We start from the raw sequence: 128,057 nt of genomic DNA on the forward strand, positions 1-128,057 counted from the left end.
TTTTGAGTAGATCAGATGTCAACTATGTGTACTTATTCACTTCTAACGAAATGATACATATGGATAAGATCATTTGAGTTCAATACATCTGTGTTGATTTGACTTCTTTCAAATTCAATATGGTGAACTTGAAAAGATGAGATATGAAGCATACGTGGCACTTTCTGACATATGAAGCAATCGTGGCACTTTGATATGTTTGATCGTCATACATCAATCATGCGAAATACGTATGTGTTGAGCTAACTACTTTGGACATTCACGATTCTCAACATGGTGAACTCCAAGAGCTACGTGTCTCTTTGATGTGTCTGATCGTCGGCTTACCATGTAGGACAATCCTATGATTAGGTTAAAATGCCCAAAACAAACCCTTGGGAAAGTTGGCTATCGTCTTCTTCTCTTCAACTGCTAAAGCATGCTTTCAGACGAATTGGCACATCATAAGCACAAAGTTGCGTGCTTCCTTGGATTCTATTAGTGGTCCTTGCCAGACTAGCCTTACACATTGCCAAGATACCATCGAGATCTTAGCAAATCTATTCAAACACAATACCCAATTCTCTAGAATCTCATCTTGGTAATCAAACAAACTCAAAAGATATTATATGAAGATCCAGATCATCCAATCTAAGTATGCAAACACAATACCCAATCTTTAGAATGTCATCTTGGTAGGCAAACAAATTCAAAAAATAAACCTTATATGAAAATGCAGAGGATTCAATTTACATTTAGATAAGTAGAAATATCTACAATGAGTAAAGTCCAATCATCTTAAAGGGTCTTCTATTTTCCCTCCTTTATTTTTGTGATGCTTCCAAGGATGCAAGCTAGTGAAGTGTAGTGAAATTTGCAATAATGTTTCCTCCTTAATATGTAGAATATAATGAATGTGACACAATGAAGTTGTGTTTCTTTCAATCATTCAATTAGTACTTTGCAACTACTCAAAGTAATAGAAAATCTTTTACCTTTCCAATTCTACTTACATGTACTTCAAAATATATTATGTTCAAAATTGAAAAATTCAATATGATTTCTTAGGTTAAAAGGGGTGATATCCCAACTAAGCAAAGTCAAGAGATAGCTTCAAAATTTCATGTAGGGACTTGAACTCAAGACATTTTTTACCTACTAAGGGTCTTTTCACTGGGCTATAAGAAGATACGGTGAAAGAAATAAAGTAAGAGGTTTTTAAATAAGATACTATCAAAGTAAAGGGCTTTAAATTCTTACTCTTATAAATAAGAGGGGATGGGGCCCCTCCCTTATAAACAGATTGAAGTCCTCATCAATCACTCTCCTTTCTAACCCACCAGTCTTTCCTGCACCTTCCCTCCTAGGTTTTCCACTAATTTCTATGTTTTTGAATTCTTTTCATTCAGGGAGATCTACTAGCAATGAAGTTCCACTAAAGAAAATGTTCACCAAGGAAAAAATCAAATTGCATCTCAATCAACTACTAGATGGATGGCATGGGAACTATCCAAATGCTATGCATTTATAAGGAGGATTTTAGAAAAGTATCCCATCAACTCTTACCCAAAATCTTGCTTGTGAAAGGATCGTGTCATCTTAATAAAGCTATGCTACCCTCAAGTTATATTTCCTATAGACATACACCATGCATCAATAGATATTCTAGAAGGCAATTGGAGGGCTTATATGCTTCTTTTCAATATGCTCCTCCATCTCATATTGAGATAGTTGAGATAATCATCTCATATCATTCCCTCCATCCTCTTTTTGATATGCTTCTCCGTTGATATTGAGATGCTAGAAGTAGTCATCTCTCGTTACTCTACCTATTTAAGGATTGGGGGGGGAGAGAGTGGAGTCCACAAGATATGACTAACTATACACTTTGTTGTATTCCAAAGAATGCTAAATATATACATGTTCACCTATAAGGGTTAGGGTTACAGCTTCTCCCATGGACCCTACCTCGATGGTGCAAACATTCTCAACACTCGCTATTAAATTGTACTAGAATGTGCAGAGGGTCATGTACAAGATATCTTTTGATTTTTTGGCTCATATGATAACAACCAACATTAAAAAAGAAAAAAGAAAAATATAAGAGTTGCATGAGCACAAAGACTATGTAACAAAAGTTTGTACAATGAGGATACCTTAAACTCTATACATTTACATTCACTTCCCCCTCTTAAGTTGTGATCATCCTTCTCCTTTGGGAAGAATGCCCAAAAAACAAACTAAAGGCAAGATGGAACCATGCAATAAAGAAAGAAGTCCACTTGGTCAAGGAGTTAATTACTGTATGTTCCTAATGGCTAAGCCAAAGTTTTACATGCACAAGTCAACGTGCACTATGAAGTTGATCTATATAAGAAGTTAGATATGAAGCTAATTGGAAGATGTAGTCAAAAGTTTGTGAGACAAACAAGAATGTCAAGAATATAACTGGAAGTACCACATAAGATATAAGGAAGTACAATAAGTTTTGTCAAATAATGTGGGATAACAAAAAAGCGCATGTATCATTATAGGCAAAGGAATCCAAGGACTACATAACATTAGGGGAAAAAGGAGCAAGTATAGTACTTTGCAGATAAGAAACTATGCTCTATGGTAATGCTAAAAGGTCATGATAGTAGAATGCTATGGCAAATTTGATAGGGAAGGCTTGGTCACCTAGATATCCTCAATGTTCAAGTAAAATGAGTTGAATATACTTTATAATGGGAGTCTCTACACAACTATCAACATCAGATGTGGCTGAATCTATCATAAGCTCATCAAGAAGATGATTGTACTAAGGCCTAAAAGCCTTGATTGCAAAAGAGAATGTTGGAGTTATACTAGAAGCTTGTGAACTACCGAACACTAAATGACATAAAGGAATGGTATTTAGATAGACTAGTAGTCTTGGATAACACCACAAAATTATATCAAGTATGGAGTAAGCAAACACTACACATTTGTACGCTTGAAATATAGACATCAAAATACACACCTTGTGACTAATTGCAATAACACTGGTAACACTAGCAACATTAGTATTAACATGAAATCACCCACAATACTAACCATCTAGCCTGGTAAAGCACAGGGCCCTACCATGTTCGATGCGCTCCTATGGAATACTTTGCCACAGTCACACTTGACTAAAACAAAAATAATTTCCATAGCAAGAATATTGGAAATACAATTTTGTAACAATAAGGCCTCAGCATGAGACCCTTCCATCTATACCTAATTTCAAGGATTTGTGCCACATGCATCATTTGTGGATCGGCACTCACCACCACTTTGATCCACAGATCACTCATCAGCATGAGGACATTTTACATCACCTTACTTATGTCATATTGCATTTATCAGTGGATTTTCTTTTTACCACCACGTGTGATTAATATATTAGTCCTCAGCATGAGGAGATTTTTGTGCATCAGTCCAGTTGTGCCATTGTGCAATTGATATGATCAATTTTTATCATAGAGAATTAGTTGTAACAACTTAGACAATTGGCAGCTTGAGTACAGATGATGAGCTGTATAACAAGGAACAGATATAGTGAAGGTGAGTTGGATTTGATCACAGGATCGAATGGTTGCTAAAGGCCATGGGCCATATTGTAAAGTAATCGATATTAAGCCGTGGGCTAATTTATTTTATTAATTGTGGATGAGGACATATTAAGCCTTGTGTTGTTTTGAGCTCGTGGAGCTATGTTGAGCAATCCCTCTAATTATGGACAAGGGATGCTTTTGGATGTACTATTATTGGCTCTTTGCTTTGTTGGGAATTACAATTATAAATACTCTAGATGGGAAGTAAGAGCCACCATCTGGGGGATGCAGATTGGACCCCATGCAATGTTGCTCTCTCTTTCTCTTCTCTCCCCCACTTGTTTCCTTGTTCTTGGTTTCTATGGTTTTGGTAAATCATGAATTTGAAATCATGTTTAATCTTAATTTTTGTAACAATGATATTAGAGCCTGGCTATGCTCTCTGAGAGGCAAGCGACATGATTTTTTCCAATCTAATAACACATTTATTCGAAGAATTTTCTTCTTAATCATTTCAACTACTTGACTGCTAAGTTTTGAGTTCGTTTGCAAAAGCTCTCAAAGATTCTTTGAAAATCAATGCTACAATTGCAATTGACAAAAGCGGCCCACTTAGGCTTGTTCAAAGGGTATGTGCTAGTTCTTTTAAGGGGTTGGATTGCTATATTCCGACTTGATGTAAGAAATTTATGGTTGTTTCTTTTCACTACCTACATTCATGAATTGATAGAAGCAGTCTTTGGATAGGAAGATGAATAGCCGCATGACCAAAGATGACTTAATCTTAAGGCATGAGGATAGAAAAGATTCATATTCTTATAAAATGAATGATATTTGAAGTAATAATAGCATCATATGATTTCAAGAATGGATAACACCCACAAAATTGCATCATGGATTGTGTAAAATGATTATGAATATACGTTGAAACACTATCATTCCCCATTTTGCTCGATGACAAAAAATGATAATAGAAATTGCATAATGGTACAACTAAATTGATGTAAAAATTTCCGCATGCTACGAACTAATCTATTAATCACAAGTGGTGGTGAAAATGAAATCCAAGGATAATGCACTATGACATAACTAAAGTGATGTTGAAATGTCCTCATATGGAGGACTGATCTATTGATCACAAGTGGTGGTAAGAACTAATCCAAAAATGACACGCGGCATAAATCTCTAAAATTGGGTATAGATGGAAGGTCCTCATGCTACGGGCTTACCTACAAAATAGCATAAACTAAACATGGAGGATGATCCATGTGATGAATATGATGATCCATGTGATGAATATACATCACTAAAAACCAAACTATGATGATATCGATGGAACTATAATAGGTACCATGTCAATGGAGTCCATGTCAATATTTGAATAGTTATAAAACCATTATGGGATACATTACAAACTTGGGCAAAGGAAATGAGTAAAACCTTTTTAACATTCTGATCAATGTAAATGAAAGCATAGCTCAGTCTTACTGGTATTGAGTATATGCAATTGATCTCTCAAAGCAATCAATCTTGTATCAATGAAGAGATTATATATCATTATTTGCATCGCTATAGAGTGGAAAAAATTGCTAATAAAATGCTTATTCCTACCCAAGACAATTGATCTTTAGGGTGGGTAATGGCTTTTCATTTTCAAGTACCCATGAACTCATTCACATCATGCACTTTTTGAGGGAATACTTGTTTCTTTGATTATCTTGTCCTCACACACTTGGAAAAAGAAATATGTCCTCACACACTTGAAAAACATGAATGGCATTGGACAACTTCACAAGATGCTATCGACGTAGATGCGTGGAATTTTAAAGCATCAATGTAAAAAGCCCAAGTGTAATCTTCATTCTTTATCTTTATGATTGTTTTCAGTTGATGAAAACATATGTGCAAACATATAGAAATGTTGTTGTAATAATTGCAACATTATAGAAGAATAAGACACTCCCCACTAAGATATTTAGATCAAGCATATGCAAAAATAAAAATGGGTTGTGCAAACATATTGAGAATTGAATAAGAGAAATATATTTTGTTAATTCTAGTATGCAAGTTTCAAGTCCACAAGGATCTAACTATTATGGCCAATTGTGACCTATTTGGCCTATACCTATGCAAATCCATATGGACTCACAATGAGACACACAAATCCGATGGGACCAATAAATCCCTCTCAGGATCTCATAATACCAATCAGTATTTTCTTGAATAGTCGAAGCCATAATTAGGACCTGTAGAGACCTTGAAGATTTTGAAATATCTGCCACCTCATATTCCTTCTTCTTTAGGCATTCTTATTTAGAATAAAATATTATTGTTTACATGGCTCCACAACTATACTTTTACCAAGGAAACACAACAAGAGAGAAGAGGAGAACGTGAAATTCAAATCTCTTTGACCAACATCACCAAAATGCTTCATATATTTAGTGTTAATACTTGCAAAGGAAGTAGTACAACCCAAGAACTTTAAGTTGCTTTGGCATTTCCTCTCATTCATAAAAGAATCCAACTCGATATAAGCCTTGCTTTTATTTTTGTCATTTGTTTCATTATCCATGTAGTGTGATTTCAGTTAATTTGCATTACAATAAGCATGCATCTCTATGTCTATTTATGACATTCACTACTACTAGAAGTGACTCTTCAAGTCATTTAATGCATGATCAAAGACTAATCAACTCTTTTGCACAGGTCTTTCAAGCTCTTCCCTTAACCTTGTAATGGGGCTTTGAGGGCCCCAAAAGATTTCCTAATATATGTGGTCATGTATGAGCACAAATATTGTTCCATGGCTTTATGGAGATTCCTTTTGTGATTTTTTGCCTCTCCTAATAGTATTTATTAAAATGATTGCCCTCCTCGTGACATTTTTTAATAGCTACATGCCATTATATCCATGAGATCCCAATAGTATCCATAGTGTCCCATATGACACCATAAGGTCCCACAAGTATTCTTGAAGTCCCATATATAGTGCCATGAGATTTTGTAAATGTACAAGAAATCATGATGTCCCATGTGGATTGATTAGGGATCTCTGTCTCATATGGGATTGCAAGTCTCGTATGGGTTCTTATGGTCCTAGGATGTATAGGGACAAAATCAATAGGTAATTGTATAAAATCATGTTTGCATCATTAGAAATTAGCCCAATGCCTTCATATTGTTAGTGCTTGAGTGGCCAGATTAATATGCAAAGGTTACAAATACATGACATCATTTGTTGGATCACTAGATATGAAGCATGTTTTCCACCATTTGTATAACTAGTCATATGACCTATCATAGATATATTAGCTCTCGTTATGATCCCATAGTTCATATTTGACCTTCATGGATGTTAGAACAACCACCATCATCACCAACATCATCATCATCATCTCTCTCTCTCTCTCTCTCTCTCTCTCTCTCTCTCTCTCTCTCTCTCTCTCTCTCGTGTTGGCATAGACCTTTGATACAATGAACATTGTGTTGGCCCCAATAATGATGTTGATTTTATACACAGTGACTCACAAATGTGGGTGCAGGCTTGCGCTCACAAAGAGGAGGATGATCTCACAAGAAAATATCCCTAATGGGACATTGCCCAACTCTATTAATCTCAACTCTAGATGTAAGGTGACACATCATGGTGCTAGCTTAGTAGATGGGCTAGAGTAACTAGCCACTTGTTTAAGGTTACTGGTACGAGTCTTGCTCTAGTAGGCCTAGGCTAGGTGTTGTGTGTGCTCTCAGCCGAGGAATGTGTTAAGCATTTAGCCCTCTACATTTGTAGTTAATAGTAATGGATTGATTTCTTATAAATATGATTTCCTATTCGAAATTCGTTTTAGATAAAGTGGATTTTGAATGTGCTAGGGAGTGAGATGGGTCACTCTAGGTTGTGATCCTGCACTTGGGAAACTCTCTTCGCATGATAAACCTTTCTATTTTACAAACTTGCTCTCATCTCTTGCTCATGTTGGCTCATGTATGGAATCAAGCATGAGGGAATAAAAGAGGAGTGTGAGGGTGGGAGGTTGGGGGTTCTTACTGAGCACACTCACATTCACATGGCCTCTCAATCTACATAATTGGGACAATTTTGCTCATAACTTAAGCATTCAAAATCAAATTAAGATGAAACAAGAACCATTGAAAAAGGGTTAAAAATCTCTTTAAGACTATCATGTATGTGCGACCATTTGGTATGGCACTCACATGACAACCTTTGCAAGTGTATCTTTAGGGCTGAATGAAAGAGACTGTAAGATTTGTGTCTTTAAGGGCCACTAGTACAAGGATAATGTATTGGTGCTCTTGTTGGTCTAGAGATCTGTTGGCTAGCTTCATTTGCCTATTTAAGTTCCCAATTTTTTGAACATTAAAAGTTTTTCAACATTCAAGAGTGTGTTGCTAGTCATGTCTTGTCTTTATGGATGGTTACAAAGATCATGATAATTATTTTCTTTTGAATGCCAAGGTGATTATCTACATCCTTTGGCAATTTCATGATTTGCAATCGTATTACATTGGACCATATTATAGTAAATCACTGATTACCATTTTTTAATTTATTTAGTTTCAAACGTTTTATATTGGGTCTCCTAAATTAAAAAATTATTGATCTCCGGATGGGTGCATCTAATTTTCATGGGATTTGTTCCATGAGGTTTGTAATTTTGTGTTTCATTAGTGTGTCATTCAAAAACTGCATTAGATTAACAAAACTTCAAAGATTTGACACCACCTGCGGAGGGAACACACATGGACAGACATGCGGAGTCGCAGATCATAGCGCATGAGCACAGACATGTGGAGTAGCGGATCATAGATATGAGTGATATGGAGAGTAAGGCAAAGGTATCAGACAGGAGCATGCCGGTGAGGAAAAGGCCACAGAGATACGAAGAGAGAGAGAGAGAGAGAGAGAGAGAGAGAGAGAGAGAGAGAGAGAGACGTGGCAACAGAGCGAGAGCAAGGTGAGGATATAGAGAGGGTAGAACTTTCTAGAGGGAGGGACTATATCCTTCCCCCCACCCCAAAGACCCTTTCCCCCCATCTCATGCTAATGGATTTTTTTCTCTCATAGCCCCCCTATTGTTGTAGACATTCCTTGAGAATATCTTTGTACTTGTCCTTTATATAATTTCGAAGGATAGAATTGTGATTTTTCATTTCTCAATTACTTAATCATTTTTATCATGTTGATATGTTTCAATAAAAGTTTTATTCAAATACATGACAAGTGTTCTTATATTAGTTCTATCTTCAAGATTCGACTTGCATATCTTTAACTTTTTGCTACCATAATTAAAATTGAAATAGGAATGTTACATGGGTTTCCATTTGCAAATTCCAAAAGATATCCTTAAACAATGGCAAAAAACACATGTTTTTGCAAGTTTGTGTGCATTTTGTAGAAAATCACATATTCACCCTTCATGTTTAAATCATATAAAAGAACCGCTACTTCAAATAGGGAAAAGTTAGATAACCATTGTTATTCTTTGACATCATCAAAGTAGAAAAAACCCATGGTTACCCTTTTGTATTTCACGTGTGGATTTCATGGAAGTCACTACTATTAATGTTGATTCTAAATAAAGTTTAAGACTTTTCTCATTCATATTTCTATTGTTAAGTCCTTTTCAAATTTCATTCTTTATTGCATTTTAGACTTTTTGTTTGTTAGAAAAGATCCACTTTTCAAATTTCCTTGTATATTGCATTTTAGACTTTTTGTTTGTTAGAGAAGATCCAAAACTTTTACTTATGACAAAATAAATAGATTTGAACTGGCTGTACTTTCAATTAATAGAAATAGACTAGACTTAATAGCACCAATTAGCATGATAATACACCAAAGGTAAGTTGCTCCTCCATGAGTATACCTAGCTAAATACTAACTTGTTATGCTTACTACAGTTAGTATTTGTGCTAATTCAAAAGATTTATTTAGTAAATTCGAATTAATGTGCATTTGTATACAAATAAATTGACAATATAATTGTTGGGCTATGTACATGCTTATAAAATATGATTAATAGTTAACATCTCTTTAAATCTTAAAACTAATTGTGAGAATAGGAAATTATGATAAGATTAATTTATACAATACTTGTACATTCTTAAAGTTACAAGGATATGATATTATCAACTATAGATCACATTATTTGCAATCCTTAATGGTTTTGTTTTTCAAAATTGTTTTACTTAATATGTGTTCATGCTTTACTATTAACAAATTATCTATCTTGTTCATTGACATGTCTTGTAGTGAAAAAACAATTGCTTTTCAATTAACTCTCTCCTTACATCAAGTTATATGTATGGAATAAAATTTTGGCACAAAGGGCCTTTAAAATAGGTAGATGAGAAGTATAAATGAGCAAACTAATGGAGTAAATAAGCCCCTCCATTAAATAAGCCCCCTAATAAAAAAGAATTAATTTTTTTATAAATTTGTGGAAATTTGAGGAGGGGAGGTGTGCAAAGGCAAGAGGAGGGATAAACAGGTGAGTGATTACCAAAGGGGCTAGGCTAGTTGGCTAGTTAATTGGCTATATAGTTAGTGCCATGTAATCTAGGCTATAGGAGTTGCCAGATGGTAGGTTTGGATATTATCTGACATACATAGCTATAAAACAACCTACCTTAATTCTATAAAAGGCATGGCTGCCTCATTTGTAAGGTACTATCATCTATCATCATTTTATGAACCAAACTAGGTTTGTATAGTAGAGCTCATTGATCAAGCTACAATTCAATAAGGAATCAACTCCTTAACAAACCATCACAAGTCTATATGGTAGTTCTAGCCCATGAGTTACATTCCCTCAATTTTGAAGAGGTACTCTCTATTTACTTTAGCATTGCAACTCTAAACAAATGAATGAAGCTGTTGCTCTAGCCTAGGCCTCTTGCTAGGGTAGAACTCCCTCCTTGTCTAGTTATTTCTGCTCTAATGTTGGAGTAGGTCTAGTTTGAAATAGTTAGAGATAGCCAAAGTTAGGGTTGTTTCTATTTCATGGTATCAAAGCTTAAAAATCATGGGGAATTGTGGAAAAATCATGTCCATTTCATCTAAAATTTGAAGCATGTATTTATGGGCCTATGGCACACCTTTATGCAAATTTTTGCCACTCAAAAAGATGTTCCAATCTCTAGATGCCACGTATCAACCTGCAAATAGGTCAAATTTTCATTGTTATCAAATTGGAAACTCTTTTGCATCATTGTGATCGGAATGATCTACTAGATCAAAGCCTAAGTGATTGCTGCAAAATTTTAGGGAATTGGACCTATGTTTGGTGCTTGAATGTTGGAAACCAAAATGTCAAATGTGTTGCGATTCCATGAAGATTGCCCTAAGTTCTATTCTAATAAGATCTATTAAGTTGCAATAGCATCCTTAAGGGCTATACCAATTGACATTGCAATCAGCGTCGATTTGCCCAAAATTTTGGAGCAAAACATCTTTTTGCCAAGCACAAGTAATAATTTCTCTAAATTCCAATTGATTTTCGCCACTTTTGAAATTTCTATATTCTATCCTTTACTTACTCTCCTTTAAATCTAGTATATGTTCTAAGATTAGGGAAATATTGGAATTTTGAATTAGAATAGTGAGTTTTCTGTATTCCTAATGCCTATAAAGAAGTCTAGAAACTAGCCTAGAAGGCAAGTATTAAGTGATTCAGACCCTAGAATGGAGGGTAAAGAAATTGAATATTGAAGTTGAGATGGTGGCATTGCAATGTTGGGATTGGGATTAGTAGCAAGAGAGTAGGCTGAAGCTTCACTTCAAAGTAAAGAACCTAAGGGTAACAATCAAGTTTGTATAGAAGCTATCCATTAAGATAAGATTCAATCAAGTTAGGAGTACTTAATTCAAAGTTGTTTGGGCCATATGCTTCAAGAATTTAAGAAATTGACTAATGAAATCAAGCTCAAAAAATGAACAATGGATCGAAGGCTGAAAATCTATCTGCAACTACGAACAAGGGCTTTTATCATCTTAAGGGAAGCTAGATTCATGGAGGGAAAAGACCCTTGAGACAACCCCTGCTTTAGATGATGAACTTGAGCATGTGACTAATCCTGAGAGACTTATGGAATTTGCTAGGAGGGCTCACCATATGCATGGAGAAAAAGCTAATAAAGCAAAAGATACTTTTACATGGAGCAGTTTTAAAAAGTACCAGTCCTAAAATTCAAGTTTGATGTTAGAGATTTTGACGAGTAAAATGGGCTACCTTCTAATCTTAGATCAGTCCTCACATTTTAACAATATTTTCAAGTTATGATACCCGTATATTCTAAGGGGGGGTTACACCAGGACGGTGATATCAAAGATAAAATTATCCTTTCCAAATTAAAAGGGGAATCCAATTCACCCAATGAGTTGGAGGAATGCTCAAGCAAATCCAGTGAGTTGGAGGAATGGTCAAGCAAATCGAAATATTACTTTTTATTATACCAAAAAACGGATGAAGGGAAAATAAGGTTTGATGTGCTTGATCTTGAAGATCTTGAAGACTTTGCTAGATGCATCTACAACAAGATGGTGTAAGACTTTCATATCGCCTCTAGCCCGAGATCAATATATTTGTAGATGGTATGACTTATCTCAGCAAGAAACAATCAAGAATTATATAAAAAAGGTAGAAATTAGCTTTATTCATCCATGGCATTGATGATAGAAGTAGAATGCTCAAATTTATCCATGGACTACTTCCTAGTATTGCCTCAGATGTTGTAGCACAAAAACCAAGCACTCTTGAGGAGGCTATGTAGCTAGATAAAATGTATGAGCCCACCAAGTACAATTTGAAGGAGAAGAATCTAGGAATTGGCCATTTTGGCACAAGCTTTCAACCAAAGTCAGCCATACTGATAATAATAAGCCACCTATACCTTCTACAAGGTCTTCTATTCCTAGCTATCCTACTATTTTTGGTAGTAATATGGGCCATGCAAAGACCTATAAGGCTGAGGATACAAAGGTATCATTCAAGTCTCCCTCCAAGGATGACTTGAGTGATACAAATGAGAAGATGGCTAAGCAATTATCTCAGGCCTTCATTGATGCAAGGAAAGGAAAAGAATATGTGTTGTCTATGTGGAGAAAAGTGGACTGTGGAGCATCAGAGTGTATACAAAGTCAAGTTTGTGGATTCTATGCCATAAATTTAGCTAAACCAAAAGATATAAATGGACTATTTGTGGAGGACAGGGATATGTAGGAGTTAAAGTAACAATTTGTAAAAGTTTTTGTTGATCTTCCTCATCACCTACGTCCCAAGAAGAATATTAAACACTCAATTCTCTTGATATAGGATAAAACCAACTCATAAGGCACCCTATAGGCTTTCAAGGTCCAAGAGAGAAGATGTGGCAAGACAAATCAAAGAGCTCTTGGATAGAGAATTTATTACTCATAGTCAATCTCCTTTTGCTTCCCCCATCCTATTGGTGGTAAAGAGAAGGATAGTTTCATAGGATGTGCATTGATTATAGGGATCCAAATAGAATAATTATATAGAACAAATTTCATATACCAAGGATTGACACCTTATTTGATGAATTGAAGGGTGCCAAGTTATTTATAAAGATTGATTTAAAAACATGCTACCATCAAATACGGATGAAAGAAGAGGATGAGCCAAAAATAGCCTTCATAGTGGAACGAGGTTTATATTAGTCCAAGGTGATGGCATTTGACCTCACTAATTCTCCAACAACATTTTTAGCACTCATGAATAAGATCCTATAGCCCTACCTCTATAAATCTATTTTGGTCTTCTTTGATGATATATAAAGAAAATCCAAAGAGGAGCACTTTGGTGCATGTAAAGCAAGTTTTAGAAGTACTAAGGATTGACCTACTCTTTTCCCTCTCTTGGCCAAAGCAAGAAAATGTACATTCATGGCAAATGAGATGGGGTACCTTCACCATGTTTTCAGTAGCAGTGGGACTACAGTGGACCCAATAAGGTCAAGTGTGTAAGCGAATGGCCACGCCCTAAAAATACCACTTAATTGAGGTGTTTCCTTAGGCCTACCTCTTTCTATAGGAGTTTCATCAAGCACATGAGATGTAGGTTGAAAACACTATAAATATTATAGGCAAAACAAGTTTTGTCTTTTCAGCTTCAGAGAGAATAAGACTTTGTGAGCAAAAATTGTAGAAGCTCTTACTGACCACCTTAAAAAGGAGGCCTTGAGCTTAGACAAAAATTGTAGACAAGAGTGTTCAAGACATAAAGGAGGCCTTGACTCATATCCTTGTATGTCTAGACTTCTCTTAGCCATTTACTATTAAAGCTGATGCTAGTGGTAGAGGCATTGGGGCTATGTTAAAATAGGGACATAGTGTAATATCCTATGAAAGTCGTAAGTTAGATGATGAGAAGCTGAGATACCAAGTATACGACTAAGAGATGCATCACTACATATATGGGACTGATCATAGAACACTTAGATTTCTATCTCAATCCAATTAATCTCCTAAGTAGAGAAGGTGGCTTTCCATTGTGCACAACTAGATTTTGACATTGAATACAAATTGAGGAATGAGAATATAGTGGTTGATTTACTCTCTAGGATGTGGTCATGCAGTTTATCTTCTATAAGAAAAAATTATAAAGATGGGATCTATGGAATTCAAGAGGAATATCTTGTAGATCTAGCAGCTATAATTCTATTTTAGGACCTGTAAAATGTTCATATAGGGTTGTTCAAGACATATAAAAGAGTGAAGCAAAGTTTCTATTTGAAAAGATGTGTACAATTATGTGCAAAGATGGAAGCCTTGCCAGAAGAACATACAATTGGACCTTAGCCTACTAGCTAGTATGCTCCAACCTCTACCCATTCTAAAGGGGAAATGGACACATATTTTCATGGATTTTATTACAAGGTTTCCTACGGCTACTAGAGGCCGGAATAACATTTATGTTGTGGGTGATAGGATTACTAAGGATTCTCATTCTATACCCACCAAAACCCAATATGCAGCCTCCATGATTGCTTCCCAATTTATGGAATCAAATTGCATGGACTGACACAAGAGATTGTAAGTGATTGTTATGCCAAAGTCGTGGGACGTTTTTGCTGGCAAGAATTGTTCAGATCTATATGCATGCTTCTCACTCCTAGTGCAATTAATCATCTTGCCAAATGGAGGGGGTAAATAGATGGTTGGAAGAGTATCCCAGACATTTCCTTTTTGACACGCGGACGAGTTAGGATAACTTGCTACATTTGGCTGAGTTTTGCTAAAGTGGGTACCCTCGTTCGAACCCAATGGATGACTCCTTGCTGTCTTGCAGCGTAGGTCCTGAGTGGATGTGCCCTTAGTAGTGGACCATTTGGTGTGTGAATGGGTGGTGAGTGTGAAAAAAAAATAGAAAAAGAGAAAAAAAAGGAAATCAATTGAATATCTTTATAAAAAAATAAAGGCCTTTTCAATTGCCTTTCTTCTTAGGTTATGTTATCTGCATGGAATACTTTGTTGAGAGTAAGTACTTTTAGAATAAGTAGATTGGAAAGTAAAGATGAGCAGATTAATGGAGGAGTTGGGTGAGAGTCATGTTCATGTAGTCTAGTGGAAAGACCCAATGAGAGTAATATATGACCTTAGCGTAATTGGGCTATCTCCACCTTTTTGCCTACAAATGCAAGAATTCCTCCATTGAAAAGTAAAGGTCTTTTCTCCTTATGTCAACTTATGTGTATGAAATACCTTGTTGAGATTAAGGGCCAAAGTATAAATGAGCAAGCTAATGGATGAATTAGGTGAGAGCCATTAGGGGTAGTTTCAGAAGGAATATTTTGGATTACTTTTAGCAAACTATGGTGTGAGACAATTGTTGAGTAACTGCTATGGTCATAGACATCCAAAGTAGAGATGGAGGTGGGGATGTGCCTTCAAGTATGGTGTTGGGGTATGGGTTATTGATGATGAGTGGGTGATGCCAGTGTTGCTTCGAATTCAATGTAGCTCTGAGACTATGGTCAAGACTATCTCTTTCCTGTCAAGATAAGATTGGCAGCGATTTTCTTAATTGATTGGTCTCCAAAAAAGCATTGACATCACAAGGAAGGAACCTTGAGTACCAAGGATGAGTATACACCGCCAAAAGGTGCCTGAAAGGCGCCCAACGTGTGCCCAAGCTTCGGTTAAAACTCAGCTGTGTAAAGGGTGCTGCGCTCATCCACCCCAATGGAACAGCGTCGACCCATTAATGCGAGGATGAAAGTCCTTGGGCATAATAATGATTTGAAGATTGGATAGGGGTATTAGATTTGTAGTGAGAATCCGTGTGTAAGACGCAATCGTGAAGAGGGGGGCGCGTTTTTGAAATAAAAAGTGAAGCCGGCGGCTGGCCAACGGGCAGTGTGACGTCGTCTCTTTTAATGAATGGGTTTTAAGGAGGTAAGTGCCGAGTGCTATATATAACCTTCAACACCTCTGCTTGCATGAAGCCAGGAAAACGAGGACCTCAGTCCGTCTTTGCATCAAGAGTCAAGACACCCTTCCTTTCTTCCTTTGCCAGTATTCTGCTCCTCGCAGGAATCCCATTTTCATGTCAGGCTTGGGTATCCGTTCAACTTTCACAAACTTCCCTTTCACGGCCAGGCCTCAGATTTTGGATAGTCCTCGGTATCCGAGAGGTAGGGCTGATCTTGCCTGCTTATATAACCTTTGCTTTTCCCCGCTCGCCTGCTTAATGCCAGCCTTCGCCCCTTCTGCACATCCGATTGTTTTCGAGCTTGTGGGGTGGGGGCGGGGGGCTGCTCGTTGGACAATGATGTCAAACTTTGAAAAGTCAATCTGCATAAGCGTTGTGGGTCCATTTCGTTTTGGACGGGAGCCAGAGAAACGGGCTTGAAGGCTTTCTCAATGCAAGGTCCGTTCTTTCCAGCGCAGCTTTGCTATCTGGAACAGGTCTGATATGTGGGAAAACTAGTAGTGTGAATGCGAGCACCATCTTTCAAGATTCCAAAATCATCTGCAGGGTCCCTTCTTTCCAGCAATTTTGTTTCCAAACCATGCTTTTAAACTATCTTCTCATTACAAACACAAATCTTTGACTTTGTATCAGTTTCAGATGGTTATCAATTGAAAATTGTAACCATAAAGCCACCCAATATCTCAACGTGGGAATGTCGTGGTGGTCATGGGTTCTCGACTTTGACTTGGCTTAGTATTTGTGCATGTAGCGTGATTGATACCACGCATTCGCCTGCATGAGGGGGTTTCATTTGTTCAAATGTTGCCATGCCTATGATTAGGTCCACGATAGGTTAATTATTGCCAAGCCCCTTGTTGACGATTTGCCTTGAGCTGGTCTACACCTAGCATAGTGTCTATGTGGAGATAGCACATGCTCTCTCTCTATTTAGGTAGTTCCGAACGTGGAGGGAGCGTTCTTGAAAGAAATCTTGGAACATTGTAGTAGAGGCTCTGACACATTATTGGTCACGTGCACAAGCAGATGAGAAAATATGCAATTGATAGCTATCTGCACAGCTGCAACTTGTAATGTCTGATACATGCCCACCCTTTTATTCCATAGGTCCTGTTGAGTCTGAAGTGGACATCGATAACATGATGTCTCCCATGACTAGTGTGGTAAAATAAAAATGGGCACCGTTTGTTTTATTTTTAGAGGATGCTTTTGGGCATGCCTAGTTATCTATAGATGTAACATATTATCCTCTCTCTCTCTCTCTCTCTCTCTCTCTCTCTCTCTCTCCCCCTCCCCCCCCGCCCGGCGCATGCACTTTTTCCTTTCCTTGTGCTTTTTAAAACTTATCCTGTTTGTTATTAAAGTATTTGAACATGCTTTTAATATTTCTTTTCTCTTTTTGCATTGAACACAGAATGACATGGCTCGTTGATGGGCGGACATTTGCAAGGAAAGTTAAAAATCCAACTGATGGTGTGTGCAGGCATGGTGGGAGTGCAAGAAGTGTAGAATGCCCCTCTTGTGGCTATGTTTTTGATCATAGCAAAGTAAAGTACCGTGCTTACTTTTGGATGTTTCTGTTTGTCTAGACTTTCAAATGTTTGCTTTGGCCATTTTTGGGCCTTATCATTGGTATGTAGTGCCTTATTTGAAGGTGCTTCTTTGCATTGATTATATATTATCTTCATTTGAGATTTAAACGTTTCATAATAAATGCAAGCTTGACAAAGTTGTTGATGTCTCACTTGTCTCATTTGTATTTGTTTGGCTTCTTAATATGAAATTTATCAGCCCTAGTGAAAAGTATTTAATGTTGCTCAATAATCTTCCAAGAAGCAGAAAGTGCTATTCAGCTATGCTTTGCCAAAAATAAGGCACCTTTTTCTCTGATTGCTGTTTTTTTTTCCGTCCTTCAAAACCATAATGGATGGCTATAGAGTTTGCTTTTGCTGCCCTATGGTCTCAACTAAAATTTGATTATAGTCGGCACTTCATGTGGTTCCTTTCAGTCCTTACACACTGAATATCTCTTTGCAATGGTTATGAACGTATGCAGTTGACACCAGAGTGGCCTGGGCTCCCTGCTGGTGTGAAATTCGACCCGTCTGATCAGGAACTTCTTCAACATTTAGCAGCTAAAATAGGATTTCCTGCAACTAGGCCCCATCCATTTATCGATGAATTCATTCCTACCTTGGATGGGGAAGATGGTATCTGCTACACACATCCCGAAAAGCTGCCAGGTATCATAGTTATTACTCGTTTTTATAAAGTGATATTATGCTGCCAGTTGAATTGTTTTAACTGCCTTATATGGTGTTGTTATAGGGATTCGGCGTGATGGTAGCAGTATCCATTTCTTTCATAGGCCTACAAGGGCATACACTACAGGCACACGGAAGCGTAGAAAAATTCAGATGGATGAAGATTCTAGATTTAATGGTGAAACGCGTTGGCATAAGACTGGCAAGACCCGTCCTGTAATAGAGAATGGGAAGCAACTAGGATGTAAAAAGATCATGGTGCTGTATATAAGTTTTGGGAAGAAAGCCAAACCAGACAAGACAAACTGGGTAATGCATCAGTACCACCTGGGTGTACAGGAAGAGGAGACAGAGGGGGAACTTGTTGTCTCTAAGGTATTTTATCAAACTCAACCAAGACAATCTATAGTAACACGTAAAGGGGATGATGAAGATCCTCTACAGATGGAGTTGGAGCTTGCAGAAGAGCCTGCTTGTTCATTTCCTTACTCCACCACTAGTGTCATGACCACAAGCATCAACTCACGAGGGACACCTCCCACACCCAGAACTCCGGTTCCTCTTCAGCCACAGGCTGTTAAGCAGTACAAGGGACTGCTGGAGACTATATCTGAGGATGTTGATCGTCTTAATGCATCACTCTCTGTAAATCCTCGAAGTGCAGGCCATAATTCTGAGCAGGTAAGAACACTTTCTCTAAATTTTGGATCTCATGTAAATCTTTGGTAAGACTGTTTGAAAGTATTGATCATCTTGATGTGAAACCTTGAAATTGAATATAAAATACGAGAAAATCCAAGGTAGCTTGAGATAGTCCGTAAAGATAATGAGAACTTGAGCTTTCTTATGTGGAAACAAGCAAATCTTTCTGAAAACCCAAGACAGAGGGAGGGGGAAAGGAGAGGGAGGGAGAGAGAGAGAGTCTAACAACGTTCTTTGGAGACCCAACAGGTCTATGGAACAAGCGAAGTTGCAGGTCTAATAACTGCACCACTTAAAACAGATTATGAAATGAGTAAAACATTCACACTATATGTTTCTAACTCCAAGATTTTTCAAGGATTTTTTTCTGTGTTTCCAGATCTCGACGATGGGAGACATCTCAAAGAGATTGTAGAGAGTAGAAGGCTGCAAATTTCTTGATATCAAACATCATTCTAATGTCCTTATTGTTGCTTCAATAAAGTCATGCACACGCTTTAGCTTCTAAAATGCTCTTATGCATAGCTTGCAGATCCTCTTGTCTGAGCTAGTATTCCTTCATTGGCCAGTTTCAACTTCTAGGTCATGGGACTTGACTCTGCCTTGCATATCATCTGTCACGTATTTTATCTGGAGGTAGTTTTGTTTCTATTGAAGGCCATTTTCTCTTTATGTTTAACTCATATTTTATCCATCATGTAATGTTGCAGTAGCCCCTTTATTGGCACTATTACTGGTAAAGAGTGCATTTAAAAAAGACGATAAGTTTTTCGCTTTTCCTCCACTCTCTTCAACCTTGGCCGGTCTTGGGCTCCATGCTTCACGTCCATAGATTATCACTGCTTGTACTAGTGTGGTGTTACAACTGTTCTCTCATCATCCGATCCCACAAATATGATTTGGAAGCTGAAAGGCCTCTGTCTCTCAACGTGTATTCCAGTTGGAGTTATGCTCAAAGTTAGACTCCAGATATTTGTGTGCTGACAGAAGCTCTGATTTTCCCTCAAATGTCTTTATCTCTTGTCCCAATGTTTTGAGATTGGCACAATGACTTACGGCATCCAGGGGTCTTTGTAGCCAGGAGTATATTATCTACATATGATAATAAAGTGAGAGCACAGCACGGCTGTATAGCCTCATCCACAGAAAACGCAGACGGGTATGGAAGTATGGAATGAGTATGGAAAAATGCTCCTGGCTGAACCATACGTGGCCTTAAATTTACATAAAGGCCTAGGCAAAAAAGAAATGAGACTGCAAAGAAGGAATGAGGCTACAGAAGTCAAGGGTCGAGCTTTAGTGTGCTAGCTCTAGATTCTCAATGGTCAACTTCTTACTCTTCCTCTCCCTCGTCATCATCATCATCATCAAAAGCTCACTCCCCCTTCCCAAAAAAAAAAAACACGTATGTTTTTTTTTCAAATGTTTGCAAATGTTTGGCATCCATACCATATGTGTACTATGGCCTCATCCACTCCATCTTATCATTATACATATCATAGAGAATCACTGCTTATCTCCAGTTGTGAAACTCATATTATGCATAATGTATGGCTACAAGTGTAGAGCTTGAGCCTTATGCTAGAAAATCACAATTGTACAGCAAGATGTCACACATTATGCATAATGGCACATTCAATTACAGAATGAGCTTCAAATTATATATTATGAGTTTAAATTATATCACACATTATGCATAATATGAGTTATCACACATACTCCTCAATCATTAGAGCGATTTCTAATACTCATGTTATGCGTAATGTGTGACAACGCATCAGCAACTTTTGTTGTCCTTCCACCGAATTTGCAATTGGAATTTTTGCGTGGGTTCTGGCTTGGAGGCAACTCAAATCAGGCTGTTTGTCCTAGTGTATTGAACATTTTTCTCAAAGGTTCTCTATGCATAGCAAGACTTTTTGTCAACCAATGTATAATCAATAAAATGTACTATAAACTTTCTGAATTTACGGGCATAGTAAATCATTCATCAGCATGACAAATGTAGTTGGAGCATTGGTAATCCCAAGTGGCATTACCAAAAACTTATACTGCATAAATCTGCTTCTAAAAGCAGTTTTATGCACATCTTGAGCACAAATTCTTATTAAATGGTAGCCATATTTCAAAACAATCTTACTAGCAGTCCCTCCCCCCCCGAAAAAGACTTATATTAAGTACGAAAAAACCCGAAGCTCAAAGTGGAAATACATCATGCTGTGCATGAGGAAACCCCCCTGAAATAGGGAGCAGGAACCTCAGAATGAGTTGGAAAGAAACCAAGGTTGAGGTTGAAAGTGCCACCTCAACCCTGCTGTAATCTCTAAGAAAAAGGGGGAACCCTTTCATTCCCCAATGTATATAACCCTCCTGGCTGAGGCTGCCTGGGAAGAACCTTGCATGCTCGCCCAACTATCTTACTAAAAATACAGCACCAATAGATCATCAATTCTTGCCCTCGGATACTTGTGTTATCAGAAATATTATTCAATCCTCAATAGGTGGCACACAATTGAAAGGTACTGTCTCTAGTAAAATAAAAGATGAGGAACAGGCTGAATTTGCCTCAGCTTGAGGTGTTCTTCCAGCTACCCCGGCACCTCAGCTTCTTCGGTAAAACTCAGCGTCGTGTAAGGCATTCATAGATTCTACCCTTGGAACATTTTCAATCTTATGTTTAGCTTTTCTTTCAGATGTAAGGTAATTTATCTCTAAAAGGAAAAGAAAAACTTACTTGGAATCTAATTGGCTAATCACCTTTGTCTTTTAGCGTTGTGTTAACTCAATATAAAATTATGTGTTGCACCATCATCGAGCAATAAAAGGGCTGAATGTTTTTTTAGGTGACCCCAAGTTTTGAGCAAACTATGGGTTGAGCCTCATTTTTTGTGGGAGGGTCTCCACCTTGTGGGCTTTTGGTGTCTTCTTTGAAGTCTCCTTATTGCTGTTTGCTATGGCAGCTTGCTTGTGAGGACAGTCAATAGAACTTGTTGCCTTGCTTTCCACATTTGAAGCAACGTCCTTCGGAGTAATACCTTTGCTTTTGTTGATGAGATAGAGTATTAGAGATTTGGGAATCACTATTCTAAGCTCTAATACCAATGTAACGTCTCAGTGCTCTCTTAAAGGGGAAGGGGAAAGGTTGCTTTATCTAAGATGTCGGAATATTGTTGAGTTCATAGATTTGCAAGACAAAGACTGAAATGTACAATATTGCTTGAGAAAGAGGCCAAGATCCCCTGCCCCCCTTCCCCTTATCCAAGCTCTTTATTGCAAGACCAAGATTTTGAGGAAATCTTATCAATACCTTCCAAACTTGAGACCAAACTGTAAGGACTTATAGCCGGAGCTATGTACAAGACATGAAAATGAAGCTCAAGGCTGAGCATGTGTTCAGCATTGCTGATGTGGCAGGTCAGCCGCAGCAGGAGCTGTTGGAGGCAACATCTCCTGATGTCACGGTAGAGAGAGAGGGCCTTGCTTGTGGGTGTGCCCGCCCAATGAGTGAGGCTAGCGTAGGTAGAGAGAGGGCTTTTGTTGTGGGTATGCTCGTCCCTGTGCGGGTAGATCTACTTGTGTTGGCAGGTGCGTTTGGGGCAGGAGACTAGGCCCCAATAGTCCCTCATATAGGTGTTGGGTTGGCTGGTCGGCCATTAGGCGGGAGGGGGTCAGCCCTCTTATAGAGCTGCGTAGCAGTCTCTATGTAGAGGGGCAGGTCGGCCCTAGAGGGCTGTTGCCCAGCCGTCATATGGAGCCCCTAACGGGGGAAGAGGCAGCCTGGGCCCTGGTCGGCCCTTTGTCAGGGAGCAGTAGGGCTGTTGCCCAGCCGTCATATGGAGCCTTCCTAATGGGGGAAGCGGCAGCCTGGGCCCTGGTCGGCCCTTTGTCAGGGAGCAGTAGGGCTGCTGCCAGCCCCTCTTTATAGGCCTGTGGGCAGCCCTAGAGGTGGGTCAGCCCATCAGACCTGGTTGGCCCACTTACAGCAGTGGGGTTGGCCCCCTATGTGCAGCAGGTCGGTGCCCTAGCAGGCTGACCGACTGGGGGGGGATGGGGGCTATATACGTGCTTCCCCCCTCCCCTCATTTCTCATCTTCTGGAGCAGCAGATCATCATCTCTTGGAGGTCCTGGCAGAGGAGCAGAGCCTGCCCTGTTGTGCACCTGAGGAGCAGGGTAGTGGAGCAGTTCATCCACTCCCTAGTGCTCCCTTCACTTGGTTGTTGAGCTGTGTGTTCCGAGCTCTCGAGCAGCCCGTTGTTTCCAAGGTTTTCCCCCAATTGTAGCGGGGTTTTCTCCAAAGATCACTTGTAGTTCTCCCGGTCATCTCTTTCCTTCTCAGTGTGTGCGCGTGAGGCGTGCTCTCTCTCTCTCTCTCTCTTCCGTTCATTTCCGCTGCACTTCTCACAGGAGCAGGTCGGGTGGGGTCTTGTTCCAGTCAGTTGTTTAGCAGGCCAGGCAGCTGTGAAGTAGGCCAGTTGGCTGTGAAGCAGGCCAGTTCCGTGCTGCACATGATCTGCCCTAGGACATATAAAAGGACGAGTGTCCCTCATTTCTTATGAGCCCAGCAGCTCCAGTCTTCAGCATCGCCCATCCAGGTATCTAGCAGATCCAGTAGTACCAGCAGGGCCAGCATTCCTCAGGGAGAAGGAGAAGAGCAGAAGCCTGCGTCTCTCCATCTCCATCCTACAGGAAGTGACAGCCCTTCATCTATAGTACTGTATTTCAGCCTATAGGCAAACAGTAATAAGCAATCCCACATTCCCTCACATACACCCGCAGAAGCAAGCACATGAGTTTTGTGTGCCTTTCATTTCAATAAACGCTTCTGTAACTGCACTTACATAATGGGCTAGAGAGAGAGAGAGTGAATTAGTTCCCTTGCTTGTTACACCGCGTTTCCTAAAGAAGGGACTTCAGCCTTCTGAGAAGTTCTGAGTGGATGAAACCTCATTTTTGTCCTTTGTATAGGCAGATTGGTGGTTCAACCTGTAAATCGTGGCTGCACATAATGGGCTGACCCAATCTTCCTTAACCCAGCCTACCCCGGAGCCTACCGAGTTATAATCAGGCTGACCTGGCCTTGTCTTATGTTTGACCCCAGGCGGCTATTGCTGTAATAGCTTCGAATCTGTTCTAGGCAACTCCCAGGCCTACCATAGCCTGCCATATTGCAAGGCCTTCCAGCAGCTAAGCATGCTTTCCAGGGTGCTGCACATAAGTAGCCCATGTTGCTGTCCTTGCACTCAGATCTGCCGACATGGCAGGCTTCTCATGCCCATAGCTTGACAGCCCAAACCCTCCTCTTCTGCAGCTTGTCCTCTGTTGCCTCAGGGAGTTGACTCTTATTTTATGACAGTTCTCTAGTGAAAGCAACGATTTCCTTGTGTCCTCAAAATTTTTTTGCATGAAGTTTCTTGAAGAACTGCGTGGGGTCCTCTCCTTAGCTCCTAAAGTTTTCAATCTGTGTTTATATATATATATATATATATATTAGAGAGAGTGAGAGAGAGAGATTCATAGTAAACAGCTCTGCATTTTGACATAGGATTTGTTGTGCAGAGTGACGTGCCTATTGAGTGCACCACATCGACAATTTGCAGGAGTGGCTACACTGAACAGGCAAGAAAATGCATCCTATCAGTACTTTGAGTTAGATAACTCGTCTGTTGTGACTTGTGAGTTCAAGTAGACGTTTTGGAAGTGCTTGCTAACAGGTTGAGCTGACATTGTTTGTTCTCATAATAGACAGCTGCTTTCGAATATGTTCAAGGAAGCCCAGATCTCGGTGAGAAGGACACATGCTGCTCACTGGGGAAAAAGGAAAATCAAAGTGATTGTGAAGCTTTGACTATTGCTCAACATAAAGCTGGGCTCCAGACACCCCTGGTCGATATATCTGATGTGCCTGCTTTGGGGTCTAACCAGTTCTCAGATACTCTTGATGCTGACCTGATGAAACTCCTTTGCAATGAGGATCTCCAGGCAGATTTGAAGTTTAAGAGCAAAGATGAAGCTGCACAGAGTTTCAAGAGACTGGCTTCTGAAATTGGCTTCAGTTTAGACAGTAATGCTGGAGAGGATGTAGGGATGAAAGTTGATTCTGCTCTCGAAAATATTGTTCTTGATACACCACCAGATCTTCTTTTTGTGAGTATGATGGACTCGCACTGCTGAAAGGAATGGAACTGGATGGTAGTTGTTGAATTAATTAAGACTTGCATATCTAATCTGTGTTGTTCCCTGATGTGATGTTGGGCCATTTCTTGAAATGCAGGAATCTTTGATGAACTCCCAAGAAGCTGTGGACTGGCTTGGAAAGAGAAAATTTTGGAGTGATTCTCAAAAAACTTCAGGCTCTGATGACTTAAGTTCCTTTGATTTTTTACGAGACAGCCAATCGAGCACTTGAGTGTAATGGCTTACTTCATCACATATCTTTCCTGGCCCTAGGCCCCACTGCAAGTTGAACTCCTCGCAAGTATGTATGTACATATTGCCTTTTTGAGACGTGACCTTGTATCTATCGAGTGATATAAAGCAGCTCATCAGCGGACAAAGCACAGTTTTGAATATTTATGAGCTTGTATGTATTTTATTTGCATCTAAAGCGAGGTAGTAAAAAGTTTCATAAGGTCAGTTAAAACTTATAGAAAGATTTGTTCTTGTCGTAATTTACACTTTTGGATATTTAGTACTTCGTTAAAACAAGTTGTTACATGCATTCTTCTTACAACCTTTGAAATGACATGTAACATGTCCATTTTCTGCAGATAAACTTTTTGCATAAACAGATGATTATGTTCATGTAGAGGATGAGAGCGGGGCCTTCGTGGGGAGTGCCAAATAATGGAAAGTTCATATTCCCTTAATACCTTTGCAAAGTTATACTAATCAGAAGCCTTAGTGCAAAAACGCTCTGCAAAGATGGTGGATAAGAGGATTGAAGGCTACATTGGGGTGTGAGGGATTTACTTGAGAATGTCTTTCTCCAATAAGTCAACCACTTGCTCAAATCTTGCTATTATTGATCCTTAGATTCTTGTTCATTAATTAGATCTTGGATCTTGAGAATTACCATTTCTATATGTTCCATTTTTGTGCATCTTGTCAATTTCCATAGTGGCTTTGGAATAGGTTAATGGTGGGTGAGGTAGAGTCTAGCAATCCCTCCCATGATCTACCAAATCTAGGGTTGGCTCCGAAGCCTCTTTTGGCATCTAAAAACCTTTAGATACCTATGGAGGTGTTATTTGTATAGATGCTTTGGTGGGGCACACTCTTTAATGATGTGAACAAACATTGCAAGAGGTGTGACTTAGGCCAAAGCCTTGGTAAATCTAAATTCTAAGATCAAATGCCATTAAATTCAACCATGGGAGCCATTCCTAATATGGGGATTAGATTTTGTCAGTCCGTTCAATGTGGCTACATACCTAGGACATAACAAAATGGATTGAATTAAAAGCACATGAGAATATAGACAAAAGCACGACCACATTTCTTTATCAAACATTTCTTTATCAAAATGTCATGTAGATTTTGTTGTGATGAAGGGGTACACTTGTAACTTCACAAATCTAGATTTAGTGCACATAAAAAAGGAATTCCTAATTTAATAAGAATATAGCCAAGCTTAAGCAATCAATAAGGTGTAGGAATTGATCCTCAACGAACTGCCAATGCCAATGAAAATCAAAATGATTGGGATCACAAAATTCAAACAATACTATGGCATTACTTGAATGGCATTGCAAGTAACCACTCGATATACACCAATTTGAGCTCGCTTTCAGTTAAGTAGTTGCATTGCGAAATTTCTACTACTAGTCTAAGAATCAAAGTGCAACATACTAATTAAGAAGATGAAGCCTTGAAAAAGAGACTAGGGGAATTGATGAAGTTGGGTGATTCGGCTTAAAGTGTAGCTTGGCCACAATGTGGTGTACAAAAACAAAGAAAAACTAGCATGGCAAACACATCAAAATGCAATGATGCGTGTTTTTAAATCTAACCTAGCTATCCCATTAGGAAAAAAGGGAGCTCATTTTGGGGCCCTGTAAGAAATTCACTATTTTCTCTTTTCTCTCTCTACAAAAGCAAGAAAATATGGATACTTGCGTGAGAAATGTCAGTGTGAAAAGGAATAAATATATTCTTTCACATGCTTTACATTCAATGTTTATATAAGAGCAACACTTTTCTGTGCAGAATTTGGTGATTCTGACACCGCAGACGCGTCCGGAACGGCCCAAAATCCCAAAAACGGCACTGGAGACGCTGGAATCGGACATCCGGAGGCTCGAAAACGGCCAAAAAAGGCCGAAAAGTGGGATTTGCAGCAAAATGCGATCTGGCACCTTTTGAATCGTCTCCAGTGCCGTTTTTGGGGTTTTGGGCCGTTCCGGACGCGTCTGCAGTGTCAGAATCACCAAATTCTGCACAAAAAATAAATTTTTATAAGATTCAAATTAGATCACCTCATTAATGTGACATGTTTCTACGAACATATAGTACTATTTCTTTTTCTTATTTTCATCTTCTTTTGTTGAATTTTCAATGTTACTTTGGCCCACTCTTGATTGGTTGAGAGGCTATTTTCTCTCTCTTCTAAAAGGCCCCAAAATGAGCTCCCTTTTTTTCTAATGCTACCTCATGATTCTTTGGGTGACTCTTTGTTGATTCCCTCTTGCTAGTGTGCTCATCTTTCTCCCCCACTCCTCATCATATAATACAACACCTTAGATTGTGAGCTTTTGAGTATTTTTTGTACAATTTTTTTTGCAATTATTTAGGAGGTGTTTGAGATACATAGCTTACAAGTTTTATGTGGCTTATCTTTGTTGCTTCCCTTACCATTCTAGAGTGGATTGTAGTTGTTCATGGTGTGCTCTATAACAACGTCTTCAAAAGGGGAGCTTTTATTTTGATTGTAGTTGTTTATGATCTGCTCCTTGTAGGTTGATGATATCCCTCAAGGACTAAGACGTGGTAACTCTAGAGGGAGGGGGAGCCATTTCTGTTGGTCAAATGTTGAGCAGGGCTTGCAGGTCAGATTTAATCCTCATGGATGCTTTGTTGAGGATATGAAAAATAACGGTCGCTTGATAGCAAAAGGAAAGAAGAAGGGCAGGATGTTTACGTTGGATGTGGACATGCCTGAATTGAGTGCAGCAATGTTTGCACATGCGACCGGTGTAGTTGCAGATATTGATATCTAGCATAAACGCATTGGTCATGTTAATGTACAATGACTTAAATCAATGCAGGCCCAAAATATTGTTGCAAGATTGCCTAAATTCAAGGTTGCAGAAATGCATAAGGTATGTGAAGCTTGTCAATTTGGAGAACAGGCAAGGAAACCATTTCCTAGACATGCTCAAGAGAGTAAGAAGCCATTGGAATTAATCCACTCTGATGTGTGGACTACTAAAGCTGCATCTATTAGAGGCTGTCATTATTTTGTCACTTTTAAATCAATGCAGGCCCAAAATATTGTTGCAAGATTGCCTAAATTCAAGGTTGCAGAAATGCATAAGGTATGTGAAGCTTGTCAATTTGGAGAACAGGCAAGGAAACCATTTCCTAGACATGCTCAAGAGAGTAAGAAGCCATTGGAATTAATCCACTCTGATGTGTGGACTACTAAAGCTGCATCTATAAGAGGCTGTCATTATTTTGTCACTTTTATTGATGACTACAGCGAAAAAGTTTAGGTGTATTTTATGAAAAAGAAAAGTGAAGTGTTTGGGCATTTCAAAGGTTTTAAAGCTATGGTTGAAAAAGAAACAGGCCTGCAAATAAAATGCCTAAGGTTAGATGGAGGGGGAGAGTATCTCTCAAATGAGTTTGCAAGGTTCCTGTAGGAGCATGGCATAAGCAATAATATTCATGCAGTCATACCCCATAGCAAAATGGACTTGCAGAAAGGAAAAACATGCATATTGGAGAGGTATCTCGGGCCATGCTAAATGAAAAAGACCTACCAGATTATTATTGGGGTGAAGCAGTTGCTACAATAGTTTACATAATGAACAGGACTCCCACTGTAACAATACATGGCATGATGCCAAAGGAGATGTATACTGGTAGGAAACTAGATATTTCTCATTTGAAAATTTTTGGTTGCATTGCTTATGTTCATGTGCCAGATGAGTTGAGGTCCAAGTTGGATCCAAAAGCTGAGAAGTGCATCTTTATTGGTTATTCTCTGCAGCAGAAAGGGTATAGATGCTATAACCCTTCTACTCGTAAGTTTATAGTGAGTAGAGATGTTGTTTTTGATGAGATGAGTAGCTGGTATAAACCAGTAAATGTGATTGATGATGTAGATGCACAAAATGGTAATGCTGCACAAAATTCACAGCAGCAATCACAAAATATTAGTGGACCTGCAGTGTCCTCTAGCAGTGGTTCACATACTTTGCCATGGATAGGCAAATTGAGATCAGGAGAATCTCCTTAAAGCAATGCAGATAGTGGTATGCAGGTATCACAAAAAGGAAAAGAGAAGGTAGATCAGCCCATGTTTGATGTGAATGCAGGTCACGCTTATGTGGATGGTGAATCCAGTGGCTCAGAACAGAGCATTGACGATGAGTTGGGTATTCCTTCTATTGATACACCTGGAGTAAGGAAGACCAGGGATGTTTTGAAAGCACCTGGAAGTGAGCCTATTTTGCGCAGGTCTACCAGAGCTGGCCTGGCTTGCCACAATAATAACACTATCGTATACCTTTCTTTTGTTTATCTCTTGCAAGGAACGCGGTATCACCAGTGAAGAGATGCTCTTCACGTTTCTCCTCACTTAGAAGCAGCCCAACACAATCTATGAAATCAGCATCATCATCAAGCCTCAAAATGCGAGCAGTCTCATAATACCGTGAGGGAAGGCTCTTCAGCAAAATAGCTTTTTGATCATCCTCATCGACCTTGGATCCACAATCTCGTGTAGCTGCTTCAACAATGCTTGCATGTGGTTCAGGAACGTGGCTAGATCTTCTGAATAAGGGTACGAGACCTTCTGCCCCGAGGAAGTATTTCGAGTGCTCATTTGGGAGATAAGCAAATCAATTGAATGTGAATCTTTAGTGGTAGAGAGAATAAATCTTTGATAAAGCTTTTAGTAGATAAGGGTTCGATCTGAATAAGGGTACGAGACCATAAAGTTGCTGCTTCAGGTTGTCTTTGGAATGACACATCTTTACACCAAATAGAGCTTCGAGCATGGCCGAGTTCTTTGATGCGCTTTTCGTAACATCGAGGTGATGAAAGTAATCCTCACCTAGTGCTCTCCCCATCATGCCTATGGCCTTGTCATTTTCTTTCCTCCATACGTGCTTCTCGACTTCTCCAGTCGTGTGTTCCTTGTCGGTATCAAAGACTATTCCCCACAATCCTTTGTGCATAAACCATTATTTCGTGGACATGTGCTAGGTCGCAAAATTTCACCCAGTATACTTCACAATGGTTGCCCAGCCTTAGTCTTCTTGGTAGAACACCCAGATAGTCCTGAAAGCACGCCTCAGCCAGCAAATCAAGCCCAGTTCTTCCTCTCTGTACCGCTTATTTCTAGCTCTTCTCAACTCTTTTGGAAACACCGGAAAACAACTCTCTGATCTTCTCGCAATCCCTCTTGACATGCATTCCTCTGAAAATTCTCAGAGATTGACGACAGACACACGAGCTCTTCCTTCAAAAATTCTACAAGCCTCACTCAGATCACCCGCTTTGAATTGTCACAGGCCCTTTGAACCGTATTGCTCTGATACCACTGATCAGAGCAAAGCTAGACACCTAATTTAAGACTATATGCAGCATGGAGCTGCGACCTGTACAGGCACGATGGCCTTGACAAAGAGAGCTAGATCAGCATCATTTTGGAACTGTATGGAGAAGAAGGTCACCGCCGCCATGACCACCGCCAATATCTGAGAACTGCCAAGAGTCACCATGCAACATAGTATCTAGACCTTCCACCGAAGATCCTCCAATCAATATCCGCCAAGTGTCCCCATCATGCATGGACCAATAGTAATCACGTGCCGTAGATCTCTCATGAGGGTGCTCTTATACAATGTAAGAAACACTAAGTGAAAACTTAAATACAGAGGCATGGGCCTATAGAGTCGTGGATATCACTCCCTGTGGGTCCTATTGAATCACCACCCTTGATGGAGTGGAAATGGATAGGTACATAAATGGTAGCAAGATTAACCACTACTATAGGCCACTAACCCTATAAACCCTCCAAGCGATTCATAGAGAAAAAACACTAAAAGAGAAGTCGCTCACATGAAGCAGAAAGCTATAAAAGAGGCCTAGGCTAGAAATGCCAAACTAAAGCAAAAGGGCCTAATGACCTTGTACAAGGCCATAATTAAACATATTGACCCATATGAAGAACTAAGTATAGATCCTGCAAGGTTGCGTGTGCATTTGTAGGAAACGAAAGCTATGGTGCAAGCATTAGTAGATCTAGGAGCTAGCCACAACTTTGTCTCACAAGAAGTGTGGGAGAAATTGAAGGTATCCCTCAACCTTGTCCTAGCATCGATTTGAGCCATCAATGGCCAAATTCTTACCACTCAAGGCCACATCAATCTTAAAATATCCATTAATATTCATGTGGTAAATAGTTGATTCTATGTTTTGCCCACCGGTGCAAGCAACAAATGGTTTTGGGCAGAACATGGTGTTGGCTTGTCAATTTCCAAATAGATTGGTGGGAAAGAACAACTACCTTAACCAACGATGGCCATAACTCAATGGTATCGCTCTACAAGGACATGGTAGGTACAACACCTATACCTCTTTCAATGGAGCTCCCCTAAGGCCCAAAAGATATCGGTACATCAAGTTCTATAATTGAATCTCCCCATCTAGAACACCTTAAGTCCAAGGAGTCTTGAGAGACAAGGCCCAAGTACAAGGCCAACACAGTGTAAAGCAAAAGGGCATCCACAGTTCACTTGAATGCCTCACCTCAACAATCATCCTCCCCAAGCAGAAAAACACCTCCAAGAAGGCCAACTTCCATGAAACAAAGATGGGACCAATCTTGGGAGCCCAAGGTTTTCCTACTTACCCAAGGGTACTATATAGGCAATATGCAAATCTTTATACCAAAACATCACACTCAATACACGCCAATTCCAAGAGAGCCAAGGGTACCCTCCTATACCCCACAAAGAAGGAACAGACCAATGAGGGTATGGAAGTATACACTGCCCATGCCTAAAAGGTCAACATTAGTCTGACACTAACCTACTTCAATAGGAGAAGTAGCTTCACAAGGACCTCCTGTAGGTCCTTCTTCTTGTAAGACGACATGGACACCTAAATTCCCTTAGAGATATCAGTCTCAAGTGTCCCAAAAGAAGTCACAAAATGGCACCTCATCTACATCACCAAATAGCAACAACCACACAAAAACCTCCTCTGTAAAGCAAGGAAATAAAACAAGAACCTACCGCTAACATATCAAAAGTTCTCAACAAGAACCCAAGAGATTCAGTGGATAATAAAGCCAAGACGATTTGCCACAATCTCGAGCTAGGATGTTCCATCGTTCTTTGACCAAGTGGTACCACAAGAATGTGGGGATTAAAGGCCACTGTGCCTTAACCCCGGTTATGTACACAATACTCAACATATATATATGAATGACATAGACAATAAGGGTAGTTTAGCACCCAAAAAATCTATTGTATTCCTCTACGGATCTCACTCTCTTGTTTGTCCATGTGGAAGAACTAGCGGTTCAATGCCAATTGTATGAGGAGTGATTGGAGGTGGTGGCATGGCCAATGCATGTTGAGGGGCAGGCACCGCAATTAGGTGGTGAACCATTAGGAGTAGATTTTGTTATGCATGTGGCACGTGGAGTTGAGCCTCATCATCGATAAGCACAGTGACAATATCATCAATCTCAAAAGGGTCTCCTTCGAACGATGCACCCCGTTTAGACTCATGAAAGATTATAATGTGGGAATACAGAATGCATCGTGTGCATGTGCTATTAAGCCAATAGGCCTTCACACCTTGAGGGTGCCCGTAGCCAATAAATATGCAATGTTGTGAATTTGGATAAAATTTCCTACAAGTGTCGTCTGGTGCCTATGCAAAAGCTTGACATCCAAAGACTCATAGGTCATGTAGGGTAGGACGCTTATTTGTCCAGAGCTCATGTGGAGTGAGTCGTTGCAAATGGGCATAGATTGAGATGTTTTGAAGGTATGTTGAAGTGGCCATGGCTTTGGCCCAAAACTACGTAGGCAGACTAGAGCCAAATAACATGGAGTGAGCTGACTCACAGAGGGTCTGGTTTTTGTGTTCAGCAATAGGATTTTGCTCGGGAGTATATGGTGTAGTAAGTTGATGAACAATGCCATATGTATCCAAGTAATCTTTGAATACATGTGAGAAATACTCCTTGCCATTATCAAAATGAGGTACCTCGAAGAGCTTACATGTTTGCCGTTCTGCTTGATGATGAAATTGCTTGAAATAATCAAAGGCCTGATTTTTGTGATGCAGGAAGTACACGGTGGTGAACAAGCTATAATCATCGATAAGGTAATGAAGTAAGTTGCACCACCAAGAGAGGAATTTTGCATTGGACCAGAGGTATCAGTGTGAACTAGTGCTAGCGTTTTGGTGGCACGATGACCTTTTTTGTCTGTAAAAAGAGACACGAGTATGCATGCCCAAGACACAATGTTCACAGAATGGATCATTGGTTGTAAGTGTCGAGGGTAGACCATCAATAGTGCCATCAAGAGCTAGGCACCTCAGGTATTGAAAATTAGAATAACCTAACCTTTCATGCCAAAGATGAGCAGAGTTTGGAGATGAAGAGACAACCAATGCATGAAACAGTTGAGGGAAACTGGTGCCAATGGGATAAAATTGATGTGACTATGGGAAATTGCAGGTAATATGCATCATGTGAATAGTGCAAGAAGTACCCAAGAGCTGGATATCAGCACCTAAGAGTGCTGCTTAAGCGACAGAGAAGAATAGATTATTCCAAAGGCATGGCACATAGTAGACATCAGACAACGTGAGTTCTTGCCCATTTAGGAAATAGAGAACAACACTACCTTTACCATGAGCTTGAAGTTCAAAATGATCACCAAGAAACACCGTTAGGGGTTGCGAAAAACTTGTGTAATCCATGAACCAGGACTTTTGTGAGGTCATGTGTTGGGATGCAACAATGTCAAGGAACCAGGTGTTGGATACATGATCTACAAAGATAGGAGCATCTGTGGATGTACATAATAGATGGAGTGATGACATACCATTAATTGTTGGAGACGGTGTACGTGCAGAAGAGGCAAAAGCACTTGGAGACCAGTGCTTATTGTCTCATCAGGAAGACCTTGCCATTGGTCAATGAAATCTGGAACAGAGTCTCCTTCCTTGAGTTGAAGGAGCATCTTGCTTTAGTACTATATCATTTCTATACTCTTGTTGATTTTAGAGAGAGTGTTTTGCTTAAGGAAACCTATAATAACCTAAAGAGTGGTGTGTGAAGAAGGCGAAATGGAGCAGAGGAGGATGCCGATGTCAACTCTTGAGGAGATGCAGATGCTGAGTCTAGAGCAAAAAGAGTTTGTGGATCATGTAGCCAATGATTGGCAAAGTTGGAAGCTACTGATATACATGCATTGCAATAGCTATAGATGCTTGATGCTTAATGGCTCCTACCTTTGGACGTGACATCTCAAGGAGGATCCCATTGTTGGTGCACCGCAATCACTGTGCTTCACGGATCATTCTAAGGTACTTCTTGAGCTCTATGCTGTGGGAAATAATTGAGGTTGGGCATGTTGTGAGATAGGAACATCCATGTGCCGATCGATGATCAAGCGACAGTGCATGTTTTCTGACCCACGTGGGTACTCGTGGCATGGCCTTTGTGTTGTGTTCATGCACTTGCATGTCATGTGCAACTTATACACAGTCTTTAATATTAGCCCATGCTAGGACACTATTTGGACTCTTTATAATGTTCCCTCACTATAGATAAGGAGAAGATCTGTTTGTAAGTCTTGATATGAAATTAAGTATCACACGTCTACATGGAAGGCACTTATTGAGTGTATTCTTCCCGTAGTTTCTTGCATTTTGTTTTTCTTTCAATTGCTTGTTCTACATGAAGGTTCTTTGATTTCAATTTTCTTTGTTCCTTTTCCAAAAAAAAAGCACTATATGTATGTGTGTGTGTGTGCATGTGTGTGTGTGTGTGTGTGCTTTTTAAATGTATGTATGAATGAACGGCTAAATATATGTATGTACATATGCATACATATATGTAGTTAGTTGGTTACCACATCTTGTGCAATGCTTTAACTCATGATCTCTATGAATAGGAAACACCATAACTAGCTTAGTAGCGAAACCTTGGTCGCTGCTCACCGTAGATCTGATCTTGTAAGATCTCTTTGAGGAAGGTGGACTTCATGTCCATTTTATAGATTGGGCAATGGTAGTAATCCTCGCCATATGAGCAAACATCTCAAGGTAGTTCATACCTAGCTTCTATGCATCGACAAACTAGTGTTTTGCTTATCAAGGGTGCCTTCTGCTTGATACTTGGTCTTGTTTTTAAATCACAAACTTCTAAATATAGCAAAAATGGTTGGGAAAAAACAAATCATAAATCACCTTGAAAATGAAATAATGAAGAGGGTGATCAGTGTTGCTCCCTAGCTAGCTATCCTCAAGGCAGTGTGAGTGGAAAAAAGTGTAGCAGAGATAGAGATACAATAGACACTGATCAAAGGCAATGATAACTGTGTATATAAGAGATAGTGACAAGTGAGGAGGGCAAGCCTCTTATCCAAGTGACTAACCTAGGGACAGCCATGCATCTAACTAGTAATAGTCAACCGACCAAGTTTGGTGGTTGACTAGGGTTTGGCACATGGCCAGGCATCCCTAATAGGCTAAGCCACACAACCCTACAAATACACTTGGAAAGGTAGGAGGGTGCACATGTACAAATTCATGAGAGTCTTGTATATTGCCTCCTAGCTCATGATTATTTTTTTGTGGAGCTGCATGCGTGTTTAGTCTAGTGTCCACGTGGAGTATGTTGATGGAGAGTAGACCCTCTAAAAACTTTAACATCAACAGCTCGGGCTTCATAATAGCATTTGATGGAGATGCAGGACATGCTTGTCTATGTAATAGTAAAAGAAGATATTTTAGTAGGATTATGTGCTTAATCTAACCCACATTAGAAGGAAGATTTATGACTGAAAGGATATACAATTTTTTATTGGTATATATAAAAGTCCTTAGATCATTTATTTAGATATAAATAAATATATTTCAAAATCTATACTATCTAAGAAGAAACATGGATCTTCGTTGTTGTTTCAGAGATCTGCGATCCATCGCCATCGCCATCGCCATCGCCATCGCCATCGCCATCGCCATAGCCTTGTTACCTTCATCTCCTCAGTCCTCCCTCCCTCCTTCTACCCCTCCCGCGCTCTGCTCGCCATGGCGGAGCAGTTGACCGGAGAGCAGATCGCTGAATTCAAGGAGGCCTTCAGCCTCTTCGACAAGGATGGTGACGGAAGCATTACCACCAAAGAATTAGGAACGGTCATGCGCTCGCTTGGACAAAATCCTACAGAAGCCGAGTTGCAGGAAATGATAAATGAGGTGGATGCGGACGGAAACGGGACCATCGATTTCCCTGAATTTCTCAATCTCATGGCTCGAAAGATGAAGGACACTGATTCCGAAGAGGAGCTTAAGGAGGCGTTCAAGGTTTTTGATAAGGATCAGAACGGCTTCATTTCTGCTGCAGAGCTTCGTCATGTGATGACAAATCTTGGAGAGAAGTTGACCGATGAGGAGGTGGATGAAATGATTCGTGAGGCGGATGTAGATGGAGATGGACAAGTGAATTACGAGGAATTTGTGAGAATGATGCTCTCAAAATAGCCTGCTTGGAAAATATCGTTGAAGTTTTGTCGATTGTGTTCTTGGTGTGGGTGCTTTTTTGACCCAGTTTTGGGCTGTATGCATGTTGGAGCCAGAGCTCTGTGCAGCTTGTGAGAAACTTTCATCTCTAGCTCTTTTTTGTGGGGCATTGTCACTGGGACTTTTCATATCTTTTGGTACTGACCGTGCAACTGTTATTTATGCCATTGTATCAAGCGGGGTGGTTATCATTGCTACAAGTTGTCGCTCAAAAATTTTTTGATTGGGACCCAGGAGAGTGGTGGTGGCCAGAGATTGTGACAGGACAGGGGTCGACTTCCTTCTTCGCCTACAGCACGACTCTGGGCAGGCGAGTTCTTGGGAGGATGCAGAGCCGCCCCCCCACCCAGCAACCCAGCTGGTACGCACAGGGTATTTCCAGGTTCTTTTTGCAGGCATTCTGGAAGGCCTTGTGGGAGAGCTGGCGGCCGCGGAAGATCTCATACTTCCTGTGACTTCTTGCCCACAAAGGTCTTCCAGTGGGGAGCTGGTTGAGGCAGATAGGCCAGGACGGATGCTGCTAGATTTGCCATGCGGATGAGGAGTCACCAAAACACTGCCTGTGGAGTTGCACTCGTGCCCAGGAAGTGTGGAGGTGGACTTTCGGGATTCTTACTCGCGCAGCACCAGAGCTAGGATTAATCACTTGGGGCGCATTCTGTTGGTGCAGCACCGCACCTGGTCTTCATCACTTATTCGAGGCATGCCAGCAGGACCCCACTTTCCTTATCACACAGGGGACGTGGGGGCCGCTCGAGGGTATCCCGCAATACCTAGCAGAGGCTGATACAGGAGTTCGGGAGAGGCAGCCAGTCTGGGAGATTATTAGCAGCATTACAGAGTGGCACATCTGGACCTCGCGCTGCGCGCAGATCCTCGGTGGCACCTCCTTATCGACTGCCCAGATCATGGCGGAGATTTGGAGTGAGATTATCCATACCCTCAGAGGCCAGTGGGACCAGATTCAGGGAGACTCCCGGGCCGGTCAGGAGAAGTGGAGACGCTTCCTCCGGGCTTGGGACACACAGGACCTCTTCTTCGAGCAGACTACGCAGGGCTTTCGGTGGCACTACTCACCACCCCGATGGCTGTTCATTCACACTCGTCTTATCCCTCCGTGAGAGTATGATTTATTCTGCTATCTTTTAGGGTTGTGTCTAATTTGTGAACGCAGCTCGTCAGCTATAAGCTGACCTTTTGTATCTTGTTCTCGAAGTAATATAACTAGCACTGTTTTTTTCGACAAAAAAGAAGAAACATGGATTTTCTAAGTAATTTTTCTTGACCATAGTGGCTTTCAACTACATCTTCATTTGTAAGACATGCTTGTCTATATCATTGGTTTTCTATGCAAACTTGTATCTACTATTGGTGTTCACTAAGAGCTAAGAGCAATGTCATTGAATCTATTAATGCATGAAGCAATATTTATCTTCAATTTCAATTTTTCCTATGAGTTTTCTTACATGATATCTAACCTTGCATTGGGAAAAATGATGCAATTGATACTTGCTCTACAAGCCATCTTTTGATAGCTATCATGGTCTCACTCTTCAAAAGAAAGTGCTCTCCTCTTTATTACATTTAAAGTGGTTTATGCCAAAGTTCAATTGTCAAATTCTAAAGCTTTTGGAAATCATTAGTTTGACAGTCTCATATCAAAGCAAGCACACAATGTGTTCCAATTGGGAACACGGGACTTGATTAGCATTTGCATGCATACCATATTTAGAAGCATGCACAATTTTATGGGGAGAACCCATGCAACACAAAACTCTTGAAGTGTTTGGTTAAAATTACGAAACTTGCAAGTTGCTTTTGAATGTACTTTACCTTTGCCTTTTAATGACTACAGATGTGAATAGTTCTCCTTGGCTCCTGTTCACTATAAGCTCCAGCCACATGCATTCTCATGCACTCTCATTAGAGAAAATGGCTAAACTTCTTCATAATGCTTCCACATCATGTGCTTTGGTCAATTGGTTATCAAATGCCTTCAATGACTCTTTCAGGTTTCAAATGCCATAAATGACTCTTTCAAGTTATTTTGTTTCAACAAGTAGAGATAAATGAACTTTATAGCATGAGTGTGGGTTCAGCAATGGCAACCATTCAATATTGCTTAATGAAACTACCTCTACCCCAACAATTTCCTTATTGCTTTTAGAGACCAAGAAGCGAGCTATATTGCTTGGACAAAACAAAGTGACTCCCAGCTCTTTCGCCTGTGAGAACATGCATGCCTTAGGATCTATGGAGTGCTCTAAGGTGGATGGAACATATGTGGAGACATGATGAAGAGAATGCTCATGACATGTACCTCAAGTCAATGAGGTTCCAAGATAGATTAGCTTGTACTCATAAACATAATCTTGAGTGAATGTGCATTCTTCTCTCTTTTTCAATAATACATGATAGGCCTCTTATATAGAGAGTGCCCTTAGAATAGTTAACACTTGTGGGATCCTCTGATCCACATCTCTCCTTGTGGATATCCTCGATCCACATCTCCACATCAAGTAGTCCACATCCTAGGGTGGCTACTTTAATACATCGCTATCGAGATGTTGTTACCCAGATGGAGCCTTGGATGTTGCTGGCGCATTTGGTGGATTTCGTTAGAGGAGGTCATAGTCTTTGAGAGGCGGCTGCTAAGGTCGATAGGCATAGGCAGCTCTATGGAGTTTCTTATGGCAGCTTAGTGCCAGGTCGTTGGTGATGTGCGTGCATTTGCTCTTGCTGAGCTTAGGAGTAGAGTCCGCATTCTGTGTGTTGCAGATGGTGCTGGTCCTGGTCGTTGAGCATAGTGCCAAGTCAATGATGGTACCACTCCTCACAAATTCAAAGTTGAATATGCTGCAAAGATGGGGCTTATTGATGGTATCGCTAAGCTTGGGATAGAGATGGATGCACTTTCTCGAGGGGCTAGTGTGTAGCACAGGCTGGTTAATGCTTCACAAGAACATTAAGCCTGAAGTCATGTGTTGCTAGAAAGGTCGGCTGCAAGGAGTCATTGTAGTTTTAGCCAAGTTTTTTTGCTCGTTGCATAGTTAGATGTTAGTAGAATTCAAGTATGTAGCTTAGATCTTCTTGTAGATAGGATAAATAGTGTGACTTAGACCAGAGCTCTCTCTCTGTTTCTCTCTCTTTCTTAGTCACAAGAAATCTCAGAAAAGAAATGAATGATAGAAATTCCTCTTTCAAATGAATGAAGATCCTCTCAAAGCAGAAATGAATTGAACGGAAGGAGATTAACACAAAAGAATGAACTTGCAATCGCTCAAGAAGAAACTCTCACAAGAAGGATGGTGCCTCAATGGAAGATACAACCATGCTCTGATACCATGTGAAAACATGCATGCCTCAGGATCTATGGAGTGCTCTAAGGTGGATGGAACCTATGGGGAGACATGATGAAGAGAATGCTCATGACATGTACCTCAAGTCAATTAGGTTCCAAGATAGATTAGCTTGGACTCATAAACAGAATCTTGAGTGAATGTGTATTCTTCTCTCTTTTTCAACAATACATGATAGGCCTCTTATATAGAGAGTGCCCTTAGAATAGTCAACACTTGTGGGATCCTCTGATCCACATCTCTCCTTGTGGATATCCTCAATCCACATCTCCACATCATGTAGTCCACATCCTAGGGTGGCTACTTTAATACATTCCTATACCATACCTTAGCCTCTAATGTGTGCTCATGGCACCATATCTCAACATCACCTTGTCATGAGCTCACCTACCTTGTTTGCAAAATAAATTTCTATCCTATATGATGCATAGTACCCCCCCAAAAAAGAAGTACACTCTCCAAGGAATTGCAAACAAGGTGTATAGAATTAGGGTCAACTCCAAGTTGCGACAAGATCCATGCCACATAGATGGTGACATTATTCCCACAATAGAAAGGACATTAAGTATGAGACACACTATGTACAAGAAACAATCGATCAAGCACAAGTAGCAAACCTTTTAAAAAGGAAAAGAGGTACAAGCTATGCTCGATCCACATATGCAAAGAAAATTGCTAAATTTCCATGTCTATCTTGTGGTTTCTTGACATTCTCTTCTAAGTTCAAGAGATTAAATCCCATGATGAAACTCTTGTTATAGCAACATGGTCTCATCCTTGACAACATATCATTTATACAAAGAAGCTGGCACCCTTCGCTTGAACAACAAGTTGCTGACACACTCCACTAAAAACATGGCCATGGCAACTTGAATCAAGTACACATCTAGGCTTAATGACATCGAGGCACATTTGGTGGCAATCCAAATCTACTTTGCATAAATCCATGAATTATCCTATGATGGACACTTGAGCTTGTGTGGCAATGTTATCAATGTGTTTGTTGATCAAAAAGAGTGAGGAAAGATTCCTCCCACATTTCTTAATTTATCATGCAACAATCATTGTCTCTGTTAAGCACAAGCTTCATTATGTGCACAATTACATGAGTGGTCTTGTGTGTTCTAGCTTAACAATACAAGCATTGCATGAGCTTCTTAGCACCCCTCTTTACAAAGAAAAAAAAATTTAGCTAGATCCTCTTGAATGGAGAATGTATATCAAGCATGCAAGCATTAGAGTCACACGAAAACACTCATGGTCAAAGTGTCCACAAATCACTTGCAAGAAGAGTTGCATACTAATATCAGTACATGGAATATAGACAAGCCAACAAGTTTTTGACTTTGAAGACAAGCCGACAATCATTACTTGCTTAGAAGGATTTTGGCCTTTGGGAATATTCAAAGATAAATTTTGTGAGGAACTAGACTTTTCCACATTTTTTTATGGGGCAACCACGCACCTATAGTGTACCTACATGAACATATTAGAAATAAATAGCTGTCTTGGAATTAACAAAACAGGATAGACAATTTGCCATGTCCATAGAGAATCTGTTCTTCAAAACAATGAAAATCTTGGTACCTTAAGGCTTGTCTTCCCAGTGAGTGTGTAACGGAAGGATCAAACATGAGGCAAGGTGCTCCAAGTAAAAGATGCATTGCTTGTCACAAACATTGACAAATGTCTATAGTCAAAAGTTGGTTACTACAACTTTGTTCAGCTTGGAACATCCTACACTACAAGCATAGACTAAGAAAAATGTTTTTGCTATGGTCAAACAATGACGTTCTATGCCACCAAGAAATTATGGTGGCCCTTGGGGATTATTTATGCTCTTTGTAAATAGGGCCCCTCACTATTGAGTCAGCTAGCCTTAGCAATGACATTCATAACTTGGTTCACTTTGTTTCAATGACCATGGTGTAATACTTGAACAAATATGGATAGAGGAGAGGAAAAGAGTAGAGATGAGGAGAGAGGGCATAGCTAGAGAACACACCACAAATGAATAATTGTACACTAGTATTAGTTGAAAAGAATGAATATATACAAATCCCTTTAGGATTAGGATTAGGATTAGGGTTTTAACCCTTGTTCCTTTTAGCATTATATGTGTTAGTACTATGCACATACGATGACACATGATGTTGAGATGAATCCTCAATACCTTCCATCAAGATCAACATCATGACGTAGGCCTTTCTGATGATTATGGGGAATGGAAGAAGGATTAAACATTGGGGATGTCCTTCCTTCCTCTGAGTCAAACCAAGAGCTTGTCGGTGTTTCTTAAAAAGCTCTTTTCCAAGTGGTTTGGGTAAAGATACATGCAACATTCTCTTTGTTGTCACAATGTTGCAATGTGATGTCACCAAGTAACTCTCTTTCTCTAATAAAGTGCTCTCTGACATCGATGTGCTTTGTCCTAGAGTGATATATTGGATTCTTGGTGAATGCTTGAGCCGATTTATTATCACAGTATATTATTTTGGCATTATCTTATCAAAGTAATTTGTTTCTGGCAATAGTCTTCTGAGCCATATAGCCTCACATGCACCTATTGTGAGTGCCTTATATTATGCTTCAGTTGAAGACAAAAATAGTTGTTTTCTTGTTTGACAACCATGATATAGCACCTTGACCAAGGAAAAATGCATATCCTTGTGTGGATCTCTTGGTCTCATGGTCTCCTGCATAGTCACTATCACAGCATCCATGCAACCTTGGATGACTTCCTTTGTATTCTATTCCAAACTATCTTACGTCTCTGATGTACCTTAAGACTCTCTTGGCTACATTCCAGTGAGTTTGTTTTCGATTTGCCATAAACTATGCAAGTGAACTTACTACATAACAAATATCTAGCCTCATGATTGTAAGATATCTAAGAGATTCGATAAAATGCTGATAGTACTTGTCATTGATAGTAGGATTTTCTAGATCTTTAGCAACTTTCAAACTCTACTCCATGGGAGTGGCTACAATCTTGCAATCTGCCACATGGACTTCTTTACGAGATTATCCACATATTTTTGCCAACAAATGAAGGTGTTGTCTAAGTCTCTCTAGAACTCAATACCAAGATAATAGTGCATAAGTCCAAGATCTTTCATGTTGACTCTGCAGATAAGTCTTGTTAAAGCTTGCTAATGAAGCTATGAGAGCTTCTCATCACAATTAGATCATCTACATATAAAAGTGCAATAGCAATGTCTTCCCATTGAACTTTGTAGTAGAGAGTATGATTTGCATTGGACTTCTTGTATGTTGAATTAGCAAATACTTATCGATTTTGCTATATCAACTTTTGGGTGCTTACTTTAAGTCATAAAGGATTTTCTTGAGATGGCAAACTTGATGTTCTTTTCCTCGTTCAATAGACCCTAATGGTTGCTACATGTAGACTTCCTTGTCTAGATAACCATTAAGAAAAGCATTTTTTACATCTAACTGGTACACATTTCATCAGCTGAGTGTCACTAGTGTAGTCTGGCTTTGTTTCTTTTAATGCTTCCATCTAGATTATATTTCACTTTGTAAACCCATTTGTTTGCAATGGCCTTCTTTCCTGGTGGAAGGTTACACAAATCCCAAGTGGTGTTTTTGTACAAAGTGTCCATTTCTTCATTCATAGCAGTTTGTCATTCTGGCTTGTCAACTACTTCTTCAAAGAACACCAGCTCTTTTGTAGCTATGATGGTAATCATAAGAGCATAATCAATGGTTTCAATCTAAATTGATGTGACTTTTTGAGCATATGCCAATCTTGTTGGTGCTCTGCTTTCTCTAGTGGACCATCTGAGTTTCTACTCTTATGGAGGATCCTTTGACAATTCTTACACTCTTCTTCATCAACCTTGTCTATAGGTGATAAAGTAACTAGTGTGACCATCTCTTGTGTATTTGATTTTTCCCATTTGGATTCTTTATGAAAAATTAAAGCTCTAGAAATTATGACCTTTTGGTTGATGGGATCGTACTTATATGCTTTGTTCTCTTCACTGTAGCCAACCATGATGCATTTACGTGACTTGACATCCAACTATTTGCAATGATCATCATGTATGTGGGCATATGCTATGCAAACAAATATGCAGAGATGCCCAGTGCTTGGCTTGTATCTATTGTATGCTTCATCAAGTGTCATACCTTGAATCGAAACTGTTGGAAGCCGATTAAGCAAGTAGTTTACAATGGCAATTGCTTGTGCCAATACTAATTCAAAAGATTCTCTTCTTTGAGCATTACTCTAGCATAGTCTGCTAAAGTCCATTCTTCCTTTCAGCTATTATGTTCTGCTAAGGAGTATCAACACATGTGAATTGTCTTCAAATGCCATTACTTCTGCAAAATTCATGAATGCTGGAGACATGTATCTACCTCCTTTGTCAAGTAGTACAATCAACCATTGATGTTGCAAGGTTTGTGCATAGCCTCATACATTTGTATGAATCAAATCAAGAATACATCTTGCATGAGAGGTGCTTCTGCCAAAATTGGTTCTCTTTTATTTATGAAAGTAACCTATGTTGCAAACTTTTCCAAGAAGTTGTACCTTAGGAAAAGTGCCATATTTTGGTTTCTGAATTGCATCAAGATTTTGAAATTGACATGTCCATATCTTGAAAAGTGGCATCAACTATTGTTGAGCTAAGATGGCATGCAAGTCTGATACTTAAGCTAGCATTTTGAACAAGCATTCTTCCTTGACTGCTTTTCTGACTAGCTTATATCCTCTAGATTTGTCTCTAATTGTGCTTTCATCTCCGTTCGAGATGACTCGATAGTTGTGTGCCATCATTTGTCCAACTCATAAGAGGTTCTTGCTGAGCTTCGGAACATAGAGTACGTCTTTCACCAATCCTTTTGTACCAGTGAAATGTTCATAGGACAATGCCTTTCTCATATCTGTAAACCATTCCTGATGCTTTGTCATGTGAGATGATGCACTGTTGTCTATGTACCAAGGACCTTGATTTTCTTGATCGAATTGATGACTACATTTCCCTTTAGAATTATAATCAATGTCAATGTACACAGTGTCAGTCTTTTGCATATCCTCACTTGCAAGATACATTGTATGAGGTTCATTGGAATAATGACTGTGACTTGGAGGTCCACCATGGTGATTTCCTCTTCCACTAAAATTTTCTCTACTACTGCTAGATTGTGATAATGGAAGAGAGAGAGCAAGAGAGAGAGAGAGAGAGAGAGAGAGAGAGAGAGAGAGAGAGAGAGAGAGAGGGAGGGAGGGAGGGAGGGAGGGAGGGAGGGAGGGAGGAGAGAGAGAGAGAGAGAGAGAGAGAGAGAGAGAGAGAGAGAGAGAGAGAGGAGTGCACAAGAGATAGCTAACGATACACAAAGTTGTATTCTATAGAAACTAAGAATATTCACATGGACCTCTTAGGTTTAGGATTAGGGTTTGTCCCATAAACCTATGGTGCAATTTACACCATTCTCAACACTTCCTCTTAAATTGCACTACATAAGAAGAGGGTCCTTTACAAAACACATTTTTTAGATTTTTTGAATGTTGCATGATGGCAACAGAATTAAAGGTCAGAAAGATGCACAAGAGTGCAAAAAGAGCATAGCAAAAAAAGTATGCACAAAGATGTACAACTTAACCTCGATTCCTCCTCTTAAGTTGCAATTGGCAAAGACCAAGATGATGTCAAAAGTGTGCAAACTTATCAAGGGAAAGTGGCTCGGTGAAAATATATGTGACATGTTCTTGTGTCAAAAAATGTACCAGTTGATTTCTTCACTAAGAACTTTCTCACAGATGAAGTGATAATGCACTTCAATGAGTTTTGTTTTGGCAAGAAGCACTGGGCTCTTTGCCAGTTGGATGTTGCTCATATTATCTGAATAGAGTACAGTAGGGTCTCCAAAAATGTTTTCAATCTCTAAAAGAAGCCTTCTGAACCAAATTTGCTTCACATGTTGCATTGGTGGATCCTCTATACTCTGATTCAGTGGAAGACAATGCCATTGTTGGTTGCTTCTTGCTTTGCCATGACATAGCTATAGAGACAAGACTAAAGCAATATCCACTAGTGCATCTTTTGTCATTTACTTTTCCTACCCAATCAACATTTGTGTATCCATGGAAGTGTAAGTCACATGACTTGGCATAATGTAGTCCATGATCCCATGCACCATGAAGGTATCTAAGTACTCTCTTTACTGTAAGGAGGTAAGTCTTCTTGGGATTCTTCATGAACTTTTGAGCACACCAACTAAATAAGAAATGTCTGGCTTGGTAATAGTGAAGTAGTTCAAGCTGCCAACTAGCTATCTGTACTATAGAGGATCTGAAGCTAGAGAATTGTCAAGTGGTGGCAACTTGATATTGCATTCCACAAGAGTAGGGAATGGCTTGCAATCATGTAGGTAAAACTGCTTAAGTACCTTATGAGTATACTTGGCTTGAGATCTATCAAGGCATCTGAGTTGAGTTTGTTGACTTTGTAAGCCCATTTGCATCCTACAGGATTCTTTTGTGCAGGAAGATCTATCAAGGTCCAAGTCTAGTTTTTGAGAAGAGCATTGTACTCTTCATCCGTTGCATGTTGCCACTCAGGGACTTGCACTAAATCTTTGAAGGAGGTTGGCTAATCAAATTCCATCACGTTGTCCATGAATGTATAGTTGCTCTTGTAGGTCCACCTCTGAGGTGTCTTTTGATCACAAGCAAATCTTTTGAGATTGGAAGTAGAACTCTCAGGGATCTCAACACGTTGAGTTTGACTTTGTAAACCCATCTACATCCTATGGGCTTCTTTTATGCAGGAAGATCTATCAAGGTCCAAGTTTGGTTCTTGAGAAGAGCATTGTACTCTTCATCCATTACATGTTGCCACTCAAGGACTTGCACTACATCTTTGAAGGAGTTCAGCTCATCAAATTCCATCACTTTGGCCATGAATGCATAGTTGCTCTTGTAGGTCCACCTATGAGGTGCCTTTAGATCACAAGCAAATCTTCCGAAATTGGAAGTAGAACTCTCACGGATCTTAGTAATGATTGTGGTAGTTATTGCTATATCCACTATGTCAAGAACCTTTTCTTTACCTTTACTCTGAGTGATCACTGTGGACTACATACGATCTGACTCTACATGTAAAAAAATATGATGTATCATTGGCATTGTTGGTGGAGGCATAGTAGAAACTATAGTCCCTGGCTATCAAAGTATGATGAAGCCTCGTCAATGATAACATCCCTAGATATAATCAATTTCTACTTGACTAGATCATAGAGTTGGTATGCCCTCAACTCTACAGTATATCCAAGAAAAATGTGCCTGATTGACTTGACATCAAGTTTAGTCCTAAGTGCATTGGGAACATGAGCATAGGAAGGAGAGCCAACTACTCTCAAATGACCAATAGAGGGATTAGTTCCTATGAATGCCTCTTTTGATGTCATTTTTGCAATGAGCAATGGGGCTCCTATTCATCAAGTACATAGCAGTGTCACATGCTCAACCCCACTACTATCTCAAAACATTCTTCTCATCAAGCATGTAGCTATATGACTTTGCAATCACCATGTTCTTCTGTTCCATGACTCCATTTTTCTGAGTATATATGCATGTGGACTGATGTGTAATGTCATAATTTGTACAAAAGGCATTGAATTCTATGGACTTGTATTCACCCCCATTGTCACAATATAGGACCTTCAGGTAATTGCCAGTCTGCTTTTCTACCAAGGCTTTAAAGTGTTTGAAAGTGTTAAATGCGTGAGACTTCTATTTCAAGAAGTAGATCCAAGTATTCCCTGAGTAATCATCTATGAGGTGATGAAGTACAATGCCTTGCCAAGAGACTGTATAGAAGTCAAACCCCATAGTTTGAGTTCAAGATGTTGGAAAGGGTTGTCTGCGTTGCTTACCCATGCAACAAGACTCACATACATCTTTTTAAAAGTACAATTGTGGAAGCCCCTATACCATGTTCTTCTTTTTGAGGGATACAAGGCTTCTGAAGTTGAGGTGACCATATCTCTTATGCCACAATGTACTCAAATAAGCATCCTGACTCTGATGATGAGCACATCTAGGGCTCATTGGATCAGAATGGCAGAAGAAAGCTTGAACATTCTTCTAATTTTGACACCCTGAGCAATGATGGTGGATTCGAGATTCCTGACCTCTCTCACAGTGCATCCATAATTGTTGAAGATGGCTTCCATATCACTCTCAATCATCTGTCCAATAGAGAGAAGGTTCTATGCCATTGTGGGGACATAGAATGGATCTCAAATACTCCCTGTGGTGCTTGTATTACTGTGCAAGGATATGCTACTGATCCCTTAGTGTGTGTCACCCCCCATCACGACATTCTCTCTTAGGTCCCTATTAGGATAGAGATCGAAGAACCATTCTTCCTCAGGTGTCATGTGGTTGCTCCACCAGAGTCAAACCACCATGTGTCCTCATCCTTCTATGTTTGAGTTGTTGAATTCTCAGATTAAGCATATTGCAATATGAGAACTTTGTGTTGATAGTCTTGAGAGTTGTCTTCATCATAGGCATAGTGGATGGATTGCCGTTAATAATTATTGCCTCAATGAGAGTTTTGAGACTTGTTTAACTGGCCTGCATTGGCTAAATCCCTTTGTTTCTTCCTGTATTCTAGTTCCCAATGGCCTGGGATGCCACAATAGTTGCATTTTCCCTCTCGTCTAGGAGTACTTCCTCGATTTCCTCCTCTTCCAAAGTGGCATGTACCTCTAGAATTCCATGTCAGCCTCTGGTCGGGAGGACATGATTCTGAGTCGGGGAAGATTGAGATTATCTAACCTGCTATTGACTTTTGCCTTATTTGCTAGAGCACCCAAAATTATTGCCTCTTCCTCTATATGACCCTCTTTTGCCTCCTCTTACTGTGAAGGTGGTGTCATGATTCTTCGAATCTATTTTGAGATCGTCTCTAAATTGCTCCTGCATGAGCATGTCTGACATGAGTTGAAATGATGGAGGTGTGTCTTGAGAGACTAATGTAGTCATAAACTGCCCATAATTTGGTGCAAGTTCATTGATTGCAAGTTGACTAGTCTTTCTTCTTTGACCTCTTGTGCAAATGAAGTGAGATGATCGCAAAAGTCCTTTAATGTGAGTAAGAAATCATGACCTGATTCATTTGGAAGCATTGGGTTGTTGTTTAGCTTCAAGGTTAGAGTTAGGGGTTCCAACCCTTGTGCCTTTTAGCACTCTATGTGTCAGTGCTATGCACATATCATAACACATGATGTTGAGATGAATCATCAACTGAGATGAATCATCAACAATACTATGACCATAAATTCCAAGCTCTTACAAACTTGATCAGGACATACCCAAATATTCTAGGTGACATTGCTAACTACTTTTTTGTCACTAAGTTTCAAAACAAGGGAAACAAGCATCACCATGGCTTCCTTTGGGTCAAACAAGCTTTGGTATATGGGGTATTTACAAACCAATAGGTAGAATAATTTGTTGATCAATACATCACAATAGACATCTCTCAGCTTGATGTCTCGCATCAAGACATACAAACCCACAAACATATGAAGACATGCAATAAGCACAAGAAAGTATGCAAAGTTTGGTTTCCCATAACCACCCATGCATAGCACTCAAATCTTGCTATGCTTGCATGCTGAAACAAATATGGATGCTTGCAAGACAACTTGAAATACATATTGGGGTTTCTCTCCTAGCAATCCACTTTGCTCCTTAGCATTGAAGAGTTCTTTGAGCAGCTCAATCTAATAGAAGAAGAATACTTGCTTTACATGTAGGAACTTCACAACTAACTTCACTCTTAAGGGGACACTTGACAGACATAACATTAATCCAACCTTGTTAAGACTTTCACGGATCCACATGGAATAGCATCTTACTGCACTTCCCACATGATAAAAATTGACAAGGATATGATTGAAGCAGTTAAGGTAGCACTGTCGCAATGCTTAAGCATGCTTGCCGACAAGCGCATACAAGAGTCAACAATGACACTCTCAACACACAACACATTAACGCACAACAAGCTATTTATTTGTCTTTGTATTTTCCCCTAACAAGTAGTAGCCAAGAGTTTTTATACATTGACCCAAACTTGCTAAATGAATGTACCCTTCTATTTAAAAGACGAGCACAATTTGAGAAAATGGCCCCATCAAGCACTGACATTTTTATTATTAGCAAATACCTCCAACAAAAACCAAACTTACAAAACGTATGTCTTGTGGCCTTCGCCAGTGCGTACACCATCATTAATAGGAAAACACAAAAAAGAATTAGTGCAAACATTATGTTCTCAATGGTTACCAAAAATCCAAAGACCTACAAAACCACTATAGAGAGCTTTGCTTTTTTTTCTTGCCTATCGTTTGCAAAGAGCACTTGTTGAGTCATGCATTCCCCTCATGGCATGACATATACAAAAATGACAAAAAGACTTGATAGAGACCAATAGAAAATGCTTCAATGAACTAATTTCTTCTCTACGTACGATAAGCACAAACACAAACACAAACACATGCACTTCAAGGACAAACCCAATGGTGACCAACAATACTGATGCATTAGACCCTTCTCGAGAGATGAACTTGCTAAGAAAAACAAATCTATTCATCAACCTCAACAACTTACATACACACTCATGCAAAACATAGAGTGCTAGGCCTAAATCTAGAAACTAAACTCGGGGCAACTAGCTATCTTGGATGACAATGCTAAGAAAATGCTTAGACACTAGCTATTGGTTGCAACTGTTCTTGTTACTGCAGGGACAAGAAAACTTTCACACTGCTAGATGTGGTCGGAGCAATGACAAAACTTGGGACAAGACCTACCTAGGGCACTCTTGTTGGCATACAATGGAAAAGTGGCTTACAACATTGAGGGCACAACTATACACTCGGCCCTCCATTTGCTTCTAATGACTTCCATTTATACAAGCCTATCAACTGACAAACTCAAACACTATCTTCACACTACAAGTACTTACAACAAGTGGGCTACTGGTGTCCTTGATAGGCCAAAACACATTTAGTGGCATGCGACTATACAAAATTAAGCACAATCATGGTGACTTGTGTCAAGCATTCTCTACAGACTCCTGGATTTTCTTGGAGTAGCCTCCTACCCTAGCAATCATGCCTTCTTTTAGGAAAAACCACATGCATTACTATGAGCTCACAGAAGCCATGCACACATCTTGAGTCATATTCGCATAGCCAAACATTCTTGCGCTAACCTTTTGTCACTTAATGTGCAGTATTGCCGTCCAACAAAAAGGCATACAATAGCAAACCTTTACTACACAAATGTTGTTGCCAAAGAAAAACACAATGACGATGTCTTCAACTTGCTTGACACCCCTTCACATTTACTCAAAGCAAGTGACATAAGGCACAAAACGTGCAGCAAGACAATAAGCCTACCAAGTGAAGCAATAAACACTGGTGGATTGCATGCTACATTGAAACTCAAATTTGACATGACTATGAATATTTGCTCGAGCAACCTGGACATTTCCAATGGCCTCATCAATGGTGCGGATGGTGTCCTTAGAGACTCCCACATGACCACAAAACCTTTTGTTGTTTGCATTGAGTTCAATGACAAACAAAATAGGAGTGCATGACAACAAATTCCTCTACAACATCAACACTCCAAGAACATGGACACCAATCTTGCCAATCCTTGTTAGTTTCAAATCTAGAAAACCCATTGTCTTTCAATACAATTCCCCATCCAACCTGTAGCAACATGAACAATACATCATTCGCAGGGCCTCTCCATGGACACCCTCGCATTCGACCCTTCAGGCATTAAGGCACTTGCACTAGTTTATATAGCCCTCTTACAAGTACGTGATCCAACAAATCTTTCTTTTTGTCCTCTTCAAGCTTGAACAAAAATACATCAAGGTTGCATTGGAACTACACCATCTCACTCTCCTCACAACACCAGATGATTCTCCTCACAAGAAATTCCCTCTCTTGCCATAGCATCTTTGTAGCAACGATACTTTGTCTCTAGAAACACATATGGCATCAGCCCAAAACAAAATGCTTTCAAAACATCTCGCATAGTTAGGGCCTCGGTATTGCCACTTTCTACAAGGAGGAACTTCAACTTCTGCAAGTAATTTGCTCTGTTACAAACGAAGTTACAAACGAAAGATGTCAAAGCTTGCTCTCCAAAGCTTTAGCAATTAGCAATAATTAATATGTATAGATCTCCAACACACATCCTACTCAAAATGCTACAAACAATGCTACTAAGAGTAACCCTAACCACTCCAACATATATCCTTAGAGACACCAAATTTCAACCAATAGGGAAAAAGAGGGAATCAATGGTAGTTGAAAAATATCTATATAACCATTATAGGCATGTTGTACTGTATGTCTCTCTTTAATTAAGTGGCAGATATGTTCTCCAAACTATATGAATAGTGTAGCCCCTCCCTTGTGAATTACATGCGTGAGTGCGGGCTAGGGGTTGGAGATTATTGGCAATAGAAGTTCACAACAAACTACTCAATTCAGCACAAAAGAAGATCACAGAAGATCGGTAATGAATTAGTCAAGGGACAAACTTAGACTTTGGGTGTAATCTACGTGACTGTAGGTCCTACCCTATAGCCTGCGCGGAGGCGTTGGATGTCACATTTGTATGGTTTATGCAAAGCTTTCATGGAAGTTTCTTTCCTTTGGGAAACAAGATGAATCACATTCATGAGGCCTTCCTTAAAGAAGTGGTCATTATTCGTGAAAGAAAAGGGAGATTTCGTTGAAATCCTTTCGTAAGTTGTTTGTGATTCTTTGTGTTAGTGTGTGTGGTTAGTGTAGCATAAACTAGGGAATGGTTAGACCGATATACGAAGTTTCTTCCGTGTATATTATTTTAATTTGTGATGTTGTGGTCAAGGGTGAAACCATGAATCGTTATTTGTGTTGGAATGAATTGTTGCATTTTTTTATTTGACACGAATTGGTGGAATTTTTAACTTGCTCAGGCTTGTGGTGTTGTAAGCTATGTTGAACCAAAGACAAAACATGGAGCAATGTAGGTAAGGACTTACCTTGCATGATCATTGTCTGTCAGCACAAAATCAAGTTTCAATGATATCCTGTCATGTGCAATCTTTATATTAAAGATCTACGAGATTGTAAGCTATTCAAGTGAGACTTTCTCTCAATCTACTATCCCTCATAAAACTTTCTCAAGCTTTATGGAAGCTTTCACCATACTTTCCCTTTGAAAGCTATGCCTTCTTTCCACCTTACCAAAATGAGACTTCCTCTACCAACAACAAGAAGGCAACTAAAGGCACCAGGTTGATCTCTCAAAGCAACTATGACCAAGAAAACATAACCACTCACAACCTCAAGGTGCTTTCGTTCCGTTGCGATTCTTTTGGGGGCGAAGACCTACATTGATCTTGCTTCCAAAAGCAGCTTCAACAACCCACGTTCTAGGCATTATATGAAAATTATCACCCAACCATAGAGTACTCTCCTCACCCCCGAGCATCAAAGGTCATAGGGAAGACACATGGCCCAACCTGAGTAGACTTGCACAACCCATGCCATGGAAGTCCCATCCATGAGGAATGCATCAACCAAGCTCATCGATTATTGCCATGCCTCTAGTAGAAATCATTATCTAGATATTGATTAGTCTCCCCAATAGTGAGTTCCCCTATGCTAATATATAGTTATAATCCACCGCTATACAAGGTTTATCCCCTTCTAGACCTCCATCCATATATCACTCTAGTTAGGATTACTCATCCTAACCTCTTGACCCCCCACATTAGGATCTCGTGTGACCCTAGTTCATGGGTCGCTAGGAAACCAAGCTTAACTAGGGATGTAACAAAAATTAAAATATACAACTGATTGTGTCTTCTCTTGTAACATCCATGGGAATCAATTGCCTTTTTTACATGGGTACACACATGATTGAACTATCACCTTGAACTAAGCTAAATGTTTGAATCATTTCTTATGTGATCTCAAAAGCGATGTTCATCACTTTTCTTTGAGCATCTTGGCTATTCAAATTGTAAGCAAGCTTATAAGAATCCATTGAGCCTTGAGTCAATGTTATCAATTTAAATCAATATAGCAACTTTGTTCTCTTTATTTATAATGATCTGCACTTTCAAAGTGGGATTGTCTTTAATCACCTTAATTGCCTGCTCTTACAAGCCAATTTCGGTCTTTTTTTGTAATTTCACTAATAACTACCTTGTACATACTATATTGACATATACCTCTATGACTTTAAAAAGCAAATACACAACTCTTAAATTCGTGTTTCTAGATAATAGCATTGAACCAATTCTCACAATGTAAATCATGCTCATGTACATTAAATAAAAACACATGTATTCAAATGATTGTCAACCCCTTCATTTAGTCTATTACCTTGCTGAATTAAGGCCACTTTAAAAACCAACTTTTGCAAGGTGAAATTTGATCAACATATCCACCAACAATATAATCATTTTGATTTTACAGGCTTCAAAAGTGTTTTTGTATGAAGGCTAAAAAGGCATCCCACATGACAAGTGCCTTTAAAAAATATATTGCCCACCCAATGATAAGGGTCTGATATGTTGGTACTTTATGAGCCTAACTTGACAAGAATCTATATATATTGACTACATTAAATATGAATAACTTGATTCCATTGACTTGGTATTCACATCCTATGATCCCCTTAGAGAGGAAATCTCTTATAAGGTTTAGCTTTGATATGCATAGAGTTCATCCACACTCTATTGTGGTGGTATCTATAAAGTGATATTAAAAGAGAACTAGCATGATTTCTCTCACCTTACTCCTTGTGCCACCTAAGCTATAGAAATGTAGTGTAAGTTATCATATGTTCTAGATGTGCCGTACTATCCTTGCCTTGTGAATCGTGCCCATTTTCACAAGACTAACTAGGCAATGTTTCCACCTATTCAAATATCATCAACGTACTATAAATAAGCTTTTGCTTTACTAATTGCTTGGAGTACCAAGTTCTGAAAAGTTGGGAAAATCCAAAAGAATATTTTCAAAAGCTATTCATATACTTGAACATTCTACATGACAAAATATAAATATAAATATTCACGACAAATAAACCTTGTGATAACATTATTACCACAAAAGCGTAATAAAAATAATTTTGGGTGTTTTAAAACTAGAGAGCAATAATAGAGCCAATTGTCATCTAATCGAGTGGGTAGATTGACAAACATGTCTACATCTACGAGGAATCATTATGGTGCCTCCTTCACCCGAAGGCATGTACACACATGGACACACACATACATGTCCCACTAAACACACACACCAACTAGAACGCGCATACAAACCGTGCAATTGTGTCTATTCCAAAAATTGTTAGCATTAAGGAAAGCAAAATTATTTAAATAAAAACTGCCATTTAGAAGGACCCATACTTGACACGACAAGGTGTCGGCTGTGAATCATGAGCACTAGAAATGTGTTCTAAATAGCTTTGGGAATCCTTCCCAAGACTTTTGTGGAGGTCCTTAACTTGTGGATGACTTACAGGAAGGTTGAAAACGTCCTTCCTAGAATATGATCCATTTACAATCTTCTTTTCCTCTGAGGCATCGCAACCAATGCTATTAAGATTTCTCTCATTCTCATTTTTGTGTCACTCTCACCACTTTGAAGCTTTGTAATCTCTTATGATGGCTGTAGCATTGTGAGACCTAATGTGGAACTCAAGGCATCATGTGGTGCATAACAAGACTCTAGTGGACTTTGATGGCATACACGTTTTCCTTAGACACACAAGATTTCACGAATGGCTTCTTCTCTTTGAAACTCCTAAAAGCATGCCTTGATTCTGATAACATCTTGCATTATGTTTGTGTAAACTATCTGAAGGTGGCAGAGCTTTACATAGAAGTTGGCCATCTCTAAACATGATAGGTCTTTATTTACATTACTTCCCTTGTAACAGGGGGGTAGAGCGTCAAAGTTTCACTGTGAAGTTGTTCAAGATCTATCATGATCAGAAAGTGACTAATAGCATGTTTCTTATGAAAGGTCTTGTGCACAAGCCACAAGCTTTAATTCTGCAACATACCGAAGGGAAAGTAACTGCATCGGGTACCAAGTTGTGTGTTAGCAAGTGCAGATCTGTCGAGCATTTCTTAGACTACACTCTCTATCAAATACAATTACTGAGAGTCAGGCTGTTTAAGTATACAAGAGGACAGGAGCAAGCACATAAGATTTGAGATTTTAAAAGGTGTGCTAGATCCACAGTAAATAATATCGTTCATAACCTAAAACATCATGTACAACCCAAGAAATACTGGGGAAGCTCTCTTCATCTATACAAACAAATAAGAGTCACTATTAGCAGAACCTTTTCTGGATGAATGCAAAAGGGAAATAATTCTTTCTAAATTACACTCACAGGCTATATCTGAATATTGATTCAGAAATAACTAAATTTAGGATACCACTTTCCCACACAGCACTCCCACAACGGCACATGACACTCAGACATCTGTGTCTATTTTTTGCTAAGCCAGAGTCTCCGTTTGGCTTTCTTTCGCTCATCAGCCTACAGGGTGAAAAACAAAATCACTGTTAGCCTGTTGCATGCATGCACAAGAGCTGATGACTATCAAAATGACAATAGCAAGGCAGAAGGAACAACATATGTACGTAATACAAAAAGTACAAAAGCATTAGAATTCTCAAAGTACAATGAGAACATTGCTTCAGTTGATCCTTGGTTATTGTGTTCTACAGCTTTGGCACCCACAGCCCAAAAAATATGCCACTAATTATTCATGGTGAACATTAGAAAACATTGTTCCCGGACCAAAACCTTCCATGTACATTGGTAGTCAAGAAGACAACAAACAAAAAACAAAACCTTCTTAAAGCACTTTACAAATGACTTGAGATCAGAGAGCATTAGAATTCTCGAAGATCAGACCTCCAACAGCAGAGGTGCTGCCAGAGCAGTGAAGGGGCCTGCTTACCCACGTGTGGACGAGCAACAGTTACATCCATGGGCAACCTTGCTCCTCCAGACTCCCACCTAGGAGATTAGGCTAAATACAAGGACATGTAGTAGTAGGAAAACCTATAGTTCTGCAGGTGCCATTGCAACCCCTGAACCACTAGGCTTCCATTTAGCTGTACTTTGCCATATTAATTTTAAGAATCCCTACCTAGAATCCTGCAAATAAGAAATTGAAATGCACAAAACTTCTAACACGGTTAATATTTAAAATCACATACAAATCTAAATGTTTACCCATACATCAGATGCTTCCCTGAAAGTTGTCAGATGTGGGTTGTTCCTCCTACACTCTTGATCTCAAAATTCACATACAAATCATCAATCTTGATCCCACACAGATGATTCCCTGAAACTTGTCAGACTTGGGGTTTCTCGATTTGTTACTCCTAGATCCGGTTCATGTTAGCGTTTCAGGAATGTCTCCACAGGGCATTGAAAACAAAGCACTGGTTGTACCATGATTACTCCTATTCTATGAAAAATGATGTGCAGACTTTCCACTTTTCATACCATTGTAATGAACTTCCGCATTGTCAAAACCACCAAATCGCGTGTCCTGTGAAAAAAACAATGACAAGAAATATTAGATGGTTATCCTGACGTTTATGAAACGTCCATATACTCATGAAACCTCAGAATGTAAACATGAACAGCAAATGATATTCATTCCATGTGAATGCATATATACTACTGTCGCCACAGTAAAACTATTTTTAATTCTCAGATTTCAACTATTTCAGCATATTCCACATTTCAAGCCCTCACGAGTCACTGATTGAAAATGCAATTTCTCAAACAACTAAATTACTGCTTCCTATGCAAGGCATACACCGTTTTTATGGGATCATAAAAAAGACCCGAATTTATTAAGAGAAAAAACGTTCTCAATCTCAGCAATACATGTTAGAATAGAATATTACAATCTATGCCCTTAAGCTTCAAATTGGTCCTCCCCAATGGCACCTGGGCCAAGCACATCCATGCATACAGCTGGGTTTCAACTATTTCTATACACGTCATCGTGTGAAGTATCACTTGACCGGGGATTATCATAATGTGGTTCATCCCAGAGTCTATTTCAAGCATCAGTAAGGACTTGTTTCATTAAAAAATTGTGCAATCAGGTTACAATTGATAAAAGAATATGGAGAGGTCCCTTTGTGCATAACCGAAACCTGGATCTTGTCATAGGTATAAACAACATGCTTAACCCCAGAGATTCTTGGTATTTTTTCGTGGAGCATGTGACGAACAGAAAAATGCACCCAGCGCTTGTAAGTTGATTACTAGAACTACACTTAGGCCTTTGAAAGAAGCAACATTCATGGGTTCTATCTATCAGATACCAACTTAGTTAGGCTACCTTTCACTGTTATACTTCCACTACGCTTCTTCAATCATGTCTGTGTGCTGAAACTAAGAACTTATATTTTTTGAGTCATATTACTTAAAATGCAAAATTACGCATATAATCACCATACCGATTATCATCACACTCTAACAAGTGAATGATGCCCACACTGTTGCAAATGGCACACTGAGCATCCTTTCCAACCTTAATCTCCACCTGCCATACAAGTTTCAAACATGCGGTAAGGTGAAGCTATGAGCCCAGCTATTCAACAGATTTCCAATGACTTCATCCTGCCAATAGGTTGTGAGAAGAAGATATCTTACTGCTGACTCTGACACATATCTCTCAGTTGCCACTGGTTTTCTCCCGTTGTTCCGTTTGAGTTCATACACAGAGCGCTTCAGTGCTAACTGTGCTGGCTCAAAGGAAACTTCTTGAGAATTCTCAACCTGCCCAAATGATGCAATCATTCAACGTCTTGACATGATGCCAAGTCCTACCTAAACTGCCAGGGTAGGTGAAGACGGCATTTATAGAAGCTTGTTAAAGACTAACCACTAGCTTGACTTCAAAGATAGCTTGGCCTGCATCAAGATATTCAATAATCTGGTCCTTCATGTCCGTTTCTACAAACAAACAAAACTTCAGTATTTTCATTTCTAGCTTGGTTGTCCATTCATGCCAATCAGGTTATTAGAGACGTTGCCTCAATATATTGCAAAGCAAACCATGTGAAATATATTGAATAACCATCAAACAAAAAGAAGAACAATATCAACATTGACAAGCTTCATAGCAAGTGTTTGAATCTGAGGAAAAAGTACAAGATTCTCACCTAAAATTATCCAATTTTGGTTGTTAACAAACACTTGGACCATCTCACCCTGCAGGCAAATTGCAATCTATTAAAACTCGTCTCAACCAAACAGACAGACAGTACAACAAAACATGTGTGCATGCTTCAGAGACGAGGCAAATGTCACTGCGTCACTGGGGTTCGACTTACCTTTCTGTTTCGATCGTCCATGGGTGTGCACTCCAAGGACAGTATTGTATCAATATCGTCCGCAGTAATGGTATATTCAGGTTGTGCAGCTCCTGCCCAAATATTGTAAAACATATCTTTCAACGACAAGGGCAAAGAGCTCCACATACATTACAAATGAACGTGTTCTTTGTAAGTAAAGCATGGGTCTTGACTTCACCTGGTATGTGAACAAAACTCCCATCCCGAAAGTGACGAACCCACTGTTTGGGTTTAGCCAGAGCCACAATGAGAGCAATGCAGAAACAGCATCAGAAATTGAAAAGCTAAAGAACAGAAACGAACCAAGCAGAGTTTGAAAATGTGATAGACTGTGAGATTCTATTTCAGAAACCACAGTACAAAACTTTGACTTTCGTTCATGATTGAAATACTTTGCACCACTAGGATAAGATATCAAAAAAACTAATAATGTAGAAAACAGTCTGCATATAACCATAGAAGCAATCCTTCAGCTGTAGTTATATTCAGACTTCACAAGGCGTAAGGAGTACACTTACACAATATACAGAACTCACTCATACAAGGTGCACTCATACTCCAGAAGTTCCCAAAGATTATTATGGAGATAAATTATATATCAAACATGGAAAACCATCTCAAGCACGCTACAGAAACGGCTAGCACTTTATCTTTATAATTTACAAACCAAATACAACCATTAAGTCCTTCAAAGCCAAGGCAGCACCTGAAAATGACAAAGAGTAGTTCCATTGATGGAAATTCCACAAGCGTTAATCTTCTTTCCAAGCACAGCTTCACCATTGATACAAAGCCCCTCTATGTCTGGTAAAGGATCTTCTTCTGTCCAAAGGACAACAAAAAGAACAACAATTTAAAATTCAAAAATCAAAATCCCCCCCCCCCTCTCTCTCTCTCTCTCTCTCTCTCTCTCTCTCATGTGTATAAGCCATCCTTCCCCACCAAGTTTTGTAAAACCCGTGTGGGTTTTAGTGGTTGAGGCTCTGTTTCATGTCGTGGTGTGTGAGTGTTCGAGTCCTAGGAATCACTTCAGATGAGTCAATTTTTGGCTCCTTGGCATTGTTGCTACGAAGTAAAAAAACCTCTCTCTCTCTCTCTCTCTCTCTCTCTCTCTCTCTCTCTCTCTCTCGGGATTCAAAACAAGAATAAGAGGAAGAATCATAAACCATTGGGATCAAGATCGAGGTAGAGAATGTACAAAAACTGACCATGGATAGAGAATGGCATGGAAAGTCATACTTTCTGAATTGAAACTTTTGTGGCATTAGAAACATGGCAACATGAAGGCAATACATCCCCAGATATAGATGGGTGCAAGGAGACCTTGAATAAGGAGGAAAACACAGGAAGAAGGAATTTTGGTGGGTTGGCATGCTACATCAAGACGGTATACCGATATGAACATAAAAAAATAAATTAAGCATATGCAGCTGTCGTCCTCAACCTTGAATGACTGCCTGAATATACCTTTGTAAGACTAGAATACCTTTGTAAGACCTTGAATGACTGCCTGAATATACCTTTTTTGAAGTTCTAAAGTCCAATAATCTACACAGAAAATAAAAGAGAAAACGAAAGAGAAGAAAAAAGAGGTAACAATTTTTTTTGTTGAAACAAAAGGAAGACATACTTGGCAAGCAAAGAAACACTTATGTCGTCATCAGTGCCCAAGCATAACTAGCTATATTGGGTTTCTAAAGACCCGCGGAGTGTCTTGGGCAAACCCAGTGCTTACTAAAATACGTGAAATAAACAAAAGAGAAAGAAAACAAGAAAGGAAGAAGAAAGGAAGAAGGTGACCAAGCAAAAATAAACAAGCAAATCAAGAAACAAAATCGACCAAAAAACAGGAATAAAATCTCTCTCTCTCTCTCTCTCTCTCTCTCTCTCTCTCTCTCAGCCTCCCCATCGCTCCTGCTCAGCTTCCGTCACCCGCTCAACTCTCCGCTCAGCCTCTCCGCCTCAAGCCCCCCCCCCCCCACCGCTCAGCCTCTCCACCTCTCTCTCTCTCTCTCTCTCTCTCTCTCTCTCCCCCCCCGTAACCCCTCTGTACAGCCCTCCGTACAGCTTGCTGTAACCCCTCAGTACAGCCCGTCGTACAGGTCTGTGACCCCTTCGTACAGCTCCGTGACCCCTTCGTACAGCTCGTCGTACACTCTCCGTACAGTCCCGAAACCCCCCCTACAACGTAACAGCCCCGTACAGTTCTCCGTACCCTTTCCGAACATCCCATACCAGTCCATCGTACCTGCCCACACTTTCTCGCAGCAAGCTCCTAGGGTTTCTAAACCGGAGTTGGGCTAAAATCCCAGCCCAACTCGAGGGTTATGTTCAGCTAGGGAGTTCTAAAGATATGGAATGGCCTACCCTCTCCTCCAAATCCCCCTCAACTCCATCAACCTAACCTATCAGGACTCAGGACTCTACGGTTGCAGCCATGACACCCTCTCTATATGCACGCAATTACCAGCAAGAAGGGTCCAAACGCGACAGGAGTTATCAGATTGCCGCTGAATGCAAAGGTCGAGCAGGCACACCTCTAGCCCCTCCAAAAGTGTGCCGAGCTGTTTGGGATGGAAGCCTCCTTCATGATGAAATGGGCACGGAAGATCGGTATTGAGCCAATATCCACACTAGTACGACGACGCACAGATACTGACTACTCGCCCTCTAAACCCCCGACAAAATCACACAAAGCAGTCTTTCTAGGACAAGCACCCACTCACAGGAGAGCCTTGTTCCCGACTCCCCCATCATGAGCTGGACCATAGTGAGTTGGAATGTACATGGGCTCCACAACCGTGTTCGTAGCCAGCCGCAATACCTGATACTCCAGTAGGAATTGCAAAGGGCAGTGGTAGGACGGGCAGTGGACATCCTCATGATTCAAGAGCACATGTTTTCAGCTTTCGACATCTGACGACGCCATCACCTTCTCCCAGGGAAAGGTCCAAAGGAGTGGTCCCCTGCGGTAGGACGGAGTGGAGGGGTCTGCATCTCAATCTCACAGACTTTGGCCCAGAGGTCTACGTTCAGGGCAAGCTCATTCCAGGACGGGCAGTTTGGATGGGAGTTCGGACCGGAGAGTCCAGTATCGGGATCCTGAACGTGTATGCCCGGCCCTTTGGAGGAGGCTGTCAGAGTGTCTTCCGGATGTAGACTCCTAGATTGTTGGAGTTGACTTTAACAACCTGGAGTTTGGGGAAGACAAGCAAGGCGGAGTCTCTTTCGCCTGCAGTAGAGTGTAGCACCTGGGAGCAGTTCATTTTCATGATCAGTGGCAGAGACCCGTGGAGAGAGCCAGATGGACTGGGCACTACACAAAGGCGGATCTACCGAGATTCTGGCAGGTACCACAATGTCAAACCACTCTCCAGTGGTACTTCACTTGGATCAGCCCTGCCAAGGTCTCCCCCAGAAGGGGGTCCACATTCCACGACCTCCTGCAAGACGAGGAGATTCAGCAGGTCATGGCAGGGATTTGGGAGCAATGAGAGACAGCACCGTGTGAGGGCTGGGCTACGTGGGCGGCCGATGCGATTCACAGGAGCAAGGAGCAACTACAAGCTCACGCCCTTAGGCAGAGGAGTACCCTTTAGGAGCGAGAGCGGGCTTTGAGGAGAGACCTCGCCTCCATCGAGAGGCTCAAGGAGTAGGACCCAGTGTCTTAGTGGCTTAGTAACAGATTCGAGAGCGCTCGTCTCGAGCTCTAGGACACTAAGGTGCGGCAGGCTGAGTTCTCCTATCATTCCTCCCGAACCCGATGGGTGCAACAAGGAGACAGGATGACGAAGCAATTCTTTCATACCACTGGGTCCTAATTCGCAGGCACACAGCTATAGCATCTCTGGGACTCACAGGGCATCATGCACACTGACCCGCACGAGATTCTGGACATGGCCACGAGTTTCTACAACCAGCTCTTTCAGACGGAGAGGATGACCCCAGCTGGTCTTGTGACCCGAGAGCTAGTTTGGAATCACGTTCTGTAAGTAGTCTCGCTAGACTTATGCAGCAGACTTGAGGAGCCTTTCACAGATTAAGAGCTCTGGGAAGCCCTCAAGGGTCTCCCAACCCAGATGTGCCCGGGTGAGGATGGCTTGACTCCGGCCTTCTTCCAGAACTTCTAGGAGATTATCTCCACCCCTTTCCGTCTAGCTTGCCAGGAGATTTTTGACACAAGCCTTCTCCCTCAGTCTTTGAGCAAGGGGTGGATTTGTTTGATCCCGAAAGGGGGAGATCGGTTAGACATCCGACAGTGGAGGCCGATCACTCTGCTTGATACTGCATACAAGATCCTCGCCAAGGTCTTGAGTTTGGGGTTACAGCCCCATCTTGCCGACATAATCCATGACACGCAGACTGGGTTTGTCCAGGAGCATAGCATCCTGGACAACATCTTCACGTTCTGCAAGGCAGTGGATTGGTCTAGAGAGAAGTCACAGCCATTGGCCGTCCTTCTCTTGGACTTTGAGAAGACCTACGACAGGGTGGAGTGGTCTTTCTTGGAGGGCACTATGAGGAGATTGGGTTTCTCAGACAGATGGGTCAGAGGAGTTTCAACGTTATCTGGAGGGAGCTCTAGCCAGATGCTTATCGGAGGACACACAGGCGAGGCCTTTCCTCTCTCGCTCGGTCTGCCAGCACTGCCCACTAGCTCCCTCCCTCTTCTTGTTTGTGGTGGAGGCTCTGGGCTACTATTTGAGATCACAGGTGGCGGGTCTCACAGGGTTCAGGCTCCCAATCAGAGAGGAGGAGGAGCTTCTTGACTCGCAGTTTACAGATGACACGGCCTTGTATGTTAAGGGAACCACAGCAAGTCTAGAGAGAGTCAAAGGCGCCCTGGCTATCTACTGTGAGGCCTCGGGGGTACGGATCAACTAGACGAAATCCATAGGCTTCTTCACGGGCTTTGAGGAGACACAAGAGATCCGTGAGTGGGGGAGTGACTTTGGCTTCAAATGGATACCACGGGGCTAGACAGCGAGATACCTCGGATGCCAGGTGGGTACTGACATCACAGCAGAGCAGCAAATTGCCCTCGTCCTGGAGAGTGTTCGGCGTAAGCGTCTCTATTGGTGCTTGGTCAAACTCTCCCTAGCAGGTCGTGCCTTAGTGGCAAACCAGGTCCTTGCCACGGCATGGTATATTGCCTCCTGCTCGTGCTTTCACCGAGTATGCATTGGGCAGCTCCGACGGTTGGTACGGAACTTCCTCTGGGCAGGTTCAGATGGCACGAGAAGCACTAGGGCCCGAGTAGCTTGGCAGACGGTGATCATGCCGCAGACAGTGAGAGGCTTGGGTATCATTGTTTCGAAGATGCAGAGCAGGGCCCTTCTGGGCAAGTTGGTGGTTCATGGCCTCACCCCAAGCGCAGAGCCTTGGAAGCTCCTCTTACAGCGAGGGCTTCTGAGGAACACCCCACGCACTGGGGGACAGTGGCAGCCTTCACATAGATGGATCTTCTCAGAGGCCACCCTTACAGGGAAGGGCTCCCTCCTGATGAGGAGTCTTCACAGGATTTGGTAGAGACTAGCAGGGGGTCTCATCCGTGCTCCGCCCAAATGTAGAGAGGAGTTTGAGCGCCAACCCCTTCTCTGGCACCCAGAGGCCAGAGATCGGGAGGGACGTATGCTCGGACAGCGGACTCACATTGGTTGGGCGCAGTGGGACAGTGGTCCAGCAGGGTGTTTTGGTCATTGGAGCAAACTACCTATGGAGACAGAGGCAAGGCTTGACGCCCTAGCCCATCTGCGAGGGGCAGGGAAACGGATGGGCGAGATTGACTTAGCCATTCCTAAGTCCTGGTGGGAAGGACTTCACGTTCGGAGAGACAGCAGATGGTTGGGACAATTTCCCCGTACTGGTGTTCCCTTGAGGATGTTGATGCAACGCAGCAACACACACCCCCCGGCTTCTTCCATGTAGGACCTAGAGGCCTACTTCAGCCACTCACTGAGAGTGACCCTGAGATGGATGGGATACATTGGCAGATGATCAGAGTGGTAGGATGTTTGGGGAAGGAGTGGCACATTGACCCTCCCAGTATCTCATAGCAAGACGCCCCTAGATGGCGCCTTTGGCTGTGGGAGGGTAGACCCCTGAGGGAGGTCCAGTGGGATCCGAGGGAGTGGTTCTGACCCTCTAGGGGGGGCCTAGCTGAGATGGTAGATGAGGTGCCCTTCTTTTCCTACACCACACGGATTGGCAAGAGGCTTCAAATGGACTCCTCGAGGTGGGCCCCCTCAAGGGAGAGACACTGGGTGACCCAAAGAGTGCCCCGAGATGTGCGCTCCAGGTTTTGGACGCGGTTGTGGTCCAGCTTGCGGCCGAGGAAGATCTCATACTTCTTCTGCATGGCAGCCCACGAAGGCTTGCCCATCGGCCCCTGGTTGGAGCAAATGTGAGTGGATGGGTAGTGCCATTGTTGCTCCAATGGTGTCCTGGAGACTATCCCACATTGCCTATGGAGCTGTCATAGCACAGCGAGAATCTAGATGAGAGCCCTCAAGATCATGACATGTATGCAAAGTCTTCATAGAGACTACACCTGGGGGATGGTGGCTTGGTTGACAGGGGGAGGACACGCATTTAAGATTGATGAGATCTCCCCAGCCTACCGGATACAGAGTCAGAGCATCCACAGGATCGCACTCCACGAGCCAGTCCCCCCCGACAGTCTAGGTCCTCCTCCTACTAAGAAGGATAGTGTCTGGGAGGTGGTAGCCAGCATCACGGCTTGGAACATTTGGGTGGCTCGCTGCAGTCATGTGATGGGAGAGCACCTGGTTCCACCCTCGGCTCTGGTAGGATATCATCTACACTCTACGGTCCACCTCGGAGCGTGGGACTCTAGGCTCCAGGGCGACTATCAAGAGGCGTGCTCATTTCTGCAAGGCTTGGCATGCAGGTGTTTTCTACATCTTCACTCAGCAAGGGATTCGCTGGCAATATAGTCCCCCCACTTGGCTGTTAGCCCCAGTTCCAGAGATCTCTTAGGCAATGAGCCGGGTTTCTATGGAACATGCCGGTTTTCCTTCTTTCAGCCTTTTTCGGTTTTTTCCATACTAAGCACCTTCGGGGCTGCTGTCTTGTATGAAATCTTTCAAGCATTCATAGAAGGTTCCTTTCTTTTGGGGGGGGGGGGGGAAGTCGCGAGATTTACGGATCAAGCTGCTTCGACAATCTTACAAGTTGAAAGGGACCAAGATATGGATAGCTGAGGAACTTACACGAGCTCAATTGAAGAACAAGGCGACGGAATTAGCTTAAGTCAGGGCTGCTAGGAAGGATGGAAAAATGAGCAAATTATTGTGAAGGCATAGCACTAATCAAAGAGTTTAAATCCAAACCAAAAGACTCTCAGTCTTAAACCGCCGATGTATGGCTGATTACTTTTTCAGATTATGATGTAGGTATTCTAAATAATTGGGGTTGCTTTTGCACTCCCTGGGAGCTGCCATGTGCCCTCCCTAAAGCACATGTACTAGATGGTTTTTTGCTGTCCCATAGACCTGTTGGTCTCCCGTGGACATTAACAGACTTACTTTCTTTCTTTCTTTCTCATGTAGGAATGAAAGAAAGAATTTACAAAATGAAAGAATGATTCAAAACATAAAAACTAAATGGACCCCTTGTGTGCAAGTATTGCTTGAGCTGCCACCACGTGACGAGGAAGGCCACATCCTCTATGTCCTAGAGCTCATTATGGATCTCAAGGACCAGGTCCCTTGCAACAAGGTCTACACAAAGTACCTGATCAAATGGAAGGATCTACGCAAAGATGAAAATCATGGCAACCTAAGAACTCTGTGTAGGAGCACCTCTTCCTTGCACTACATTTCCCAAACCAACCTATTGAGCCATAATTCAGTCAACAGTTCAGACCCAAAGGGAACGATGCTTAAAAGCATGCTAAAGCAAGCTATATAGGCAGAAGGCCAAACTAATGATCCTATTCCACTTTGTAGAGGTGTAATAGATAAGATAATGCCTGAGTATCCAAAAGTCGCACCATTATCAAACGATAATTCAAAATCTGAGCACTCCTTCAAATCTGCATCAGGGACCACCCCCCACTAGGGCCTCATTGCAGGATATCAGTTGTGCATGCAATATAATACTACACAGATAAATCTTAAGCTAAAAAGTTTTTAAAACGTTCTACAAAACTTCTCAGGCAAGCAAAAGACTGAAACATACCATCAGAAAGAGATGAAGTTGGCTCTTCAGGAAGAGTGGCTAACGGAGGAGAAGGCCGCTCAACTTTTTCATGGAACTCTAGACCATAAGGCCCCATTGCATTTAGCTCATCGTCAGAGTTAGTATATGGCTCATTCATCTGTGGATGCCGGGCATTGCTGTAATCCATAGGAATTCCATGACCCGTTACAAACTGAGGTTCAGTTGTCCTGCATAGCACCAATTTTAACGTGAAAACAAGCATACGTAAGAACTGAGGTTCAGAAGGTATCTCACCACAGGTTCGAATAGGTGTTGACATAATAAAGAAAGGAATTAACATCAGTGATAAGGTTTATATTGGTCTGAGACACTTCGATCCACATGAAATCACTGTAGTGTTGAACAATATATCCAATAACATGAAATTTTACTGTACTGGAAAAGAAGATATAAAGATGGCTAGTGTTCGTTACTTACTGCCCCGAATAAGAGGGGTGCCTCCCGTCATTGGAGTCTGGATACTTGTCTGTGCTGAATGGATGACGTTGATTGGTCGCACCTAACAGTTCCCATTCCCTTGGGGTGCGGGTCAATGGAGATGTAGGTGAAAGAGGCCTTTCTGGTTGTGAATATGTTGATGGCACAATCTCAAGGCCACGAGAATCCTGTTCCCCCAGAAATATCAATACACACGACCAAACCAACTAAGAAAATCTCGTGTCTTTTTCGTATCCAGAGATATCAATCTAAAATAGTCCAAAACAAACAGGAGATTCAACTTCACCCATTGGGTGACTAGATTCAATCAGGTGATAAAACAACACAAATTTATAAATGACAGCTTACAGGAGAGTGAGGCACCCGAGACATTGGGTGAATGGGTGATGGAGAAGCAAAATGTTGATTTGGTTGATATGTTGGTGAGGTTCGCCATTGCTGCTTATGAGGCAGTGAGTCCTTCCTTCCCTGCATCTCTTTGCGTTAGCTCTTCAAACAGATGTGAATAATGCATGTAAAGGTTTGATAAGATGAGAAGCAATGGGTTACTTGTGCGGTTCTGAAGCCTATATTGGACATGATAGAAACAAGACAATGCAAGGCAACCACATGCTAAATCTGGTGTCTGATGTTTATTAAGTCACTCTCTGGCCCAAATGTCAGCACTCTTAGGTTTGCAAGTCTTTCCTGGTCTGAATCTAGTGATCAAACGGCAACAGTAGAAAATAGAACTACCATCAACGTATCAATGCCTCTTTAACTCCTTCAATCCCTTACAAAACGTAGTGTCGACATTCTTAGCTTCCAACCTTTTCCAACAAGGTAAGTTCATAAGTTCATACTTCATCCATTTAAAGCATAAGAAACATATACAAACAATATATATTGCCAAGCAAGAATATACCTCATCACGTAGATGCTGTACAAGTGCCTGCATGCAACCAAACAGCATGTCAAATTGTTTATTCCCAGAAAGGTAGAAGATTCATTTGTAGTCAAGCAATCCTTCATACTAAAACAGTAACACAAATATTAAGTGAACAATGTAGGATGGCGTCCACACACAGCAGTACTAAAAGGCACACACAATCCAAACTCAGTTATTACAAAGGGATGAAAGACATGTTCTAATGGCTTTGTGCCATTGGCTTGGCAGCATGACACTTTACATTCCCATACTATGACATCATTTCTATGTAAACAACCATTCAAACTGTGCAATAATTTCGTCAAATTTCTGGGAGCTTTTTCAACTAAACCGACGTGACACTATCATGCTGTATAAGTTGTGTAAGTAGAGCACAAGCATGCTTAGCTATGTTGGGTTTGTCCCATAGATCCTTTTGGGTCTATACGTGTGTGTGTGTGTGTGTGTGTGTGTGTGTGTGTAGAAACAGAACTGAAAATTGATTTGCAGTCCAGCAGCTATGCCAAAGTCATTCAGTGTATGCATCATGTGAGAAAGGTACTATGGACCATTTGGACTCAGAGACTGCATTCCAGGATGGGTCAACAGTTTCCTCAAGCATATATTTTCTTCAGAATGTCCCTCAAGCAATCCTCATATGACAGTTTTGCTGCAAGGGACTTGGATGCTACTAGCCTTGAAGTGTTCTCTATCTGTTTTTGAGTTTTTTACATTGGGCTCTAGTTTGGAGTCTAATGTCAGTGTGTGGGAGACTTCCCATCTTGTAAATTTATGAGAATATAGATACTCTGGATTTTACCCCAAAAAAAAAAAGTGTGTGTGTGTGTGTAGATTGTGTGTGCATGCGCGCGCACGTCCTCTTTGAACGGCCAGCCAAACACACCATTCCTACATCAAAGAAGTTTTGGGATACCACCACACAACATTGGCCAAATAGGTGCTAAACAAAAACACTTAGAGTTAGACAGTGCTAGCTACGCAGCTTATAATCATTGGTGCTGCTTCTACTATTTCATAGATCTTGTTGGGTCTCTATAGGGCATATATCCTCGTGTGTGTGTGTGTGTGTGTGTGTGAGAGAGAGAGAGAGAGAGAGAGATCCATTTACTTTGATGCTCCAACCTTTTCAGCCGGTTCCTCCATTGCATCTACAAGATCGTCTTCAAGACTGGACACTTTCTTCTGTGGGCTTGTCATGCCGTCCTCTGCAGTTTGCACATATTACTGTCTCTTCTCTTTATAAAGTTCTACTTCATCCACCATTTATCTCACAAAAGGCAAATCAGCTTTGGCATACTAATCATCCTATGAAATGGTGGCAGAAACGTTTGAGACAGATTTGGCATTCTAAGATTCCTCTCCATCAGCAAGTTTTCTTGTGGAGAGTTTTGTTGGGTGCTTTTCCTCATGGACAGCTCTTGGCACGACGACATATTGCTTCCTGTCGAAGATGTCTGGCTCTGAGAGAGACTATGTCTAATCTCTTTTGGCATTGTCCTTCCTCTTGTGCTTTCTTGGACTTCCTTGGGCAGATTTTGAGAGCTCGGTTTCCTCAGATTGCTTTTGGCAAGTTCTTCTACCTTTTTGGTGTACATCCACCCAGACAGGAGTTTGATTTCTTTTTTGTTTAGATTCGGTACTGGGCACTCTGGACTCTCTGGAAAGATCGCAATCATAGGGTCTTTGGTGATCCTGTTTTTTTCAATTTCTCTTTCTTCAGACACTCTTTGCAGCAATCGCTTTTTGATTGCTTGCAATCTCGTGTCTTTGATCATAATGTATATTTGTCCTACAATGAGATTTTCTCCTGACGGATTATAGCTCTCCCTTTCTAGGATAGCTTTTTTTGTAATATAATGACTAAAAGATTCCACTTTTTTTTTTAAAAAAGTGTGTGAGATTCAGGGAGAAATCTTTGAATTTGCTTCGGTTTATGCACCTCAATCTTCTCACAGTAGAGGTTTAATTTGGGCTGAAATGCAAGGCTACCCTTGGAGACAACATGCCTTTGTTTGTGGGGATTTTGACAATGCTCCTCACCAAGGTGATAATACTTTTGGCCATACTCATATGTTGGCTTCTGAGCGTCGTCATTGGTCGAATCTTTTACTTCAGCTCCGTCTTGTTGACCTTTGGAAAGACTCACAGCCAATGTTGCCAAGCTATACTTTTCACATAATGCTCAATCTTTTTATCGGGCTCATCTAGATCGTTGGTATAGGTTTAATCCTCAGCACTATAATTCTCTCACTGGTAAATTATGGGTGGCTGCTAAATTATGGGTGGATTATGCTTTTGTCCATTCTGATCATGCCCCTTTGTGGTTGAGGATCTCTCTTCATGACATGCCCGATCGGCTTACACAAATAAGACTACTCATTGTCAATAATAGTTATTTGGAGCATGATGCATACAAGGCCATGGTGTATGAGGCTGTCCACCCTTTGTCACAACAGTCTTGCTTTGGCGTTGAGTATGCATGGGAAGCTATTGCTAGAATGCAAGCAGTTATTCGCTACTATGGCAAAACTTAAATGAAGACTTTGAGACTCATGCTAAACACACCTGTCAATCCTTGACTGAGATGAGTCATATTAGAAATCTTCCTATGGAAGAAAATCAGATTTTATGCTAGGCTAAACGTGTTTTGCAATGCAATGACAACAGAAAAATCTTCAAGTGGGGGACAAGGGCACGACAAAGGGCTTTTTTGGACTAAAAAAGTTCATCCAAAGCCTCTTTTAAAGGCTTACATTATAAAAGGCACTCTCAAAGTATTTACCAGGTTCTTCTCTCTGATGGTGTTTGGACTTCTTCTTGAGCACAGCTTGCTACAGATTGTGTTCAACATTTTGCTGCTCTTTTTTGTAAAGCATATCCTCCTTCTCAGGAGGTTATTTCAGCAAGGCAACAATTATTACAGCATGTCACTCCCATTGTCTCACTCTCACAGGCCTTGGATTTGGAAGCTCCTTTCATTGAAAGAGAGTTAAGTGATGCTGTTAAATCATGTGGTAGATGGAAATCTCCTGGCTGGGATGGTCTCACGGTAAAATTCTTATTGGCATATTGGGATTTCCTCAAATCTCCTTTGCTGCAAATGATAAATACTACTTGGCACCATCAGTACATACTAGATTCTTGGAAGAAAGGGCTTGTAAAACTTCTGCCCAAGAAGCCAATCTGTGAATCATTGGCTGATTGGAGGCCTATCACTTTGATGCCTGTTATTTAAAAGATCATCACCAAAATGGTTGATCGTATCAAAGAATACTTGCATGAGGGCCTTCATCCAGCGCAGTATGGTTTTATTCCTCGCAGGCACATAACTGACAATATTGCAAATGCCTATATTGGGATTGAGTATGCCAAATATACTGAGCAGGATGTTCTCTTGTTGCAAGTAGATATTGCAAAGGCTTTTGACGCAACAAGTAGATATTGCAAAGGCTTTTGACACCATCCAATGGGATTTTATAGCTTAGACCATGAGAGCTTTGGGCTTTCGTCAGAAATAACAGCATATCATCTTTTGGCTCTATAGTGACAACAAAGCTACATGCATCTTGTCGGATACACTCTGGGTTGGTCAATTACTCGTCGTCAATAGATTGATTGGGTTCTTGTCAAATTAAGGAAAAAGCTGGAATATTGGACGTTAGCAACTTGGCCTTTGCATGTCCGGCTCAAAATTGTTCAATCTATTTTAGTGACATATATTCAATTTTACCTACCATTGATCTTTTTTACTGAAGGAGATATTACAATACATTCAATATTAGTGACATATATTCAATATTACATCCCTTGGCGTTCGAAGCATGGCATGAAAAGTTTGTGCTTGCTTCCAGTACAGCTATTATTGTTATCAACATTCATGTGCAAATTCTGGCTCATAAGAGGAAAATGATGCTACAATTTCTACAAGAAGATCATCCTTGGGCTGCAATGATGCGCTATTTACTTCTTCAACTCACTACTCCTGCATTTGGCTATTGGCAACCTTCTCGGTGAGATTTTCTGTTCGGTAATATTGAAGGCAAGGTCAAAGGTTCCCCTATTGTTACTCAAATGTTTTTGGATTGAAAGCATATTCTCTCACATCTGACTTGGCATGGTCGGGATTCCTTCCAAGGTAATTCTTTGCGAGCGAAGAATATCCACTGGTCCCAAAATTTTTCTCAGTCGTTGGCTTTGTAGGAGCCCAGACGTTCCTATTTTCTAAATTCAAAAGGAATTTCCTCTATGGCAGATATCATTCATGATGATGGCACTCTTTTATCTTTCCCTTTGGCAATTATGGTTTGGGAATGCATTATCGTCCTGTATGGCAGATCATTACTCGGATGCTTCAGCCATTTCAGCCAGGACCCCCTTTGGAACTTCAAGATAGGATTCAAGATTAGACTCTTCTACTAGCACACTCATCCATTCATCCTTTCAAGCTGTCTCATATCACAGTCTCCTCTTTATATTAAGTTATGTTGTCCCCACCATGGGCATTAGACAAGGCTAATCAAATTTGGTGTTTGCATTGTCCGGTCAAATGGTGGAGAAAAAGATTGAAACATATTTGGCACTCCAAGATCCATCTACGACGACAAGTTTTTCTATGGTGTGTTTTGTTGGGGGTTATTCCTTCTGGACAGCTTTTATCACGCAGCCATATTGCTCTGGCTATCTGTTGTAAGTGTTTAGCTCCAAGAGAATCTGTATCTCATATTTTTTGGCAATGCCCCAAGACACGGAGCTTCTTGGGCATCCTTCGACAGAGATTTGACACTGATATTTCCTCTGGCTTCTTTTGGCAAGCTTTTCTGGTTGTCTGGGATCTATCCTTGATGGCCGAATTTTGAGTAGTTGTTTACCTGGGTTCGCTGCTGGGCGCTCTGGACTCTCTGAAAAGATAGAAAACACAGAATCTTTGGCGATCCAGTTCTTTCTACCTTTGTTTTCTTCCGTTGTTCTTTGCAGCAATCGCTCTTCGATTGTCTACAAACTCACTACATAGATCATGGTGTATATTTGTCCTACATCGAAATTTTCTCTTGATGTAATCTTTTGGCTTACCAGTTTTTATGGGATAGCTATCTTGTGATATAAAGCCTTCAAAATTTTCACCCAAAAAAAAAACAAGTGTGTGTGTGTGCACGAGTGCGTGCGCATGCATGCGTGTGCGTGTTTTAGGTAGGTGGGTGGGTAGGCAGGTCGGTGTGTGTGTTTTACAATCCTTGCTCCACCTTCTTTGGACTTGTCATGTTACTCATGACTTCTTGCTATTTCTTCAACAGCGCCTCCAGGCCCGCTTTCCCACTACATGCTTTGGCAAGCTTTTTGAGATATTTGGCATTCACTCGCACCGGGCGGAGTTTCACCTTTTTTTCACCTAGGTTTGATATTGAGCCTTGGGACTCTATGGAAAGACAGCAACCACAATGTCTTTGGAGAGCCTACTTCTTCCATGTTCTACTATTTCCACATGTAAACTCACACAATCATTTTATGATTGCGTATCTGTTCGTCGAATAGACTACATTGTTTACTTGTCTTACAATGAATTTTTCTTGCCTCTTGTAATATAAAAATACATGGATTCCACCCACACAAAAAAATGTATGTGTTGTAGGTAGGTAGGTATAAAACAAATGATCACTGGCTTCTTTCAAAGAGGGCCCATGTAGAGTGGAAACTGTAGGATTAGTGAGGAAGACCAATGACCAGAGCTTGCAAGGCCCGTAAACGCTTAGGCACAAGCGCTCCAAGTCTCACCTCATACCTAGTACTGCACAAGAAGGGGAGCAGGAATCAACCTACAGAAGCTGCTGTGTACAGCTGACCAGAATGCCAATTAACTTTTTGACAGCCGCAAGACACACCCAAAGAACTGAACGGCAATCGATTACCAACATGCTTCAAAGATGATGGAGATGGGGGATCATTCACCATTATTGATGAGAGACTTAGTGAGGGCTGGGCTGATGCATTTTGAAGGCTATTGCTACACTCCCTATCTCTCTAAACTTTCCTGATCTTTCCTTTCTCGCTCGAAGTACAAAGGAAGAAGAACACTCTCTCTCACCATAGATCTCTCAATCTCTCAAGAACGGAATTCTCTCGCTGAAGAACGGAAATCTTTCACAAACACTCAAGAAAAAACTCTATTTCATAACAGAAATCTCTCACGAAATCTCTCGAAGGAGATGAACGGAAATCCTATGGACAAAAATTATCTTTCATCAACGGAATGAAAGGATGCTCACTTAATCGGTCTCAATCTCTCTCAAGAATCACAATGCCTCAGCAGAAGGCAAGGGAGCTCTGATACCATGACAAAATGTGAAGAGGGGAGAGGAGAAGAGTGGAGATGAGAAGAGAGGGCACAGCTAGAGAGCACACCACAAATGAATAACTATACACTAGATTTAGTTGAAAATGTAGAATATATACAAACCCATTTAGGGTTAGGGTTAGGGTTAGGGCATCTAACCCTTTCCTTTATAGCACTCTATAAGTGTTAGTGCTATGCACATATGATCACATGATGTTGAGCGTGATCTCTCAACAGTGGTGTGTACCACGGATCATTATACCCCAGTGGGAACTCAGTGCAGCCTAGAACTCATTTGCTATTCGAGGTGTCATTATGGTTCGAGGCTCCAGGCTATTTGGTGCTCTCTTTGAGGTGAATCCCATAGTGCGTTGCTGGAAGGTCCACGGTTGCATCTTCAGATCATTGTGCTTACTATTAGCTCTGCAGATAGGTGATCAAGGTGATCAAGTTAGGCATCTCATAGTGAGGGAAGCCTACTATTGTGGGTGTGCCCGCCCAGAGAGGATAGGATAGAGTAGGCCTGGATAGGCTAGATTAGGCAAGTGTTAGGGCTGACTTGGGTGCCCAAATAGAGCCCAACCAGGGTGGGTCAACCGACTTGCTTGGTCCAACCCGACCCAGCCACGGTCGGGTCAGCCGACCTGGCTGGTCGGGTCAACCAACTTGGCTGGTCGGTCCAATGGCCAGCCAAAGCTGGCCTACCAGACTAGCTGGGGGCCTATGAAGGCTTCCCCCACTTCTCCACTCTGAAGGATGACAAGCAGTACACTGCAGGATCAAAGAAAGGTTCAAAGGAGCAAACACTGCCTTACCATTGTCTATCCATCAGAGCAGCAAAGTGTGTTTGTGGGGCATCACTACCCAGCCCAGTAAAGATCTAGCAGAGCACACAGGCTGAGAGTGTTTTGAAGGTTCCACGAGCAGGTAGGAGAACCATCTTGCAGCCACAGGGGTCCATATCTAGGCAGCACCCTGATGCTAGATGGTGGCACAATGTGCACACCTTTTTTACATGTTTTGGGTAAGTATTACTGTTTCTAACTCTCTCTTTCGAGCATAGTTGAGTTACTGTCTGCATCTCTCTCTATGCACTTGTACGCATTAAGGAAAGAAGTGTGATATGAATTAGCATCGTGTGGCTTTTGGGCATACATTTCATTATCTTCCGCTGTGGGGAGCTGGGGTAGTAGCAAGCAACCTCCACCTCTGTTTTCTATCAACACACAAGCATACAGTACCTTGCATATTTTAAGACATTTCTTAATCCATTTGAAGATGGGTGCCTGTGGAGAAAGGTTCTCTTGGGAAAAGCCAAGCACAAGCTGCCCCTGTGTATTTCGTGAGATTACAGAATCATTTGAGTCTTGACGACCGGTGGATAGAGAGGTTCATCAGAAGACAAACTGAATGACCAATTATCATCAGCAAGAAAACAAAAACAAATCAGTAGTTATAATCTAAACATTACCGCGAGAGAGAGCAACATGGTCACTATCTACGGTTTAAGGCCTATCACATCAAAAAAAGAGTTAGATATGGAAAAGGTTCGTGCAATTACCAGGAGAAGTGCTTAATGCTTGATATCTAAACTCTAATAAAACCCCTACCAACATTAGTTTTCTTTTGAATCGTCCTTGCAAAGAAAAGATTATACCAATAAGAAAAATCCATGGCTCCAGTCATATGTACAATTGAAAATTTAAGCTTTATTAAACAAGAACTTCACCCAAACCAGCCTTTAGAAAAAGAGATTCTCTTTGGTATTGATGCAATGTTTTGGCAGATGACGAACCTTGATACCACTGACAATAGAATGTGGATCCCTTGTTGCAGGCTGCAAATTGAATTCTGCCAACAGAGGCAAGAGCGAAGATGCATAGAAATTGATGTCCTGATCTGCAGCCTTTAACATAACAGTCAAGGAAATCTGATAAGGACTTTGAACTTTCATTAAGTCAAGTTTGTGTTGCCAGACTCATGCCAGTCCTTTACAATTCTAAACCTCCTTTGAACTCAGGCTGAGAGTGGTCACTACTGTGCAGGCGGAATGCATTGCTTAAGCAAGCCTATAAACAAAACAGGAAAGACAGTTCAAAGAGCTCTTTACTGTAATCATCTATTAGACATGACATAGAGGTACTATCAATCGCTACAACTATGTGAACCAAAAGCACTTAAATATTACATATTCAAAAAAATGCAAAATTTAACATATAGAAACTACGTTTAGTTATCTTCCTTTTTCCCCATTGAATTCTCATACAAAAAAATTACCCTGCATCAATATGAGTTCCCCAAATTTCATTTATGGGCAGAAGATGCCATGAACACCTGATAATTTCTTTGCTTGGTGGCTCCACTTCCCATGCCTTTTCCAAAAACATGAAGTTTGCCAATATTTGTTGGCATGGAAATAGCAACAGACCCATGGCCCATTGTGTGAGAGGTCGAGATGGTGAAGAGCGCAAAAACATGGAGATCTATTGAAATGAAGTTGCAAGAATCAAAGTACAAGGGGCTGTCAATATGATAAAACCCTAAAACCTTAGATTAACTCATAGTAGGGTTAAATTTCACACAAACCTAACTAACCGTGGTTAGGGGGGAAACCTTAGAAGGAAAAACTGCCCCTAAACCTCCTAATTGCTTAAAGCATTGGTCATTGCCTTAAATATTACAATATTTCCAACACCCCTTGAAGTGACAATGCCTTGGTGTACAAGGAGAAATCTCAATCACCGAATGGAGGTAAGCCAAAGCTTTGTGGAAAGCTTCATACTTTTCTCTAAATAGAGCCTTAGTGAAGAGACCTGCAATGTTCTAATGTGTAGGGTGCAGGTTCTAATGTGTATGGCAATAGATCAAACTAATATCTCCTACACGCGATCTCTCTCTAGCATACTAATAATGGATCTCAATTTGTTTCGTCCATGCATGACTGCAATAGCATTATAGCTGTTAGTGAGTATGGGAGTAGATGGTTGCAAACCACTACAAAGATCCATCATCAATCTCTTGCCCCATACACATTCATCTGTAGTTGTGAGGGATGCCATGTACTCAACTTCATTGCTAAATGGATTGTTTCTTGCTCAACCAAGAAATGCATGAACTGCCAATTAAGAAACAATTTCCACTCGTAGAGCATTTGGTATCATAATCCCCAATGCAATATGAACCACTGAAAGCATGGAAGTCACCCCTGGCAAAGGACAGGCCAAGAGATTGAGTACCCTGCAAGTATCTAAAAATAGAACTTAGAACACACTAATGCTATGTCATTGAGCTGTGCATATACCTGCCCAACTGGGCTAAAATGATCTAAATTTTTTGGACGGGTATTGAAGCGATAAATAAGGCATCCAACAGCCTGACTGTATATAACAGCATCAAAAGGTTCACCTGCATCATTGCATGGACAACCTAAAACCTTGCTCTGTGGGAGTTGAAATAGGCTTGCAATCCTGAAAATTAAACCTCTGTAATAGTCCCGGAATGTATTTTGACTGTTTGAGCACAATGCCTTCATTTGTTTGCATAAACTAAATGCCCAGATAATAATGTAACAACCCCAAATTAGACATCTCAAATGAAGTTTCAAGGTCTTTCTTGAATTGTGCGATTTGCTCGTGCCTATGAGCTGCTACATATCATCCACATACAGGATGAACATCAGCAAATTCTTTTTGTCCCTCTTGATATCAGGGGTACTTTCAATTGGACTATTTTGTAGACCCTAATTGGTAAAAAATGTGTGAACTTTCTCATACCAAGCCCATGGGCTTGTTTGAGCCTTTATGGAGCTTGGACACTTTGTGTTCCTGACCAGGTATCTGAAACCCAACAGGCTGACTCAATATACTTCTTCCTACAAGTTCCCATCGAGAAAATTTGTTGTAATATTTGGCAATTCTGGAGGGCTGTCTTCGTGAAATTGGACACATCGTCCAACATGCCTTCGACTGAGCACCTGAATCCAATGGGCGGATTGAGAAGGTCGGTCACACTATAGAAGCTATGCTGATGAACACAGGAAGCTGCAGCAGATGGCTGGAGCAGAAGCCCTACGAGGGCTGTGTATTGGCTGCCAGGTCCATGATATAGGCCCTGCAGGCAGCGACAGCAAAGAGCAGCATCAGGTCAGCGGGAATGTACAGCAGCAGGTCGGGGCAGTGCAGCAGCAGGTCGGAATTGTACCAGACCAGGTCAGTCCAACACAGTCTGGAGAAGTTCCGGGTTGGCAGTCAGAGCCAGTCTGCAGATCTGGTCGGCTGATTATAGGGGCATTCCAGTCCGATATTTTTTTTTTTTTCCCCAAAGAAAGGAACCTTCTATTAATGCTTGAAAGATTTCATACAAGAGAGCAGCCCCAAAGGTGCTGAGTATGGAAAAAACCGGAAAAGGCTGAAAGAAGGAAAACCAGCCTGTTCCATAGAAACCCAGCTCACTACCTAAGGGATCTCTGGAACTGGGGCTAACAGCCAAGTGGGGGGGCTATACAGCCAGTGAATCCCTCTCGGAGTGAAGATGTGGAAAACACCTGCAGGCCAAGCCTTGCAGAAACAAGCACGCCTCTCGATAGTCGCCCTGGAGCCTAGAGTCCCACGCTCCTAGGTGGACCGTACAGTGTAGAAGATATCTTGCCAAATGGCAACTAAGGTAGCCAAGGGTGGAACCAAGTCCTCTACCATCACAACGAGCCACCCAAATGTTCCAAGCCGTGATGCTGGCTACCACCTCCCAAACACTGTCCTCCCTAGGAGGAGGAGGAGCAAGGCTGTTAGGGGGGACCGCCTCGTGGAATGCAATCCTCTGCATGCTTTGACCCTGTATCCGGTAGGCTAGGGAGATCTCATCAATCTAAAACCCGTGTCCTCCCTCTGTTAACAAAGCCACCATCCCCCAGGTGTAGTCTCTATGAAGACTCTGCATACGTGTCATGATCCTGAGGGCTCTCATCCAGATCCTCGCTGCGCTACGACAGCTCCACAGGCAATGCAGGATAGTCTCCAGGACACCATCGGAGCAACAATGGCACTACCCCTCCACTCGCATCTGCTCCAACCACGGGCCGATGAGCAAGCCTCCATGGGCTGCCAGCCAGAAGAAGTATGAGATCTTCCTCGGCTGCAAGCTGGACCACAACCGCATCCAAAACCTGGAGCGCACATCCCGGGGCACTCTTTGGGTCACCCAATGTCTCTCCCTTGAGGGGGTCCAACTCGACGAGTCCATCTCAAGTCTCCTACCAATCTGTGTGGTGTAGGAAAAGAAGGGCACCTCATCCACCGTCTCAGCTAGGCCGCCCCTAGAGGGCCAGAACCACTCCCCCGGATCCCACTGCACCTCCCTCAGGGGTCTACCCTCCCACAGTCAAAGGCGCCATCCAAGGGCGTCCTGCTCTGAGATACTAGGAGGGTCAATGTGCCCCTCCTTCCCCAAACGTTCTGATCATCTGCAAGTGTATCCCATCAAGACTCCCATCCATCTCAGGATCACTCTCAATGAGTGGCTGAAGTAGGCCTCCAAATCCTACACAGAAGAAGCCGAGGAGCGTGCTGCCGTGCTGCATCAACATCCTCAAGGGAACACCAGTATGGAAAAACTGCCCCAACCATCTGCTGTCTCTGCAAACGTTAAGTCCTTCCCACCAGGACTCGGGAATGGCTAAGTCAATCTTGCCCATCCGTTGCCCTGCCCCTCGCACATGCGCTAGGGCATCAAGCCTCGCCTCTGTCTCTAAAAGTAGTCTGCTCCAATGACCAAAACACCCTGCTGGACCACTGTCCCACTGTGCCCAACCAATGTCAGTCCGCTGTCCGAGCATACGTCCCTCTTGATCTCTGACCTCTAAGTGCCACAGAAGGGGTTGGCGCTCCAACTCCTCTCTGCATCTAGGCGGAGCACGAATGAGATCCCCTGCCAGTCTCTGCCAAACCCTGCGAAGACTCCTCATCAAAAGGGAGCCCTTCCCTGTAAGAGGGGCCTCTAAGAAGATCCATCTATGTGAAGGCTGCCACTGTCCCCTAGTTCATGGGGTATCCCTCAAAAGCCCTCGCTGTAAGAGGAGCTTCCAAGGCTCTACGCCTGGGGTGACGCTACGAACCACCAACTTGCCCAAAAGGGCCCCGCTCTGCATCTCCGGATCAATGATACCCAAGCCTCCCATTGCATGTGGCATGATCACCATCTACTAAGCTACTCGGGCCCTAGTGTTCCTTGTGCCGTCTGAACCTACCCAGAGGAAGTTACGTACCAACCGTCGGAGCTGCCCAATGCATCCTCAATGAAAGCACGAGCAGGAGGCAATATACCAAGCCGTGGCAAGAAGGACCTGGTTTGCCACTAAGGTGCGACCTGCTAGGGAGAGTTTGGCCAAGCACCAATAGAGAAGCTTACGCCGAACACTCTCCAAGATTGGGGCAATTTGTTGCTCTGCTGTGATGTCAATACCCACCTGGCATCCGAGGTATCTCGTTGTCTGGCCCCGCAGTATCCCTCTGAAGCCAAAGTAACTCCCCCACTCACGGATCTCCTATGTCTCCTCAAAGCCCGTGAAGAAGCCTATGGATTTCGTCCAATTGATCCATACCCTCGAGGCCTTATAGTAGATAGCCAGGGCGCCTTTGACTCCCTCTAGACTCGCTGTGGTGCCCTCAACATACAAGGCCGTGTCATCTGTAAACTCTAAGTCAAGTAGCTCCTCCTCCTGTCTGATTGGGAGCCTCAACCCTGTGAGACCCGCCACCTGTGATCTCAAATAGTAGCCTAGAGCCTCTACTACAAACAAGAAGAGGAAGGGAGCTAGTAGGCAGCGCTAGCGGACCGAGTGAGAGAGAAAAGGCCTCACCTGTGTGTCCTACGATAAGCATCTGACTAGAGCTCCTTCCATATAACTTTAAAACTCCTCTGACCCATCTGTCTGAGAAACCCAATCTCCTCATAGTGCCCTCCAAGAGAGACCACTCCATCCTGTCGTAGGCCTTCTCAAAGTCCAAGAGGAGGACGGCCAAAGGCTGTGACTCCTCCCTCGACCAATCCACTACCTCCCAGAACATGAAGATGTTGTCCAAGATGCTGCGCTCCTGGACAAACCCAGTCTGTGTGTCAAGACCTTGGCAAGGATCTTGCATGCAGTATCAAGCAGAGTGATCGGCCTCCACTGTCGGCTATCTAACCTATCTGCCCCTTTCGAGATCAAACAAATCCACCCCCTGCTCAAGGACTGAGGGAGAAGGCCTATGTCAAAAATCTTGTGGCAAGCTAGATGCAAAGGGGTGCAGATAATCTCCCAAAAGTTTCGGAAGAAGGCCGGAGTCAAGCCATCCTCACCTGGGCACTTCTGGGTCGGGATAGCCTTGAGGGCTTCCCAGAGCTCCTCATCTATGAAAGTCTCCTTAAGTCTGCTGCATAAGTCCTGCCAAACTACTGTCGAAACGTGATCCCAAACTAGCTCTCGGGCCACAAGACCAGCTGGGGACATCCTCTCCGTCTGAAAGACTTGAATGTAAAAACCGGTGGTCGTGTGAAGAATCTCTTGCGGGTCAGTGTGCATGATACCTTGCGAGTCCCAGAGATGCTGTAGCTGTGTGCCTGTCGATCGGGACCTAGTGGTCTGAAAGAATTGCTTCGTCATCATGTCCTCCTACTGCACCCATCGAACCCGAGGGGAGTGATAGAAGAACTCAGCCCGCCGCTGCAGCTCAGTGTCCTGAAGCTCGAGACGAGCGCTCTCGAATCTGTCACTAAGCCACTAAGAACCTGGGTCCTGCTCCTTGAGCCTCTCGATGGAGGCAAGGTCTCTCCTCAAAGCCCGCTCACCCTCCTGAAGGGTCCTCCTCCGCCTAAGGGCGTGAGCTTGTAGCTCCTCCTTGCTCCTCTGAATCGCATCAGCCACCCACGCAGCCCAGCCCTCACACAGTGCCATCTCTGACTGCTCCCAAATCCCTGCCATGACCTACTGAATCTCCTCGTCCTGCAGGAGGTTCTCTGGAATGCGGACCCCCTTCTGGGGGAGACCTCAGCGAGGCTGATCCAAGTGAAGTACCACTGGAGAGTGGTTTGACATCGTGGTACCTACCAGAATCTCGGTAGATCTGCCTCTGTGTAGTGCCTAGTCCCCAACATAGAAGCGGTCTAATCTCTCTAGCAATCCATCATGTCTCCTCTATCCAAAGGAGAAGAGAAGGCTGCCAGGAGTCCTGCTGAACTCTAGGTGCTATGCTCTACTGCTGGCATCTCAGAGAACGAGGCGCCGCCTGCTTGTCTTCCCTAAACTCCAGGTTGTTGAAGTCACCTCCAACAATCCAGGAGTCAACATCCAGAAGACACTCTGACAACCTCCTCCAAAAGGCCGGGCGGTGCTCTCTACACGCTGGGGCATACACGTTCAGAATCCCAATCCTGGACTCTCCCATCCTAACTTCCATCCAGACTGTCCGTCCTGGAATGAGCTCGCCCTGATCATAGACCTCTGAAGCCAAAGTCTGTGAGACTGAGATGCAAACCCCTCCGCTCCGTCCTACTGTAGGAGACCACTCCTCTGGACCTCTCCCTGGGAGAAGGTGATGGTGTTGTCTGATGTCTGCAGCTAAAAACATGTGCTCCTGAATCATAAGGATGCCGTCCTACCACTGCCCTCTGCAACTCCTGCCAGAGTATCGAGTACTGCGACTGGCTACGAATGCAATCGTGGAGCCCGTGTACGTTCCCACTCACTATGGTCCAGCACATGAGGACGGGGGAGTCGGGAACAAGGCTCTCCTGTGAGTGGGTGCCTATCCTAGAAAGACTGCCTTGTGTGATTTTGCCGGGGGTTTAAAGGGCAAGTAGTCAGTGTCTGTGCGGCACCGTACTAGGGTGTATACCAGCTCAATACCGATCTTCCGTACCCACTGCATCATGAAGAAGGCTTCCACCCCGAATAGCTCCGCACACTTCTAGAGGGGCGAGAAGTGTGCATGCTCCACCTTTGCCTCCAGCGGCAATCTGATAACTCCTGTCGCCAAACCACACACCGGCTCCTCGCACGTAAAGCTCAACTGAAAGTTCACCTCCGCGCCATGGGCGTACTAGCCCGACGAGGGCCGCGGAGGAGCCAATCTAGAGCCCTGATGAGCCTGATCAGCAGGGGGGACCTGAGATCGTCCTTTTTCCTCCTCCTCCCCCTCCCCCTCCCCCCCCAGACCCCTCCCCCTCCTCTTCACCTCCCCCTCCTGGGTTCCCCCCGCCTCCTCCTCTCCCCTCAGCCCCCCCTTCTATCGTCACTCTCACCACTCGCCCCCCTCCCTCTGTTGCCGCCCCCCTCTCCACTTCAACAACAGCTTCTTCCACTTCGACACCCATGCCATCAGGAAAGGAAACGATGACGTCCCCTTCTGGTTCCTCATCGCAGCAACAGGTCCGCTCAGGGAGGGATCTTGAGGGACGAGACTCGTCGTCCCGGTCAGCAGCTCCCAATCTCCAGCCTGGGCATCCCTTACCGCGGGACTTCTGGAGGTTAGGACCTTGAAACTATCTGGAGATTCTGGACTTATACCCTCTACCATTGGAGGTAACGCTCGTGGTCCTTCAGCCTCAGAACGAGGGTTTGATTAGTGCAGTGGGATCTCAGACACACCCCATTTGGAGATTTCTGTTTGCCTTCATAGGGTTGGAGAAGTGGTCCTCGGAGGTGTTTGATGGTATTTTGGGTAATCAGATTACACTCATGATGGACGAGTGGATGGGGCCACACGGACTAGATCAGTTGGGGAAAGAAGAACCTTAATGGTTGTAGGATTCGAGGGTGCTGCCATAGAGCCCCTCTGGCCAGAGCAAGGGTCACCACCAAGGTTCTTCTTTCGCCTTAACAAGCACAAGTGCTCCCGCTACAGGGAGGAAGAAGAAAAAGAGGAAGAAGAGCATCAGAGGGGGAGGCGGAGGCGAGGCGAGGTGAAGGAGGGGGCAAGGATAGAAATGGAAGAAGGAGGGCAAGGAGGGCGGAAGGCGGAAGAGGAAGGAGGGCGAGAAGGTGAGGAGGGAGAGAATGAGGGAATGAGAGAGCAAGAGGGCGGAGAGGAGACGGGAGAGGGGGGGAGCCGGCACGGGAGAGTAGGACACGGGGGCGGAAGAGGCGAAGGTGGCGGGGGACAGAGGTGGAGGAGATGGAGGTAGAGATGGCAGAGGTGACGGGAGGCGGGGTGACGGGAGCAGGTGGGGGCGCAGCGGGCGGAGGGGGAGGCAGCAGAGGCAAAAGCAAGAGGGGTGGGCGTGGGGCGAGGAGGCGGGAGCAGAAGGGGCGGCGGGAGCAGAAGGGGAGGCGGGGAGGGCAAGGGAGTGCAGAGGGGGGCGGACGGGGTGAGGCAGCGGGGCAGTCAGGGGGGGCACGACGGCTCAGCAGGAGCTCACGGGGGAGCTCAGCTCGCCTTGAAAAAACCGGTTGAGCTCGTTGGTGCACTCCCCGCTTAGGTACACAAGTGTGGTGGCCGAATATTCTATTTATTTCATCGCTATCCGTTAAGCAGGCTGAGGGTGTTCTCATTGCCAACTTCTAAGAGTTCCTGCAGCTAGATCACTATTGTTATCTTCCAACAGGAAGTACACGAGTGGATGAGGTATAGGACTCGACTCCAACTCGAGCCTTCCAGTCCGATATAAGATCCCCTGCAGGGGCAGTTCTTTATTATAATGTAGAGTCTCTGATGCCTCAGTTTGGGCTGCAGTTCAAGAAGTAGAAAGGTCCAAAGAACTCGGTTAAAGAGCCTCAAAACAAACTGCAGTTCCAGCAGCAAGGAGGCCAGGAATCAGGAAGACTTGTACCTCACCATTGGTTGCAGACAGAAGCAGCAAGGAGGTCAAGAATCAGGTTGTAAACAGTACCTCACCAATGACAATCCACTGGAGCAGTAAGGTGGTATCTTTGAAGGGTATCTACTCAGCCCACTGAAGCTCTAGGAAAGCACACAGGCTGACTGTTTTGAAGTTGCCAGGAGGAGGTAGGAGAACAGTTTTGTAGTAGCTAAGGGCCTGCCTAGACGTGGACCCCTGGCACTAGATGCTGGTACACTGTTACAGTGTCACCACACCTTTGTACAAGGTTTTTTTCAGCTCTAGAACAATACATATTTCCTGTTTCTACTTTCATGTGCATGGTTCATTGATTGTCTGCATCTATCTATATTCACTTGTCTACACAACAAGGAAAAGAAGTGAGATTTGAAGTAGCGCTTTGTGATTTCTGGGCAACATTTACATAATCTTCTGTTGCAGGAGTGTTGGCTACAGCAAGCAACCTCCATCCTTGTTTCTAATAGGCTGAGTCATTGGAACGTAGGAACAGGAGTGCTCAGGTATCTATATGGTACGACCAACTAGAGGAACATCTAGACAAGTACCACACCGGGTAAGCACCGTTATTCAGATCGGTACAGTGGCACCGGACAGTCAAATAGAAGAAATGCATTGATGCTAGTGGGTCAAGGGCCATCTCATGGCTCAGCAGGAAGCAACCAACAACAGTCTTCTTCGACTACAGTAATGTGCAGAAAGAAAGAAAGAAAGAAAGAAAGTTTATTAAAGTCTTCGGAAGACCGATGGGTCTATGAAACTGTGAAAATCCTGATACAATGAGCTGTGGTAGTGGAGCTACTAAACAAGCGTCCATACCAATGCAAAATGCAAAAAATGCAGAATGGCAGTACTAAGTCCTAAGTACAACATAGTCATGTCGATGGTCAACTATATATCAATCTCAGCATCATCATCAATATCATCATCATCCCCAGCAACAGCAAGATATCAGGATGGATGAGGCAATGGAGGCATGAAGTCGGCAATAGAGTGCTGTCAGCCACTCAAAGGTGCGCTCCTGGCACGTCTCCTGGTCGTAGCTCTGCGTCTAACCAACACCCTCTAGGGACACGCGGCTCATGGGACGCAAAAGAAACTCAAAGTAATGTTCTGGAATGGCAGAGGTTTTTCCTGGCAGAAGGGAGCAGGCCTCAATGATGTGCTTGAGGATGTAGATGTGGTTTTTCTAGCAGAGACATGAGAGAGGGATACGCACAGACTACCTCCAATTCATGGGTACATGATACATTCCATATGCCAAACACATGCTAGCACAAGAGGGCAAGGAGGAGTTGCATGTTTGTACAAAGAGCACTTACAAGATAGTATAAGCATATGCAAAGATGACCCTCATAAATGATTCATATGGATCATGGTGAAAGCAGAGCCCTTACCACTTTACATAGTTGGGTGCTACATACCACACCAGGGGTCTACATACTATCAACACTGATAGAGATGCATCAGATCCATACGGAGACTTGTGCTCAGATTTGGTGGAATTCAATTCCAAGGGGAGAGTACTGATTCTAGGAGACATGAATGCACACATTGGGGACACCCAGTTTCAGTCACTTACAGGGCATGAATATGACAAAGATGAGCAAATCGAGATAGACCCCGAGTGGCACAGATGCTCGGAGGACAAGGAAGTCAATGCACATGGAGAGGCATTGACTAGCCTAGTGAATGGGCTACATATGATAGTATTGAATGGATCAGGCCTCTTTCCACATACAAGGGTTACCACATGTTTCCCAGCTAGTGGAGGATCAAGTGTGGTAGATTATGCTTTAATTTCACTTGATGCAGTACATTTGGTAATTGATTATATAATCAGCCCAAAATATCGAGAATCAGATCATACCCCCCTCTATCTCAAAATGCACATACCTCATTTGGCAGAAACTAAAGTGCATGCAACAAAGAATCGATCTTTTCGTATGGACATGGACAAGAGGGAGAAATATGCCAACACCACTGATGCTCTTATTAAGAATGTTTGCAGGCTGAATTGGAGCGAGATGAAAGGGACTTTACTCTCAGCTGCACATACAGTTTTGGGACAGAAAAAGATCAAGAGAGTATGCACAAAGGGCTTGCCACAAAACAAATGGTTTGATGATGAATGCATAGAAACCAGGCTAAAAATTAAACAGATGCGCTCACTATGAGAAAAAAAAGAAGTATCTGCTAGACAGAGAGTGGAAGGATGCCATTGATTTTGCTAAGAACCCGAGAGGAACATGGAGACGAACTAAAGGGAGATTAAAAGACATCATGGGAGATTTCACTGATGAGGAAATGCTCCAATATGTCAAGCAACTATACACCCATCCACATGCCTCACCTATGTCTACAAACATAGCTCACTACAACAGCCCACATATTCTCTCACTGGATGATGTGAATGAGGGCTTGAAGAAAATGGCCAATGGAAAAGCAGCTGACACATTGCATAGAAAGGCCGAGCTACTAAAATGGGCAGGCGACTATACACGAGAATGCCTAGTTTCGTTGATTAATGATGCAATTGCTAATGGTTTCCCCCCAGAGTGGCAAGAATATTGGGTAAAACCAATATATAAAGGTGAAGATCATAACCAGCTTTCCAATTATAGAACCATTATGGTAGGATCCACTATGGCCAAGCTCTTTAGCACAATCATTGAGACAAAACTTAGTTTATGGGCAGAACTAAATGGTAAGAGGGCCATTGGACAAGCTGGTTTTCGAAGAAACCTTAGCACTGTGGATCACTTGGTTACATTACGGGTTCTAATGGAAGAGAGCCGGTTACAAGGAAAGCCTCTCTATTGTTGCTTCATAGATTTCAAGAAGGCATTTGATACAGTGCCTAGGAACAGTCTGTGGGAAAGAATGGGCCACTTAAGAGTGCCAGATCACTTAAAAATAGCAGTTTTCAGATTATATGAGAGGGTAACTTGCCAACTCAAAGGTAGAAATGGATTGTCAACTACATTCCAAAGTAATATGGGGGTTAAACAGGGGTGCCCTTTGTCACCAACATTATTTGGACTATGTATTGACAGATTGGAAGAGTTGGTCAAAGAAATGATGCAAGAGGAGCAGCTAGAGGGCCCCCAAGTTTGTGCACACACCGTGCTACTGTTGTTATATGTAGATCATGTCGTCTTTTTCTCATACACAGTAGAAAGTATGCAGCGGATGATGCACATTCTACACAAGTTTTGTGTAGAGAGCGGCCTCATGGTAAATGTCACCAAAACCAAAATGATGATAGTAAAAACCATGCAGCCTGCAAACACCCCAAGTATTATGTACAATGAGCAGGAAACTGAGAGGGTAAATACATTCAAATACTTGGGAATAGATGTGCCAGCAAATCATAGATGGAATGATTGTGTCCACAGAAGGATTGATGCCGGGTGGGGGAAATATTATCATTTTGAAAATGATTGCAGAAATAGTGACACTAGGAGATGGAGCATCAGACGGATTCTATTTGATGCATATGTGGTGCAAACAGTGCTATCTGCAGTAGAAGTATGGGGAGGTAGCATTTCAGCATCAAAATGGAATGATATTGAAAAAATGCAGAAATCGTTTCTAAGAAGACATTTGGGAGTCAAAATTACCACACCATACTCAATCATGCTTATTGAGACCGGTGCAAGGCCCATTGAGCTGAAAGCATTGGAAAGGGTTTTCAAATACATAAAGAAGGTCAAGACCATGAAGCCACAGAGACTACCTATGAAAGCATGAGAAGCAAGTAAAAGACCTCAAAAAACAAACAAAAGTAAGATGCTGGCATCTGGTTGGTGGCAAGACATCAAGGGATGGTTCCAAAGATGGAAAGTAACATCCTACCTAGAGATTTCATCCGGGGAAATGGATGAGAAGGCATTCCATAAAGCTTTGTTGGGAGTATTGCAGCAAAAATGGCAATCAGCTGAAAAAAGGGCTAAGTATGAGTACTACTGTACACATATCAATCCCATTTATTGGGACACTTACTCTCAGGAAGAAGAAAATGCACAAAAATACATAACTATGCCCATACCTGCAAATGCAAGGAGAAGAATTGCACTCATCCGTACCCGATCACACTCTGGAGGTAGAGAAATGAGCTTGGGGGGATGTCTCAAGGGAACAAAGATTTTGTAAGTTGTGTGACCAAGGACAAGTAGAGACAGAGGCACATGTCCTCCTTACATGCCCATGGTATGCCACATAAGGAAGGACTTTAACAATATTACAGAGGAGCACAACACCCTCGCAAGCTTGCTTTCACATACCCATCTAGCCACTCTCGGTAATTTTATTGCCAAGACTCTCAAATATCGTGAATATTATATCACACAATCTATCTCGAAATAGTTGCTCTCTTATTCCCTTCCACAAAAGGAAGGAGACACTTGTATTGTTGTGCTTATGGGTCCCATGGGTCGGTCTCTCGGCCCCCGAAGGACAATACATTCTTCTTCTTCTTCTTCTTATTCTTCTTCTTCTTCTCTCTCTCTCTCTCTCTCTCTCTCTCTCTCTCTCTCTCTCTCTCTATATATATATATATAAGAGGAGGGCTATATTGACCCGCCAAGATATAATGGATTCGCCTATCCCATTCACTGAGGATCTTTGTTGGGCAGTTTTGGTCTCTTCACATAGACTTTGTATCAAGAGTGGCAAGGCAGAGGGTTACCTAGGGATAGGCGCATATGCACCTTGTGTGACGTACAAGAGATTGAGACAAAGGAGCATTTCATTTTCAGATGCCCAGTGTACTATGAGATTCGAGGGCACTTCTATTGTCTATTCAGAGATTCAGAGACAGCTCTGGGTTGTTATCCCACTTCCTCTCTTTTCCAGACCAAAGATGCTTGGCCACCTTCATTCACGAGGCAATCAAACACTGTAAGTGCCTACTTAAATCATAGAGACACGAGCAATGCACCCTGGTGGACTCTTCTCAAAGCATAACCACTGAGTTTTTCCAATTGGGCCACGCAGACTCCCACCCCACAGACCTTCGACATGATCGTGACCCAAATCCGGTGACACGACAGCTCAAGCAGAGGTTGATGCACATATTACACTTTGGGACATTCCCTCCTTGTTCAGAGTTGAAGCACGGCCGGAAGGGGTCACTGTAGCACTTGTTAGACGTAGAAGTATGACCAAGTGACATCACAGGACCACGCCCACATGCAACCGGCAGCATTCTATCTCTGATTTCATGCTCCCGCTCCCTCATCACCGTTGACGGGGGGAGAAATAGAGGGGACCTTAGCTGTGATACTAGAGCATATTTCACTTTGTAAATTGTTTTCTAATCACAAATGATCTGATGACGAGGATGATAGTGATGACGTAGAGGATTATTCTGATATATGACTCTGTAGCATTTAGCATAAGGCATTTTGTATGGGTGTTGATGCTCGGTCAGTAGCTCCACCCTTTCAGCTTGCTTGTATCAGGTTTCTCACAATCTCTCTCTCTCTCTCTCTCTCTCTCTCTCTCTCTCTCTCTCTCTCCAATGTTGACATAACCCATCGGATACAGAGATCAAGGAGACCATGTCCTCCGCCATAGCGAGAGACAACTCGACAGACGCAGATCCAGGACATCATTGGAGATCCACCATGGCATCAGGTTTCAAATTCTGAGCTTCAGCTTTCAGCTTTTGAGTATTGAATTTTCAGTTTGAGCTATTAAGTTCTTTAGCTTAGCATAGCACTCAGCAAGGGCCCTAGCGTGCCCTTTGCTTCAGCCCACATAGGCTTCTATGAGTTTCTTCTCTTGATATACTTTGTCCCATAGGCTCTTGAGGCCTTCGAAGGACTCTGCCTAGATGGAGATTGCCAAGATTGGCACTAGAGTCATCACGAGGACTTGCAGGCAACAGGGTCAGTGCAGCTTGGTATGCATGTGTTTCCAAATGGTTTGATAGCCAGGGTGTCCAAATGGATTGACTCCCGCCCTTCCAATACAGTTTGGATGCCCCATCCTCCCCTAATTCCATGAGATGAGATCAACCAGATCATACAGTTAGATCTGTTACGGCTCTATACAGCACGGTCTGGGGGGAGACCACGTACTCCCCACCCAGGTCCAGCTCTATCGCCATGCACTGAGGATTGCCATTGGACAAATGAGAGTCTTGTCCCATCAGTTGGCGAAAGAGGCAGGTAGAGCTACCGATATACTGAGAGAGCAACGGATATGCAAATTTTGCACACAAGGGGAGGTGGAGACAGAGGAGCATGCTCTATGCATATGTCATGCATATTATGAGATTCGAGGGCGGTACCACTCCCTATATCAGGAGGGGTTTGGGTTTGAACCACTCTCGCCTGATCCATTTTCAGGACGAGGTCTGTGTCAGTCTTTATCTGATGCAGATCCAACAACATAGAGAGACTCTTTTGAGATAGCTTAGACAGCCTGTGCCGACAGTACTACCTGAGCCAGAGATAGATGCAACTGGAACCGGCCTTCAAGAATCTAAACAGCGGTGATCTTCTCCTACTCTGTCTTAAACTTCAATTACAGCCATAAAGCAAACTTTATTTACTTCGACCAATTTAGCAATTCTCAGAAATAGACTTCAACAACAACAAGGGGAGGCTAGAATGCCCCTGCTCAATGCAAAACAGTACACAAGACACCCACTGGCCCCAAATGCTTGGCGTCCCTTTCTACATTTATTTACTCCTGAAGAAACGTGAAAAGCTTTATAACAAGGGCTCACCCTTGAATGTTCCTCTTCAAACTCTTCTGTCAAGCTTTGGGCATCTAATTCACGGTGCACCACTAAGATCCCACTGACAAGACATGCTTTGGCATTTCCCCTCTATCTGTGCCAATTGAAGGCATCAAGGCATCAAATGCAAATCCCCAAATTGTGCTCAAACAGCCTCAAGGCTTTCAAATGCATCCAAATGACCCTCTGGCTTCTTCCCAGGCACACCCTCTATAGCTAGGTGTCTACTTGAGCCTACAAGGCCCAGAGAGTCCTCCAAGCAATAAAATGCACAGCAAAAGCTTCCAAAAAAACAAAACGAAAATAAAAGGAAATCAAATACAACTGTACCCGCTGTCCATGGAAGAGGGGCGAGTTCTTCTCTTGCACCTATCCCCTGTCCAGGCTCCCAATAGGGTGCACGTAACTCCCAGCCTCAGGATAAAGAGAAAAGGAGAGGAAGAAAGCGGAAGGAAGGCAAGAAAAAGCTCTAGAGGAAAGATGGTCCACAAATCTACCCCGGAATGACTACCTCGGGATCTGCGCCTGAGTCCTCCTAAGAGAATGTGCCAAAAGCAGCAAGGAAAACTCCTCTTGCAGCTTGCACTGCTCTAGAACAGCTCCAAAAGCCACCACACAGCCAGAAACACGTGCAGAAAGGTCCACAACAGCAAAAGACAACTTCAGGAACTTGCTGGAGGCGGCTCCTTACACGTCCGTACGGATTCCATACAGCCATATGGTGGATGTCCGTACGAAATTTTTGAAAAGTCAAAAAATCACTTTCGGTACTTCCTAAAAGTGTGTACTAGCCTCTGAACAGCTAAAACAGGCTGAAAACAGCTTGAAACAGCTGAAACGCCTCAAAAACAGCACAAGAACAACTGAAAACGTCCAGCACAGTCTTCTCCTTCTCCCAAGCGTGGAAGATGCTTCCAAGAGAGTGAGGGAGAAGGGAGGGAGATGGTACGTGAAGGGGAGCACATACATTTGCATGCATGCCACTTGGACCTTCATTAAAGTCCTAACCACCATACCAAGGACAACGTTAGTTGTCCTTGGGTCCAACTTTTAGACCCCTCTTTAATGCCTTTGCCTTGCCCCTAGGACCTAGTGGGTGCACTTAGAAATTACCCCTAGGGTTTCTAGGAAGTCTGCACTTCTTCGAGCCAATCCCTCACGGCTAAACTATTACTATACTTAACCATGGTTAACCTTGGGTTAAGCACGGGCTGAGTTACATTAGACTTTTCATGTCCCCGTGAGAGCAACCCAACAACACGTCACAAATTTTTATGCCTTTGAGTCAGCCTCGCGGCACCTTTGTCTAATATGCCCATGAGGGCTCCAGAAGATGTTAATCTCTCTCTCTGACCTGTTGGTCTCCCGTGGACATTAATAGACTCTCTCTCTCTCTCTCTCTCTCTCTCTCTCTCTCTCAAACTGATGTAATGCAGGCCGATCATCTTTTGTAGTAGACCGTAGCTAACCTATAATAACTTTGTGAGTGCTATACACACTCCCAAGAGACTCTCAGTCTATAACTGATGTTTGGTGTTTATCTTTTGATGTGTGTTTTGTCCCATAGGCCCGTGAGGCCTCCTGAGGACGTAACAGCTGATACCATGATGAGTGTAAGGCTTTATGCCGTCAGCTCAGATTCAAAACCAAAAACAGTCTTTCGAGCGAACCAGAGACGCTACGCGAGTATCGTCGGCTGGTACGCAGAAAGAAACTAGACTTTGTTTGTCGAAACGAGGAGAAGCTACTGAACATTCTACTCAGTAACAACTCTAAGGACTTTTGGCGGAGATTTCTAAAGGGGCGGTCCCCCTCACCACTCACTGACACTCAGGTGTGGTTTGATTATGCACGCACACTCTATGATATCCCAAATCAGCCAGTCCCTAACCTCTCAAATATGCCACGCCCCACATCCTACACCCTCTTCACTAGAGGGGGGGTAAAGGATGCCGTAATGAAACTTCATAATGGCCGAGCTCACACAAACTTCATATCGAGAGCGCAAAGCAAAGCGACTACCTAGGGAGAGGCGCATATGCACATTGTGTGACATGCAAGAGGTTGAGACAGAGGAGCATTTCATCTTCAGGTGTCCTGTTTACTATGAGATCCAAGAACGTTTCTACTACCTCTTCAGAGATAGCTATGGGATTTTGGCCCGTTTCCTCTCCTACCCAGACCAGCGATGTTTGGCACGTTTTATTCATGAGACACTTAGACACCGCGAGAGGATACTCCGAGCACGGAGCCAGGATCAGACTTCTTTCTCAGCTAATCCCTCTCAGAGCTCTATCACGGAATTCTTTCAGCTAAACCACGTAGATCCCCGCAGGATGAGGCCTCGACATGATCGTGACCCGAAGCCGATGACCCTACAACTCAGACAGAGGATTGACACACAGATCATACTAGGGGACATCCCCTCCTTGTTTAGAGTCAGAGCCCGACCAGCGGGGGTCACAGTGGCCCTGGTTAGCAAAGAGCTACGACCAGGAGACGTGCCAGGATTGCACCTTTGAGGGGGCGACAACACTCTATTGCTAACCTCATGCCTCCACTACCTCATCCATCTTGACATCTTGCTGTTGATGATGATGATGCTAAGAGTGATATATAGTCGACTATCAACATGACTATGTTGTACGACTATTATCAACATGACTATGTTGTCGTTAGGACTTAGTACTACCATTTTGCATTTGTTGCATTTTGCATTTTCAGAGACCATGTATTCCGTAACAAGGTCTACATAGAGTATCTTAACAAAGTCGCAGGGACTCCCTGAGGATGAAAATTCATGGCAGCCAGAAAGCATTGTCCAGTACCACCCCTATGAGATCCCGCGAGATGTGATCAACCAAATCATATGGTTGGATCTATTCCAGCTCTATACATCACGATCTTGGGGGGAGAAACCACGAGTTCCTCACCAAGATCCGGTTCTACCATGCTCACTTCCTAAGAGTATTAGAGGATTGAGTGATTATCAAGCCCCGGTATCCGGAGGACACACAGGTTTCATACGCACACAGGATTGCAATCAGACAGATGCACGTCCCGTCCCATCTGCTGAGGATCGAGGCGAGGAGCCACAGGCACACCTAGAGAGCGATGGATCACATTGACAGAGATGGAGACAGAGGAGAACTTCCTCTATACTTGCCCTGCCTACTATGAGATCCGAGGACGGTATCACTGTCTTTTTCACAAGTGACATAGGTTCAAGGTACTCTCCCAACTGATCCACTCCCATGACCTTGTGATTGACAGTGATGGTGCCATACTTGCCAACCTGCGCATTGTTGGAGTGGTAAGAATGGAGAAATTCCCTGATGTATGTGGTCATTGTAGGACTGTCCTCCATGGATTGTAGACGTTCATACAAACTACCAAGACCCCTTTGCTCTAAGAAATCTTTTGCTGTGTTGGAAAGTGCTTAAGTCGATGGAGGTGGCCACACAAGGTCTACATTGGCCTCTATTTGAAGAGACACGACAACACAGAGACCTTTCTGCTACAGATCAAATAGCAAGAGGCCTTCCAAACATGTTAACACATCTCTCTCTCTCTCTCTCTCTCTCTCTCTCTCTTTACACATGCGCCGTGTGCACACATTCACACGCGCATGCACACAAACTATAGTCATAGTGCACACACACACATGATAGAAATACCAAAAACACACGTACAAAACATAGTGCACATACATAGACTATAGTACACAATGCACATGCACGTATGCATGCAAAAGACAAAAGACAAAACCCCCAAAAAAAACCAATCTAAATTTTAATTTATTTATTTTTTATTTAAAACAAGCTTCGTCTATAATATGCCACGTTTCACGTGTTCGTAGAAACGTCTCTACTTGTCGTGTTTCGACTTGATGATCACTGTGAGTGAGGCAAACAAAGCTGCATGGCTATTACCAAGAACCTAGTGTTTCATGCTTGGATAAAGCACATCAAGGTTCAGTATCATTTGATCGGAGGAAATATTCCCACTCCTTAGGAATAAACGTATCTCAAAATCACGTTTCTTCCCTGTAGAGATAGACAAGAAGAAAGATGTGAGATGCACATATCAAACGATGAAAATAACTTACTTGAAGCTCGGATGTAAACCGAGCGTTCTCCTCCAAAGCTTCCTGCTGGATTGCCACCAACTCTTGTTGATATTTTTCGATATCCTGTAATAAATGCCAACTCTTTGAAGAGAATGCTGCCTCACTCTTAAAATGATCAAAGCAAAAGATTTAATTTCACCAACCAAAACAAAAATTTCACTGACCAAACGCATCTCTGAAATTCGTTTCTCCAATCTAAACTTTTCATGGACCAGCTGCAGCTCCTGATATCCTTAAAAGCCACCAGTAAAAGTTACATTACAAAAGGCCAACAAATGGTGATAGATTGGGCCACCTTAACATCAGCCAAGTTAAGAAAGCATAGCTAGTTTCTTGCATGCCTTTATTCGTGCATCCGACAGAACTTTTTGCAACTGCATGATCTCCTCTTGAGGCCTGGGGGTACTTTGTACAAGCTCCTGTAAATAGATTCTATAAAAGCTTATTACTCCTGATCTAACAGGCTAGCCTTTGAAGTGCTCAATAAACAATGAAATAAGTTTAGAACCTGGCCAACCTAGTCTACAATAAAATGCACCTTCATCCATAAGCCGTTGGATGGGACCGGTTCAGCCATATGTTGTACATTTCCTTGGCTTCCCAATTGAATTCTGCTCTCATCCGCTTCTCTGCCAACTCTGCTATTCAACAGATGATAACTTAGCATCTGTTCCAGACTGGATTTATGGACTAGATAGTGTCTGAGATTTATCTATCATGCATGGTATGGTATGTAAAAGCATATGAGTCAGTTTGCTAGAACATTTGGTATGAATATTGAAATTGAGGTCACCCAGGTCACCCATAACGCACACAGAAGCCATTGAAATTCGGGCAAAACTCTGTCGGACTTCTTTTTCTAGATTCACACAGGTTGCACACACATAATTTAAGTCTCACTTCATGTTCAGTCAGTTTAAGGCATGCAAAAATGTGCAGTATAGAAAATCTTTGCGGTGTCTATCCAACAAAAATTCTTCATATTATCACAATTTGGCATGTCTGTTGAAGACATTTTTTTACATTTTTAATTAGTCATGTTCTTAGCTATACAACTGTTTTTGGCACAGCTCTGTATGTATTAGTAAGCAAGCTCAAGAAGATGAACCCTTTTCGAAACCAAAATGTCATACGTGTGTGCATACACAAACAGCATCCTCTCAAAAATGCATTACCTAACAGTTGGGTGACTCGCCCACAGAAAGTACACAAACTCAGGTACAGTACCAACCTTCAAAGCTCAAGCGAAGCAAATTCTTGTGGCCTCAAGCTTCTGAAAGAAACTCCAAACTTATAAAAAAATAACCTTTGACAGGACACTTCAAATGGAACCTGTAGTACATCATCAGTACCACAATTGCTATAGACTACATCTCATTCACAGACCAATATGCTCAGAGTAATCTTTCCATATAGGAAGACTTGGCAAAGGCTAGCACTAAAAAGCTAAGGCAATTGCATGCAGCCTGTCAACCTCATTCAATCATATACATAGGCAAAGCCAATTTAAACCTTTTAGCATGCTCATTAAATATGGTCTTCACAAAACACTTTGAGACATGGACGCACCATTCAAGCAAGAACGAATTATCATCAACCACCGTCTCCAATATGCCACCTTGGGAAATCACACACCTAATAACATTAAACTATATGCCTGCAAGCTTCATAGGTACCAAGGAGCACTGTTCCCTATGAACCACCGTTCTGCTTAGGATGATTATTAGGAATGCCTAGGGAACGTAGAGCATACGGAACAGTGATTGAAAATCTAGGTAGCATCCCATACGACCAAAATAGGCCTGCTCTGCTGCTGTTATAATCTGCCATTCCTCACGCTCTACCATGTGCTCTCAGGAGACAAAGGCTGATCGTGCACAGTGGCATGTCACAGATTTCTATGCATAGTGGTGGAGCCAGGGACACACAGAGCACACACAATGCAGAGGTTGACCATAGCACACACGATGGAGGCTCAGCCCATCCAAGCTCTACTCATAGGGAACCGTCCGAGCCGAGGTGTCACTCTTGATATGGCCCACCAGATACAAAGATACGCCCCCTGCCACAGCGGGAGAACCTGTCAAAGACAGATATGAGACATCTTCACAGCTCACGAGAGACATCATGGCACCTGGCTACGTATTTTGACTACTTTTGAGTTTTGAGCTTTCTTATCTTTTTAAGTATAGCACTCAGCAAGGGCCCTAGCAAGCCCTTTGCCTCCCCACAATGGCTTGTATGAGTTACCCCTGGATTGTAATTTGTCTCATAGGCCCACCAGGCCTTTCAAAGACGCTAACATATCTTTTTTTCCTTTCTCTTGAGGAGCTTCAGTGGCTTCAATGATTGAGGAGAATGAGGCCATGTACTTTCTTTAACAAAGGGTAGAGGCTAGACTTTCCCTCCTTGCAAAACTGGCCAACCTAGTTTCTAGCAGGGTCGACTAGCCCTCTTTGCTGCCCATTACCCGTCCCAAATGGCAGACCGTCAGATGGGGCCAGATCCTAGCTGAACTGTCGATCCTGGCAGCCTCTGGCCAAACCTGTATGTGGTCCGATCAGTCTCTGTACATGCCCAGACCCAGGCTGCATATTGCAGGACTGGTTGGCCAGCTCCAGGACCATTTGCTGGCTCTAGAAATAGCACTCACCTCCAGCCAAATGGTCCAGCCATCCCATGTGGCCTGTACACTTTTGCTGCCCACCTTGGCAGCCAAGTGGCCTGCCCACGTGAACAGCCCACAGTCGTGCCTATGTGGCAGCCTGTTTGTTTCCCACATGGCCCTCACTAGTGGCTGCATATCTTCCAACGTGGCATCCATAGCTAGTGCCCACGTGGCAGCCCTTGCCTCATGCAGATCTGCCCATGTGGCACCTCTCTGCTGTGCCCACATGACATCCCCTTCATAGCCTAACCCAGCACATGCAGCCATCAACAGGCCACCAAAATGTGTGAAATGCCGGATAGGAAAGTATTTCACAGCAGGCCAATAATAGCCTTAGATTTGGACGTACATATTTGCAAGTCCCTGCCAACAAGGAGGCCCTCACATGCTGCAGCCATCTAGAGCAGCACATTACAGCTAGTCCCATACACCCATGATGCAACCAATCCAGCAGCCTTCGCACTAACCTGCATCCAGCAGTGTGATAACTGAAACCAGATTGTGCTGCATCCAAGTGCACAGCAGCCCACGTAGCCAAAGCCAGCAATGCAGCAATCTTTAAAGTAGCCATCAGTGGAAATTCTGGCTCCAATTCAAGAATAGCCCTCAGACTGATTTATAGACATGACTCAACTGAAACAAAAACACAACACATCCAATCATGTTTCAGAGCAGACAAGAGAAGACAGGAAAAACAGCCAAGTTATTGTACATGAGTAATATACCTTTGTAAGACTAGAATAAGTCCAATCATACAAATTTAGATTTTTTTGTTGTTCTAAAGATCAAAAATCTACACAAAAAATAAAAGAGAAAATGAAAGAGAAGAAAAAAAAGAGGTAAACAAAAACTTTTATGAAAAACAAAAGGAAGACATACTTAGCAAGCAAAGCAACACTTACGTCGTCATCAGTGCCCAAGCATAAGCAGCTATACTGGGTTTCTAAAGACCCGCAGAGTCTCTTGGGCAAACCCAATGCTTACTAGAATAAGTCAAATAAATAAAAGAGAAAGAAAAAAAGAAATAAAGAAGAAAGGAAGCAGGTGACTAAGCAAAAATAAACAAGCAAGTCAAGAAACAAAATCTTCCAAAAAATTGGAATAACGCTCTCTCTCTCTCTCTCTCTCTCTCTCTCTCTCATTTAAAAGATAAAAAGCTAAATGGCCCTTTACACTTATGTATCGTTTACTACAAAGAGGCAAAAAAACATTTCTAACTTAGAAAGCACAAGCATACTCAAACAAACTCTCTTTTGAAACAAAGAAAAATGGGCTATTCAGCTCCCCACTTTTTGTTTTCAGCTTATGTTCAATCATTCTAAACATACATAAGGCCGATACACCATAGATAAAAGACTTCATATCTAAGATTGTGCATACTTTTTTCATTATTTTCCTTGGATTATACCTATTGTGTAATAGTAAAGTGATCAAATTACTACATTGAGCGATAAAAGACTCCTTAGTTGTACAAAGGCAGGAAAATCTATGGAATTGGGAAGAAATGACTCCATATTTTGCCAAATCAGAAATGACTCAATATTATTGTACATGACTAAAACTAAGAATTGTACCTGCTAGGAGACATGGACTTTGCAGATGGAGAAGAAGGTTGTGAATAGCCACCATCTGGAGGATTTATAGCTCTGACCGTGCCATTGACACGCTGACTTGGGGCGTAATGCGGCCCTTGTAAACCATGAGGAGGATAGCGATAAGGGTTTTCAGAAACCATCTGTGAATTTGGATGAACTATCAAAGAGCTCTGAGAATCTCCTGAGATACCATTCCCTGCCCCAACATCTCTGCTCAGTGTAAGCTGATTGGATCCTTGTCTCAGCCCCTGTCTTTCAGACGTATTAGCTCCCACATGTTGCAAGCCCACAACATTCGAAAAGCCATCTTGAGATGGAGAGTCAGTATGCCTTGAAGCAACATATTGGTCAACTTTCTGCACAATAGGCATAATACATTTCATCCTGTCAAAACACTACGTATTTACAGTCATTCACTGCGACTTAAATATAAGGATATCTCTAGCTCAGTTTATAGAAAAAACAAATTCTTACATAATTTTGCAGCTCCCATTCTCTGACCCTGAGAGCAGACCTCAATCGCTCATTCTCTGAAATCTGTATCAAACAACTTATTCCAAATTAACATTTAGCTAGCAAATTAGCTGAACTTGCTGCACACTCAGGACCCTCGTACCAATAAAATTTTTGCAACTGGAGCATTGGCTAAATGGAGAGAGAAGGAGAGAGACAGAGAGAGAGATTCATTGATACTCAAGATCAACAGGGTCTAAATTCAAAGGGAAAGTTTCTCCCTTGCATTAAACTGAAAAACAATGAAAAAGTACATAAGATCAGGAGGGTGTAGAAAAATAGAGAGAAAGACTTGCCAGGATAGAGAGCTCACAACACATGCACCTCATACACATTCAAAATCTGTAAAAACTCATGGCACACAGTAGGAAGCATTTGAGCTGCCATACAAAACCTTTGTCTGCTCACACAGGTTGGGCACAATCAAAGAAGAAGATCAATAGCTGTGAATTTATTGCATCATACAAAAGAGTAAACCATGTACAAACCATCACTGTAGGGTTCCAACCAGGATGAGGAACCTCTGCTACAGCACATCTCCAACTCCACATGCCTCAATAAGAGGCTTAGGTAGACTAGGGTAGGCAGGAACAAGTCCAAAGGGGCAGTGGACGTGGGGAAAACTGCACTTGAAGAGCTGAGCGGGGAGAGGTTTATATAGGGACTGGAACAGCCTGTGGACTGGCCAACTGCCAGTTCTACAGGCCAGCTTGTCAGCTGAACAGCCTGGTTGGCTGGCCTACTAATAGGCTGCCGGCGGACTTGTGAGAAATGGAAGAAAATTGCACAACAGTGGAAGGGAAACAACTCTCTGAATCGCTGCATTAAGAATTAGAAAATGAAATGAAGTAAAAGGGTATAAAACCCTAAAACCCTAGGATGAAACCAAACTAGGGTTAGAAGTCATAAACACATACTAACTCAACCACTAACCATGGTTAAAGGGGGAAACCTCAATGAGGGAAAAAGTACCCCTAACCTTATTACTAACCTAACATTGACCACTGCCTTAATGTTTCTAACACCCCCTATAGTGTCAATGTCCTCTGTACAAAGGTGTGATTTCAATCACTAAATGGAAACAAGTTTAAAGCTTTGTAGGAAGCCTCAAACTCTTCTCAAGTTACTGCCTTTGATGAACAGATCAGCCACATTCTGATGTGTCAGGCAAAAGATCAAGCTGATCTCCTCTACATATAACCGCTCTCTGACATAATGATAGTGAATTTCAATGTGCTTCATGCGAGCATGAAACACTAGCATGCTACTGCAATAGCGCTCCGATGTCAGTGAGATTGTTCTTGTGAAAGCTGCGCTGTACTCAGTTTCACAAGATGAAGTAGCAACCATTGATTGTTTCTTACTCAACCAAGGAATGCATAAATGTGCCAAAAAGAACCAGTTCCAGCTGGTCAACTGCCGAGTGTCCAACCCAATCTAGGTCACGGTAAGCATACAGCTGCAAGTCACTTCCCCCCCTCGGGGAACAACAATCCAAATGACCATGTGCCTTGCAAGTAACAAAATATATGCTTGACAGCTGGCAATGTATTGTCCTTGCGCTGTGCATAAACCTGCTCAACTGCGACACTGCAACATGAATATGTGGCCTAGTACTGAGTAAGTGGATGAGGCATCCACCAGCTTGACTGTAGATACTGAAGGTACGAAACAAAGAGAGAGAGAGAGAGAGAGTGCAGGTACAAGACGAGTCACTTCAAATCTTAGATAAGATGAAAATACACAAGTACAAAGTACTTGTACCTAGACCTAGGACTAAGTGTCCTAGGTGTCACATAGGACTAAGTGTCCTATGTGGCCTAAAAGGCACTAACACTATAAGTGCCTACACTTATGCCTACAAGGCACATACCATGGCCTATAGGGCATCACTAGAACCACCAGAAGATGGCCTACAAACCCCCCTCCATGGGATGGGCTGAAGTACTCTGGAAACATCTCAGAATACCTGGTAGTTTCTGGTCATGGTGGCACATGTTCATCCAAAAGGATATAGCCACCTATGAATGTACAAGGAATGTCCGATCGTGTAACAAAGGGAACCAAGTGTAAAGCCTGTCGGAAGACTTCGAACTTGGGACGAGAAAGTGCCTTTGTAAACATATCTGCGATGTTGTCCTTTGTGGGAAGATAGGACAACTCTATGTCTCCAGTTGACAACCGCTCCCGAACATAATGATAGTGAACTTCAATATGCTTGGTACGCACATGAAACACTGGGTTACGCGCAATGGCCAAAGCACTCTGGCTGTCAGTGTAGACAATAGTGGAGGATGTCTGGCAAATACCAAGATCTGTAAGTAACTGTCGAAGCCAAACACACTCTACTGTAGCAGCAAAAGCTACCCTGCACTCAGCCTCACAACTAGACGTGGCAACTGTCGGTTGCTTCTTGCTGAGCCAAGAAACACATGAATTGCCCAAGCAAAAAACAATTGCCAGTATGTGACACTCTGGTGTCGGAACATCCTGCCCAGTCACTATCCGTGTTAGCATGCATGGTAAGTGAACCCTGATCACCGTAGAAGAGGGCTAAATCCTGAGTGCCTCTGAGATATCTGAAGACTCTCTTCACTACCTGCCAATGCTGTGAACTGGGCATGTGCATGAATCTGCTGAGCTGAGATACTGCATACTGCAAGTCAGGTCTGGTGTGACATAAATAAATAAGGCATCCAACAGCCTGCTAATAAAGAGTGATATCATATGGTGGGCTCCCATCATGAGCTGAGAATTTGAAGCCAGGGTCCACTGACTTTCATGTGTGAAAGTGAAGGCTTCCTGCCTTTCCATGCTTCATAAGGTGTGATAGTCTTTAATGCCCGTGTAGGTGATCTATTCAGCACATAGTTGGCACACATTATTGCATCAAGCCAAAATTTATTGGGCAAAGACTTGGCCTTAAGCATGCATCTAGCCATCTCCATTGTGGACCTGTTTTTCCTTTCAGAAACAAGATTCTGCTGAGGAGTGTAAGGAGTAGTGCATGAGTGAATAATGCCCCGTGAGGATAGAAATGCATCAAACTCCTTTGACATATACTCACCCCCCCTATCTGTGTTGAGGGTGACAAGCTTGCATCCTGATTCATTTTCAACCATATTCAGCCATCTCTGAAAGCATAAGAAAGCTTCAGATTTGGCCTTTAAAGGATATACCCAGCAATACCTTGTGAAATCATCAATGAGAGTCATGAAATACTTGTATCCTCCAATGGCATTTGTCCTCATTGGGCCACAGACATCACTGTGTACTAGCTGCAATTTCCTTTGTGAGAGTTTTGGACAATTCTTTTGAAAAGGAAATCGATGCATCTTACCCAAAAGACAACCCTCACACACATGTTTGGAAATTGTGTGAGTCTGAGGTACATCATTTGCCATCTGCTGTGAATGTAGCTTTGCAAGAGCTCTATAATTGAGATGGCCCATTCTCTCATGCCAAAGATGAGTTTCAGCAAGCTGTGAATCTGAAATAGCCAATGCTTCAATAGAAAGTGCAGCTGAAAGATAATCAAGGTGATAGAGCCCTTTCTGCAAAGTGCCAGTGAGAACTATGGCATTGTCATCACGAAGATCATATACTAGGCATCTATAGCCATCAAAAATTACTCTGAAACCTGAAGTAGCAATTGCTGAAATTGAAATCAAGTTGACTTCAATGCCAGGCACAAAAAGAACATTTGTTAGAGTGACAGGATGGCTGGAAATGGATGTGAGCTGCACATCTCCAATTCCTTTTACAGCATATGAAGCATTATTAGCACATGTAACAGTCCCCCCTCGAGGTGCATCAGCTAGAGAATGAAACAACTGTCTGCAAGATGTGACATGCTTGGAAGCACCACTATCAAAGTACCAGGACTGAGCATCATTAGCAGTAAAGAGTGCATCAGCTTTGGACGGATCAAATGAGCAATGGACAGCCCATGCCCAATCATCCTGAAGAGCATGTGCATGTGAAGCATCTGCTGGCTCATGGGATTCAATGGCATGTGAGGCATTAACTCTCAATCCTGCTTTCTTTTTCTCCGAAGCAATGCGCTTCCTGAATGTCATGCCAGGCTTGCGACAATAGTTGCATCTTTTCTTCTTTCCCTTATCTGCTGTATTTTTAGATGCATGGGAGGAATTGCAGCTGCTATGCGTAGAGGAATTGCAGCTGCTATGCGCAGATTTTGGCTTGCCCATAGGCTTGGAAGCCTTGCCTCTTCCTGTCTGCTGTGAAGCAAATGCATGATCAAGAATAATGGCTTGTCTGTTAGCTCTACTTTGCTCTTCCTCCAAAAGCAAAGTAACTAGCTGGTCGAAAGAATAGTGGTCTGGATTACCCATGGCCACTAATCGAAGGGTTGTAGCAAACCCTTGATATGTATTTGGCAGTCCATTCAATGTGGTACTGACAAGCTGTGAATTTGGCACCACCTCATCAATGTTAGCAAGCTGTTCCATGAGGTCTTTGACCTTTGTCAAATATGCATCCATTGACTCACCTTCATTCATATTCACTTCCTGTAATTGCCTTCTCAAATATGCAACACGAGCTTCATTGCATATCTGATAGAGAGAAGCCAATTTATCCCAAGCATCCTTTGCTGTCCTGCAAGACCGGATGTGTGGAATAATGATTCTTTTGCATGATAAAGCAATGCATGAATGTGCATTTGCATCTCTTGCATCCCATCTTGACTGTTCTTGAGTTGGAAGAGTAGCAGCAGGAGTGCTAGAGGAAGAGGCAACAGGAGGAGTACCACCTGCAGAAGGACCAGCAATAGAAACAACCACTGTAGCATTGGCTGGCCTCCGATCAGCCCCCGAAACAATATTCCACAAATGCTTTGCAACAAGAATATGTTTCATGAGATAAGACCACATCTTCACGAAGAACTCCAAATAAATCTTGATTGTTCCCAGCCATAGCAACTGTGATACCCTGTAAAAGACCTGAAAAGCCAAAAGCCTCAAGGCTATCACTGCAAAAAGCTGGCTGTCCCAAAAATGACAGCAAATATCTGCAAATTTCTGACCCAAATCAACAGGCAAATGCAGATCTGACCCAAATGTGACTATGACAGGCAATGTTCACTGCAAAAACAGCAAATTTGGCAAAAGCCCCAAATTTATTTAGGGCAAATAGGCCAAAAAGAGGGCAAATGTAGAAAAGCCCCAAATTTTGCTGAAATTTTGCAAATGTGACCCAATGTATGATAATCTGACCCAATGTCCTGCAAATGTAACTGAATGTCCTGCAATCTGACCCAATGTACTGCAATTTAAACAAGAAATTGCAGACTAAATCCCAAAACTCCAATATTCTTACAAGAAATTGCAATCAAAGGAGGTGAAAGGAAATGAAATCCCCAAATTTGCCAATGTCCTGCAAAAGCCCCAAAACTGCAAATGTTTGTAGATGACTGCAGTGAGACCCAAAAAGGGTTATAGCAAGCAGGAACCAAGAACCTGGTTCAAGCCAATGCCAAAACAGGTACGAAACATGTAGGTAGAGTCGCACGTGTGAAACTGTACGGAAGATGTACAGTGGCTGTACGGTACAACGTACGGCGATGCAAGTACTGAGGTACGGTACAACGTACAGCGATGCAGGTAGGCTCCCACTGAAGGTACGGTACAACGTACCACTAAAGGTACTGTACAACTGAAGGTACGGTACAACGTACAGCGGTGCCACTAAAGATACGGTGCAACATACAGCGATCCTGAAGGTACGGTTGTACGGAGCAGGTGACTGAAGGTACGGTTGTACAGAGTAGGTGCGACGGGCAGAAAGGCTAGCGATGTAGCTAGGCGGCAGAATTCGGAATTTGTACGAAAGTCCATACAATCGTACGGATTGTACGGATGGAGCGCAAACTGTTGAAATCTATGCGTGATGCAGATCCGGAGGCAAGGGAACAGGTCCGGTAGCGCTCTAATACCACTGAAGGTACGGAACAAAGAGAGAGAGAGAGAGAGAGAGAGAGAGAGAGTGCAGGTACAAGACGAGTCAACAGAACAATCACGTCAAATCTTAGATAAGATGAAAATACACAAGTACAAAGTACTTGTACCTAGACCTAGGACTAAGTGTCCTAGGTGTCACATAGGACTAAGTGTCCTATGTGGCCTAGAAGGCACTAACACTATAAGTGCCTACACTTATGCCTACAAGGCACATACCATGGCCTATAGGGCATCACTAGAACCACCAGAAGATGGCCTACAGATACTGGTATCATCCATTTGGTTTGTGATCTCTCTCTCTCTCTCTCTCTCTCTCTCTCTCTCTCTCTCTCTCTATGTGACTACACTTGTTGAGACAAATTCTTATTGATACCATCAACATGTAAAACATCAATTATTGTGAAATTCTTTCCCATCATTTGTTCTGGACATCACTAAATAATAATACACAATCATTGGCTTAGTCCATATATGAGAATATACTTAACTAGTACATTCCTTGCTGTAAAATCTTATGCATACATATAGTTGTCATAGTCCTCCACCTTCATTTATTTGATAGTGGCTCATTTCTACATTGTGTCTATGACTCAAAGGGTGGACACTCCTTTTCTAGGTTGTGCCTATGACTCTAAAGGGTGGACACTCCTTTTCAGCTTGTGCATCATAATGGCTTTACTCTTTTAGTCAAGAGCGGTCGGTTGCTTTTGGAGTTCAGCATCAGGTTGATCTTCTATCTCCCCATTGAAGAATGTGGACTTCACATCCATCTGCAATAGTGGCCATCCATGATCGGCTGCTTAAGACCACACAGTTAAAATGGTTGTCATGTGGACTGTAGAAGCAAAAGCCTCATCATACTCCAGCCCCTCAACCTAAGCATACCATCTTGCCACCAACCTAGCCTTGTATTTGTCCGAAGTGCCGTCAGATTTATACTTGGTCTTATAAATTCACTTGGTCCTCTTCAAATGTCCAGCAACAAGGTCCCAAGTCTGATATCCACAGATTGAATGAATCTCTTATAAAGAAAGTTCTTGGAGATAAATAAGACAACATTGAAGACGAAAGATAGCTGAAGAAGAAATATATATCACCAAAGGAACTCAATACAAGAGAAGAGATATCTACGAAAGAAACTGTGGAGGGAGCGAACAGCAGTCCTCCAGAGCAGTCAACTGAAGTGGGCTCTGCACTAGCTCCACAAGTTGGAACTGAACCAGATCTGGGTCAGCCACCTATTGCCAGAAGAGCAAAGGTTTGCTGCAGATCTGCAAAGAAGGGCAGCAACAATAGAGGAGTAAGTCGATGCTGATCTAGAGCAGCTGCAGGAGAGGATGATGGAGAGCGAAAGCAGAGGAGGCAGAGAAGTTACTGGAGAGGATGCAGGAGCAGAGGCAGAGGAGGCAGAGATGTTGGAGAGGATGCAGGAGCAAAGGCAGAGGAGGCAAAGATGCTGGAGCGCAAGTGTGCAGCAACCTGTTCCAAAAATGATCTGGTAGCCAGGGGGCTATTGCCTTTTATAGGCCTGACCCAAGAGGTCGGCCAGGTGGTCGGCCAGTTCCAAGTAGGCCAGTTCTGGTCGGCTAGTAATGGTTGGCCATTTTTGGCCTTTCTTGCCACTTGTTTGGCCCTGGCCTTTCTGGCCACTTGTTTGGCCCTGGTTTCTGCGTTTGGAGATTGCATGGCTTAACACCCCCTCTCAATGTCCAAGGTAGAATGGTTCCAGGGGTAATCAAAAAATGGTTCCAAGGGTGATCTATCCTCTTCATCAACTTTTTTTTTTTTTTTTTTTGGTAAGAGGGTTTTCATTTAGATGGAGATGCCTACAAAGTAGGTTTTCATCTTCGCTAAATGCCCAGTAGTGATGGTACAATCATAGAGTACAGAAAGAGAGGTGCTTAAGGAGTGCCCTCGCAGGGATTTGTTCACTTCTATTAAGCACTAGTATACCCAAAAAAAAAAAAACTGCTAAGGAGAAGGAGGCAGTACACCAATCCCAAGCCGTGGGCTAAGATGCTCAAGAATAGGTCGGTTAACCCGCTTGGTAAGAATGTCAGCATGATTATCGGCAGCTGGAACATATATCAATCGAATAGTATCCAGTTCCACTTGCTCACGAGTAAAATGAAAGTGTACGCCAATATGTTTGGTGCGGTTGGAGAAAATGGGATTGCCGGCGAGAGCGATGGCACTTTTGTTGTCAACGTAGAGGACCGTTGGTTCAGTACAAGGAAAGCGTAGCTCTCCCAGAAACTACCGGAGATATATGGCCTCTGTGGTACAATCATACAAGGCCCGGTATTCAGCCTCAGTAGAAGATCCAACAACAATTTCTTGTTTACAGCTAGACCAAGAAACAGGTGCCAAGCCGAACGAGAAAATGTAGCCACCATGAGAACGGCGATTGTCCGAGTTGCCAGCCCAGTCGGAATCAGTGTATCCCTATAGTGTTAGTCCTGGTTTGAAATGTAAACCACAAGAGTAAGTACCATATATGAACCGTAAGATACAAATACATGCATGCCAATGAGTGTGCTTGGGTTCATTAAAGTACTGACTGAGAATAGAAACTGAGTAAGAAAGATCCGGACGAGTGTGAATGAGCCAGAGTAGCTTGCCAACAACCTGACGATAGAGATGTTCATCAAAGGGAGGAGACTCCAAGTCCTTTGAGAGCTTGACTGTGGGATCCAAGGGAGTGGCAGCTGGCTTAGGCTCGTGGGGGATGATCTGATCAAGGAGTTGAAGAGCATATTTCTGTTGAGAAACAAAGATACCACCAGAATGCTGGACAACTTCCATGCCCAAGAAATAGGAGAGAAGACCAAGATCGGTCATCTCGAATGTGGTGTTGAGTTGTGTTTAAATGGATTGAAGCGTGGTGGTGGTAGAGCCCAAAAGCAAAAGATCATCTACGTAAAGTAAGATAAAGCAAACCCCCTCTGAAGATTGATGTATATATAAATTCGGATCAAAAGGAGTGGAATGAAACCCATTAGTTTTGAGGGAAGGTGTCTATTCGGTGGAACCAGGACCGAGGTGCTTGTTTAAGCCCATAAAGAGCTTTGCGGAGATGGAATACCTTATTTTCATGGCCACGAGGAGAAAAACCTAATGGGGGAGCCACATAGACTTCCTCATCGAGGTAGCCATTGAGAAGGGCACTCTTGACATCCATCTGATAGATAGACCAGCTGTGATGAGCGGCTAGAGCGAGGAGGAGGCGAAAGGATGTCAACCGAGTAGTAGGTGCAAAGGTTTCCTCATAATCGATACCATGTTTTTGGCGAAATCCTTGCACTACTAAGCGAGCTTTGTACTTGTCCAGAGTTCCATCTGCTTTGAGTTTTGTTCGGAAGATCCACTTTGTTCCTATGACCTTTTTGTGACTGGGTCGATCGACCAAAGTCCAGGTCTCATTGCGATCAATGCTCTTAAGCTCCTGTTCCATGGCAAGATGCCACTCAGGATGTTGAGCTACTTCCTGCCAAGTGGCGGGTTCAGAATGTACAATATAGGCTGTGGTAAAAAAGGAGGCAGTGGTAGCAGAAGAAGCTGTCCGGGCAGAGCAACAAGGACCGGGAGGAGGAAGTTCTAGGGAAACAATCCCGGAATCCTTCATAGTTTGTCAATACCAGCGTGGCAGCGGGTCCTAAGAAGAGGATCGAGGAACTGGAGAAGCAATGGGTGGGGAGAAAGAAGTTTCGGGGAGAGAGAGAGAGAGGTTTCGGGGGGAACGGGAATAGGTGCGTCATCAATAGGGAGAATAGAGGAATTTTTTAGAACATCTCTTTCATCGAAGACCACATCACGGCGAACCAAAACTTTGTTTGTGCGAGGATCAAATAAGCGATAAGCTTTGGCTTCAGCTGAGTAGCCAACGAGAAGTAGAAGTTCAGCACGAGGTTCTAGTTTACCGCGAGTATCATTGGGAGTATGAGTGTACGCGCAGCATCCAAAGAGGCGGATATGAGAAATAGAGGGTCGGTAGCCATAGAAAGCCTCAAAAGGCGTCATGTTCGGAATGGGCTGAGTAGGGCAACGATTAAGGAGATAGACAGAAGTGTTCACCGCTTCCGGTCAGAGACGTTCGGGCAACTCGGCTGCAAAAAGCATGGAGCGTGCCATGTTCATGACTGTGAGTTGTCTGCTTTCGACACGAGCATTTTGGGCAGGCGAATTAGGAGATGTGAGATGGCATCGGATACCATGCTCGTGAAGGAAGTGAGTGAATTCATGGGAAATGAATTCACCACCATTATCACTACGAGCAATCCCAATAGGCTTCCCTGTTTGATTCATGACCAATCGAGCCCAAGTAGCAAAGAAGGAAAAAGTTTCAGATTTCTCTTTCATGAAGAACACCCATTGATATCAAGAGTAATCATCCACAATTAAGAAGAAATATTGTGAGCCATTTAATGAAGGAACAAGAGATTTGCCACTAATATCAAGGTAGATTAGACGCAATATCTCACTGGCTCGAGAAGTGGAATGAGGAGGAAAAGGAGTTCTGCTTTGTTTGCCTAATTGGCATGGACGGCAAATATCTTTGGCTCGCAATAATTGAGGTAGGCCATCAACCAAATGATCCCGAGACATTTCATATAAAGAGTCATAGGACAAATGTCCCAGACGATAATGCCACAACCGTTCTGTGTCAGTTGGATCTTTCAGGGTAGCAAGACCATGAAGCCGATGAAACTCAGAGCCGGTATTGGAGGGATTCTCAAGAAATTGTGTCATGAGGTACAGACCATGAGGTTGGGCTTCGCCCTGAGCTAAAAAGAGTCCCGATGTCTCATCTATGATTTCGACATGCGTCTTTGTAAATAGCACCGCACGGCCAAGAAGGCAAAGTTGATGGACGGAAAGAAGATTGACCCCTAATTGGGGGACATAAAACACTTGATCCAACTGAGCAAGATTGGGGCCTTTGTCCGGGAGAGAGTTATTGCCACAGCGGACTCCCCCTGTTGCCGGTTCGCGAGAAATGAAGAGATCACGATGAGGGGTCATATAATGAGTGGCTCCACTATCCACAATCCAAGGGGCTTTATGGCCACATGGTAGAGTATGAAATGCTGATCCAGATATGGATTGGGAGGAGTCAAGCTCGGTGATTTGGATCAAGGCCTGGGAAGTGAAGTCTAGAGAATCTCTAGTGGACCAGTCAGACAGGCCTTCGGGAGTGATGAAGGGAGGGGATGGGGTGAACTGATTAGTGACATGGCCCTATGGTCTCCAAGGGCCAGCGTTAGGTGGAGGAGGACCACTCCTAGGGCGCCAGCGAGGTGGCAGAAGAGTCGTGTTGGGGGGTTGTGGGAGAATGCCTTTGGCTTTGGAGCGACATTCATCATCAACATGCCCAACTTTCTGGCAATACTGACAAAACCGGTTCTTTTTGGGAAGGTTGTGCCAGGCGGGTTTAATACCAGAGGAATTATTGGAGTCAGGAGTGGGAGAGGGCTTCCCGGAGCTGAGTTGATCTTTTTGAATCCTGGAGAGAAGAGCCCCCTCTGAAGCAGGAACACTATGTTTTTGGTGAACCTGAGAGTAGAGACGAGCATAACGCAAGAGTTGACATTCGAACTCATAAAAGGTAGGAAGGGAGGGTTGAGAAATGATTTGCTGCATAAAACTAAAGTACTTAGGCAGGAGTTTGTTCAAAAAGAAAGTAACTTGGTCATCCTCGGATTTGGGAAGACCAGTTGTGAGCAAATTCAGCAATTAACCGCTGGTAGTCTGCCAACTTTACCTTGAGATCATCATCAGCAGTGATCTGGAATTGTTGGAGATCGTGGTCAAGATTGATGCGACGAGTACAATCTCGGGCCGCATAGCAGTCAGTGAGATGTGCCCATCGCTTAGAGGCAAGGTCAAAATGCTGCAGATATGTGTGGACTACAGAGCCTATGATAAGCTGGAAACCAGAATAGGTTCCCTGTTTCACACATAGATGAGATTTTTGACAGCCTGAGAGCAGAGCGCATTTTAAGCCGTATAGAGTTGAAGGGCGGATGCCATCAGGTAAGGATAGCACTGCACGATATTGATAAACTGCTTTTCGTACATCTCAAGGTTTAGGGTTGACTGATACTCCATCCACCTTCAATCAAATAAAGAGCATAATATTTTAAAAGCATAGAGCTTTTTGTGGGGACTTTCTGTGAAGACATCGTAGTTTTCAGCTAAGATGAGGCAATCTCTTGATATAGATATGTTTTCTAGATCACATAGTTCTCGAGGGCGAGATTAAAATGGATTCATCCCATTATGTCCAATCTGTCAGAAGGCAAAATATGATGGATCAAGGCCGAACGGATTGGGACATTACATTATTTGGACTGTGATAGACGGATTTAGTAAGCAAGCTCACTTTATTCTGTGCAAGAAAACCTTGAAAGCCCTTGAAGCTGCGGCGTTGTTTATCAAGTATTTTTATGTGCATCATGAAGTCCCTAAGACAATTGTTTTGGATTGTGATAACTTTTGGTGAGCACTTTTCAACAAATTAAGGACCAAACTATAATTTTCTTCTTTTGATCCAGAGACAAATAGTTAGAGTGAGGCAGCTAATACAGTATTGCTTGAGCTTTTGAGGCGTTATATTCGTGATCACCGCAGCTCTTGGAGAAGTACCTGCCATTGTGGAGTTGGCTTAAAATAATACAGTCCATTCATCTACAAGTAAGTTGCATCTGAGGCACAAAACCAAGGTAGTCATGCCGAAAGAGCAATGAACCTTTTAGAGGATGTGGAACATCCACTAAGCTTCCATACTCATCTATAGGGAATTTACACCCTGAGTTCCTAGAACCTTCATAATAGGCTTTGGGGTTGAGCCTTGGATAATGCTGGATTTTCATCCAAACAAGTCTACATAGGAGTTAACAGTAAGGTGAACGCACTATCGAGAACCAATAATCTTTGAGCGTATTCCGTTTCAACCCAACCACACATTAGTTAGCATAGAATGAACCCTAACGTTGGTTTCAATTCGAGTGAATTCTGAGAAGTCTAGTGTGTGTTATGGCCTTAGAAAGGCTAGGGTATATTAATTTACTAGGCCCACAATGTGTATTAAAATGTGTGCATGGATAGAGGGGTTTCAGGGCTATTTAATTAAACTATCTAATCATTATTCCCAATCCTGTAGCTTAGGTCTTATCAAAAACACATGTATTTATTGAAAACAAACTAAAAGCCATATTTAGCTGAAAGTTGCTTTCATTAGTTCTTCTACATTTCTGTCAAAAAAGAGGGGTCGAACTGATTTCATTTTTCACTCTTGCATGCTTATTGTGAGAACTAAGGCTGCCCTTGCAAATACCAGCCAGCTACCTTGTGCACCCTTTCATGCAAGACCATGAGTTAGGCTGTATACACAGGAAAATTTTCATTTTTCAGCCATAGCCATCTCTTTCAAACCTGATTTTCATGCCATTTGTTCCTGTGCTTTCTTCTTAGCTTCGTCCACACCCTGGTAGTGAATTCATTGGAAGATTCTAGCTCTAGGGTAATTTCACCTATAGTTTTCTGGTGCGGTCTACTTCCAATGAGATTGGGCAGGCTGTTTCCCTTTTTGGCGATAGCTCTCTAGTTCTATCTGCTCCTGTGCATGCATCTTGACAGGTCTTATCCCTTCCTACTTGGATTAGATCTTTTGGGAGCTTTGGATCCATTTCGTGGCTGTTTTCTACTTCAGCCTGTTTCACATTCATCATCTGGCAATTGCAATTTGTTTAAGGACCTTTGCTGCATATTGCATTTAACCATGGAGCATCATTTCAATTATTACACTGTCTGGCTTTTTCTGGCAGCATCTACTCAGCGTTTTGACAGTTTTGAGGCTGCTTGCAGATTGATAGGAGTGTTCTGCCAGAGTTTGGGTTTGTTTGAAGTTTCTGCAGTGGACTGTGGTTCCCAACTAGATCTTGTGTTTCTGAAATGAGATACTTACGAGGCTGCCGTGGTGATTGTTTCAGTGCCTTCATGGAAGATTGGTGGTATTTGGCATCACCTCGCGCTTTCAGAGTTCTACTTACATATTGGCTATTCTAGAGGTGTTCTCCTTTCTTATTTCATTGTGTAATCTCCTCCTGTTCATAAAGGAGTGATATTTAATTAGTTTCCTCCTAGGGTTTGCTTCTGGTTCCGTCCAGGGCTCTGGAATATTATTGTAGTCAGAAAACCAGCATTATTGGAATACAAAAATATCTGGGGTGCTTATTTCTGGCAAGAGGTGATCCTCATTCGCACCCCCTATGCAATGTCACTGTTTCAGTATTCCATTTCGTCATTCCATATGCTTTAAATTATGGAAACAACATTCAGTTGATGTGAGAATATTTGATTGATGGAGGCTCAAATCATGATCATCGATCGCTTGGAAAATTGAAGACAACCTTTATTTCCTAAGGGCTTGTCGTTCTACAGCATGGGATTTATTAATAGCATTGTTTCAATATGTGCATTACCTCTTCATGTGTAATGTTAATGAAAAAAAGGGTAAACATCTTGAAGAGATGGCACTGTTCAAATACGTGACCAGCACATTTGAATTATCGTCTGTTGGTGAAGCACGACTCGCAAAGAAGCCAAGTATCACATGGTCAATCAATGCTGAAAATTATGTTAAGTGGTTGAAGAAAGGGATGCAATGCATAGGCATTCAAAAACACAACTACAAAGGGGGCAGATCATGGGTTTGAGCCTTGGTGCTCAATGAGTGTGAACACAGAGTGGTACTGCCTAACTGCCATCAACAGGAAATCAGGAACCAGCGAATGTGGAGTCTGGACACCAATGCGCTACAGGCCAAATTATCCTGCAATGCATTGCATTGCCCCTTTCTCAAAACGTACAACACAACCACCAACCCAACAATTAGCCAACCAAAGCCACACTACCACCCCACACATTGTATAGATAGAATGCTAGGGTTCCCACTAGCTACCACAAACTTCGGCTGGCAAAGTACGGCCAGATCTGCCAACGCCTCTTTTGTACTCGTTTGTTGTGTTTTTTCCTGACGCCCTTTACTTATTAGGCGGAAGCTGCCCAGATTGCAAAAGATGGCTCAATTAAAATCCAACTAACATGGGGGAGATGAGGCTCAGTGTTGAACTCACGCACGTTTTAGATGTAGGGGCTCGGCCTGGCTGGCCTTACATCTCAGCAATCACGTAACTAAAAAAACACTTGTACCCCACGACGTGACAGCATCTGCGGGAATGCCACATCCTCCAGCAACACGCTCTGCTCCCCACGAGTATTCTGGGAGATGAGTAAAGAGAACTCTACTTCTGGCAGCAAGTAGTATCCCATCTGCAAGTCTAATTAAAAAGTATTGCGTCTGTCGATTCAAAACTCCTACAACTTCCACTTAAAATGTCTCGTGCAGTTCCCAATCTAGATTGCTGCCATCAAATTCTAAATTACAATCGGTCCCTTGTACAGTTTACACACCAAGCACGAACACGAGTAGCGAGCATTGTTTAAGGACTTACCTGGTCACGCAAAGCAGAGGCTTGATCTCTTAGAACAGACGCAGCGGCCTCGATAGCATGAACGACTAGCTCTTTGTTAGGTCCAGGTGTTTGCCTCCCTCTTACCGATTGAGCCATCTCTATCCCTGCCAGCGCATCTGCCAATGCCGATGCGTCTTCGGCCATATTGTTGGCAGGAAAAGATGGACCAACTGTTTGTGGTCTGGGGAAACCAGGATCCACTGGTCCTCCATAATAATCCAGAGGACCAGCTGCACCGTAAGGCCCTTCTCGACCATGAAATGCATACTCCGCGGGCGCCACGTGAGCCATCTGGGCTTCAACTATGCAAGCGCTGCCATAAACTATGTCCAAAGTTTTCCATTCACGCCAGGCACATGCAGATCCGATCGAATTCGGCCTCTGGAGCAAGTTTGAGATGAGTAATAGTGGAGAGCGAGCAGGAAATCTAACAAGATGGAAAGAGCTGCCGAGAGAGGAGGGGTAGCTCCGTGGATCTCATGAAAGCAGAGAAAAGGGGAAGGGCAAGAGCAGGAGCTTGACTATCTCCCCACGGCTGCAGGAGAACAAGTATAAAGTTGCATTGACCCAAGCACAAATGCCCATGCCATGTTGGCATTGCCGCTTCGGTCAAACTGAGGGGTTGACCATTAGTTGACCTGTGTTTGCGTGATGCGGTGGGCATTGGGTTGGGACATGTGCAGCACATTCCATCATGGGGAAATGGGGAAAAGGTTAGATATCATAACGTTTTAGTGAAAATGTGGATTTTATGTCATTTTGAGCCCATCCAATGCTTACCAAAAAAACTTTTTTCACACAAAACCGAGGCTTGGTGCACGCGCGGCCCTCCTGTTGGTAGGGCCACACGGAGGAAGAAGTCGAGCCCACAATAGATGTGCCCTCACGTGCTCAAAAATGCACCTTCAATTTTGAAGGTGCCAAAAGGAGCAGCGATGCAAAGGTAAATGTCTACCAACAATGCATTTCTAGCCTAGTGTGTACAAGCTCTAACAGCTCACTTATTTTGTGACTAGATGACACCTTGGCATGGAATTTCACAAAACTACCCCGGTCATAACCCCTCTAATCAAGCTCTCCTATATTTCCACATAGTTCTACACTTTTATGTAGCTTTTAAATATTTCATCTTCAACCTCAAATATCTAGCTCTTTTTAATGCCCTCCCCAAATCTCAAGACTTGGCCTTTCATATAGATAGATGCATATGGGTTTACCTAAAATTATAAATAGCTAGCCCTTGCTAGGAAATGGTGTGGGTGCCAAAGTGAAAATTCTTTCTTAGATTATGCACATCTCGGTTGACAACCGAGTATCGTATGGAGGATAAATTGTTAAGTGCATAGCTCCCATTCAATGGGTCAGTTGTTCTTTTTTACTAAAAGATATTGGCTTTTATTACTTAGAGAAAAAGTATAAACAAATTTGTGGCTGACTACACGAGGCAAATTGCCTGCAACGAACGCCATCCCGGCTAACTTCCACCCATCCCTTTATAAAACCAAACTAATATCAAACAAGCACATACCCACTAGGGGATCTCTTCTACTCACCAACTTTCCCATATCCGCCATAACACAGTCCTGGCCCACCACTCTCCCTAAACCCCATTCCCACACCCTTACTAAACACCAATTCATTCCGAAACCCCCATAAAGCCAACAAGTCTATTGCATGAACATGCTATTGTGTATACGGCAAGCCATTCGTGTCACCCTGGAGCATCAGCCTCCAATTGGTACGAACACAAAACCTTCCCATCAACCCCACCTTCCTGACAACTACGGTAATACGCAACCAAAGACTCTTAGACACATCCCAAATGCATAGTACCCTCAATACACCTTCCACATGGTGAACAATACAGATCGACCTTCGCCCATTTCCTCGTCCTACCTCTGAGAGGGAGCCACTTGTGCGTCACCTTTCAAGTAAGAAAACTCGCCCTCCCCATCATACCACCTTTCCATATCTTAGTAAATCTTTGCTTCCACTATCTACCTGATCTTCTCAATTTCCACTTTTCATTCAACTTCAACATCAAAGTGTGCGCTACGTAAGGTTCCTGTAAATAGCCCTTGCTAAAATTCTTTCTGAGACCTGACAATCCCACGTTCCATTGATTTCCCCTCCATGCCATAGATGCTATACAGCTCGTTCATAAAAGGCCTTATGCATTGATATGCAATGGGGTAAATAGTTCTACTAGGATATTGATCACGAAATCTCCCTAGCCATCTATGTGATTAAGGATACCACATTTTCCATTTGATGCAAGTAATGATGCAGAGGTAGGTGATGTCATAGTACATGACATAAATGAGACATTCACTAAAATTTTGGCTCGGTTCAAGGGTTGCTGACGATTGAGATAACCTAGAAGAAGATAATGAATCTTGAGATGCCTTAAATGATCTCATAGATGATGTAAAAGCATTGTAGCACCAACCTACTTAAAACACACCTCATTCAAATATGCCAATTTACTATGCTATTAAGATGCTCGAGTATACACAATTCACTTGAGCCATGACACTTCCATACTCTTGCTACCTCTTCCTCTCTCATGCTCCATTTACCTATTGTATCAAAGCCTTTTTAGCCCCTGCTCTCTAAGCTATTGCTTTCCTCAATCCATGCTCCCCTATGCATTTCTTTGAGCTACCACCTGTATGTAGCTATTAGCTACTATTGCTCACGGTCTTTTTACTTTTGCAGTCGTTGCTTACCAACAAGAGCAGCATGTCATCTAGCATTGGCGTCCAACACTCACTTACAAAAAGACATTGTCATTTATAAATTGATGAGACATCAATTATTCATAACTGCTACTTAACTTCTACACAGGAGCTGACAGACCTCTACTATTGTAACCTTCATTATTGACAATCATTGCTCTTAAGTTGCTAAAGAAAAATGCTACAATTATCTTGAATGGCTATTTGACATGTACTCAATATTCTATTTAATTGATATCACCAGCTACTTTTCAATTATCTACTACTATCAAATGAACCTTGCCCCTTACCTTTGCTTATACATGAGAGATGCCACCTTGTAGATTTCTTCTATAGCATGACAAGCTCAGCATAGTCAAATATAGTTGTAAGCTAAGCATTAATATTGTTTTCAATAGCATTGCCTCTACAAATTATCACCTACTCCCCAACAACAATTTCCTATTCAATTGCATTTGTTTCTTTGTTCATTCACATGCTTGTAGATGTCTTATCGGTGTGTTGGACTTTGATGTGGCTAGCCAGGGTCATTGTAATAGATGCCCCTCCTACTACTCCTTTATGATCTAGTGTTTGAATAATCTAATAGGGTTCCTAAGTAGGGTTATGTGTATAGAACGTTGTAAGTCATCATATTAGATTAGAAAGTGTGCACATTGTGTAGTGTTGTATTGAGTGACAACTACCTTCATCCTCTCCTCTCCCACCTTTAGCAATCCTCTCAAAAGATGCTAGCAGTTTAAATAAATATTGGATCACGTAGGATGCCTAGTTTGGGTGTTATTAGGCTTCCCTTTTCCCTTGAAAATGATGTTGATATGGTGGCTAATATACTTGGTCTAGTGTTGCATGTCTCTATCGGCTTTGATTCTTTTGAACAACTTTGGACACTACTAGATAAATTTTGACATCAAGATTGGAGGCAGGAATCAAAGGATTGTTTTTGGACCCTTTGTAGATGCATGCTTCATATGTAAAGAGTTGGACACTGAGCTATAAATTTTCCCTTGAAAGCTTCTAGCGTTACTCTTTCCCCTTCTCTTAGGAATTCCAAGTTAATGCTACCCAATTCTTTCCTATGCTTATCAAAGAAACTGCTATTTCTAAAGGATAAAGGAAAAGAAAATGGTTGGAAAGCCTTAATGTTTGTTTGGCATTGTACTAGAAAAAGGATCGGAATGCCCTCTAGCATTTTATCTAATGGTGTTCATTGACACTTCTAAGATTCATCAAGTTTGGTTGAAAATTATTTTAGCTAGAGAGAAGCTAGTTTGAGACATTGCAATTCTTTGAGTTGCCTCTTGGTATTTGAGAGGACTTTGCTCCCATAATAAACAAAAGGCACGTTTTATAGTTGTCAAAAAGTTTAAAGCATCTATTGTCTACCTGTAGGAAATCAAGTTAGAGGATGATGCTACGTGGCCAAGCTGGCCAGGAGTAGCTGGCCAGGAGTAGCTCTTGTGCCATGTGGTAGCTCCCATTGGAGGTGCGTAAGCAGGTCATTGTGGCAAGCCTATATGGCCACCTTAGGGCAGCATATTTGCAGGTGTCCCCCCCCGGGGGGGAGGGGAGCCCATTTCTAGGCAGAGGTGGCCAACCTGCTAGTTGGCCACCTAGGTCTAGTGGTCAGGTTGTGTAGGGGATGGAGCAACCCGTATAATCCCCTATAGACCACCTAGGCTTGGTGGTCAGGATGTGTAGGGCAAGGAGCAGCCCCTATAGACCACCAAGGATGGGTGGTCAGGCTGTGTAGGGCAAGGAGCAACCCCTATAGACTACTTGGCAGCCCCTCATCGGGGGGCAAGGTGAGGTAGGCCAACCGGTTGGCAACCCTCAAATAGGGTAGGAGGGGAGCCCCCCTTATAAGCGTGTGTGTGGCAGCCCCTTGGGCAAGTAGGGGGTTGACCCACCTACAGTAGGGGTCGGCCCACAAACCAACATGTTGGTCTTGCAGGGGGCGGGGGAGTTAGGGAGGGGGCTGCCTACATATACGCCCCTCCCACACTTGTTTGCATCTCTCAGTTTGGAGCCTTTCTGCCTTTCTATAGTGGAGGTTGTCCCCATCGTTCTAGGGGGTTTTGTGATCCCTTGTAGTCTTTTTTGCTTTCTCCTTTCCTTCTCAGTTCTGTGTGTGAGATTTTCTCTCTCCATTTGTGTCCAGATCCTCTGCACTTCTCATATCGTATCAGATCCATGATTGGCTAGAGACCCAAGGAGTGGTTAGAGTGTTGAGGCAGCAAATTGAGAGGAGGTTTTTGTGAGGAGTATGGAGATGTATGGACCATACGGGTGTCAATGAAGGCGTGACTTTGAAGCATGTTTTTAGATTTGAAAGGAGGAGTTCTTAACGGTTGGGACAGTTAGGCTCTCAGCCTCTTCATTTGGTGAGCCCTTATCGCTCCCAATCACTCCAATTAATTACCACCTACATTCTACTGGGACACGCATTAACGTATGCTATCCTGCAAATTTGTGTCCATATATGCAATTAAGCTATCCTGCCTCTCCCTCCCCCACTTCCCACTCCATCCATGCCTCTCCATCCCTCACCACTCAGCCCCACTCCCTCACTCCTCCCCCTCGCCTCTCACTGCGCTGCCACTCTCTCCCTCCCTCCACTCCCTCCCCCTCTAGCCTCTCCCTTCCTCCACTCCCTCCCTCCTCCCACTTGACCCCCCACGCCTTGGCCTCCCCCCCTCCTCCCATCGTCCCCCTAACACCTCTCCCTCAACCCTTCCCTCCCCTCCCGTGGCTCTCCCTCTTGCTCCCCTCTCCCACTCTCCCCCCCTCTCCACTGCTCACAATTATTCCCTCCCCCCTCTATATAGGCTCCGAGATGCAGCTTGGAATGTTATCAAATGAAGGTTCTAGCGTCTACGCCACCACCATTTACCCGCATGCGTCACTGCCTAAATCAATCAGTCCGCCCATCAATTATGCATAGGTTAATTTGCAAAACTTACCTTAATTGACCATCGTGCCCCCCTCCCCCCCCCCCATACAAACAAATTAATGAATAACGAGTTTTTCCTCCCTGGGGACCTGATTACCTTCAACATTCACTTTTGGTGATCTATTACATCAAAAAAGAAAAGAGGAAATAGATTCAAAAACCCCATTCAAGTGGGGGTTTGGTTGATAAATATTTAGCACTATCATTACATCGTAGGTCACATCATGGTGACCTACTCGCTCAACTTTATTTTATTCCTATTTGTTTTGGGCCATGGAGGCTAACTAACTTATGTTTGTCCATGGATCAATAATTTATTTGGGTTAATTAATTTATTTTAAGCTATGTGTAAGAGGAGTGCACATTATTCAAGAGGGTAGGATTAGAACCCACAATGTTTTATTTCCCACATGTGAGCCCTACCACTAAGCTATAGAGTGGAAGAGTAGGCCTTCTCCTAACTAAGATATTATCAATGGTCCCTTTTCCCCCTCTCTTTAGTATGCGCCTTCTTCTTCTTCTTCTTTTGAACTCACCCACCCAACTCACACACACGGTTTGAGGCTATCGAGGGGCACCCGCCCTGCTCTACCCCCAATGGGGATCAAACAAGGGCCGTCGCCCTGGTAGGCTAGCAACCCTACCACTGGGTTGCCACAACTTCCTCTTTGCCTTCTTCTTTAAAGCCCCCTTCAAATGGTCCCTATTACCCCTCCCCCTCTAGCAAGTGCCTTCTTCTTTAATGCCCCCTTCTTAAGTGGTCCCTTTTAATTGAAACTCCTCCCTCCCCCCCTTATCCCTTAGTTTAATCATGCCCTTTTTCTTGTCCTTTTCACCCCTATTCTCTTCTCCACAACTAATTAATGAAAATTTCTTATTTTTCAACATCTTGGGCACCTATTGGCCGACTGGGGGGTCCTTATGGCTATGATCAAGGAAGAGATACCAAATAGGTACTGCCAGATTGAATTTGGGGGTAATTAATTAGTTTGTGTGGGGGGAGGGGGAAGTAGGATAAAGGGGGGAGGGCTTGAATTAAATAAAGGGGGAACTGGGAGGGGCAATAATTAGTCTCATTGAGGGGAGGGGAGAGGTTGAATTCAATAAGGGAGGGGCATTAGTGGGTAAAATAAGATTTTGGGTTCGAATCTTTTCTTGAAAGGTTAGGGAAGGCCCCTCCTTGGACATAGTCTATGCATAACATAAAAGCCCCCCCCCCCCCCCCCCCCTCCCTTCTCCCCCACTTTGGACATCAAAAAATAGAGGAACATAGCTTAACTAAAGCATAAATAAATTAAGCCACAGATAAACATAGGTTAATTAAGCCTCCTTGCTAGTTGAAATTAGTACGAGAGGTGAATAACCTATAGTGATGCCAAGGTGAATAACCGCTAGTGATGCCACTAGTTATGGTAGGCAACCTATAGGGAAATTTTTCCTTTTGGAGCCCTCATGAGGCCACATGTCACAATCTCTTAGACGTTGATCTTTGAACTTGTGAATATCTAATGGTGGAAATTGGAAATCATATAGCTTTTTTGCTTTATTAGCACTGCCCCTAACGGGGCAGAGCTCTAGCTAACTACAAAGTTTCTTTTTGAAGACCCTTTGAAAGCGGATCAACTCGAGTTCTATTCAGCCACTGGGGGCAGTGCTATAGGCACGTGTGTGCCCTTTGTTTGCTTCAATCTTTGGGATGACAAATTTGGCACCACACAACGATTGAGAAAACTTGGAGGCAAGTGGTTTGCTTTTATGGGGCCTTAAGCTTTTTGGCCTTTGTTAGCCCCTAGGTGCCCGCTCCTTTGTGAAGGACGTGTTGGGAGGAGGCGGTTGATCATCACCTGTGAGCAGCGATCATTAGCAAGAGGATGACATTCCCAACTGTGTGTGGCTGGGATCCAGTGATTTAAAGCTTTGAGTCAGCTACATCAGGGGGCAAGCTCTTACACAATTTCCCAACCCTCTGATATCTAACCCTCGTGATCCAATTTGGACTTTCGACATTGTTGTTCAATGAGAGAGAGAATATCATACCTTAATTGGATTTCCTTTTCAACTTATGTATAGCATCAAAGTAGCTTTGCAAATAGAGATTGAGACACCAACTCTAAGACTTGCACATCAAAACAAATGTCAAGGTGGAAGAGGAAACTAAAGGTAGAGTGATGTAGCTAAGGGTCATGAATGAGACCAAGAGGGACTGGTATGCAGAAAGAAACTAGACCTTGTTCGCCAAAACAAGGGGGAGCTATTGAACATTTTGTTTAGTAACAACTCTACGGAACTTTGGTGGAGATTTTTAGAGGGACGGGCCCCCTCACCACTCACTGACACTCACGTTTAGTTTGATTAGGCACGCACACTTTATGACATCCCAAATCAGCCAATCCATAACCTCTCACATCTGCCACGTGCCACATCCTGCACCCTCTTCACTAGGGGGTAAAAGGATGTCGTAATGAAACTTCATAATGCTTGAGCGAAGGATCATGAGGGACTATGCACTGAGTTCATTGCATATGGGATTAACCTCCTAGCCCCGATCTTAGCAAAGCTCTTGAATGAAGTTGTTTGTTTGGGGTTTCCACGCACCTGGACCATAAACACTATCTCACCCATCCACAAGGCGGAGGATCCCATGAGCCCAGAGAACCACAAGACCACTATGATTGGACATGTCATGTCCAAGATTTATGCATCAGTACTTCTAAGGTCAGCAAATTTATGGAGTGTCAAGGACTTAGAGCAGTAGAATAGGCTAGATTCCAGCGTGATCATGGAACCATGGACCACATTCTCACACTCAAATGTATCATCGAGGAGGCGAGGGCACAGAAGCAGAGGGTTTATTGTTGCTTTGTGGATTTCCACAAGGCATTTGACAAGGTTCCGAGAGCCTGCCTTATACGGCACCTACAGGATATTGAACATTGCCTACGGGTTGCAAATAGACGAGGATCATTTGGAAGGGGATTGTAAGGATTTTGAGCACTTTTATTACATTCCTCTTCTCTATGACTTGGGGCTCAGTGGCTTGTCTTTCTCTTTCAAGGCCTCAAGTCTATTATGAGAGACAACTTTTATTGGGCTCTTTTAACTTATCGACACTTTGTAGCATCGTGCTATTTGGATGATGTCCCCTTTAGCCCTTTCAGACCTAGGCCTGCCTCTATAGATTCTTATTGGGAGATATTGGCGAGCATTTTGGCATTACATATTTGGAGAGCCAGATCCATCGAAGCTATGGATAGGTCTTAGGTTCACCCTTCCCACACTATGGCTAGTATTTGGTCAAATATAGTACACGTGCTCATGGCCATTTGGGTGAGCATGCAGCGCTCCTCTTGGGTAGCTGCTACCCGTAGGGCTACTTTCCTTTGGGAATAAAGTGGCTCTCATTTTTCTTAGAGACCACAGCAGGATTTTAGCCTCATCCTTGATTTTTTTCGCTCGAAGGAGCTTTTATTGGCCAATTTAAAGCATTCTATTCCTATGATGTATTCATGAAGATAGCAATGGTCTGTAATGCCAACTCAACATAGGACATCTTTTTATAAGTAATGCTTGCGCAAATCACGCTAGGAGCATTCAACAATATCTCCTATGATATTTCTCTTGTGGGCAACAATGAAAGAATGTAATGATAAAGAACCTTTGGTAAAGCCTTCCTATAAGGAAAGACTTTATGATAGAAACCCTTTGAAGCGATCTCAAGAAAGCAAATAAGTGAGATGAGCTTGTTGGTACTAGATCGGATTATTGGAACAAAACACGAGATAAAAATCTTGATTGTTGTCCGCTAGCAGTTTTATGTAATTGGAAGTAGTAAACAATTCAATGATCATCGGGTAAATAATCGATCTACAATGTCTCCCTCACCAGCAATTCAGCAAAAATTACAACACCTTGGGTTGATCTAGTATCAATTTGGTGGAAATTAAAATTACAACACCTTTGAGAGATCCCATATGTCCAATTTCATGGAAATAAAAATTACAATACCTTCGGCCTTGAACTGGTTATTGTTCACAACATTTAGTAGTAGCTGAAGATTCTCCCTTCAATTGGGCTTGTATATGTTTTGAATTACCTCAATTGGATTTGTAGTGATTTAACACTCACAAAACTTGGTTCGATAAGAGATACAAGAGATAAGGGGCTGCTAGACACATCGACGACAAATATTTCATGCCTTTAGAGACCAAGCGAATGGAAACAAAAAATTTGAAGCCTGGAAAGGGAGGATTGGAATCCTTGATGCAATAGAATGCCTTGGCAGGGAAGGGAGCAACGAGTCATGAAGAGAAGAAGCTAGGGGAAGAAAGAGTGGCGCTCAAGAATCAAGACCTATGAGGCAATAAATCCAAAATCGTGGACCAAGCAAGATCCTCAAGGACAAACCCCTCTAAGAATCCGACATAGATTATCGTTGCTTTTGCAAGAACTTTATGCCTTTCAATTCCTTCATTGGGTGCAGACAAATATTCAGTTGTCCATCAATTCAGACGTTCAAAGCCTGCAGGTTCATTGATAGGTTGGTGGAGGGAGTTGAACGGGAGGAAGGAAACTTGCAATGGACTTACCAAGTTCGACTACGATTACGACTATTGA

At 42.6% G+C, this 128,057-nt stretch overlaps 3 protein-coding genes across 7 annotated transcripts; 2 read left to right on the forward strand and 1 right to left on the reverse strand.

The window, feature by feature from the left end:
* The first annotated feature begins 15,849 nt into the window (after positions 1-15,849).
* On the forward strand, positions 15,850-25,605 carry LOC147882957 (uncharacterized). Of its 4 annotated transcripts, none has more exons than XM_087400363.1 (7): positions 15,850-15,975; positions 17,427-17,559; positions 18,069-18,255; positions 18,341-18,957; positions 24,536-24,595; positions 24,722-25,123; positions 25,251-25,604. In XM_087400363.1, exons 2-7 carry the CDS (start codon positions 17,428-17,430, stop codon positions 25,383-25,385), a joined length of 1,533 nt encoding a protein of 510 aa, XP_087256489.1. In that variant the 5' UTR covers positions 15,850-15,975; position 17,427; the 3' UTR covers positions 25,386-25,604. The 4 variants fall into 4 exon arrangements, with proteins under 4 accessions (XP_087256489.1, XP_087256488.1, XP_087256491.1 ...); XM_087400362.1 differs by lacking the exon at positions 15,850-15,975 and adding an exon at positions 15,993-16,214; XM_087400365.1 differs by lacking the exon at positions 15,850-15,975 and adding an exon at positions 16,239-16,450.
* A 10,750-nt stretch (positions 25,606-36,355) lies between these two features.
* On the forward strand, positions 36,356-37,194 carry LOC147882958 (calmodulin-like). Its single transcript, XM_087400228.1, has one exon. The coding sequence runs from the start codon at positions 36,491-36,493 to the stop codon at positions 36,938-36,940; it is 450 nt and encodes a 149-aa protein (XP_087256354.1). The 5' UTR covers positions 36,356-36,490; the 3' UTR covers positions 36,941-37,194.
* Positions 37,195-56,289: 19,095 nt separating this feature from the next.
* Positions 56,290-118,307, reverse strand: LOC147882959 (uncharacterized). Of its 2 annotated transcripts, none has more exons than XM_087400418.1 (21): positions 117,732-118,307; positions 102,197-102,259; positions 101,702-102,078; positions 97,998-98,097; positions 97,801-97,878; positions 97,624-97,683; positions 97,439-97,522; positions 77,545-77,655; positions 69,398-69,424; positions 68,842-68,961; positions 68,473-68,660; positions 68,014-68,222; positions 60,518-60,630; positions 59,990-60,032; positions 59,791-59,882; positions 59,620-59,668; positions 59,340-59,410; positions 59,108-59,233; positions 58,912-58,997; positions 57,941-57,986; positions 56,290-56,959 (listed from the first exon to the last, which is right to left on the reverse strand). In XM_087400418.1, exons 1-21 carry the CDS (start codon positions 118,041-118,043, stop codon positions 56,909-56,911), a joined length of 2,406 nt encoding a protein of 801 aa, XP_087256544.1. In that variant the 5' UTR covers positions 118,044-118,307; the 3' UTR covers positions 56,290-56,908. The 2 variants fall into 2 exon arrangements, with proteins under 2 accessions (XP_087256544.1, XP_087256543.1); XM_087400417.1 differs by having other exon boundaries at positions 56,292-56,959; positions 60,518-60,633; positions 117,732-118,306.
* Between the last annotated feature and the right edge of the window lie 9,750 nt (positions 118,308-128,057).

This window comes from Dipteris shenzhenensis, chromosome 29 (assembly GCF_047967505.1).
Source record: "Dipteris shenzhenensis isolate YYH24624 ecotype China chromosome 29, Dip_SZ_1.0, whole genome shotgun sequence".
Taxonomy (NCBI): domain Eukaryota; kingdom Viridiplantae; phylum Streptophyta; class Polypodiopsida; order Gleicheniales; family Dipteridaceae; genus Dipteris; species Dipteris shenzhenensis.

Excerpts from the sequence above, each read along its gene's own strand:
- LOC147882958 (XM_087400228.1), top strand. The coding sequence starts at position 36,491 with ATGGCGGAGCAGTTGACCGGAGAGCAGATCGCTGAATTCAAGGAGGCC.
- LOC147882959 (XM_087400417.1), bottom strand. The coding sequence starts at position 118,043 with ATGGCTCACGTGGCGCCCGCGGAGTATGCATTTCATGGTCGAGAAGGG. Across the intron at positions 59,883-59,989 it reads GAGTTTTGTTCACATACCAG|GAGCTGCACAACCTGAATAT; the intron begins GTGAAGTCAAGA and ends ATATTTGGGCAG. Across the intron at positions 59,234-59,339 it reads TCTTTGAAGTCAAGCTAGTG|GTTGAGAATTCTCAAGAAGT; the intron begins GTTAGTCTTTAA and ends TCATTTGGGCAG.
- LOC147882957 (XM_087400361.1), top strand. The coding sequence starts at position 17,386 with ATGCTTTTAATATTTCTTTTCTCTTTTTGCATTGAACACAGAATGACA. Across the intron at positions 17,560-18,068 it reads ATGTTTTTGATCATAGCAAA|TTGACACCAGAGTGGCCTGG; the intron begins GTAAAGTACCGT and ends GAACGTATGCAG. Across the intron at positions 24,596-24,721 it reads GGAGTGGCTACACTGAACAG|ACAGCTGCTTTCGAATATGT; the intron begins GCAAGAAAATGC and ends TTCTCATAATAG.